The sequence below is a fragment of the Cyprinus carpio genome, chromosome A2, assembly GCF_018340385.1.
Source record: "Cyprinus carpio isolate SPL01 chromosome A2, ASM1834038v1, whole genome shotgun sequence".
Classification (NCBI taxonomy): Eukaryota; Metazoa; Chordata; class Actinopteri; order Cypriniformes; family Cyprinidae; genus Cyprinus; species Cyprinus carpio.
In genome coordinates, this window is record NC_056573.1 from 9,404,865 (window position 1) to 9,517,327 (window position 112,463).

The 112,463-nt window shown below is 36.1% G+C and overlaps 1 protein-coding gene and 1 long non-coding RNA gene across 2 annotated transcripts; one reads left to right on the forward strand and one right to left on the reverse strand.

The window, feature by feature from the left end:
• Positions 1-45,174: 45,174 nt before the first annotated feature.
• Positions 45,175-84,454, forward strand: LOC122147816. The gene is made up of 5 exons (XR_006161842.1): positions 45,175-46,159; positions 70,406-70,479; positions 70,950-71,040; positions 81,806-81,897; positions 83,698-84,454. It is a non-coding gene; the product is annotated as an uncharacterized LOC122147816 (long non-coding RNA).
• On the reverse strand, positions 84,332-88,469 carry LOC109064755 (alpha-amylase). Its single transcript, XM_042771742.1, has 10 exons — positions 88,238-88,469; positions 87,958-88,104; positions 87,674-87,871; positions 86,961-87,191; positions 86,750-86,883; positions 85,773-85,895; positions 85,541-85,640; positions 85,323-85,444; positions 84,719-84,844; positions 84,332-84,558 (listed from the first exon to the last, which is right to left on the reverse strand). Exons 1-10 carry the CDS (start codon positions 88,403-88,405, stop codon positions 84,369-84,371), a joined length of 1,539 nt encoding a protein of 512 aa, XP_042627676.1. The 5' UTR covers positions 88,406-88,469; the 3' UTR covers positions 84,332-84,368.
• Between the last annotated feature and the right edge of the window lie 23,994 nt (positions 88,470-112,463).

Sequence of the window (112,463 nt, forward strand, 5' to 3'; positions counted from 1 at the left end):
CTAGGCTACACTGCCTCTAATCATACATATAAATCATGTGAAAATATAGTTATTTATTTTACAATTTTCTTAAATTACTGTGTCCCTATAGTCATATTCCACCCTGTTAATACATACTTTCTCACCTTCCAAAACCGACTGCAATTTCATTGAGACCATTTTCAAGAAGTGACATAATTTATTTTTCCCACTGGAATTAAAGTGTACAAACTGAGGTAAGCTTCAACTGCCACTCCTAACTTTTTTTTTTTTCATTCCTACCTTGTTATCCTGCTTGTCCCGACCTTAAAGTTCCACCCTGTTAGTCTATATTATGGAGAATGTTTGTCCTATCAAAAAAATGTAAGAACAAATCTGACATAGTTATAAAAGTTATGTTAATCTGTAGAAGGTTAGCTAGCTAAATGTTGATCACTCAAATGGCTAACTTAGCTCAAAATTTTCCACCCTGTTAGGTCTACATCAAACAGGGTGGAAAATTTTGAGCTAAGTGAATGTGAAACTAACAGGGTGGAAATTCTAATAGAATAAATAGTAATTAGTGTATATAGCAAATTTTATATATATATATATATATATATATATATATATATATATATATATATATATATATATATATATATATATATATATATATATATATAGTGTATGTATACACTGTGCAGAACCCTTAAGCTCCCAGGTCACTGATAGAGAACTCGAGCTTGGAGGTAAAAAAAAAATAAAAATCACCCACTAGGCTGAGCATGGAAATATTACAATATAATATTTAATACAATTAATGCAGCATCCATTTTTTTTTCCATCATAATTTTCATCTTAATAAAAACCACGAAAAAATGGCATCACTGTCTATTACTGTTCCTTCTTGTGATGGTTTTTGTGTTTGTTTTTTTAATCTAAGTAATCCAAATTAATTATAACATCTTTATTTTTAATCAAATATAAATAATAAAAAAATCATTTATTATGTCTGTCCTCTCTAATTTGTAATTATATCTCTACCCTTCTGAACAGAGAATTGTTTTGTCACCATGATTGATTGTGATAAGGAACCAAATAGGTATTTTTTTGTGTCCCTCCCCCAAAGAAAATCTGGATTTTTTTTTTATTGTTTTGAAACAATATTATATAGGTGCAGTTCCACACATTACAGATGGGAAACCATGCAGGACAATGACGGAAATCTTGTCCACTGTTAGAACCTGTTAACACTGGTGTTCCACCCTGTTATGCTCTTTTCCACCCTGTTAGACAAGTCATTTTAAATAATAATTTAACAGCAATGTTAAATGTTTGGCATACTTTTGTCTTATTTTGTGAGGTGAGGACCACTAACAGCATATATATGTTTTTGAGCATAATTTTTGCTTTATTTACCACCATATTGGCAAAAATGGGCACAAAGAAGTAATTCTTAATAAATAACATATATTCTATTCATCAATAATTGTTTTGTAATTGTTTTGAAAAAAAAAATAATAATAAGATGGCATAAGGGACATATACTATCCTTACAGGGTGGAATATTTTCATGGCCAGTGTTTGAACAATCTACCAATAATTAATATTTTATGAGTCCCCAAGCTTGACCAATATGTATTCCTAATAGTTAAACATGTCACTATTTTGGTAGAATGCAAAAAACATAAAAATCATGTACCTTTTTTTCCAACACTTATGAAGCCAGAATGTTACTGCATACCAGGAAGGACCCAGCTACCTGTTGTCCATTATGAGAACCACTGTTCTAGGCTATGTCTTAGAAAAAAAGATAATCATAGCCTATATTAATGTTGCTAGACATTCAATAGAATAGTGAGCATGAAGAATTTTAATCGCCATTTAGTTAAGAAATAGAAAACATAAGAAAAAAAAAACATCATGATCGTTTTCAAACATGCATCCGTGTGAATTATATTAAGTGACAGTAAAGCCGCTTACGTAAAGCTGTTATTTTTTAATAGTAAATGACGGTTACCTTTCCTCTCTTACAGAAATAACTAAATAAATGTTGCCTTCCGCTGACCTCCTAGGAGGACTGAAGATGAGGACCATTTCCTAGTCTCCTTCCTCGCAAGATCAGCAATAATTCCACATGAGCATGTACATCGACTTCAAGCATTTAAAAGATTACTTACTAGTGCAACTTATTTGATATTCAAAAACTATTGATTTACACAATACAAACGCTGCAATTAACAGCAGCAGCTCATGCAAATTCTCTGCACTCTGTATTACAGTTCAGTGCAATATAAACTTAAATCTTTTAGATGAAATCATACAGCCACACAAAGACACTGTTATTTATTCTCCCTCATGTCATACTGTTTTATTTATGCATATTGAATGAGAACTGGAGCTAGACTCCAAAAACAACTAGTTTCGAGTCGTGTTGTATTCCAAGTCTTCTCTGAAACCGTATGATATAGCTTTCAAATGTCTTGCATTCAAATTTACCTGAATTTCTTGTGCCTGTCATGAGTACAGCAGATTTGAATGTAACCGATTTGAAAACCTTTCACATGGCATCAGAATACTTGGAATACAGTGCAGATTCAAGAGATTGAAGATTTTTTATTCGTCAGATACACAATTATATAGAGAATATATAACCAGCAGTGAAATGTGAGTAAAGGATGAATCATCATGACAGACCCAGTTCCTATATTCACTTTTGTAGCATTGAAAATCAAAGAAAATGCACTCTTCTTGATATATCCCAGATAAAATCCTAGTTAGGGTGCAACAATCCACAGTCTGAATTTGATTATTTAAAAAATCTATTGAGTTTTCTCAAGGGGAATAGAAGTTGTACATTTAAGTATGCAAACTCACACTTTGCATATGATTTTGCCATATGTTTAACTATAAATTATTACAAGTTTGACATGAGATCACATAAGGGTGGATTTGTATTTCTTCATTTTCAGGGTGTGGGCAGTTTCTACACCAAAAAGAAGAGCTGAATTGCAAAGGTTAAATGGTTATTTCATTCAAAAATAATAGTTTTGTCAAGCTTTACCCACTCTTATGTTGTTGCAAAACTTAATGAGATTCTTTCTTTTGTGGAACATAAAAGGAAATACTTTGAGATTTTTTTTTTTTTTTTTTTTGTCCATATAATGGAAATCAGTGGTAACCAAAATGTTCTGGTTGCTAATATTCTACAAAACCTCTTTTGCTGACGATGCAGAAGAAATAAAGTCTTACATGCCTATAGTGTATCCTATGATATTGATAATTTTGTTTAGTTTTCATTATTATATGATGCTAGAGTGGGTAAATGTGTTTATAAGAGAGAGTGAGGGAGACAGAAACAACTGTGTTGTACTGATGTGTACATTAAGATCAGGTTCTATAGTGTAAGTGGAGAATTATTGTAAAGGCTTTATCTTCACAATACAAATGACTTTAAAATGCATGTCTTTGCTGATAGAGATTGTGTGTGATTGTGATCTTGCATGTGACTCAACAAGAACACATTGTTATTGATTACCTAAGCCATTTATATGCAACAAAGCCCTATAAACCCATTAAAAAGTTGCAAGGCAATTTCCATTCTGATGAAGGGGATTTCGCAGCAGCCAAGTCCTGAATAGCTATTAACATTTGACTAAGGCACACAACTTGATGAGCGTTGGAAGGTGCAGCCTTTGCTTGCAGTCAGCATTGCACTGTACTTGACATTTCTATTAAATCTTTGATCACTGAATCAACTTAACCACTACACTAGCTACCGGTCAACCACAGGAGCTCAGGCCCTGCATTTATGTGGTTTGCTTCGACTGGATCAATAATGGGCTCTATGGATGCTGCCAGCATCAGTGGTTTGCTGCTCACTATCTATATTTTCTGATAGCTGAGTCTTTTTTGATTTATTCCAACTGGATTACCTTAATAAGAGACAAGTTTAGCATGATTGGTTGATTGTGTGGTTGTTTTGTTGACTTCTGCATGCATCACTTACCATAATTCCCTGTTCTTGGTGCAACATCTGTTATGGGGGACTGGAAAGTTTTGAGTCCTGTTTGGCTGTTGGGTCTATCAATGGCTTCAAAGAGAAGCCCACCTGCCATGGCTTTTATCATTTACAACCTCCCACACAATGTAAGCAACACAGAGTGCAGTTGAGACATCTGGGAGCTGAATTGTTCTTGTTACTTCACTATGAGAAAGACCTTAAAACTTCATGAAAATACATCACCATATCAAACAATGCAAAAACACTACTGTGCCACCATTCCCTTCCCCAGCAACTGTCTTATTTCAGTGACTTATGCTGTCAGTTATATTATGCAGTAGTAGTGGATAAGGATTCCCCATGTGTCCTTTCAGTAGGGCATTGGAGGGATGCACTTATTGTCTGCCTTTCCCGTATAAAATCTAAGTAAAATTTGTTTTAAGGTTGTAACCAAAGTCCAAACACTCACCAAACACCAAATGCTAGTAAGAAAGAAAAAAAGTTGAGAAAGTATAGTAAAAAAAAAGTATACAAAATACAGTTACTCATTAGTGTCTATAAAAATAATAAATACTGAAACATAATACATGGTTTTAGTCAAACTGTGAGAATGATTGTCTGACCCTCACTGATGTCAGTCATTCAAATTTCTAGACACACATATACAAAACAGTCTCTCACAAACTAGTGCATTAGCATGGTTCAAATCATACTTATCTGACCACCATCAATTCGTAGCAGTGAATGAAGAGGTATCATATAGATCACAAGTGCAGTATGGAGTACCTCAAGGCTCAGTACTAGGGTCGTTGCTTTTCACGCTTTACACTGTATAGATTCTAAAATCTTGCTCATCATACTCATAAAGCCCTGAGTGGTTTAGTACCTCAGTATTTGAATGAGCTCTTATTGCATTATAGTCCTTCATGTCCACTGCATTCTCAAATCTCTAGCAATTTGATAATACCTAGAATTTCAAAATCAACTGCGGGTGGCAGATCCTTTTCCTGTTTAGCACCAAAACTAGGATTTACCTACCTAACATTGTTCGGGAGGCAGACTAGCCTGGTTTCTCCCAAGGTTTTTTTCTCCATTCTGTTACAGATGGAGTTTTGGTTCCTTGCCTTTGTCGCCTCTGGCTTGCTTAGTTGGGGACACTTTATATCCAGCGATATCGTCAACTTGATTACACAGATACTATTTAAACTGAACTGAGCTGGATAATGACAACACTGAATTCCAACCTGTCCTCCAACTAATACGCTCGTATAGGTCGTTTGTCCAAATCCCTGAAATACGACCCATCAGAGTGTATACTACAATTGCGCCCCTATCGGCAAAAGATCGTTTTCATATTAATGTTTTGTACTCTTTTATTTGCACTGTGATTTGTGTTTCGTGTAGCTCAGTTGGTAGATTATTGCGTTTATACCTTGATATGCAATCATGCTATCATGGGTTCAATCCCAGAGAACAGACGTGCACGTAAAATGTATATGCTCAATAAATCATAATTAAGCATGATTTCTGTGAGGGTTAGGTTTAGGGGGTGGGGTTAGGTGTGGTCATTCGAACGAATAAGCCACCTAGTAAAATATGTACGAATTACTGTGAGATCGGTGTAAAAAGTCCACACATTGCATTTAAAAACGTGTGTTTTGATTGGTAATGATGTTATACGTCATTTCATGACGACAGACGCAACGCGATACTGTCATTATTTTTACGCCCGCTAGAGAGACTAATAAACTTACTAAACATTACCTAATGATTAACATATGATTATTTAATGTAAATTGAAATGCTTACAAATGTCAGTAATCTTTCAGTTTATAATGATCCTCATATGTTGGTCTTTGTTTGTTGTGTAAACATCTATTTGTACATCTCAACAAATAATATAATAATTATTTTAAATTCAATTAAATTCAAGTTTATTTGTATGGCACTTTTTATGATACAAATCATTGCAAAGCAACTTTTCAGAAAATTAAGTTTCTACAATATATTCAGTAGTAGCTTGTCAGTGGTGACTGTCAGTTAATGTACATAAGGCAGAAATCTGCAGAAAAATAAATTAAAGACGTAATCAAACAGACGATGAACACTATCAACAGCAATTATTATATATGACGAAATCAAACTTATAGCAAAATTTGGTAGTTCTGCATGTTGTTTCAGGGTTGGCATCATCTCAGGTCCTCCGAAGGGGTTGGCATTATTTGTTCATGTTTTTGCAATCTAGTGGAAACTATTCATCATTTGCAAATATCTATACATTTTTGTTAATCATTAGTACCTTTATGAACAGTCATCTCAATGGCAAAAAGTGTCCCGAAAGACCTGAATTTACCCTATTAACATATCTTTACTAATCATTTATTAATCATTTGTTCATGTTTTTGCAGTGGCCATCTAAAGTTGAAACTATTCATCATTTGTAAATGTTTATAAATGATTACTAATCATTTAGTATCTTTATGGGCATTGGCCTTTTAGCTAATGTAACAAGGTTTGTGTAAAGGGTGGCTGATTAAGTTTAGCCAATGCACTCACATTAGTATACTACTCTTCAGTATATCATTAAACAGGATATTCATTGAACCATAAATAAACATGGTAATATATATATATATAAATTAAACAATTTAATATAAACAGATTGAATTGTGTTCCCTTATAATAATCAAATTAACCCCTGTACACTGTTGACCCTTTAACCAACCCTTAAACTTTCCCATACCACCAAACCTGTCCCTAACCTTACCCGTATCACACCTCAGAAGCAGCTGAAGTGTTGTACATTAACACAAGCTTTTAATAATTTTATAACATGTTAATATCATTTGCAGATTTGCAATAAGTGCTTGATCATATGGAATTGAAAGTTTAATGACATTTTTAAGCATTTTAACTTACATGAAATAATGCTTTGTTTGAACATTATCTAATGTTTAATAAGTGTATTAGCAAACATTAACAAGCACATTATCTCACGTTCTCAACTCTTTGAATATATATTAACTAATAATCCATTAAGCATTATATGTTTGTTAATGATTTATTAATGAAAGTTATTATAAAGTGTTACCATTCAATTTACTAGAATTTTTTTGTACTTTTGTCATTTTATTAGTTTTTAATATTTCTAAAAAGTTAACATTTATTTGATTTGATTTTTTTTTCTTTTTCTTTTTCTTTCTGTTTTATCTCAGTTAATAATTTTACTTCAACTTATTTAATTGAAGTATACCTATCTATTAAATAATGAAAATCACAGCTCAATATCTAGTAAGAAACATTTATGGGTGTTGAATCGTTTGCATTGACAAATGTAGAAGAAAAAAATGCATCCTTGTTTTAACTATGACATATACTTAAAAGAAGTAATATGAGGATAATGTTTTTTTTTTTTTTTTTTTGTCTTTTTCATGCAGTGTATTGATCTCATCTCTAGAGCAGAATCAGAATAAAATGACTGGGAGCCATCTGACTCTGTCTGGTGAAGAGCCATCCAGTCACCTTGCCTTCTATGATTGATGGCATCATTCATTTTGACGAACAGAACATTTTAGCACTCACATTCCACTAGATCCTTTCATTAGGGACTTTATATCAGTAGCTTTATACCTCATGCTCATGCTCAACTTTAGTTTCATTAGCTCTTAAAAATTTCTTTCAGTTGGGTTTGGGGTTTGTCACATGGCTTTTAGCTAACTCCAGGTGTAACTTAAGGTCAAGGTTTTTTGAGAAGCTTCCATGCAGCCATTTTATCACAAAGGAAAAATCTGTAAGGAGTGCTTCCATTTTGCTACAAAAAAGTTTCAGAGATGTGCCCATTCTTGATAAGAACTGCTTTTTTTGATAAGAACAGCAGGTGTGATCTGATCTTTTTTTTTTTTTTTTTTTCTGAGATCTCGCAGTGTTTTTATCATTCTAACAAGCAACAGAACACGTATTTTCAAAACTCTTTTTCTTTCTTTCTTTCTTTCTTTCTGAAAGAACAATACAAATGGCTACATTCTCATTGGTTAAAAATGTCTTTTTATTTTAGCTTTCACTGTGAAACCAAAGCAGAAAAGTGCAATTCATTCTTTGAAGTGACCATATATCACTCAGACTCAGCAGCACTCATCATTTAAATGTCATGAACAATTGACCTTGAATGGGCATTAATATAAAAGAACTAAAGTACTTGAGACAATACAAGCATTATAATAGGTGGAATTAAGTGGATGTCACCAGCATAAATAATGAATGAAGACGCCACAGGGGAGGGCTAATTATAGAGTGCATTTGCCGAAAAATAGTGGGTTTTTGCCATGCTGCACACAGAATGGAAATTCAACAAGCCAATTATATATTTAAACAATGACCATAAGGGCCGTGAGTTGTGGTTTCATCTCTTAGTAAAGTTAATCCTTGTAGATGTATACAGTCAGTGTGTATAGAAAAGAATCACCCCCCTTTAAAAAAATGTTGCTTTGTAGCCTGAAATGAAGACGTACACAGTTTTTGTTTGATTCAGCCTTAATTATTAAAAAAAAAAAAAAAAAAAAAAAAAAAAAAAAAAAAAAAACAATCACTGAGTATGAAAAATGACTTGTAAACTCAATCAGCTAACCACCTTCTCAATGGCACACAAAGGCTGCAGCCGAAAACTTAGGCAGCTAACTTGCTGCCTTGCTGCCATATGAGGCAACGACTTTGTAGGCAGCATTTTTGCACGAAGGCACCTCATGAAACTGATTTCGGACAGGCTTCTGAGGCAGAGTAACGGTTTAATGATCTACAGCAAAATATAGAGAGCTTTGGTGATAACGAAGTGAATATTTCATTACTGCAATATTAATTTCTTGCTAGAAATGACATCAAAAGGGGAAAACATACATTTACACACAAACTCACCACCCGCTGCAAATTTCAGACACCATCTTTATTTTTTAGCTTAACTGTCACATAATGGAAAGCACAGTATTGTGGGATATCAAAGACAGTGAAGGATACATCTATGCTGCCTTCAAAAATTGGCCAGTTGAAGACATCTCAGGAGACAGGAACTGAAGCTAACATTGAATTCGGACGTGCCTTGATGCCTTCCTACCTTGGAATGCATCTTCCGAAGGCAGCATTTTTCAGTTTTTAGATGCAGCCAAAGCCATTAGACTGTGGTCATTTTGATTAGCTCAGCATGAAAAGAGCTTTCCTGGAGTATTTCAGTCCTTGGTAGTATAACTGAAGCAAACAATCAAGTATGGGCAGTAAGGCACTGTCAAAAGATCTCCAGGATAAAGTTGTGGACAGGCACACATCAGGAGATGGATACAAAAACATTTCAAAGGATTTATCAATCACTAGAAGCACAGTGAAGTCTATTATTAAGAAGCGGATGGTATTTGGTACAACACAGACCCTCCCTGGATCAGGACATTGCTCCAAACTGGATGAAGGAGACAGGATGAAACTGGTCAGAGAGGCTGCAAGAGGCCCACAGCTACTCTGAAGCAGTTGCAGGAATTTATGACAAAGACTGGTCATTGTGTGCATGTGACAACATCACAAATTCTCCACAAATGTGGCTTGTATGGGAGGGGTGCAAGAAAAAAGCCATTCCTCAAGAAAACCCACATGCAGTCACGACTGAGCTTTGCCAAAACGCACCTCAAAGTTTCTAAAGCATATGAGAGTTAAACTGAATTATTTGGCAATCAACACAAAATGATATGTCTGGCAGAAATCCAATACAGCTCACCATCCAAATAACATCATTCCTACAGTAAAGCATGGAGGTATTGAAAATCTGTGGAATGATTTGAAGACTGCAGTCCACAAACACTAACCAAACAATTTAACTGAACTTGAGCAGTTATGCAAAAAAGAGTGGGCAAATTTTGCAAAGTTAGTAGAGACAGAGACAAATCACAACAGACTGAAGGCTGTAATTAAAGCAAAAGGTGGTTCAACAAAATACTGACACAAGGGGGTGATCCTTTTTCCAACTCAGTAATTCTGGTTTATATTTTTTTTCTGACATGTTGGCATTATACAGTATCTTTCATTTGGATGTGATAAGTTGCACTGAGTAAATACAGCTGGATAAAACAAAAACTGTGTCTGTCTTCATTTCAGGCCACAAAGTTACAAAATTATATTATTTTAAAGGGGGTGATTCTTTTCTATACCCAGTGTATGTGATCTAATTGTGTATGTGATGTAACCAAATGAAAGTTTTCAGTAAACATTACAACTATATAGATGCAAATTCTGGGAGATTTTAGGAAAATAAATTACCAAAAATGTTTAAAGTTCTTAAGAAGGCAACTAGTCATTTTAGAATCCAATAAGAGAGATACACCATGTAGCTCACTGGAGTTAATAATTACAACACGCATGCATTTTCAGGATCAGTTACATTACTACAAAATTAGATTATAATACATATTACATTATAGAGAACAACCTGCTACATGAGATCTAATGATGCTTCCATGGTTCTCAAAAACCTCCAAAAATGTAATTTATTATTTTTATGTATTTTATTATTATTATTATTATTATTATTTTGTTTAAAAAAAAAAGTGAAACGCTGAGGGAAAGGCATAAATTCAATACTACTGACATTAAAAGTGCAATTTATTAATTAATTTTTTTTGTTAATATATTTTTTTTGGATCTTTTTGATGTTTCTTATGGCAGTTTCTTGTTTTAATGATCCCATTAGTTCACTGTGGCAATTCATTTGTCATTTAGCTTTGTGACGCATAAAATGTTCATATATTCAGACTCATTTATAACGCTTATTGATTTTTCATTCCCATAACATTCATAATAAATACTGTATGTTGGATCTGTCAAGGGGTACTTTTATAGTTAAAAAAGCATCATGGAAAAGATTAGACAAAAAAAGTAAAGTTGCATTCACACCAAGGATGAGAACTAACCATAACAATAGCTGCTTCCCAATTTAGAGGTTGCATCCTTCAAAGACTGCAGTCCAAGACCAAATGCATTACAGTGGCACGTTACGAAGGCTTTTTTAAATGCAGCCTCAAATTGTGTCCTTTTTTTCTCAAGCCACAAAGAATAAAACAAGGCCCAGACAAACAGGCCCTTCAGAGTATCCCAAGATTCAGTGCAAGCTGGTGACGTTGAGTTTTTTGAGAGAAAATGCCGGATTACACATTTAAATCTAAGAATTGGGTTTCAACTTACTTGGGTATCTAACACCACAAATGTTTGAAGCAGTTCAAATGTTGTTGTATATCTTTCTAATTTGCGATTAGATACAGTAGTTTATACTTTTAATATGTACATAAATAGACCAAGGTGAACATATTTAGACAGGCAGTGAACCCTGTGAACCCTGTTTGTTTTCAGACATTTGAATATAACTGGCCAATGGTCCCATTTAACAATGGTTAAATTGACTGCATCCTTCTAAGGATAATAAAGATATAGTTTCAAAACTCATTCTAAACTGAAAAGAATTGTAGAGTCCACACCACAACTATAACAAAAACGGGACACTAGAAAAATATCACCTGGAAGACTTCCAAATTTTGTATTTTTGCAGATGATGGATGATTAAAAACATCAACATAGTTATCTGTACAATTATCTTTGTGTGAATGGGCTTTGAGATTTGTAAGCAGGGCCACTGCTGGCCAAATAGGTGCCCTAAGCAGAATAGTATTGTTTTGCCCCCCAACCCCCTGAAAAAAAACAAAAACAAACAAAAAACACACTATTATAAGGGGTTAAAATAGACCTTTAATAAAATATAAAAGTAAATAAATAAATTGTTATTAAATTGTATTATTTATAAATTAAAATTATAGCTCTAGACAGTTACCTATGGCTATGATTTTATTAATACAGTTGTCTGATTGATTTTATAGTCTCAAGCATTCAGAAATCACACAACATAATTTAATCAGTTTTACTACAATAAAACTAATATATTAAGTCAGATGCGTTGTTGGTTTATTACCGACATTAAAACACGTTACTAAAGTCGACAGTCAAAAAAGTTTCACAGGATTATGAACGTAGTTACCTGAAAGTGATGCATGGGCTTCAATTTTTATTTATTTATTTTTTCTCTGTGGCCCTATGCAAACTGCGTACACTGTGTATAGGGAGCGGCGGTACTGTTTGTAAGTAAGGAAAATTCAATGTTTTGTCACTGATTAATTACGCAAAAAGCCAAGTGATTGTTTGTGCCCACATTGGGTTGTTGATGTCAGCCTTTAGCCTGAACCAAGCAGATACATTTAATCCAGAAGAAAAGATGTCAAAAGAGCTGCTTTGACAACCCCTCCATGTTAAAATTTAGAATAAATCAGGGATTAAACTCTGCTCTTTGATGCACTCACCTCAAATTACATGCCTGTCTCTGTTGTCCTTTTTGTGTGCCCTTCAAAGAAAAAGATAAGCCAAACAAGTGAGTGTTCTCTAGCTCACTGGGAGCTCTGCTTTCAAAAGAGCTTCTATGAGTATTTAGGCTGTATTCAGATTTTGATGTTGATAGCAATGTATATTGGAACCATGGTACCTGTAGCTGCATATGATCTTATTTCATCCATACTAAATGTTTAAATGTGATCCTCAGATTCACACATCAGTGGATCCATCCCATCCTTACCAAAGGAGCCCAGGGATATTAAACCAGCTGTGTAATAACACGCTATAGGTCCAGTGGGGAAATGATTCTGACTCAGATCCAGTTCTCTCTGATGGATTGACAAGTTTTCTAGTGGGATTTCACTGCCTTTGTGGTCTGCTCTCTTTTTCATTTTGTCTAAGACTAGACGTGGGTATATTTTCACCAGAGCTATCGATGTGCCTGATAGACAGAGATGAATGTGTCTCATTTTCTTATATCAGTGTGGGATGAGCTATAGTTTTATCTCTTATCATGTCGAATGAATCCTTTAAATTGTAATACTATTTTGATTTATGACATGGTTATGAATATTTATTTGTTTTTTTTAAATAAATGTATTAATTTATTCCACAATAATTTTTTATTCAACACATTAAATTTACAAAATTTAACAAAGGATTTCTATTTCAAATAAATGCAGTTCATCTGAACTTTCTGTTCATCAAAGAATCCTAAAAAAAAGTATCACAGCCTCCATCAACATACTGTATAAGGCAAAACTGTTTTAAAAATTGAATCAAATCAAAATGGAAAAAGTTGTCATCGTAGGAATAAATTAAGTTTTCTAGTAAATTAAAATAGAAGACTACTATTTAAAATTGTAATTATTTATTGTTTTGAGATTTAGTCTCTCTAAACCCTTCCTTTCCGTGAGCCTACTCTGCTCTGATTGGTCAAATGGCCCAGTCTGTTGTGATTGGTCTACCGCATACAGCATGTGCTGGAAGCGATACGTCCATTATTTTGAATGCTCAATAGAAAATGTAAACATCTATTATTTATCATACTTCCAGGCTGTGATTTAGTGGAGCCAGCTGGTCCAAATAAACTGGGTACTGAGCCATCTTTCAAAAGCAAGCATTTTGTGAATCCTGCTCTGAACTCCCAGAGATTAGAGAAGCAGTCATCCATAAAATGACGGGAACACACACACACACAGACTCAAAAAAAAAAGAAAAAAAGACTGGAGTTGTACTGCTGTGGTAGAGTGGAAAAGATAATGAATTTTACTATAACCACTGATTCTGTGGATCCTAATCTTTCAGAAGTGAAGATAAAATGAATTTACTTTCACAGCGTAGGACACAATGTCTTTTCGACACAAACAAGCTACAGTATTGAAGGCGGCAGTGCCCCATTAAGCCTTTGCGGGGCCCTGGGCTAATGCAGCATTGCCCACCCCCCCATCCCTCCCACCCCCAACACACACACACAAAAAAAGGGAGGCAAAAAATATGTACATAAATTAAACAATATTATTGTGAGATCATAGTAGTAATCTTATAAATCAACAACAGCCCAGCAAATAAAATTAAATATCACTCACCACTAAAAGCCCATGTTGCCCATTAGGATAACGTGGCCCTGGAGGGCGGGTCAAGTTATTCGCGGCCGGCCAACATAAAACATAGGCGAGCATTATGCAAATTTGTTGACGTGTAGCCGTCACGGAAGTGGGATTCGTATTACAGATGACTCGTTAAAGCTTTTCAGAGTCAATTCTTTCTTTCAACTTTGCAGATTGTTTACATTCACATACAGCTACATTACACACTGCATGAAAGGCAATATTCGGCATAATAGGGGCACTTTAAAAATCTTACCAACCATAAAACTCTGAACAGTAGTGTGGCTTGCTTCAGGGCATTGATGTTCTACTTAATATATTTGCATATTAAATTGCCCTATTTTGTCAAAAGATAATTCTTGTCAGGGCAAAAGTGTTCTATTGTTAAAATCTTCAAATTGAACACTATTCACAATGTTTACTCTAATAATTATCTAATAGCCTCATGCTGACCCAGTATATCAAGGCTGTGGCTTAGCGCTCTATAGAGGTATAAACCAGTGAGGAATATTTTAATTCAGATCAACTATAATTTAGAATTCTGATTAGGTCAACAGAACATGACCCTGGATATCATGGCTGAATGTACGGTAATATGTTTGTCACAGTACTTAGTTGATGGACTGCAATTTTTTTCTAATATCACAAATGCTGCATATGTATGACACTCTCTGTGTTTAGTAATTATCAGTATTTATTATAAAAAAAGACTTTGGACTGTTTTTCACACAAAGCTATCACATGGGTTAAGAGGAGTGTAATATAGCGCATAGTATGTTGATCATTGTCTAGTGAAGCGATGAATGTATGCTTGCTACAGCTACAGCTGCAGTCACAGAACGAGCCACACATTTTTTTTGTTCCTTTACAACAAGACACAAAGTGACCTTCCAAAACCCTCAACCTTTCTGCTCTTCTCTGGTGGAATGAGCTGCCAACCTCCACCAGAACTACTGAAACCAACACAATTTTCAAGAAGCAGCTTGAAGGCACATATTTTCCACTAGCACTTACCCACTCCACAACCCTAAACCAATGCAAAATAAAATAAAAAAAATCCTATTATTTATCTTCTCTATATTTGCCCTCTGCTCTAGCTTGCTTCCTAATATAGCTTTCTAATAAATGCGCCATTGTATACAGCGATTATTTTTGGCTCTGTGACAAATTTCTTCATTGCAAGTCACTTTGGATAAAAGTGTCTGCTAAATGTATAAATATATGGCTCACTCAGAATTCACTTTCAAACTAAGAAGATTTATCTTGGCCAACATGGCAAATTTGCTTGATTAACAAAATAAATCAGCATAGGGGCCCTTTTTGCTCACAGGCTCCAAAACTCCAGTTGCTCAGATTTCTTTTTGCAATGTCTAGATTTCACTGATGAAATGTCCATGCACGTGTCCATTTATTGTAATTGCATGGAAACAAGTGACTAGCACAGTCTTAAAAACGTCTCCTTTTGAGTTCCATGTTAAAAAAAAAAAAATAGGGCCACACAGGTTTGAATGACATGAATGTGAGGAAATGATGAAGGATCTTCATTTTGGGGTGAATAGCCTTTTGAAGATGACAGGGAATTCTTACTCATCAAATGGCACTATTAAAAAGTCAAAAGCAATGCACAATTTTATGCACCATTTGTTAGTTTTGTTTTAAATATTTTTTATAAAATGTAGTAAATGTAGTGGAAATGTCTTTTATTAAAAGATGGCATCTCTTTGCCATTAATAAATGACCTATTATCAAACAATCTTCAAAAATTCTTTGTTCTAATTTCCTTCTTTCTTTATTTATCGTGGGAAGCCCATTACACGATTTTTTCACACAATTATCCACTGTCACTGAACAAATGCTTGGTTTCTCATTGTTCCGGAATAGTGGGGAAAACAGCTCCCACTACTTCCTTCTAAAACTCCTTAAAGTGTGATTCATCCACAGTATGTCTGAAGAGGAGTGGTGATGCTGTGAGGAAAGAAAGGGAGAGAGACAGAGAGGATGAGATCAAGGTCATCTCTGTCTAAAACGAATGAATCATGCATGTCCAGGCAACAGCAGGATGACTGCAGCACCTGACTTTCACATCCTGATGAAACCAAAGAAATGAGATGGGTGACATTTCATTGGTCATGGTAATGGCAAATACTCTTCTGATGAAATTAAAAAAGAAGCTCTGCTTAAACGAGGGGGAAGTTTCAGCACAATTAACCTTTGAATTACACAAAGAATATTTCAGTTAACCATTTTAGGCAGCATGTTAAATTCAAAATCGCATGATACCTTGATGAAAAGTGGAAAAGTTTTTATTTCTTATTTTTTTTTACTCAATACCAGCTAATATTAAGACCAATTTCACTAATATTAATACCGATACTGGAAACCTATAAGGATAAAATGTGTAACTACACTGTAAAAAAATTACTTACCTACTTCAACTTAAAAATTTTAGTTCAGATACTTCAGTTGCTGCTCAAATTGGCTGTACAAACAAACATTTCCTCTTCTATCCAATTTTTTTTTCCACAAAGGATGATATACATGAATTTCCATGTTAAATAAATAATAGAATTACTATTATTATTATTATTATTTTTTTTTTTAATCCATAATTTTGTGAATCAATTTTCTTAATATAGTACCTGGCAGTTTTAATATTTCATCATCCATATTTCAGGTCATCCGCTCATCCCTGCTAAAATGGATATTGGGGGAACAAAATTCATCAGAATCTGCTTTTTGTATGTGTGACGAGTGGGGCGGGGCCGAGAGCGGTGGGAACGGAGCGAGGCCAGTGGAGTGATTGGGAAATGAGCGACACCTGCTCCACTCACCGGTCTCGAGTCTCACGGAGGAGATCGGGAGGATACAAAAAGAGGAGCGACGACAGTGAAGGACGAGAGAGGACCAGGCCTGGGTTTTATTTTGTGTTTGGTTTTTGTTTGTGCGCGGCAGTCGACCGTGAGGGGCTGTCGCGCTGTTTTATGTTTATTTGATTATTAAAGTTTTATTTGAGTGTCCGCCGGTTCCTGCCTCCTTCTTCCCATGACTATGGAGTTTTATATTGTTACAGTATGTTTTATAAATCTATATTCAGTTCCTTCCTGGAAGAATAAGTGCAGAATAACAGCAAATATCCTTTCAATGGCTAAAGTCATAAAGGATGTTTATGCTGCAGGGTCCTTTCAAGAGTGACAGCAGTACTTTTGCTTTACCTGAACCAATAAAGTTCAGCTTAACTCATGGGGACACATTCCAAGCCTGTCACAGTGAACACGGGAGTCGACGGGGTGGGGGTGGGGGGGTACAGAGAACCCACTGGATGGAGACAGAGTGTTTTGCAGCCGAGTGGGAGCTAGTGGCTGGTGAAAGGTGCACAGCGTCTGAGATCGTGAATTGGCTCCAGATGGGACCTGGCAGCCGGAAAAGGCGGAAGTGAATTGTATCGACAGTCTGTGCTGGCCAGGCCCCAAACAAGGCCATTAGTGATGCTGTATAGTCACCTGGGAGAGCTCTCTCTTACTGAGATTTCACTTTAGCTAAGTGTTGATTTGAACTCTCCAGCCAGGTTGAGTGCACTGGGAAGTACACTCAAAATGTTCAGGCCGTAGCCTGCATTGTTCAAGTAACAATGGAGACTTTCCTGGAAATTTTTATATATTGCTAGTTTTGTTTTCAGAATGATATGAGCCTGACAGCACTGATAAGTGTTTGCACCCTACTGCAGCACTCTCCACATTTTCATTCAGTAATTATGTGAGTCATCTTTTTATTTTCTGTGATGGAGCAGTCACCAGCCTCTTCAAAATATTAGATAATGCTAAGAGCTTATTGTGATGTCATCTCATCTGGCTCATCTCTGGCTCATCCCTGATTTATTAAGTAAAGAACCAATCACCTGAAGCATTCACATGCAACAGCAGTTCAGTATGCTATATTGTGGTTAATATGTAATATGTGCTATTGTGTAATTTGCGTGTTTTTTTTTTTTTTTTTTTTTGTTTTTTTTTACTTTTAGGGGCCGTTTCCATAAATAAATAAATATCAAATCTGTAGTCTTTTTCAATGGAGAAAAAAAAAATACATAAATTAAATAATGAAAATATTGCCCTGGCTAAAGTTAGGTGCCTCCTCTGACATTCTGCCAACAAATGATAGACAGCAGCTACTGTAAACACAAACTTTATAATGTTTGCAATGCTTACAATGCATTGCGGTAGAACAGAAAAATCTATATGTGGTCTATATTTGGTAGTTCTTTAACACTTTACAACAAGGTTTCATTTGGTGACATTAGATAACAACTACATTAGTTAACAGGAACTACTGTAATAATGAAACACAATTCTAAAGCATTTATTCATCTTAGTTCATGTTAATTTATTGTCACATTATTACAATTGTTATTATTATTATTATTATTATTATTATAAAATTATTAAAACAGCACTTTTATTAACAAACATTAACAAAGATCAATAATTACTGTAACAAATGAATTGCACATTGTTAGTTAATGCATTAATAATGTTAACTAATGGAACCTTATTGTAAAGTATTGCGAACAATTCTTATGTACAATATCAGCAATCTATCCATGGTTACTCTGTGAAAATTGTTGATTCAAACTAAAATGTATGAAAAACATGTTTTATTCTCCCTTTATTGACTCAATAAATGTGCATACAGGAAGCCTTGCAATTGTAAATGGGAGGCTGAAAAAGATGGCTGTTTATGCCATTTTAAGGTAGCGGGGCTCATATTGTTTGTTCTGTAACTAGTACCTGAGGGACTGCGCATTTCTACTGACAGCGGGCAGAAAGAGCATCTGTGGAAAAGAGTGTGTTGGAGACACCTCAGCACTCCGTCTTCCACCTCCTCTTGTCTGGAAGAGCGTCTAAACAAGCTACAGCTCCTCTGGGGCAGGAATGTACTGTATGTATTTAAACACAGCTGCAGCAGAAAGTGTGAGAAATCTACTTTCTTCTGTAACATTTTTTGACTGCTGGCTTACACCTTGATGATAATGCAGTTGTTTATATATCGTTATTTTCTTGCTACATTGAAAACTTCTATGCATTTTGTACAAGTATGTGTATAAGTATTGTAGTATGTATATTGATTAAATTACAATTCGACATTGTGTTAATTATATTTGTCCTTATCACATAATCACTAGGCAGTATTAATTGTGCTGTGCAAAAGGATGGTAGGACCATTTGCAAGGTTAATAGGAACAATTTGGAAACCCTGGATGTATGATGCTTGTATTGTAAATCTATTATTACATGGTGACTGAGGATCACACTAAGGACAGGCTCATTTTTCAAAAGGGCCGACCATTTTCCTGTTGCTCTTTCACAGGCTGTTGATGAATTGAGTCTGACTACAGGCTATACCCTCTTTTAGCTAATGTAAATGAATCACTTCAGTAGCTGAACAGGTACGTTTTCGACATTGCACTCTTGAGAACAGTCCTTATCAAGCCCTCCCCTGATTCCTTAGCTGGACATCACCACATCAAAATTACTTTTCTGATGGAGGTGTGATCAATAAATAATTTGAATTTTAAATGGCTATATCATATGTATAAGATGTTATGTAATAGTTTTCCAACACTGTAAAAAAATATATGCCTCTCCAACATAAAAATTTCTAGTGACCCGTTGCACCTAAAATTTTTAGTTGGCCCAATTTAAGTTGCGGAAACCAACTTTTTTTGTGTTGTGCTGACTACCCCTGCATGTAGACTGAACTTAAAATAGAATGTTGTGTCAATTAAATATTTTCTGTTGACTAAACATAGCTTGTTGGGCCAACAAGCAGACTCAAATTGAAATAAAATGTTGTATTAAATATTTATATTTTATAGTTAAACAATATTGCACTGAATCCTCTGTGTCCTCGTCTGTTTTTGATTATTTCAAATAAATTACACAATATGCTTTGAGATAAAGAACATTTTATGTATTTATTTAAATACATATGAACTGCCTGTTAGGCTCAAGTATAAAATATTACACAAGTATTCAACCAGAGCCAAAACAAGATCTGAGAGTTCAAGAAAGCATGATATCACTCCTAGTCAATAGCTGTACTGGAAAAACAAATATCTGCTTTACAAAATGAAACTCAGTAAAAACATGACAACAGCTTTGTCTGTAAACATTTTAAAAAAGTAATCAACAAGTTCCTGAGCAGTTACAAAAATTCAACAAAAAAAAAGTCACTGGCATTAACAGAAACTTTGCATGAAACCTTTGATACCTCAAAATACCTCAATGACTGACATGTAATGACCATTACACCTGTAATAACTTGTTTTTCAAGGACTGTATCCTTGCTGTGCACTCTTTTGTGAAGTCTCCCAGATTGTCCATGACAACTTCCTCCTCCAGTACTACAGCCACATTGACCACTGTGGGATATGGTCCTGAGTTGGTAGAACTGTCAGTCACTTCCAGGATCCCCATTTTTATGGCCTTTGTGTGTGGCCCCAGTGCCTCAGTATCCTGTGAAACACAATAAATGACTTTTAATGTCAGACTGAAAGCATAATGTCTTATGCAATCACTACTGCATCACAAACAGTAATACCATAATAAAGATATTCAAATTAATTACCTTAATGGTCTTTGAAATTGAAGCTCTCTCTCTCAAGTACAGGGGAAGACCACGAAGAACAGCAGACCTTCTATAAGTTAGATCTGTGGTCTGCCAAAAAGACAGGTCATCAATAAGACATTATTAAGTCACTTAATTAACAAAGAGGTTACACATCTACTCTACCAACAGTTTAGGATCACCTACTCTTTTCAACATTGGGCTTCATTACAACCAACTTCATGAAATAGTTACCTGAAATACATTATGATTACAATCTGCGAGGGATAATCAGCTAACAAGTGCAGCAAGTCTGTAGATCCCTTAAAGAGATACTCCACCGAACAAATGAAAGTTCTGTCATCATATACTCACCCTCATATTGTTTCAAACCTGTATGAATTTCTTTCTTCTGCTGAACAGAAAGGAAGATATTTAGAAGATGTCAGTACAAATGCAAACAGAATTTGAAAATATGGACCATTAAAAATATTAAACGGAAACATGTAATGCTTAACGTTAACCGTTGGCAAAACTGATAACCTTAAACAGCTTACAATTCTGGTAACATTAGCAGCTATTCGTTTTCGTGTTAGCACAACTTTTTATTTATTTATTTATTTATTTTTATCGGACTGAAATGTTATTTCACTCTTGCAAAAGGAGGCTTTGTGCAAAGTACTAGCTGCTAACAAGAAGGCACACGTGCTTTGAATGCCAAACTAACGGGTTTAGAACTAACGTAAGCCTAAATTATCAGTCACTCTGTAATAGCAAAAGTGCAAGTTGTCAAGACTAGCTGTCTGTTACAGTCAATTATCATACATATCATAAGCCAAAATGCAAATGGAATTTGAAAATATTGACCATTAAAAATAAATAAACGGGAACATGTCATGCTTAACCGTTAGGGTCAATGTTAAAATCACATGCCAGTTGGAAAGGAATGCTAAGCTTTATGAGTTAAACATGTGATTTTCCAGCACTGCTAATCACTGTAGGTACTCACAATAAAGCTATTTCAAACTTTGTTGATAGACAATAGATATGTTCTTAACCTAAATTTGCTCATTACCTCGCAGCACTCACAACTGCAATGTCGTGACTCGTGGTGGGGGAAATTCCAGGAGGCGCCTGGTGTAGAACTCCTTTGCGCATGCTCAGATGATTGACGCTGTTCCCTCTTGCTCGGCCAACATAATATTTTTTGTGCAACGGTAAAAAGTTCTGTCAAACACAATTATTTATTTTCTCTTGATGAACATTTTGTAGTACAGTCATGGAAATCATGCAATCATTGACCAAACATATTTTTCTTTTTTGACACAACCATTATGTTGAGCCAACATGTATTTCCTCATTTGTACAACTTTTTTGCATCAGTAATTTTTTACAGTGGGTTATGTAATAGTTTTGCTTTTTCTGAACATGAATACTTACAGTATAGGAGATCTTGTGTAAACCAGAGGTACTGTACGTCATGTTAAGCTCATTAAATGATTCAAAGATTCACTCATAAAGTCAGTCACTTGTTTCCACCTATTGGTGTAAAGACATAACCGGCAAAAGTGTAAATGAAAACTTCACACCACTAATGCACAAACCGACAGACTAAAAGGCACAAACATAGGCAGAGTGATACAAAAAGAGAAAAGTCCCAGTAGGCTACTGTTGGACTGTAATTTAGTGCCTTGGACCACTGCTTGACCAACCTGATAAAAAAAACCTAAAACCAGCCTAAGCTGGTTGGCTGGTCTTAGCTGGTTTAAGATGGAAGTAGCTTGTTTTAGCTGGTCTAGGCTGGTCTCCCATGGCAGCGCTGGTTTTAGCTGGTTGGCCAGCTGGTCTCCCAGCCTGACTAGCTAAAGAAGTGGTCAAAATCCTCTAAATCTCTAAAACCATCCTGTTAACCAGCTATGATGAGGCTGGAATACCAGCTAAAACCAGCCAACCAGCTGGTTTTGGCTGTTTATTTATTTTTTCATTGTATAGTATTGCCAATATATTGAGATTTTTTTATTTTATATTCCTTTTGTCAAATAACTAGACCACTTGACCTTATGAGTGTAAAACAGATGTTGATTTGTGAAGATCTGATTATTCTGTAAAACTTTACAGTAAGGTTCCATTGGTTAATGTTAGTAAATGTATTAACCAACATGAACAAACAATGAACAACACATGTAGTACAGTATTTACTGTACAAATCTTTGTTAATGTTACTTAATGAAAATAAAGTTGTTCATTGTTAGTTCATGTTAGTTCACAGTGCATCAACTAATGTTAAACACAATTTTTTATTTTAATAATGCATTAGTAAATGTTGAAATTAACTGGTATTAATAAATGCTGTAGAAGTATTGTTCATTCTTAGTTCATGTTGACTAAAGTAGTTGACTAATGTTAATGATCCTTATTGTACAGTGTTACCAATTATTATTGTGTTACCATTTTGTTCACATGGAACATGAGCACATCTATTAAATTCTTACAGTTGCAAAATTGTTTAACTTCTCTTGAATGCAAATGGCCTCACAGCTCCTTGTCCATAATTTTGTGGTTAGATGACTCAATCTTCATTCTTCTCTTCATCATATTTTTTTTTATTAGATGTAAATTAGGCCCACTAAGGCACTGCGATAAGAATTGAATAACGACAAGGATAAAATAGTAAAAGTTAAATAAAGTAATCTTATTGTAACACCATGACATGCAGTATTCTCTTAAGTATTATCTTATTTTCTAGTAAAACAAGTATAAATATAGAACATCACATGGACATGTTTTTCAAGCTAAAATCAGAAAAGAAGAGGAAAATATTACTTTAACAGCAATCATGCTTCCTTAAAGTTATCTGATAATTTTTAGCTTACAAAGCATGGTGAGGTAAGGGATTCAAGTGTTTGGAATGAAGATAAGATAAGCTTGTATTTGAGTTCAGAGATCAAATGTGAAATTGAAACACTGCCACATTCTCTTTCAAGTCAGAGACTTCTGAGTGACTAAGAAACAGATAAAAGACATGCTGCACAAAAAATGAGGTTTATCGTAGTGAATAAGGGGACATGCTAATACCATGGTGCTCGGAACAGGATTTGGCTGACAGAATGCTGGCATTTCTGTGTTGAAAATATAGCAAAAATGACCTTCAAGTGACCTGAGGGGGGATCACAGCCCTGTCTACTTTGTTCTTTATTCAGTTCTTACATCAAATAGCTTTTTGATGTTTGTTTACAATAACCACTGATTTGTGTCAAACAAAAGTAGTCAGTTTTTTTTTTTAGCACTTTAATCAGTTTCACCTTGAATCCAACACATGGTTGTGATTAATTAAATTAACATTGTATTTTCATATGCAGCCAATCTGAATCCAGAACACAATCAATGAGATGTTTGCTAAATTATCAAAAGAACACATCACCATGAAAAAGTCTTGTAGTGTACTTTGGACTATGGGTAGTATACCAGGAGGTAGCTAAGCTTAGTGATTTGATCTGTTTTGAAAGAAGCTTTGTTCATGAGTTACCATCATGCCCCTACGGCAAGGCACTTAAAGGGATACTCCACCCCAAAATGAAAATTTTGTCATTAATCATTTACCCCCGTGTTCTTCCAAACCTGTAAAAGCTCAGTTCATCTTCGGAACACAATTCAAGATATTTTGGATGAAAACCGGGAGGCCTGTGACTGTCCCATAGACTGCCAAATAAATAACAGTGTCAAGAACCATAAAAGGTATGAAAGTCATCAGAATACTCCATCTGCCATCAGACATGCAATCTGTGTTATATGAAGCGACGGGAACCCTTTTATGTAAGAAAACAAAAATAACAACTTTATTCAACAATTCCTTTGTCAACAGTCTCCTCTGTGTCTCTCCAGATCACCGTATGCTGCGTATGGTCTTCTGTATCATCAGCGCCACAAGGATGCGCTGTTTTCTTTCAAATCAAAGCTAAATACACGTAGAAACAGCGCATCCTTGTGGAAATTACATATTAAAAATATCTAATTTGTGGCCTTTATTTGTCTGTGGGTGGATGTTTTATTTTTTTGGATCTATTAGATCAATAACCCGCCTGACATCAGTCAATATTGAACACATGGTGTAAACATCCACCTTACTTACTGTTTGAGTAAATTAGCTTAAAGATTAGAGTGCTGTCATTTTCTCTTGTCTCTAAAGCCTTAAGGTATGAAAGTGATTCACACTGGTCAAGACCTTCTATAGTTAGAGTCATGTCACTGAGATGGGTTGATCAATGATGACAATAGCCAGTTTTTCAGCACAGCCTACCCCTCTACACATTCAAAACACATATCTGGATTATATAATGGAATAGCAGAGGATTTGGTCTCCAATCAGGGGCTGCAATAAACCTGTAAGCTTTTCTACACACCCTTTCCTTGTGTAATTCCCAGAGACATCTCTCATATTGGATTGTTTCTGGGCCCCACATTGCTGACCTTTGAGCTACTGTGAAACAATATGGAAGAATTCATATTAGATAATCTGAAATCTTTTGAAGCTGTATGAAATGAAATGATTTTGAGCGCACATGAAAGGCTCTGGCTTCAGTTATGTAGGATGATTGATGTATAGATTATTAAGTCTACAAGTTTTATGGGTTGAGTTTCAGAAAGTAGAAACATTAACTTTTATAAAGTCTCATGTGGCAAATTGATTAGAGGTTACATAGTTTGGAAGTGTGTCAGTAGCCAATCACACCACAGCGCACTGTGAATAATGAATGCTTTTGTCATCTCTTATTCATTAAGACAAGGGGTCAGTGCTTCAGTTCCTTTGTCCTGTCCTGATCCTGCTTGGACAGCTTTTCTTGTAGTTTCTGACCTTGAGAATGGAGACAAAAGTCAATGTGGCATGACACTGGCAGCTTTACTTGTGAAAAACAACAGAAGGGAACAGAAGACACAAACAGCATTTGGTATTAGACTTTCACACGTATCATGTTATTGGCATCCACAAAAGAGTGACGAGATGTACAAAGCAACATATGGCTATAGAAGTGGGAGAGCTAATTAAAAATGAACGATTATTGATATGTCCAAACACTATTAAATTCACTAATTTTAAAGGGATAACAAAACATTGTGGTTTCCCTAGTGTGACATGGATATTATATTTTATATACCAGGGGTAAATTTTGAGGGAAAAAAAAGACTGTAGTTTTAGGACTAACAAAGATGACATAATATACCTATGCAAAATTAATAATACATGTCATCATTCACATCAGTGTTATTTTAGTATTGTTAACATACAATTAGTTTTTTTTTTGTGTGTGTGTCTTTTGTTATTTAATCAGTTTTTTAATGTCTATATAGATTTCAGCTTTAGTTTAATGTTTATTTTATCTGAAGTAATGATTTTTTAATTATTATTATTTTAGTTTATTTGTAGTTAACAATAATAACCCTGATTTACAGTCACCAAATTTGATAAAATTAATATTTCATTCTGCTTTCTAAATACTGGTCAGAAATCATTAAATTAATTCCACTTATTATATTCTGTTGATATTTAGTAGTCCATAGTACAACTAAATATATAATTGGCTACATATTTTAGGAATGGGAGCATAATATTTGGTAGAACCTGGCATAAAAAAAAAAAAACTGGTTATACACTATAAATACCTTTTATTATTATTATTATTATTATTATTATTATTTCCACATTTTAGAATTATATAAAAGATCTTAACACCCTAATCTAAAAAAAAAAAAAAAAAAAAAACAAACAAAAAAACTAAATCAACATATAATAAAATTTATGTTTAATAATAAACTTGCTGTTATGTAAATAAATTAATACATAAGGCCAATTTATATTTTTACAATTTACAAAACTAATAACAAGCATCTTAAGCAAAAATGTCATATCAAAATATCATGAGAAACATGAATTCTGTTAGTGTATGTGTGAAAAATTGAGATGTTTTAATTGTGTTAATGAGGGACAGTCAATTGTCGGTTTATATTTGTCTGAGCATAGGTATGTAAGTGTGTGCTGGCCTCATCCTGTCAGGGCTGGATTAGGCAGACTGAGCAAGTGTGAGGTTGGAGGAGGATGTCTCAGGGGAACAACGGAGAGAGAGAAACGCCTGAGGCTCATCCCACTGTGTGGAAGTACAGCTTCTCCATCTGCCTGAGAGCTGCCACGCATACGTATTCGCCCTCACCTCCACTGTGCTCACCACCTTATCCCACTCACTCATGTGTGGACTCCTTTATAGCTCTACTCACACAGGATAGGCTGGGATAATAGGAAATCCACGTCCAATACACCTTTGTGTGTTGAGTATAATAAACTTTGACAAGTCTGCTAAAATCATCACTTAAAAACATGGGCTCCATGCACATTTATTATTTTTTTTTATTTTTTTTGAGTGGGCCCTTTGAGTGCTGTGACCTATGTGAAAGAAAAATTTAGAAGAAAATATTTAATTTTATTTTAGCTGGACAGACATAACCATGCATTTTTTATGTAAAAGTTTTAGATAGATTAAGAAGATTTAAGAAGATTTAGAAGTTTATTTATTTATTTATTTATTTATTGCCTGTAATAATAATTATTCTGCTTAGTTATCAAAGATGCAAATACTTTTTTGGACGTTTTATATTATTATTATTATTATTATTATTATTATTATATTATTTTATTTTTTTTTTCTTTTTGTTTTTATTTTATTTTATTTTATTTTATTTTATTTTATTTTATTTTATTTTATTTTTTTGAGCTGCCTTATAGATATGACTAAAAAAAACAGTTTTTAACAATTTGCCATTTAAATGTAATATATAACTGTTATTATTTTATTTTAATAAGCAGGCCTTTATTATGAAAAAGATGCCTATACAGCAGAGTAAGGTAAAGATATAGATGTTTTAGATCTACACTTTTTTGTCTACAATAATCATTTGTAAACTTAGTTATCAAAAATATCAAATATTTTTTTTTTTTTAAGTTACATTCATAATTCACTCATAAATATAAGGGTACATGCAAAGGCATGGTGCTTCTGCTTTAAAAATATCCACAAGGTTGACCTTTTCGTTGTAGGTTGTTTTTCCTGTTGCCTCTATAGATTGTCTCTAAAAGCTGAGATGGTGACTTGAGGCAAAGCCTTTGAACACACACAAACATTAGGTGTATGAAAATACTCCATTAAGTTAAGAGGGTCCCAGAACAGTGGCCCTCTATTTTTTATTTTTTATTTTTTTTTAATTGGACCTGATGAAAGTGACTTTTATCTGCCCTCACCATCACAGACTTAAGCAGTTCAGATTTTTACCTCTTTGATTCCACTGACTCCTGTGATCTGCTGGATGTGCCTTGTTTCCCATTTTGGTGCTTTTGTCTGTGATTGAATGGAGCATGTGCTCCCTAAACCAAAATCACAGTGAGTGTAAGATGTACATGGTTATGTTCCATGGTTTTGCTTGTTAGTCCCTTTAAATCAGTTTATTTCTCTTCTTCCTGAATCTGGATAACTGCACATAGTTAATGTTTAAAAGTTAGGTTAACACTTAGGGCCAGATTTGCTAACATTATATCGCCTGCCCCTCTTTTGGCATTGAAAAACTACTGTCAGGATTTATTAAACAGATGCAGTGAAACAGTTATTTTTATGGCTGACCTTATTGCATATGCATTTGTATGAATTTTCCTTTTAGACACAAAATTTATGGGAGGAGAGAATTTCAATAAATCATGCAACATTAACACCCGGAACACAGCATGTCTTGAGGGTGTTTACAAGTCAACATTTTCAACTGTGTTTGAAAATGTGTTTTGGGCGTTCATTTAATCATCAGTTGGGTTTTGGGGGCCTGGGAATGCAAACTTTTGATAACGGGTTTCAAAGTGCAAGTCTTCGACAATGATACCGTTATCATATCTGTACAAACTAGGAAAAGGTGAACTTGTAAAAAAAGGTAATGTCCTGTGCATACAGTATATAGGTTATGTGTTCCGCCGTCTAGTAGAATGAGTAAGTGCGCAGGCGCGTAGTATTTCTTTACAAAGTGACATTGCCAACTACTGGCCTGGAATGAATACTACAGCGGTTTTAGTTGTTTTCGTGGATCCGTGTGAGCAGGGATTGTTTTGATAATGTTGTAGTCTATATACAAAAATTTTCAAAAATGCAAAGGAAAAAACGTTTCTGTTTTTGGCACAATTGTTGTCAGAAATTTTATTTTACATGGAGCGGGTCACCTCATGAGGACAGCCATGTTGAGATCACATGACCAAATAAATACTATTACCTTTTTTTTTTCTCTGTGATCTGTCTGTTACTGGACACTTTTTACTTGTTGACTTAATTATGATTGTAAATGGCATATTCCTACAATGGCAATGGTTTGCTTTGTGCGATGCTGCATCCACACCACTAGGTGTCACTATAACTCTGAGATGACAGCATAAGACAAAAAAAAAAAAAAAATAAATACACAGTGTTCATTGATTTATAGAATAATAATAGGTGTGATCTGTTTTATTTATTATTTACAGAAAAAGAAAACAATAAGAAGAAACACATCCCCGAAGATGGAGAGCATGCCCATAAACTTTTATATTTTGGTCTGTTTATGTCTGGCCTATTCAGTTCATTTGCTTTGCTTTCTCATTCAAAATATATGTGAGGATTATTAATGAATATAATTAAGTTTTCCTTCCTTTCTTCTTTTTTCTCCTCCAACAATCCTAATCTAAGCTGCATGAATCTGCCTGAAAGGCTGCGGGCTGATTATATTAATAAACTAATTATGTAGGAAAGCTCCCATAAACCAACAATGATTATTCTTCTGTCCAATAAAGCCTGACTCAGGGCTAACCATCTATAACCAAGCTACATTTTTATTGAAATGAAGTCTGCCCTGATCAACACTGGTTTCCTTTATCCGTTCCTCATTATTGTGAATGTTCTTTAGCTGTTTGTTGTTATTGAAGAGATGCTGGAGGCTCATGTCTACGATAATTCAATAATGGTTACTGTGGCAGTTGCCATATTTTTTTTTTCATTTTACAGTTTCTCAGAGCTTTTTCGGGAATTTGTTTTTATTTAATTATTTATTATTTATTTATTTATTACAAAAAAAAAAATAAAAAATAAAAAAAACCCTTTTAACACTAGTATATATCTCTTTTGACGTTTTTTGTAAATGTTTAGTCATGTTATGTTATATTCATTCCTGGATGTAGTATATTCACACTATTCTCCTCATGTCATGATAATTGATCTGAAGTCTTATGGAATTAGAACCTTCAAATTGCCTCAGCCTGTCTGTTAGCCATAGTAATTGCTTTCCATCAAGTAAATTTACTTTTGCCATGCTGAGTTAATGAAATCAAGCTAAATCATTTATTCTTGAAATCACCTGGTTCCATACTTTTTCTTATTTGTAGTGAATTTAAAAAAAAATGTAATGAATTGTCATTACTGCAGGACCACAGCTGAGGGAGATATGAAGAATTATCATAAAATCATCCTTCAAATCAAAACTGATAGAAAAGCCTTCATAGGAATTTATATTCTTATCACAATGCGGTTAAGTAGCATATTTGCCAGGAAGGTACAAAAAAAAAAAAAAAAAAAAAAACACTGAAGAAAGAAAACAAAAATAAACATACACAAAGGTCGACAAAAACAAAAAGCAGACTGAATGGATTTTCAAGACTTAACAGACAGGAAACAGAACATGTGACATTATACTATCCTCCGTCTCCCATTGCCATCCACCCTTTTAACATTCCATGCAGCATCCTTCTCTTTGACAAGACTCCTCACCTCAAATTCTGTTTTCCTTATGAATTGAAGGATTAGAGATCACTCTTGCACCACCATTCTGCCAGTTTTATTTTAGAAATGCCCAGAGCAAACCCCTACATCGCCATGCCACTGGCTTGCGTCATGATTGTATTCACCTATGTGTTGGATACAGTATATTTGTGTTGACAGACAAGCTGGAAGAGTTCTACATATTTTTTAGACAATATGTTTATATGGATATGAAGCATGTGGTGTTTAATTTTATAAGTATCTAGTTTTTTGTTTTTTTGTATTTTTTTGTTTTATTGATTACTTTATTTATTATTTTTTTTTTTTTTTTTTTTGTGTATTGATCAATTTGTTTTCTATCTCATTATCCTAGTGCCATATTCTGTGATGTTCAGATATAATATTTCATAGGGAGAACCAAATATTAATTATTGATTTGAAAACTCCCTTTACTTTTTTCTTTGTAGATATTAAAAATTATTACTTTTTTGTAGAGTTGCTTGCTTCACATTACGTCACAACGCTGTGTTGTAGTACACACGAACATGATGAAAAAAGAAGGGTTTCAACACACGTAACATGAACAACACCCAACAGAAATGAACAGACTAAGATGAACTTAAATACACAATGAACTAAATGGTAACTAATAAGAAACCATGACAACTAACTCAACAATAGAAAAACTGACAACAAAGACCAAACTAAGAGAGACTGTGACATATATGGCTTTTTGGAATACTTGACTTTCTGCAGACAAATACTTTTGTATAATGACAATCTCATACACTGTGCTAGTTTCATGTCTTTCATATCACTGTGTGGTCTCTTTCCTGTCATTTATTTATAAAATTATTTGCTGGCTGACTGTACATTATTCCTTACATAAGATTTTGTTTTTTGAACCATACAAATGTATGTTTTGTTCTTTACTTTAATACTTTTAAATGCTGTTCTTTTGAGCTTTCCATTCATCAAAGAATCCCCCCCCCAAAAAAATGTTTCCACAAATTTATTTTTTAAAAACATTTATAATAAGAAGAAACATTTTTCAAGCACCAAATCAGCATATTGTTGTTAGAATGATTTCTGAAAGATCATGTTTGACACTGAAGACTGGAGTAATGGCTGCTAAAAATTCATCTTTGCTATCACAGGAATAAATTGTATTTCAAAATATATTCATATAGAAAACAGTTATTTTAAATTTTAATAATATTTAACAATATAACTGTTTGTTTTTATTTAATTATTTATTTATTTATTTATTTATTTATTTATTTATTTATTTATTACAAAAAAAATAATAAAATAAAATAAAAAAAAAACCTTTTAACACTAGTATATATCTCTTTTGACATTTTTTGTAAATGTTTAGCCATGTTATGTTATATTCATTCCTGGATGTAGTATATTCACACTATTCTCCTCATGTCATGATAATTGATCTGAAGTCTTATGGAATTAGAACCTTCAAATTGCCTCAGCCTGTCTGTTAGCCATAGTAATTGCTTTCCATTAAGTAAATTTACTTTTGTCATGCTGAGTTAATGAAATCAAGCTAAATCATTTATCCTTGAAATCACCTGGTTCCATACTGCATATCAAGAGCGTGGGTTCAGTTTGATCTTTGGTAGGGAAATTCTTAGTATGATGTTATTTTGCTGTTTACAGCTGATCAGTTGTTCTTGCTTAGATATACTTTTTTCATTGAATTATGTACAGTATATATTTTCCTGCAACCTTCTGTATTCTAAATAGAAATACAAACAAAAAGAAAGCAAATATGGCACAGAAAAATATGATATTTGCAGTGTTAATTTTTGTGTATGAAACTATATGACATTCTATGCCTATATTGCATTTTAGTCACAAATGTTAGCCCTAGAATAATTTATAAGGGCTATTCAAGTCTCTTAACTTAAATCATGCTGCATACACAGTGTTTTCTAAGTCCACTCTAGTTGAAACCTCCTGCCCTTGTTCTCTGGAAAACCTCCATGAATATGGATTTTTCCCTACTTCCAAAAAACTTTAGCACTCAAAGACCACACACCCTGATCTCTGTCTGCACAGTCCCACATCATCTGTCCCTGGATTGCACTTTCTCCCTTTAACCCCTTCATGATTATCTTAGTTTTATAATAAAAAAAAAAATAAAAGCTTCTCGGGAGCAAATTGCACACAGAAAAGGTGATTTAAAACAAAGAAATAAAAACAGAACTGGCTCTAATTTCAGATGTTGGAGCTAGGTTAGTTTTTGCTGCTCATAGTTTTTCTAATGTGTTTTGTTAAAAGCTTTCAACTGAGTGGTTTAATCATTCCATCCATCCTGTGAGTCACTATAGCCAGGGCACAGTAGGGCATCACAGCTTTAGTGAGCCAGTGTTTAACCCATAGCTACTGCAATGAATTCATAGGAAATTATTCTTAGCACCACTCCAGGTGACTTGCTGCACTGTGAGTTTTAAAACTTATTTCACTTACTTTTTGTGACTTTTTTATGCTTTGATCTGAATGCAGGCAATGATTGGTTTCCATATATGCTGAAAAAAATATATATATATAAAATATATTATTTTCTTGAATTTACCAGGAAGAAAAGTACGTAACATAATTTAATTTAATTTCATGTAATTTAATTTAATTTAATTTAATTTAATTGTAAAAGTCTAAAAATGCTACTGTAAAAAACTTAATTGGTTAACAGTACTGTGGCGCCGCAAAATGACACTGAGTTCCGCAGTTCTTCTGTTGTTTTTGTTTGTTTGTTCTGTTTTTTGTTATTCTTCTTCTATAAGTTTTACCAGAGACAAACTCCTTAACATTAGGCAACACATCCCAGAAGATATTTTTCCGTTTTTTGATTATTCGGATGTTTTGTTGGACATTCTAGTCGGAGGTACAGCCGTGTTGTTCAAACGCGCGTACAGATGCAGAAGAGGGAAACGTGTCGGCGCCCTGGTGATGTTCCGCGTGCGGCTTTCAGACTGCGCTTCCAAGCATTCATCTCGCAAATGTCCATTCCCTTCCTAACAAAACGGATGAACTTCTTCTCCTCACCTCCACCAATAAGGACTTTTCAAACTCTGTTGCACTGTGCTTTACTGAAACCTGGCTGAGTGAAGCCATTCCAGACAACGCGCTTCATCTGCCGGGCTAGCAGCTGTACAGAGAGGATCGCATCACGGAGTTAACGGGGAAAACGAGAGGTGGTGGATTGTGTTTCTACATCAACGAAAGTTGGTGTTTAGACGTAACAACGCTGAAAAAGGTATGCTGTCCTAACTTAGAGGCACTCATCATAAACTGTTAACCTTTCTACTCGCCGCGGGAGTTTTCCTCTTTCATTCTCGTGAATGTGTACGTGCCTCCGGATGCATGCGTAAGCGCCACGATGCAACAGCTGGCCGAACAAATAACTGAAATGGAACCCAGACTTTATTTTAATCATTCTTGGAGATTTTAACAAATCAAATCTCTCCCGTGAACTACCAAAATGCAAGCAGCACATTACGTATCCCACCAGAGACAATAATATATTGGATCACTGTTAAACAGCAATAAAGGATGCATATCACTCTGTCCCACGGGCAGCTTTGGGGCTTTCTGATCACTGTTTGGTTCATCTTATACCGACCTAGAGGCAGAAACTGAAATCAGCTAAACCTGTATTAAAGTCTGTTAAAAGATGGACTAATGAAGCAGAGAGTGATTTACAAGCTTGTTTTAACCTCACTGATTGGAGTGTTTTTGAAGCTGCAGCCACCGATCTGGATGAGTTCACAGAGACTGTAACTTCATATATCAGTTTCTGTGAAGATATTTGCATTCCTACCAGGACATTCTTATCATTTAATAATGATAAACTGTGGTTTACTGGGAAACTCAAACAGCTTCGTCATGCCAAAGAGGATGCTTACAGAAGTGTGGATAAAATATAGTATAACCAGACCAGGAACAGACTAACAAAGGAGATCAGAGTGGCTAAAAAAAACTACCAGTATGGACTAGTCTGAGGAACATCACCATGTATAAGACACCTGCCCCACAGTCTGTGGAGAATCAACAACTGGCTGACGATCTGAATGTGTTTTACTGCAGATTTGAAAAGGATAGTCTACCACCCCATCTGCTCCGATCTGCATTTCACACATTCACTTACCACCCCTGCAACCCCCCTCCCTCCCCCACCATTTAACCTGTGCTTAAGGTCTGTGTAGAGGGCGTGAACCGGGTCTTCAGGAAGCAGAAATCTAGAAAAGCTTCAGGCCCAGATGGTGTTTCACCTACCTGTTTAAAAGTGTGTGCTGACCAACTGGCCCCCATCTTCACACAGATTTTCAAAAGATCATTGGAGCTGTGTGAAGTTCCCTGCTGCTTCAAATGCTCCACCATCATTCCGGTTCCCAAAAAGCCAAAAATCACTGGACTTAATGACTACAGACCTGTTGCTCTCACATCTGTGGTCATGAAGTCACTTGAGAGACTGGTCCTGGCCTACCTGAAGGACATCACTGGACCCTTGCTGGATCCTCTTCAGTTTGCCTACAGAGCAACCATGTTTTTGGCATGATTAGCATGTTGCTTGCATGATTCTAGCATGACTAGCAGGTTGCTATCTTGTTTTTAGCATGATTAGAATGTTGCTAACATGTTTTGGTATGTTGCTAGCATGATTTAACATGTTGTCCCAGGATAATCATTAAACACTCTGTAAGTCTTACTCTACAAAAGTAATTTGACCCTGCCAATTAAAGGCTATGAGAAAATTGTAAGTCTGATCAGTTATAAAAGATATAGCAACCCGAGTAAGAACAGTCTGAAGGTCTGACCCAAGTTTGGTGGTTGGAGCTTGAAAACTCTAGGATTGGCTGGTCCAGACTAAAAAATAATTTTTTTGGAGATTTCAGGATTCCCCCATTGATTTAGAAAGGACTTGGTCTTGGATGACTGAAACAGCTGCCCGGAGGCATTGCAAATATGGCTGCCGAGTGAACAGACTTTCCTTGAAAGGGACTTTAATATTCCTTAAATCCTACATCAACAGGAGAAAACAAATCAGGTTTTCAAGAAAATACAGTACTTGTTCATTTATCAAAACTTGTAATTTAAACAGATTGAACTGCGTTCCCTTATAGTAATCAAATTAACCCCCTGTATACTTTTGATCCCTTAACCAACCCTTAAACCTACCTATATCACCAAACCTGTCCCTAACCTTACCCGTATCACACCTCAATAGCAGTAAAAGTATTGGACATCAACAAAAGCTTTTAATAATTCTACATTCTATTCATATTCATATGAACTTACTTAATTCATTTTATTAATACACATTAACAAGCACATTATCTCATATTTCTAGCTATTTGACTATATATTAACTAATGATCCGTTAAGCATTATATAATGTTAGTTAATGATTTATTATTGAAAGTTAGTGTAAAGTGTTACCCAGTTATAAACTGTTAAATGGTTAACAGTACATTTTCCTACTACATATGGTGAAAAACTGTAATATGTCTAACGGGACATTTAATTTTTACAGTAAAGTACTGTTTAATGTACAGTTTTTGTAAGTAAAAAGAATCTTGAAAAAGTCATCTTATAATTTACAATGAAACAATGTGAATTGTTAAATTCCCTGTGTGACACTCCGTATTTTATGTAAATAATTTTTTTTTTCTCATCAGTCATGTAGATTTTCATTTTATGTTGTTAAGTGAATACTTATTGCATTATTTTAATGTCAGTCTTAGTGTCAGCATTTTAATGTTTTGTATTTATGACACTGTTCACCTTCTATATAATATTTACTTAATATTTTCTTGTGGAAAAACTGTTTGTGATAAATTGATTCATTACACATCTTTCTCTTTACCATCTCTGTTATGATGGTTGTCAATAAAGGTACAAAATAATGTTTAGTAGCAGTGCAGTTATGCTGGATTTACTAGCTTAATTGTAATATATGTATATTAGACAACAGATATAGTGTACATCGATACAGATACAATAGATATTGATTTTGTCACACAACCTGTGAAAAGTTTAGGGGCTTAGGAGTTTAATAACAGACAGTGAACATGATGCTCAGTTCAAAAGGCCCCATTTGCATCTACAACAAGATTCTTCTTGATAATTAAGCAGCTGCTCACAGCAGGGAAATTCTGATAAGCATTTTGATGGATTCGATGTAATCAACTGGTTTTCACACACACACACACACACACACACACACACACACACACATAAGCATGTACACACACACACACACACACATATATAAATATAAAATATATATATATATATATATATATATATATATATATATATATATATATATATATATATATATATATATATATATGCAGATGCATGTAACTGTAGATGACAGGTTTCTGTGTTTAAACAGGCAGAGAGCATGAAGTTGAAATGTTTTTTGGAGGTCAGATATTTTGTGTCAAGCTTCTGCACTGTAAACAATCCACAGGATGTCACTTTTGAATGAATGCTCCTGACATTTTTTAGTCAAAATCCATCGCACTACAATGATTTTTACTTTAATGTAATTTGTGTACAATGTTTATACATTTATCAGTGAACTGCACAGTATTACTAAATAATCCTGGCTGTAACATTTAGTTAATTTTGTCATTAACACTCATTTGTACCATAATTCTGTTTGCATATTCCTTTATCACAGCTCTCAAGCTCAGATATACTGCACCAAGTATACTGGTTTGTTTTAGTCTCTTTGTTGTTTGTGCCTTCTGTTTTAGCTGCAGCTTATGCAGCTGAGATCCATCTGACTGACAATAACAAAAGACACACAGGACTTTGACCATAAAGTGGATCTTCAAACAGACAGATCAAGCTCAGAATATGATGGCTAAAGCATTTGAAGTACACATGGGACAGCAGCACCAATGAGGCATGGTCTGTCAGGTGAACCCTGGTGGATAAAAGCTACACCTGCTCCTTTCAGAAAACCAGGCTTTATTTATTTTTCTAAATTATGTTTCCAATACTTATGTTTGTAACAATACAGGGAATTCCTTATTTTCTACCGTCTGAACACATCAGGGAGAAGGTCAAAATACTGATCACTCGATGGAAGAGACTCCCATAGCGGCACACTACATGGCCAAAAAGTATGCAGACACCCAAACACTATACCCATATGTGCTTGTCGAGCAACTGAAACAATTTCAACATCATTGGGGTATTTAAGTTCAGCATCATGGAAGCTGATTCTACCACACAACAGCCTTTTCAATTCAGTTCAGTTCAATTCAGTTCAATTCAATTCAAGTTTATTTTCATGATACATATTGTTGCAAAGCAGCTTTACAGAAAATTACGTTTCTACAATATATTTAGTAGTAGCTTGTCAGTGGTGACTATGTCAAACTGATGTACATATGACAGAAATGTACTGTAAAATTCAGTTAATGACGTAATCTAACAGACGATGAACATTATTAACAGCAATGATTATATGTTGCACTTGAACTTGTAAAAAAATATGGTAGTTTATGTTGTTTCAGGGTTGGTCCTCTGAGGGGTTTGCATCATCTCTTCTCAGGTATTCTGTCATCGCAGGTCTTTATAAGGGCTGGATCCAGACTGAAGCTTGTGTAATTCCTAGTTACAAGATTTGAGATGCATTATTTGAATGCTTGGCCAAAGAGATGTTTAATCAAGATTTAAACAGAGAGAGTGTGTCTGAACCCTGAACTTTATCAGGGAGGCTATTCCAGAGTTTGGAAGCCAAATGCAAACAAGCTCTACCTCCTTTAGTGGACTTTGCTATCTTAGGTACTACCAAAAGTTTTGAGTTTTGCGACTTTAGGGAGCGTGATGGACTGTAGCATGGTAGAAGGCTAGTTAGGTATGCAGGAGCTAAACCATTAAGGGCCTTGTAGGTAAGTAATAATATTTTATAACTGATACAGAACTTATAAGGTAGGCAGTGCAGAGACTGTAAAATTGGGGTAATATGATAATATTTTCTTGACCTGGTAGGGCCTCTAGCCGTTGCATATTGGACAACCTGTAGCTTGTTTATTGAAGATGCAGGACAACCACCTAGCAGTGCATTACAGTAGTCCAGTCTAGAGGTCATGAATGCATGAACTAGCTTTTCTGTATCAGAAACAGGTAACATGTTTCACAGCTTGGCAATGTTTCTAAGATGGAAGAATGCTGTTTTTGTAACATGGGAAATATGATTTTCAAAAGACAAGTTGCTGTCTAATATAACACCAAGATTTTTGACTGTACAGGAAGTAACAGTACATCCGTCTGGTTGCAAATTGCAATCCAAGAGATTCTTTGGACTTTTTGGTCCAATAAATAATATGTCTGTATTATCTGAATTCAACAGGAAAAAATAGTGGTCATCCAATCTTTTACATTTTTAATATACTCTGTTAGCTTAAATAATTTAAAAAGATTAATTTGGTCTTGTTGAGATATATAGTTGAGTATCATCAACATAACAATGGAAACTAATTCCATATTTTCTAATAATATTACCAAGGGGTAACATGTATATTGAAAATAGCAGAGGACCTAGGACAGATCCTTGTGGCATTCCATACTTTACTGGTGATAATTGAGATGACTCCCTTTTTGAGTAAACAAAGTGGTAGCGATCAGACAGGTAGGATATAAACCCTCTTAAAGCCTGCCCTTGAATACCTGTATAGTTTTGTAATCGATCTATGAGTATGTCATGATCTATAGTGTCGAACACAGCACTAAGATCAAGTAAAACTAGCAATGAGATGCAGCCTTGGTCTGACGCAAGAAGCAAGCCATTTGTAATTTTAACAAGTGGAGTTTCTGTGCTATGGTGGGGCCTGAAACCTAACTGAAATTCTTCATAGAGATTTTTTTTTCTTTTTGCAAGAAGGAGAACAATTGAGCAGACACAACTTTTTCCAAAACTTTAGACATAAACGGAAGATTTGAAATGGGTCTGTAATTTGCCAGTTCATTAGGATCTAGTTGTGGTTTCTTAATATGAGGCTTAATAAATGCCAACCTGAATAGTTTTGGGATGTTACCTAACGATAATGATGAGTTAATAATATTGACAAGTGGTTCTTCTGCTCTTGGAGTAATTTAGTAGGTACAGGATCTAATAAACCTGTTGTTGGTTTAGATGCAGTGATAAGTTTATTTAGCTCACCCTGTTCTATATTTGTAAAGGACTGCAGTTTTTCTTTGGGTTCGATGAATGAAGCTGAAGTACTAGACACTGTAGAATCTAAATTTGCTATTGTGTTTCTGATGTTATCTATTTTATCAGTGAAGAAATTCACAAAGTAATTAATATTAAACTATGAGGGAATTTTTAGATCGGGTGGCGTCTGGTTATTTGTTAATCTAGCCACTGTGCTAAATAAAAACCTTGGATTATTTTGGTTATTTTTTGTGTGTTTGTGGATATGCTTGGCCCTGGCAGCCTTTTAGAGCCTGTCTGTAGCTGGACATACTGTTTTTCCATACAATTCTAAAAATTTCCAAGTTAGTTTTTCTCCATTTGTACACAAGATTACAAGTTCCTTTCTTGAGAGAATGGGTATTAGTGTTGTTCCATGGCGCAGTACATTTTTCTCTAACGTTTTTCAAATTGATGGGGCCAACAGCTTCTAATGTATTAGTGAAGATAGTGCCCATGTTGCTAGTCATTCTTCTAGTTCATATGTGTTTATCGGTACACAGAGAGAATAAAGTATGGATTAAATTAAAATAAAACAAACAAATAAAAAACAATCAAAAAGACTATATTCTTTTATATAAGTCGATTTAACCAAAGTATGGTGACCAAATGTCCCAGCGTCATGATTCCGGACTATGATCCCCTGTCTTGGTTTTGGGTTTTCTTCTTCTTCTTCTTCTTCTTCTTCTTCTTCTTCTTCTTCTTCTTCTGATTTGATTGGTGGCTGACAACCAATTTTAAAGGTGAAAGTGAAAGTGAAAGTCGTGACATTTGTCAAGTATGGTAACCCATACTCGAAATTGGTGCTCTGCATTTAACCCATCCAAGTGCACACACACAGCAGTGAGAAGTGAACACACCCCCGGAGCAGTGGGCAGCTATAGATCCAGCGCCCGGGGAGCAACTGGGGGTTCAGTGCCTTGCTCAAGGGCACTTCAGCCATGGGTATTGAGGGTGGAAGAGAGCACTGTTCATTCACTCCCTTCCACCTACAACTCCTGCCAGCACCGAGACTCGAACCTGCGACCTTCGGGTTACAAGTCCAAGTCTCTAACCATTAGGCCACAGCTGCCCCCTAAAGGTGCATTATTGCCACATACCAAACTGGAGTGTGGAACAGTATATGACAAACAAGGGAACTTAGAAATGAATTATATTATTTCCATCAATTCTGTATTTTTTAGGTAAATCATGAGATGTTTGACCACATTCCAAGTGGTGTTGCTCCCTTTCAGACACAAGTGAGGTCAGACATGTATGTTGGGCGTACTGACGAGGCCTGGCTCACAGTGGCCATTGCAGTCCATTCCAAAGGTGTTCAATGGACCCTTATCACAAGCTCTGTGATTCCAAGCAGAAGTTGTAATAGCTAGATTTTAATGCAATGGTTTTTTAGGGTGAAGCTGAAATAACTTTTGGCCATTAAGTAAGTATATTAATACAGAGCTCCTGGAACAGGGTAATGGGAAAATATCTGATCATCCTCCATAATGCTGTCACCATTTACAGTACATCTCAAATCTTATGTATACTCTTGCTTTACCAAGGCAACAACTGATCCATTTATATTATAAGCTATGTCAGCCCCACAGTGCACTGTACAGCCCAGCTAGTACAGATATCATTTCATTTTCCATAGAAAGCAAAATCATATCCGTACTGGCCGGGCTGGAATGGCACAGAATGGAATGATTAAGCAATAATATTTTTTTTTTCCCAATGGTGGACAAAAGTTTTGTTAGTGACTACAAAGTGAGGGAATGCCCACCATCATGTTCCTTTCACAACAGGGTTAGACAGATGCTTCTCATCCATTTTGGGGCTCTGTATATTAATGTGTGCTTTAGTTAGAGGATCAATAGTATTTGTGCTTAACTCTGGCTATGGGGGCTATATACATAACTGATAGCTACATTCATACATGTTTGTTTGTTGTCTCAGTTATATCTCAGCTGAGCTCTGTGTTTCACTTTGCAATGCACATTCAGGGTTACCATCTTCAAGACAAACTTAATAAAACAAAATCAAATGACTAACTGAAAGTTTTGTTGAACAAAACTAAATCAATATCACAGATAAAAAAAAAAAAAGTAAATAGCTAAAGACCATGTCAGACCACCCTACCATTGAGATGGTAGTTTTTTGGTCTAGTGCCACTGAGTTCTTCAATGTGCTTTCAAGGCAACAGATCGACAGCGCTATTGATTTCCTGATTAATGCAGCACACTATGGGCACCTTGTGCTTAGGCATTCTTTTCATTTGTACATGATCTCTGGAATGAATCAACAGAATCAAATGGCTCTGTTGGTACTTTCCTTACTAAACTTTAACCGTGCTCTCCAATTAACCCTTCCTGCAGTATTGTCGGTTGGTGGCAGATTAAATATGCTCTTCCACCGATGAATGAAGAGGAGGCAATTGTCAATCAGAATATATGTTGTTTACATGAAATGTTTTATATGTCAAACAACAATATCAGATCTGAAGCCCTTTTTCACTTCTTAAACTTGTGCTACTTCAAGTTGCTGATTAAATATATTTTTTGACAAACAAATAAACAAAAAACAAACAAAAGAGGGAAGAGGAGTGGCAATCTTGACAGCACTATAGATTATTAGTAAAATTCTTTTCAGGTCAAATTGTATGGAACGTCAAGTGGCATGATCCTCTTTGAAGAAATAGTCATCTGTTATGATGTCTGTTTTCATTAGCCTGAGGCTGCACTGAACAAACTTGGCGAAGTGATCAGTAAACAGGAGGATTACTGATTATAATTATGATTATGAACTAATCACTGAATTTAAAAAAAAATATTACCAACAACATCTCTCCCAATACTAGTTACATTTATTGCTTGCACTTTTCATATTGCTGCAGTCTACGTTGTCTAATGTTTTTTATGTGGGTTGTGTCTTTGCTGTTTGTTTTGTTCAGAAGCAAATCAACAAACTTTGTTTATGAATGACTCATTCATAACAGATTGTTCAAAACACTAATTCATTCAGAAATGAGTAATTTTTGCCTGTTGTCTGGAGAGCGTGACTGTCGTGCTGCAGCTTCGTTTGCAAATATTTCTGTTTTTGGAGTAAAAACAGACAAAGGAACCGGCAATACTGAATCTAAAGTGTAAATTACTACATATATATTAGACGTTTAACTTTAACATAATTTTTTTATGACTTTTAAACCTCATATCATAGCTTACTTAGTCTGCTTAGTGTCTTTGCATTAAAATACAGCATTGGTAATACTGTACACTGTTCATATCAAAGTGTATGGTACAAATGGGCTAAAGGCGCCTTTGATATTATTTTCATCTAAACCACTAGATGGCACAAAAATGTGGCGTAGCACTTTCCAAAACATCTGCTTTTTAAGATGCACGTGTATTTGTCTGATCTTTGATGTGATTGCACACAGCAGTGCAAAGTTGATTCTGTGCTTACTTGATCTAATATTTCATGTTTTTTTTTAATGTTGTAGATTTAAGTAGCAAATGAGAATCGCTAAAATTAATGCATATATTTTGAGACAAAGGTCTTCTTTGTGTTTTTCAGTTTTGTTTAAGATAATTAAAGCAACAGTTTTTAAATAGTAAAAGAACATTTAAAAGTATGGTATTTGGGGTAAAAAGTGCCCCTGCTGTTGGGGCTAAAGGCGCACAGTAATTAACATGATAATTAATAGATGGCTGACTTTTCCATTTGTTGACATAGCATGGTTAGATTCAGAGGGTAAATATCATATACTGTATTATGTTGGGTGTCCATATTAGAGATAATCATCATGTTTAGAATGAAACCATCATATTTAAAAACATGATATCAGTCATATAATATAATAAAATATAATTTGTTGTTACTACTGTAAATATATATTCAATTATTATTGGACCTCCTTCAATACTTTCAGAATCTTAACTTATTAAAATGACTTTGTTACTGTATTTTAAAATATATATTTTTATATTAACATATTTAAATGAAAGTATATTTATTGAACAAAAATCTATTCTTTTATTTGTCAGAATAAGCAGAAAACAGTACAAACTTTGCTAAAGTGATTGTTTTGAACAAGTATTAACTTAGACATAAAAAAAAAACAACAACTTGTATTTGTATAAATACCGTGTGCCTTTTACCCCATGCTGGTGAGTCTTTTACTCCGTGTGTGGGGTAAAAGGCTCCCACTGCAACCTCATACATTTATAAGATTTTTAAACAAAATAAACAACTTGAATGATTTATTTTCACACAAAATCTATTGCTCCAATAATGTCCAATACAACATATATATTTGTTCTGCAATTATACATTTTAGGTGCAGTACATAGCAGATTTTATCCTTAAGGTAATAATATATAGACACTTTTGTCCAGATCATCTTGCCTTAAAGGTAGCCTATGAATGAAACCAAAATGGATATAACCATTCCCTACAAGTTAAAGTTACAGAAACATAAACATGTACAAGTAAAAAAATTAAATAATAATAATAATAATAATAATAATAATAATAATAATAATAATAATAATAGCCCACGTCTCCCCAATAACATAGAAACAGCTTGGTTGTGAGCACTTTTGTGTAGGTTAAACAAGACAGATTTCCAGGCAGCTGTGTCAATGCCACAGGGCCATGATGTCTTTGAGGGAATAAATGTTAGGGTGGATGGGAGATGGTGTGCTAGGAATGTTTTACATGCAGGAGTCGGAGAGGGGCTGCATAAAGATATTGATTACTGCTGGGATCACCAGGCAATGAGCATATCTCTGTCCAACAATGTAATCATCCAAACACCAATTGTAATTCACTAGATGCTATAGCTGCATCAAAATGAGCTGCCTAATGGAGCCTGGGAGGGGGACTGACAGAAGCTGAATGCATTTGCCCTCAGATGTCCTTCAGCTCATTAAAGTCTCATAGTACATAAGTTTATGCTCCCAGCTTACAATACCAAAGAAAAATGATTTTTTTTTTTTTTTTTATAAATTTATAAATGAGTAAAAGTACTTTAAAATCAATCCTAAATGTAACTGGAAGCCAGTTACATAAGCCACACAGACATCCAATTATGTGTTTAATTTCTGTAGAAATATCGAGACAACAGTTCATGTTTACATTTTTGATTAAACAAATAGATCACTCATAAATACTGTAAATATTCTGTAATTAATTATTCACCCTCATATCCTTCCAAACCTGTAAGAACAAAAGTAGTGAAGTTCTTGAGAATCAGCACTTTTTAGATTGTGTTATCCAGTTTGCAACAACGGTCTGGATTTGTTCACAAATTGAACTGATCTGGTTCAACTCACTGATTCAGTGATCTGGACAGTGTTTAGCAACCCACTGGAAATGATTATCAATGACTAATGGTTTCATTTTCAATTTCAGTCAAAGTTATGACTTTAGAAGCCTTGTTTTATATTGGAATATTAGGCTTGGGTGCTTTTGCAACCTTTTTTCAGGCTTGAAAGCTCTAGTTCCCAATCATTGTACAGTAATTGCATGGAAAATTTAACCTGTTTATTATTCAGTGTTTCTCCTTTTGTTTTCAATGTCATACAGGTTTGCAACAACATAAGAGTGAGTAAATCATGACATAAATGATGTTTATTTTTGTTTGAATTAATCCTTTAAGTCTCACATGGATTCTAATCTTAACCAGTAATTACCAAAAATGCATCAATTAAACAAGAATATTTAGACTTTACGCCGATGGAATTGTTTGACCTTCGAAAAAAGGGGTGGGGGGGGAGATGCTCGCCTGTCCTCTGCTCAATTGATCCCTTGACAGGCAACACCTAACAACAAGTCAATTCAAAAAAGTTGCAGGCAACGTCAAATTGTCAATACTCAATCAAGAAATGCCTTCTGGTCTCAAGCTTGATCCTGGATAATAATGATATCCAGCTTCAGGTGAGGACAGGGTTGTGAAGGTCTATCCTCCCTGGGTATTCTGGACTGGCAGCAGGAATTAATCCTCCACACATGCACTCTGCAGACTGAATTGTGAAACACAAAGTGTGGATTACATGACCAATGTTTGGACAAGGGGGAATGATTTTCAAGGCTTTGAATAGGATGGAACTTTGCATGTTTAAACATAAGAGAAAATTGTTGGCTGGAGAAGAAAAGTATAATTATTTTTTGCTGATTAAAGGCAGGAATGCTGTCAAAACCCACTGACTTGCATAAGATGTTTTGTGAAATAATCCTGGCTAAGCTAATCGACTTCAGCATAATGCTCCTTTTTGATGCCTACTACAAAATCAAGAAGACATTTTGCACCTAGAACCCCCCCTTTTTTATATATCCTCAACAAATGGCTCTCATTCAGTTGAACAGTGCCTCTGTTAGTCAGGCCTGTCAAAGAAAAGTAAACAAACCTAAAACGCAGCTGTTCAAACTCACACGGAAATACACAAGAGAACAGAGCAAAACAAACCAACAAACTATAAATGCTGTAAAGCAGAGATTTTTCTAAAAGTGCTGTCATGTGCTTGAGCATGGGAGATTCAGATGGGATATGTCATCTGTAAGTGCATTCCACATATTACTTACATACTGAATATACTGTGTATGTATACATTGGAGGCCAAAAGGAATAATACAAAAATGTTTTTGAAAAAAAGTATCTTATGATCACTAAGGCTGCATTTATCTGATCAAAAATACATTAAAAACAAAAATATTGTGAAATATTATTACAATTTAAAATAACTTTTTTATATTTGAATATATTTAAAAATATATTTATTCATGTGATGTCAAAGCTGAATTTTCAGCAGCCACTACTCCAGTCTCCAGTGCTACATGATCCCTCAGAAATCATTCTAATATGCTGATTTGCTGCTCAAAAACGTTTCTTATTTTTATCAATGCTGAAAACAGTTTTTTTTAGCTTAATATTTTTTATGGAAACCATGACACACTACCATTCAAAAGTTAATTATTCAGCAAGGATGTGTTAAATCAATCAAAAGTGATGGTAAAGACATTTGTAATGCTACAAAAAAAAAAAAAAAAAAAAAAATGTGTTCAATGATTTATCTATTAATTTCTATCCAATCAGCATATTAAGGTGCGATCAAATTTACCGTTGCTCTGTGAAATTTTGTTGGTGAATTCCAGGCATTTCATCAGGAATTTGCAATGTAATACTTTATACATTTGCTTAATTAATCATGGATGACTGCTGTTAGTACATTTTCTGCAATATTGTGTATTGTATACTGTATATATAAAAAATATATGCATACCATAAGCATACATATATGCATAAATAAATAATGCACACCTTCACCAAAATTATATTTCACAGTTGCCTCCTAACTGCTTTAACTCATGAAATTGTTATTTGTACTTTTTTCATTTTTTTTTCTCTCTAGAAACTCTTTTAAACTCATGCTGCTTGTGTGACAAGACCATTTAGTTTGGTGCTTTATCTGCTGCCTCTCAGCAATAAAAGGAAGTCACATTCACCACAGTGTAAAGTGTAACTAGACAGCCATGAATTAATTGTTGCTGCTGATTCTAGGTAACATATTGATTGAATGGTTAAGTATGCAAAACGTTGGTTACACTTTAAGAAAAACATCACAGTATACAACAACTGGCTCTGTGATTAATAGCCCCCTCCACAGGAATATGTCAGCATGGCAAACTGAGTTTGCTTTTACTCATGAACACTGGAAACATGAGCGGAATGTGCACATACTGTGCCATTTGTGAACACGCTAGAGATTCACTTTTTTTCTGGTTTGACAAATTGTGTGGCCTGCAAATCATATTTAAATTTAATTGGGGGGAGGTACAGTACGAGCTTGGTTTTTAGACTGGACCCAAGTGCTCCTCCTCGTGCTGGGGTAGGAACGGGGTGAAGGTGAGGAGTCAGGGTGGTGGAGGGATGCTGAAAGAATAGAGGTAATGTAAGATTGTTTTGATTATTTATAGGGGTTCTCTCTTGCGCTGGTTGGATTGATTGTGTAATTACTGATGATGGATTGGCCGTGTTAATTATATGCGCGTGCTCTTCCTGGAATTTGTTAATAAAACATCACTTAGTGCCAGCTGTCGCTTTCTTCCCTCCCCAGTGTGTTTTGCCAAACAGCTGCATACATCAGGCCCTGACAATGGTGTTATGATGCTTTGGTGAGTGTGGTATTCACAAACCACCTACTGATGGTACGGTTCTCTCCCTCTTTTAATGTGGCCTGTCTCCCCTGTTTTTAGGGCTTTTAAAGTAAGGCAAGGCAAGGCAAGTTTATTTACATTGCACATTTCATACACAAAGGTAATTCAAAATGCTTTACATAAAAGGAAGTAAAATATTAATAAAAAATAATCATAATCACAAAAATAAAACAAGGAATTTAAAAACTTTTAAAATGATTTAAAATGTATTTAAAATGAATTTAAAACAGTTAAAATAGGAAATGATTATGTATAAAATACAGTGCAATAAGTTTGGATGTAGCACAGTGCTCATTCATTAAATGCACAGCTAAACAGATTTTTGAAAAGTTTTGAGTCTAGATTTCTATATGGCTAATGTTTTAGCACATCTGATCTCTTCTGGAAGCTGATTCCAACTGCGGGCAGCATAATAGCTAAAAGCGAACTCCCCTTGTTTTGTGTGAACCCTTGGCATTTCTAAATGACACGATCCTAATGATCTGAGTGGTCTGTTAAGTTTATATTCAGTGAGCACATCTGCAATGTATTTAGGTCATAGGCCATTGAGTGATTTATAAATGAGTAAAAGTACTTTAAAATCAATCCTAAGTATAACTGTAAGCCAGTGTAAGTACCTGAGGACTGGTGTGATATGCTCAGATTTTCTGGTTCTTGTCAGAATCCTGGCAGCAGCGTTCTGTATGAGCTGCAGCTTTCTAATAGTCTTCTTGGGAAGGCCGTTGAGGAGACCATTGCAATAGTCCACCCTGCTGGTGATAATGGCATGAGAGTTTCTCCAAGTCTTGACTGAAAACAAAACATCTACAGGGTAATTCTTGGAATGTTTTTGAGATTATGGTATGCTGATTTAGTTACTGCTTTGACATGACTACTGAAACTAAAGTCTGTTTCCCGAATCACACCAAGATTATTGACTTGATTTTTAGTTGTTTAAGCCCCAGAGTCAAGGTATCAAATTCATCTTTGTTTCAGAAATGCAGTGACTTCAGTTTTCTCCTTGTTTAACTGAAGTAAGTTTTGGCATATCCAACTGTTAATTTCATCAATGCATTGGCAGAGGGAGTCAGTGGGGCTGTAGTCATTTGGCGATAAGGCTAGATAAATCTGGGTATCATCAGCATAGCTGTGATAGGCAATTTGGTTCTTTCTCATTATTTGACTTAGCGGGAGCATATACAGGCTAAACAAGAGCGGTGCAAAAATAAAGCCTTGTGGAACTCTGCATGTCATGGACATCCACTTAGATTTATGCTCTCCTATACTCACATAATAACCTCTCCATTCTAAGTATGACCTGAACCATTTGAGTACCATCCCAGAAAGCAGTCTCTCAAACGCATATCATGAATATAATGAATAATGAATATCATTTATTATCTTAATGAGTGCTGTTTCTGTGCTGTGATGCTGTCGGAAACCAGATTGAAAATTGTCCAGGTATCCATTTGCGTTTTTCATGCATAGTGTCCACATTAGTGGACAGTTAATTTAACTCCATTTAGGGTTCATTTATCATGGTAATTTTCTCCAAACCACTTGAGGGCATGTGTCAGTAGATTGACAGCAATACTGAAACAGTGGCTACTATCTTGCATTCCAAATATTCATTGCTTGATGACATCATTAATTCAAGATGGCTGATAGCCATGTGCTTAATGCCCCAGGCATATCTGTGAAAAACTGATTTTTCTGAGGTTAATTGAGGTAAAAATAAATAAATAAATAAATAAATAAATAAATAAATAAAATAGTATGTACAGTAAAGTATGATGAATATGTTAGCATTTTATAAACTAAAATTTAGAGTAAAATGTAGTTTTTATTCACCAAAAACCAACTGTCCACATATGTGGACGTCATGCAACAGTGGAGTCAGATTGCATAAAGTCTGATTTCTCTATTTTTTCAAAAATGTTATGAATCGTCTTATATTGTAATAAAACAGACATTTAACAAATATATCAAGATAAATAGCCATTTCAAATGACATATTAAATCATTAAATGGCAACTTTACACATAAATATGAAGACAAATTTGCAAATATATGTTGATATACTATAACTGAGATGATTCAACATGAAGTAAAATAAGGATGAAAATATAAGTTGTTACAATCAGCAGTGAATGTTTTCCATTATTTGCCCATATTGCTAATAGGTTTCCACATATATGTAACTACTGTTATTGTTCCTACAATATATATTTTATTGTTATTATATTGTAATATTATTGTTTTTAATAATGGAGCTGATAAAAAAAAAAAAAAAAAAATTCTATATCGTCAGCTGTGGCATTATGTCCCATTTTACACCTTTGTTGCATGGCGTCAGTTAAATAATTTTTAAATAAAACTGAATTTTGTAAAAATGAAAATGGATTTACATTTAAAAAAAATCTAGATAGTGTTTTCCTTAATTCATGCATTAAGGGTTTAAGTAGTTGTTCAGCTGATTAAAAATTACCTTGTCAATAATCTTGCCTATAAAAGGAACATTTGATATTGGACTATAGTTGCTCAATATGTTGTTATCAAGATTGCTCTTTTTCATAAGGGGCTTAACAACTGCAGTTTTCAGGGATTTTGGAAAAGTCCCAGAAAGAAGTGAGGCATTCACCACTTCTAAGAGATCTGCTTCTAAACAGTTAAGCACAGTTTTGAAAAAAAGATGTGAGAAAGTGTGTTAAGATAGCAGGTTGACTATTTAAGGTGCTGCACTGTTCCTTACAAAATTTTGCTGTCAATTGCTTCAAAAACAGAGATAGTAACTTCTTTTTGAAATTGCGGTCGAATCTGTCTGACCTCTGCATAACTTGAGGATGTGCTAATCACATTTCTGATATTATTGACCTTCTCAAAAAAGAATGAAGCAAACTCATTGCATTTGCAGTTGGAAAGCATTTAATTGGTAAGTACATATAGGGTCCCTGAAAGTGAGGGCCTTGTCCCCCGAACCAACTATTTGCCTGTTTCCCCGCTATAGTTGCGGATTGGTCCCTCGACCCCCGAAGACTAGCCCCCGAAGGGGCCACCGTCCCAAATTTGGCACCTTGGAACCTTCCAAAAAAATTCCCTCTTTCAATTTATTGGAATGGGGTTACTGAGGCATGTTTGCGGACATGGCTCGGAAAGGTCCGATCGAGCCGAATTCGAAATCTTTGTCTCAAGGGCACCCCCTCGATTGGGTGGAATAGTTTGGTGACCCTACGACCTAATCATTTATTTTAAAGGTCTTCCCAAACACTGAGGACTGTGGCCCTTTTCCACATCGTACGTGAGGGCCCCACGCATTCGAAGCCCCTAGGCCATGGCCCCAATATGAATGTTATTTTTAATCAAACATAAAGAAACATCCCATATCCAATTTATTCAGCGGGCCCCTCATAATGCAACATTACGGGACTAAATGAGCGTGGTTATAGAGCGATGCCCCGGGTTGAACAGACACCCATGTGTTATCTGTCTCTATCTATCTCCCGGTGTGGCATCATCTTTAAAAGCCCCGGCACTGCCCACCAAGCTGCTTTGCAATACATCAGTGCAGGTGGGCAAAGGCTACACGACAGCAGGTCAGGCTGGTGCTTGCCTTCATACTATGGCAGTTTTGCAAGCATACCAAGCTTGCTGAAAGAGCTGGGTGAGGGCGAGGAAGTTAAATCTGATGACATCAAAGAATTTCATAGAACCACTGATTTGTCTCTCCGCACCACAAAGGAGACTGCCAAAGCAATCGGGTGGTATATGGCAGCCCTAGTGGCCGTGGAGAGGCATCTATGGTTGACTCCGTCTGAAATTAAAGAGAAAGACAGGATCTTCCTCCTCAATGCCCCGCTTGGACCTTCTGGCCTGTTCAGTGATGCCGTCAATTCCGTTGTTGACCACGTTTCAGCGGTTCTTGCTTCGCCGCTCTCTGGCTCTTGGGGCTGCTGGACGGGCGCAGCCCTAGCCGTGTGCCAACTCCTCGTACAGAGAGGCGCAGAAAGTGAGCGTCGCGACTCGTACACCCCCACATCAATGGAGATCGCGAGGGGAGGGTCGAAGGCTTCAAAGCCGAAGGCTGATCTGAGGACCATCCTTCTGGCTAAGAAGTCTTTGGCCAAGAAGCCCTGATGTTTGTGTCCAAGGGCTTCTGAGGGCAGCCGCTGCTGGAAAAGAGTGGTGTACACCTCATTACACTGTGCCCATATCTCCTCAGTGCCCTCAGGAGGCCAGGCTGTTAACCCTGCCACCACCGGTGCTGCAGGGCATAATGGCCTCCAGCGAGCGCATGTCTCAGTGTCAGTCAGAAAACATTGCGGATCTGGGAAGCTCGCTACCTCTGAGGAGGTCTCCTATTACACCGGAGGTTAGTCTCAAGAGACTGATTCCCTTAGTAGATTTTCTGGCAGAGGGGAAGCTTCTGCCAAAAATCTTAAGATGGGTCATGCAGACTGTAGAAAGAGGTTACAGAATTCAGTTTGGTTCTCCTCCACCTCATTTCAACAGGATGGTTTCTACTGTGGTGGGTCCCGAGCAGGCTCTGGCGTTAGAACAATAAGTAAATACTCTTCTGAGGAAGGAGGCCATCGAGGTGGTCCCTCCTCTTGACAGAGAATCCAGGTTCTTCAGCCGGTACTTCATTGTTCCGAAGAAGGATGGGGGGTTGCACCTGATTTTAGATCTGCGTCAGTTGAAGATGCTTACAATCAAACAGGCCATGTCTCAGATCATGTCCGAGAACTGGTTTGTCATGATAGATCTAAAAGACGCGTACTTCCATGTCTCCATCCTACCTCAACACAGGAAGATCCTGAGGTTTGCTTTCGGGGGTGAAGCTTACTAATATTGGGTTCTTCTGTTTGGCCTTGCACTCTCACCCCAAACTTTCACGAAGTGTGTGGATGCTGCTCTGGCTCCACTGTGACTCCAGGGCATCAGCATACTAAATTGTATCGACGATTGGTTGATTCTAGCTCAATCGGAGCAGACGGTGGTTCGACATTTTCACCCATATGAAAGAGTTGAGGTTAAGACTAAATGGAAAGAAAAGTGTACTTTCTCCATCACAGAGGACCACTTATCTGGGTGTGGCGTGGGATTCGACCATGATGCAGGCACAGCTGTCTCCTGCTCAGATCGAATCAATCCTCACTGCAGTTATGAGAGTCAAAAAGGGGCCGGTCACTCACTGTCAAGCAGTCTAAAAAATTGCTGGCTCTGATGGCAGCTGCTTCCAGCGTGATACCTTTTGGCCTGCTGTACATGAGACCCCTACAGTGGTGGCTCAAGACCAAGGGGATTTCCTTGAGGGGAAATCCCCTTTGCATGATCAAGGTCACACAGTGATGCTTTCGTGCCTTAGACATGTGGAAGAAACCTTGGTTCTTGTCACAGGGGCCAGTTTATTATCGTTGTGTAACGTTAACGACAGATGCATCCCTCATTGGTTTGGGTCCGGTCATGAGTGGCCACCCTGCCCGTGGTCTGTGGACCAGCCATCTCACATGGCACATCAACTGCCTGGAGATGCTGGCCGTATATCAAGCATTGAAGCACTTTCTCCCAAACCTAAGGGATCGCTATGTGTTGGTGTGCACAGACAACACATCGGTGGTCTAGTACATCAACCACCAGGGAGGTCTGTGTTCACACCCCTTGTCCAAGCTGGCGCACCAGATCTTTGTGTGGGCCCAAGGGAAAATCCATTCACTAAGAGCAGTTCACATCCCTGGGCATCTCAATCAGGGAGCAATCAACCTGTCGAGACAGGGGTCCGTCTGCTGCTAGTAGACCCATTCTGGCCGGGCTGAGTATGGTTCTCAGACATGATTTCCCTTCTCTTCGGCTCTCCATGGGAGATTCCCGTCAGAAGGGATCTCCTCTCACAGGCGGAAGGTACGATCTTTCACCCCTGCCTGGAGCTGTGGAAGCTGTGGGTGTGGCCCCTGAGGCAGCGAGTGCTTCCCTAATTCTACTAGAAGCTGCCACTGTCTCCACAGCATGTGCTTTTATAGCTTCCTGGTCACTACATCACCCTGTCCATGATGTCGTGTCCATCCATTGTCTGATTAGACACACAATTCAGAGCATGATCATGCTGAAGGCGTTCCCAAAGCATTCAACGCAGTGTCTCGTTCCCTCTGGAAACTAGGGTTACATACATAACCTTGAGGCTTTTGCAAACACCTCAACCCTCTGGAGTCGACAAACGCGATACACGTTTTGTGGCATCTTCTCCTGATAACACCGAAAATAACTTAGATTACACTTTCAGTTTTGATCGTACAGCTAAGAGCAATACATCAATCGAATCTGTAAAGGGTCTACTTTTATTTGTAAACACACCCAATAACAACAAAACTTTGTGCGTTTATAAAATAAAGAAAACAAACAGGGTGTGCTGTCTGCTGCCTTGGTCTGCAGGATTGGTTTCTTCATTTAGAAACGCATCATTAAAATGAACTGTAACTCAGCAAATACTTAAAGAGACATGAGATATATATCTATCACTCTCACCTTTTCCTGGACTGTGCCGGGCTGGTGGAATTACCTCCCAATCTCAATTCGAACATCCGAGTTTTTACTCGTTTTCAAAAAACATCTAAAGACTCATCTTTTTCGCCAGCACTTGTCCAACTAATACTAGCACTTACCTTTTCTTGTCTATCCTATTCTTGGGGAAAAAAAACAAAAACCTTGCTACGGGTTCTGTGCTAGACTAACTGAGACTTGTCATGGCACTTGTATACTGCTGTTGTTCTCTCGTTGGTCTGATTGCTTCTATTGTTCCCATTTGTAAGTCGGTTTGGATAAAAGCGTCTGCTAAATGATTCAATTTAAATGTAATGCAACCGATGCTCCTTTCATGCATCTGATTATCAGATAAATGAATAAATGTAAATGTAAATGTAAATCTATAGAAAGCTTGACATGTTTACTTTTAAACTAAGCAAGTATTATCAAAAACATTACCATGCATCAATGGTACTAGGTTTAGCTTTGTTAATTCGTGCTGTTGTACATTCACAGGTTACTATCAAAATGTTTTTGCACACATGTGCGGAGTAAACCAGTTTTGTATTATTGTCTTCTTTGCAGCTGTAAAACCAGCAAACAACATTCTCTTCTTTAATGAACTTATACCGGAGTAAGAATCGTCATTGAGAAGACATAAACCTGGATTAGACGTATAATCAATTTGTAGTAAAAAGGACAAAAGAGAATTCACATGAGTCCATAGGTTGACGACAATTGGACATTCCCAAAACATGTGGAGAAAAGTACCTGATGATACAGTATTACAGATATGGCAGTTAAAGGTCAATTGCAGTTTCATTTTAAGCCTCTTGTAAGGAGTTATGTATCCCAATAGAACTATCATTTTTATTTCCTGTGCCAGCAAATAGAATATCTCGGAGCCTATGTGGTTTAACCTTGTCAGCTTCGATTACTTTCCATGAAACTTTAGATTGAGGATCGACCCATGTATGAAGAGCTTTAAGTTGGAATGATAATAAATGTTTTTGAGCAGCAAATCAGAATATTAGAATGATTTCTGAAAGATCATGTGACTGGAGTAATGATGCTAAAAAGTCAGCTTCTATTGTTGATGATAAACTGCACTCGCAAATTAATCTCAAGTTATTTTATGTGATAGCTTATTACTCTTCCCTCTCAGTGACATACAGTACCTGACAGAATTACTCATTATGCAGCTCATTATGCGGGTCTTTGTCTTCTCAGGTGTGAATCATAGCATTATGCATGATAGTTGACGCCTTCTTGCATAGACCCTATCTACTTAAAAAGTGTCGTAGAAAATATTAATCAATATTTTGTTTCCTGTGAGTGAGTAAACAAGATGATTTTCACATCATTTTGAAGCAAAACCTGAAGCAAATTTCAGTGACTTCAAAATTTTTGTTTTTCACTAGCCACGCATAAACGTTGCTTTCTCAAAAACACAAGTAGCCCAGTTTGTGCTGATAACAGTGCTATTAGACTTTAGCCATTTATATGTTTATAAGCAACTGAAAAAATCACAAATGTCAGGGCATGTCAAAATTTCTCCAGGGCCCCAAAACACCCTCAGGCCCCAGAGGGTTAAACAAATAAGGTGCTTTTTTTTACAGCAGTATTCCTTTTACATACAGTAGTAGCAGTTAAAATATATTTTTTTAATCTCAACTTATAACATTTATGTAATCAAATTAAATATAAAACAAGCTATTTGCCACTGCCAGGGCATTAACATTTTTATAGAAAATATTTTATAGTTTGTTATAGAAAAACAAGTTATGCTCAGAGTCCAGAGCCTCCATCAAAACCTTAGAGACCTGCACTATCACGGGACCTAACACAGCAGAGTGCGGCCCGGGACAACACTTGATGGGCGAGTGTGGCTGCCGGAGGTTAGAAACTCATGTGTGTGGGATGCGGGAGAATAGGGGTGTACTCACACTAAGCAATCTTAGCCGTGCCCGAGTGCGTTTGACCCCAAAGCCTGGTTCGTTTGACTAGTGTGATCGCCCCGTGCTGTATCTTTGTTTAGCCGTCTCTGTCTGGGTTGGAAGAGGTGGGCCAGAGCACGGTTCAGCTATATATAGATCCAGGGACGGACTGGAAGTGAAAAACGGCCCTGGATTTTCTCCGAAATACCGTAGGCCCACCAAAACTACAAACAGTCGCTACTATCTCACACTATTACAGCAATTCTGTCACATTTATGGCAAATAACATCACAAAACCCATGGTGACCCTGCTGACAAAAAAATAGAAACCATCACAGAAATTCTAATGATTTCCACTTCAAATACCACTACAAACCATCAACTTATAACCATTAAAACCATTAAATAATGGTATCATGTAGTGTGTTTTTTTTGGGACATATTACATTAGGATTTAATGGTTTTAACAAAAGCCACCAACAGAAGGAGACCAATTACCAGTAGAGTAGTAGTAACAGGCACCAATACAGTTTCCAATAAAACCAGTACAATTTCATTATAACCAGTAAAACCATTACAAATTATTTGATGGTTTCTATTATTTATTTATTTTTCAGTATGGGGATTGAAATAAATTAATTATTGTATGAACTAAAATACAAAAAAAGAGAGCAGAATGCAAGATGTATAATATGACAATAATAAGCATAAACCTAGAATCTAGAAACCTGAAACAACAGAATTCTTCAATTTGAGTATTCACATGTCTCTCTCTCTCTTTGTGTGTGTGTGTGTGTGTGTCATGTTAATCAGACTTATCACCTAATAGGCGATTTCATTTACTCTATTTTCTAACTCAATAGGCCTATCTCTCAAATGTAAGCCACTGTAGAATCTCTGCTGTCTGTTTATGAATTAATGGAATATTCATGTCAGACAATGCAAAGTAATAAATAGCAGTGAACATTCAAACTAGTTATGTTCTGGGTATTCAATATAGTGCTCATAGGCTATGTTCTATAGTAGGGATGGGCAACTTTACTAGTGACGAGGGCCAGCATTTTTTCTCCTTTATACCTAGGGGCCAGATTACTAATCCATGTTCATACACCTTTTACATCGTCTTACTCAATTTCCTTTTTATTGAAGGAAATTAAAGTATAATTAATGTATTTTTTTTTTTTTTAAGATTTTACTAACTATAATACTTGTGGAATTAAGCTAATTCAGAAGGAAAACTTTGTTGTCAGTTGACAGCAATATAACCTCAACAAATAAACATCTCAATTTCATTGTCTGTAAATTTGCAAAAAACAAATGAACAGAGGTCCTATTTTTTTTTTATTACAGAACATTCTCAAAACAAAATAAGAGGACAGTTAAAAAGGGCTTATTCAAAATAAATAAATAAATAGTTATTCCAAATGGCACCATAAAATAACCGGGTAACTGCAGGATTTTTAAAAAATAAAATTTAAGAGCTTTAAAGACCTTTTAAGACCTGCACTTCACATTTGAGCCTTTAAACAATTTTTAAGAAAAGGTAAAAGTCAAAAGTATCTGTCATGCATTTGGTAAAAAGCTTTTGTTGATAATGCATTTTACCTTTGAAATTTGAGGCAAGTGCAACTCTGGCATCCCCGTTGTTTGTGCGCAGTGGTGTGATGACTATTTAAGTAACAGATTTCCAAACACTCCAAACATATAAGTATCCCCTTGAAAAAGAGAATCTGTTTCCCATCTTGACTGGAAAATATTGTTTTCATGGTCAGTTTTTCATTTATTATTTGCCAATGTTAGTAAATGTTTACGTTAGAGTCCTACTACACTGAAATTAATACGGGGAGTGTCTGGAAAGTAGCAACCTCTTCCTGGTTGGAGATAGTATTAACCTGAAAGCAATCTTTACGTGACTTACATTTCAAATATTTTAAAATTGAATCCAAGTCTACAATGATCCAGCGGGCCGTCCTAAAAGACATTGCTGCCGTATACGGCAGTTTCGGATTCTTATAGGCAAAAATAGATTGCTTTAGCGCCCCCTTTTGACGGCTGTCAACGTCACTTTATCTGACACTTTTTCTTTGATGATGAATCAGCAGGCCGACAGCCGTTGGATGGACGGCCATTCTGGACTTCTCCAGAATGTCCAGATGGCCAGTCCGCCCCTGTATAGATAAGTAAGTGTGAGCGCTATTTATAGGAAATTATATGTGCAGCATGATTCAATTCAAGTAGCGCTTTTTACGATACAAATCATTGCAAAGCAACTTTACAGAAAATTAAGTTTCTACAATATTTAGTAGTAGCTTATCAGTGGTTACTGTCAGTTCATGTGCATATGGCAGAAATGTTCAGAAAAATCAATAAAAAGACGTAAACAAACAGACGATTAACACTATTAACAGCAATTATGCAATCAAACTTATAGCAAAAATGTGGTAGTTCTGTATGTCGTCTCTGGGTTAGCATCATCTGAGGTCCTCTGAGGGGTTGGCATCATCTCTTCTCAGGTGTTCTGGATCCAGACTGGAGCTTGTGTAAATCCTAGTTACAGAGAAACAAATAATTAGACATAATTAGCGTATAGCTGCTGTTCCAGCCAAGTAAAATTAATTAGTTTAACCCAAGCTAAAGAATAATAATGCACATTTGATCAGATATAACTGCAGTCCAAAATTATGAGATGCATTATTTGAATGCTTGGCCAAAGAGGTGTGTTTTTAATCTAGATTTAAACAGAGAGAGTGTGTCTTGCATGAACATTTCTGAGCAGCAAGAGTGATAGATCTGTAAAGCAACATATTGTGAGAGAGGGCCGTGTGTTACTGCATCCCAAATGACTCAAAATAATGAACCACAAAGTTAACAAAACGATGCATTGTACTTTGCTGAGCTAGAGTGCTTCTGTTTTCACATGCTATCGGAAAGTTCCTATTTCCCAATTATGAAGTCGTGATTACGAGCACATTGCATTCTTTTTTGTTAAAAATAACAGAGAACAGTGGTTTGTGAATGTTGATGCTTAGCCTAAATAATTTGATCTGGAGTATTCATGTGAGTGCTGCAGTCTTTGGCCCACCCAAATGCTCTCATTGGTTGAGACACGTGATGACACTCATCCCAAGCCAGTACTGATCAACATCCCACCCCTCCTATGATCCATAGTTTGTCTGTGTGTATTCAGAGCCAGTGAACAACGGACTTTCAAAAAAAGAAAAAACTGCATTAATGTGTGATAAAATAATTGTCGGCATTAATCAATTAATGTGTTAACGTGATAACGTGTTAACTTGCCCAGCACTAGTTATTACAAAAGAGCAAAAGGTAGAGATGTTTCTACAAAAACAAAGAGCAAAAGATGTTTCCACTCCTTTTTTGAGAACCACAAAAAAATAGATGGATTACTTCAGTCACAAGAAATGAAGGAGCCACATTTACTGTCACTTCCTCAGCCACTCTATTTGAAACCATATACTTGATGGCAATTGGAAGTTATGTAACCTGTGTCATTTTGTCCACATCACTAATTTATTCTTACATCACATATATCTTATTATGTATTCTTATATCACATTTCTCAGGCAACATTAATAATTATTCTAGCTTTCTAGCAGGTTAGCTAACAAAAAAAAAAAAAAAAAAAAAAAAAAAGAAAATAATCACACTAAAGTGATTTGCTATTCAGGCACCTGCTGTCACTAAAGCCATTTGTTTAGTGATGCATGAACTCCACTGTAGCAGTGTTGAATATTTTACTAAATTAAACCTGCTAAATTAAAGTGGAAATGTGAAAATGGTCCATTGTGACTTGGTCCATTGATACAGCTTACAATTAATTAACTATTATGTTTTGTGTGAACATCCCACCAGGAAGCATTAGTCTAGATGGGTAAAATAACAAAAACAGGAAAAGGCTTTTGCACACTTAGGTGTGAAAAAAAAATATATATATATACTTTGTACCTTAAAATAGAAAAAAATCTTAGATATTTCCTGTCTTTTTTTAATGTGATGTTTATCCATGTGATTCCATGAATTCTTATCATTGGGCCAGAGTGTATCTTCATCTCATAGGGGAGCAGAGCTGTGTCATCTTTGTGAGATGAGATCAGAGCTTGGCCTCTGCAGTGCTGTTGCTGCTTCATTTCCTCACCCAAGTGGCATTAACATCAACCAGATCCCTGAGATGGCCTGCAAATGGAATCATTTGCTGCTCAGGAAGCCACTGATTCTGAAACTCAGCGTGGGTAATGAGGAACATGATCACATATTCTCTTTGTATGCTTTTGCCACCTTTCTGTGTAGATGACTTTTAGATTTGGAGTTCTAATGCAGAATCAGCAAAGATATAGTTATAGCAAGATATAGCAATGAATCGGAAGATATAGCAATGAATAAAGATATAGCAATGAATCGGAAGTAGCAACATTTTCTTCCAAAACAGATTATCGAAAGAAAAAAGAAAAGAATAAAAAAATATTGTAGGACAGGGTCTTGATTCTATCCATTTGTTGATTGGATGGAGGCATATATGAATTCGAGCTTGTAGCCGATTGTAAGAAAAGCACATGATTTAAAGGTACTTAATGATTGGAGAAGTCAGACACGTCATCATAGAGAAGTATGCTGATTGCAGAGAGATGAAATTTTTTATTAGACATTATGAGCACAAAAAAAAATAATGAATACAAATTAAAATAAAAAAATATTTGATAAAAGGATGAATCGTTTACAATAATACCAATAAGATGCATTTAGAAAACAGGGTGAATACTAGGGTGAATTTCCATTAACTTTTACATTTAGACTTTAAAGGACTGGATTAAAGATTGGATAATCATGCTGGCTCTTATTATAGATGGGCTCCAGTATAATTAATTTTAAACCTGTTTGACCAATAAGTATCAAGTATTTAAATTATTGCCTCATTTGTGTAATGTTATATATATATATATATGATGACACCCCTTAGATTTACACACTGTGAATCAACAATGACCATGAAATCAGATACATATATATATATATATTTTTTTTAGTGTTCTACTGAAGAAAGAAACTCAGCTACTTTCTACTATCCTGGATGGCCTGAGGTTGAGTCAATTAACTGCACATTTTTATTTTTGTGTGAACTATTCATTTAGTGAATTGTTGACTAAGAAGTCAACAAAGATGTGAGACCTGAGAAGGACAGTTTTTTTTGCCTAAACAGCAAAATAGTAACATTTGTTTATTGTATAGTGAACTAAAATGTGTGGCTTATGTTTGAAAATACATGATAATTGAAAATATAGTTGCATCAATTATATATGCACCAATTTTATGTTTGTTTATTGATTGATTGATTGATTGATTGATATTTCAAACCCTTTTAAAGTATTCTATAAAATGTCCTGTTATGGTTATTATGCTTTTAGTCCAGCCATATATCACAAATTAATTTTACAGTGCACAACAACAAACAGGTGTTTAGATTTATGGATTTAATGGGTTGGTAAGTAAAATCAAAAGGGCCTGTATTCATGGGGGACCTTTAGCCCTGTTTTATCATACAATTAGTGCAAGAAGCTATTTAATAGGATGTTAGAATTTAAGAAATTATTCCACGATTCTTGTGGTTTTGTAATCTATCTATGAGTATGTCGTGATCTATGGTTCGACACCATAGATCACGACATACTCATAGATAGATTACAAAACTATACAGGTATCCAAGGGAAGGCTTTAAGATGGTTTAGATCCTACCTGTCCGATCGCTACCACTTTGTTTATTTAAATGGGGAGTCATCTCATTTATCACCAGTAAAATATGGAGTGCGACAAGGATCTGTCCTAGGCCCTCTGCTATTTTCAATATACATGTTGCCCCTTGGTAATATCATTAGAAAATACGGGATTAGTTTCCACTGTTATGCTGATGATACTCAACTATATATCTCAACAAGACCAGGTGAAACTTCTAAACTATCTAAGCTAACTGAGTAAGTTAAAAATGTAAAAGATTGGATGACCCAATATTTTTCTCCTATTAAATTAAGATAAGACAGAGATATTACTTATTGGACCAGAAAACATTACACAGAGTCTCGTAGATTACAATTTGCAATTAGACGGATGTACTGTTACTTCCTCTACTGTCAAAAATCTGGGTGTTATATTAGACAGTAACTTGTCTTTTGAAAATCATATTTCCCATGTTACAAAAACAGCATTCTTCCATCTTAGAAACATTGCCAAGCTACGAAACATGTTACCTGTTCCTGATGCAGAAAAGCTAGTTCATGCATTCATGACCTCTAGACTGGACTATTGTAATGCACTGCTTGTCCTGCATCCTCAATAAACAAGCTACAGGTAGTCCAAAATGCAGCGGCTAGAGTCCTTAACAGGTCAAGAAAATATGATCATATTACCCCAATACTACAGTCCTCTGCACTGGCTACCTATTAAGTTCCGTATCAGTTACAAAATATTATTACTACTTACTTATAAGGCCCTTAATGGCTTAGCTCCTGCGTACCTAACTGGTCTTCTACCACACTACAACCCATCACGCTCCCTAAGGTCACAAAACGCTGGACTTTTGATATTGACTCCTAAAAAAAATCCCACTAAAGGAGGTAGAGCTTTTTTCGCATTTGGCTCCCAAACTCTGGAATAGCCTTCCTGATAATGTTTGGGATTCAGACACACTCTCTCTGTTTAAATCTAGTTTAAAAACACACCTCTTTGGCCAAGCATTCAAATAATGCATCTCATAATTTTGGACTGCAGTTATATCTGATCAAATGTGCATTATTATTCTTTAGCTTGGGTTAAACTAATTAATTTTACCTTGGCTGGAACAGCAGCTACGCTAATTATGTCTCTATTTGTTTCTCTGTGAGTAGGGTTTGTGGTGGGTATAGTTTGGATGAAGGAAAATTGGGTAGAGATGATGACAGACAGACAGACGGACCTCAGATGATGCTAACCCAGAGACAACAAACAGAACGACCACATTTTTGCTATAAGTTTGATTGCATAATTGCTGTTAATAGTGTTAATCGTCTGTTTGTTTACGTCTTTTATTGATTTTTCTGAACGTTTCTGCCATATGCACATGAACTGACAGTCACCACTGATAAGCTACTACTAAATATTGTAGAAACTTAATTTTCTGTAAAGTTGCTTTGCAATGATTTGTATCGTAAAAAGCGCTATACAAATAAACTTGAATTGAATTGAATTGTAGTTTCAGAAAATCAATAATCATTATCACCGTATAACTACATTGTGACCCACAAGCATCCAGGACTCACCTGATGCTGATGTGAATTATTTAAAAGACAGCTGAGGAAAATAAATAGACTGAATGCATGACAAGCCACTCTAATCTGAAGACTGTAATGGGTCCCAAGTGGCTTTACCTCGCAGAGAAGATTTGCTCTGCTTACCCTTCCCAGCTCTGATAACATGCTGTTTTCAAAAACTTGACCTTGGGCGCTCAGGCGAAACCAGTCAAACTGCAGTTCTCAGGCCAGTTGGGTAAGGTTTTATCTCAGGATGAACCTGTAATAAATATTGAAATATTGAAATGTTGTGGGGACCACAGTCCAGACTGTTTGGCCATCTGATATGTTTTTGTGAGTGTTTGTTGCTGGATACAAAAGATTACTAGTTTGTGCTGTATGACTATAATGGGCACATGCATCAAGCAGGGATATATAGCACTAAAGAACACACCAGAGCCTTCTGGGCAGGCCCAGCTCCAGAATCAAATCACTGAGGGTGCTCTAACTGTGTGGGTGTGTGTATACACTGGTAGTGTATAGACAACTTAAATTTTTCTCTAATTTCTAGCTTTTAATTGGCTTAGAAATCTATAAATGCTGGACAATAACAAATAACAATGATTTGTTTCTATAAATGCTATGTCAATTAGTACTGCCTTGCTCATATTCTTTATTTATTACTTGAAAAAACATATATTGTTGCAATCGTATGTTTAATGTCTTCATGTTTCCAAAATTTTCAGTTTTTCTGTGAAAACAACTGTTTTCATACAGCGATAGCAATTATTACTTCTAAACTGCAAAATGACGTGTCACACTAAAGGCAGTTACCATCTAATTGGATATATCTAACCTATTTTGTTAACAGTTTATGATTTAAAATAGGTGCACAAATGGTAATGCACATGTGCATTTGATCTAAAGCTTTAATTTCTTAAGGGGATTTTGATGCAGATCCTGAAATGTTTGAAGAATTCAAACTCAGATCTCTTTTCTTTGTGTTTGCTTAAAGCAGGCCAAAATCCCCAGTAAAGAAACTAGAGTATAAATAAATAAATGAAATAATGCATGTACTAATGGATAAACAGCCCATAAAAAAAAAAAAAAAAAAAAAATATCATACTGTGTCGAAGAAAAGGTGAAAGACGGGTAGAATACTTGTTCAAAGAGTTTTTGTCTTTTGGGGAAGTTGTGGAGAGGCAGTTGCCATTGTTTGTGTCAAAAAATGTGTGTCATCAACACCCATTCAGAAATGAAAGTACACGTATAAACTTAATGAATAGATGATCATTTTGATGATTTTTTTAGTTTTATTAGCTGTCACTCTTATATCACATGCATAAGACCACAATGTTTAAACAGTAGATCTCACCTCGCTAGCATAGCGTAGTTGATCGTTAGCACGGCAACCACTTGGTTTTCAGCATCCCACACCGCTTCGTGCAGGACATATGATCGTGAAAAAAATGCTTAATGTGGCTTAAAATACAATGACAAATTCAGGATACAATATTATTGATATTTGAACAATTTAAACAACACCCAAGGTTGCACGTTAAGCGTTTTCCTATAGAAAATCGTTATAAAAAATGCTTAAACGTTGCTGTTTTGTGTTTCATTCATATTTTTGGTCCACCAGAATGCCTTTATATACAATATGCATGATCTTTAAGTTGTGTACTGAATTTGGTTCAGTCTGTCTTTGTACTTCAAGCCACATTAAGCATTTTTCACATTAAGCGTTTGTCCTGCAAGAAGCGGGATACTGAAGACCAAGCAGTTGCCATGGTAATGAGCAACTATGCTTTGTGCTTTTGAAATGAGATGGCTTACTGTATGAACATTGTATGCTTGGATTTCTTAACTGAAATGTTAGTCTGGAATGTTTGAAGCCATAACAATCTGGCAGAGTAGCAGTGCTACAAATTAACAAAATACTACATGCAGATAATTTATCTGAAATTGTTATTTAATGACAGATTATAGCATTTTACACTTTATATTACAGAACAAGCAATGTTTGCACTGTTCTTGCATGACTTTGACCAACAGATGTCGCTAACGTGCTGTCAATCTTGGGGTTAAATCATTATTTTGAGAAAGTTTCTCATTATTACAAGAAAGTTTCTCATTATTATGAGAAACTAAGTCATTATTACGAGATTTTTTTTTTCATTATTATGAGAAACTAAGTCATTATTATGAGAAACTAAGTCATTATTGCAAAAAAGTTTCTCAATATAACGAGATACTAAGTCATAATTATGAGAAAGTTTCTCATTATTATGACTTACAGAATCATATTTTTCTCAACTGTGGAGGCTTTCATACTTTTCCTACTTTCTCTTGTACCATTAATATTTAATGAGGCAAACTTTAAATATTGTTTCAAACTTTAAACGCAAATGGATACCTGGACAATTTTCAATCTGGTTTCCGACAGCATCACAGCACAGAGACAGCGCTCATTAAGATAATAAATGATATTCATTATTCAATGATATGTGTTTGAGAGACTGCTTTCTGGGATGGTACTCAAATGGTTCAGGTCATCCTTTGAATGGAGAGGTTATTATGTCACTATAGGAGAGCATAAGTCTAAGTTGATGTTCATGACATGCGGAGTCCCACAAGGCTCAATTCTTGCACCGCTCTTGTTTAGCCTGTATGCTCCCACTAAGTAAAATAATGAGAAAGAACCAAATTGCCTATCAAAGCTATGCCGATGATACTCAGATTTACCTAGCCTTATCGTCAAATGACTACAGCCCCATTGACTCCCTCTGCCAATGCATTGATGAAATTAACAGTTGGATGTGCCAGAACTTTCTTCAGTTAGACAAGAAAAAAACTAAAGTCATTGCATTTGGAAACAAAGATGAAGTTCTAAAGGTGAATGCATACCTTGACTCTAGGGGTCTAACAACAAAAAATCAAGTCAGGAATCTTGGTGTGGTTTTGGAGACAGACCTTAGTTTCAGTAGTCATGTCAAATCAGTAACTAAATCAGCATACTATCATCTAAAAAACATTGCAAGAATTAGATGTTTTGTTTCCAGTCAAGACTTGGAGAAACTTGTTCATGCCTTTATCACCAGCAGGGTGGACTATTGCAATGGTTTCTTCACTGGCCTTCCCAAGAAGACCATTAGACAGCTGCAGCTAATCCAGAATGCTGCTGGCAGAATTCTGACTAGAACCAGAAAATCTGAGGATATCAAACCAGTCCTCAGGTCCTTACACTGGCTTCAAGTTACATTTAGGATTGATTTTAAAGTACTTTTACTCGTTTAAAAATCACTCAATGACCTAGGACCGAAATACATTGCAGATATGCTCACTGAATATAAACCTAACAGAAACCACTCAAATCATTAGGACTGAGTCAGTTAGAAATACCAAGGGTTCACACAAAACAAGGGGAATCTGCTTTTAGTTGTTATGCTGTCCGCAGTTGGAATCAGCTTCAAAACTCATCTGTTTTGCTGTGCAATTATTGGATGAGCACTGTGCTATGTCCGAACTGATTCCACTGTATTTTATGTATTAAACTATATTTTATGCAACCCAAAATGATTGCGCTGTATTTTACGTAATATCATTTTCTATTTTTAACTGTCTTAAATGAATTTTAAATCAATTTTAAAATAATTTTCAAAGTTTTTAAATTCCTTGTTTTATTTTTGTGCTTAGTTTACTTTCTTTTATGTAAAGCACTATGAATTACCATTGTGTACAAAATGTGCTATATAAATAAACTTGTCTTGCCTTGCTTTGCTTTAAAAAATTGTCTCACACGGCTCCGGGGGTTGAACAAAGTCCTCCTGTAGCAAATCAATGCGTTTTTGTTAGAAAAATAACAATATTTAAAACGCTAGCTAGCAAGCTTGATTAAAGTGATTAATAAGTTTTGAATATGGATATTTTTCTTACAAAAACACATTGATTCGCTACAGGAGGCCTTTGTTCATAATAAAATAAAAAGTGGATTTTACCTGATGGCAAATATTTCCATTATCTCAGAAGCAAATAGGATCAGCAGTGACCTGCCAGAAAATGCCATCCCAACACAACTCTCATTCGGGCACCTGTCATTGAGGTACAAATCCTCTTAGACCTAATCAATCAAGCTGCCGGGATATAGACACTAAAGAACTGTTCTTAGCAGAGACACTAGGACAGGCACTGTCACTGCCATGTAAACAGTTTTAAGAAATAAGTAAGTGCAGTGAAAAATATGGAATTATAGATGGAATAAAGCATGAGTGATCTTAAAATAACAAATACTGATGATATGGAAAGATGTTAATTAGAGACATAGTTGATTGTGATTTAATGTATTTCCTGGATTACCTGGTTAATGTTTGCTGGCACAATGTATGTTACTCCAACAAATTTACTGTCTCATTGTTTAAAAAAAATAAATAAATGACATGATGTTGTCACAGTTGTCATGGTGTCAGTGTTTTGAGCAAAATTGAATCAATAAAACAATTATAAAACAGAATAATTCACAACATTTAAGCAAATATGTATAATTTATGTAAATGTAAAGTTACATAATATCATATTGTTTTAGCTAACAAATTGTATAAATTTATAACACTTTGAAAACACTTTTGTGTTACTGGACTTTGGACTTAAACTAGTGTTATTTTAGTGTCATTGATATACTATCACACTTTTTATTTATTTTGCTAACATTTTAAATGGCATAATAGTTTCATATTTCTCTATTCATACTAACTTTAAAGTTTTAGTAAATTATTATTATTATTATTATTTATCTATATTTTATATTTTAGTATATACTAAATAAAAATGAGAAACTTGGCGTCTAGTGAAAGAAAAATAAGTGGTTTATATAGATATATATCTATATATTATATATATATATATTAATATATACATTATTATATTTTATTATATATATATCTAATATATATATATATATATAAACTGTATGGTTATATAAAGTTTTTTTATACATTATTATATTTTATTACAGTTTGTTTATTTATTTATTTTTAACCCTTACTGTAGTTACTGAAATTCAACTTATTTCTGTGTGACAGCTAGCCCTGGTCCCTCTTTTTTTTCTCTCTCTACTTCTACTACTTCTATGTATGGGTGTTTATTTAAAGTTGAATTGTTTAGGAATGAGCATAGAGGTTTGTACTGATGGTGAAAACCATGTGCAACAGTTTGTGTGTGTAAAATCTAAACTGCAGTATGCAGTGCCGTGTTTTGGCTAGATGCGTCACAAACAGGTTTTGACATTCTAATGCTAGTGGACCCAGCCATGCAATTTTAATACATTGTGTTGCCGTAGGGAGTCATATATTATTTAAATATTTCCGTGGGCTTCCCTCTTGTTGAAAATGGCAAATTTGACCAAAAATTGTTTGGATATATAATATTAAAATTGATGAATCACTCACAATTTACTTCATTATGTTTTGATTCATTTATATGGTTTGATAGTCTTTAAAAAAGTAATGCAAGCAGATATTTTGTGATCCTTTATGTTTATTTTTGTGCATACTTTTTACATTACAATATAGGATGTAATATATTTGTGTGTAATTCATGCCTATGTGATTCTGCAGCGGCAGAATCTGTGCAGAATTGCATTCGAAGTTTGTAATCACATTCCTGGTGACAACAAACAAACAAAGTTTTGCCTCCAGGCAATTCCTGAACTACGAGACCCTGTTTTAATCTACCCACCTGCCGATATGCTTTCTGTTATTATACATGTTCATAAATATTTAACCGTTTATTTTTATTTTTTCCTTGGCTTCAGCAGTGTCAAAATAATTGATTTGATGAGTCACAAAATAGTTGAGCTAGCTTTATTCATAGTGTCACAGGGGGTGACAGCATAGAGCTGATCTATTTTTGCACAGGCTCCAGTTATGTCAACTAATGATCATTAAAATCGACGCTTTAAAATCGACTGTTATTCAAGTTGAAGGCACCATATGAAATGCAATATCACAGATAGCATTTCTCCATGTATTTTTAGAATGGTGACAGATTCATTGTGTTACTTTTCTAATATCCACACTATCATTAAAGGGACGTTTCAGCCTAAAAAAAAAGTTAAATAAAGGAAATACCTCACCCAAAAATTACTATATGTTAAAATTTACTCACCCTCTGTTTCAGTTTCTTTCTTCTGCTGCTAACAAATGGAAATATTTTGAAAAATGTTGGTAAAAGACAGTTGACGGTAGCCATTGACTTTCATTGTATTTCCCCCCCCATGCTATGAAAGTCCATGGCTACCGTCACCTGGTTACCAAAATTTTTCAATATATCTTCTTTTCTGTTCAACAGCATATTCCAAACCTGCATAAAATAAATTTATACAGGCTTGGAATGAGTGAAGCATGAATAAATGATGACGGAATTATTATTTTTGTGAGAACTATCCCTTTGTGTGTTATAAGTTTTAGGATGTTCTGTAAATTTGATGGAAATTTTAAATAGACGTCATAAAAGCTGTCCAGACAGGTTTTAATAGTATCCTTATACCTTTTGTTTTGTATGTTTAAGTGAACTGGACCAAAACAACCAAGAGAACCGAACTACAAGTGTAAACACACTAAATCAACCCACCTGTAATCTGAAATCATGTGACCTTTGTGTGAGATGCCAGTGTGAGTTGAGCCACCTAAAATGAGTTAACGTGAAGTCAAAAAAAGTAATAAAGCAGCTGCAATATGTGCCTGTGATTATAACCTGATAGAAAATCATTTCACAGAAGTGTGTGATGGGGTTTTAAGCACATGGGTAATGAGAGCAGAGGAGAGGTAGTGGAGGGTGGGCATGCGCTACAGTACTCATGCTTCCATCTGCTCATTCTCATTGCAGCTCGCTCTGCAGAGAGCTCTACGGGCCCCAGGAGCACTTGGAACGGGGCCCAGAGTCCGCCTCCAACATCACTGGTAATTACTGGATGAATACATTTGAATTAGTGCCTGTATTTGGACACTGTGGTGTTGTCATATCAGCTGCTGTCGGCTGTCAACAAACAGTCCATGGAAACGGCTGTTCAAACAATGGAGAGGGGAAAATCATGGCTAGACCGTAAAATCTGTTGAAAGTTCCTTAAAATATTTAAGCCATGTGTTGTGTAAATATTTGAATAGGATTGACAGGGAATATGGAGATGGATTTTGTTTATTTTTTTCCCGATAAGGGGTTGTTTTGAAGGCAAGGACCTTCATGACACTGGATGTGCCATGAAGACGCTGCATGCCAGATTAGTGTATAATTCCATTTGTAGAATAATGAATTCACAAAGTTTCCTGATATCTGAGGGGTGTGCATGAGAAGTTCATATAAAATGAACTAAAAAATAAAAAATATGTTTTTACTTGTTTCTTCTTTCCCCTTGATTTTGTTTATGGATCAGGTTCATTCCACCTCCAACTTTGACCCCTGTGGTGACTGTGAAAAATGAGTACATCGAGCAGATGAAATGATTAAACCAGAGCCAGTGGGAGGTACAGAAGACACCCTATACCCTCAGCAGCCCAACACATACAAACATATTTACTTAGCTAAATGAGGACTTATTACGATACTAAGCAAATTATAAGCCTAGTATTGTTTATTCTGGAAGTGAATTGAATAATTTTAGTATGTAATCTGAATATATATGTGTGTGTTTATTTTATTTTATTTTATATTTATTTTTATTGTTTATTATTATTATTATATATATATATATATTATATATTATATATATATATATATATATATATATATATAATATATAATAAATAAACAATAAAAATATATATATATACTTTTTTTTTTCATTTTTAGAAAATAAAATATGGGTTGGTGTAAAGTATTTATAATGTGCTTACATATAAATGATCTCCAATAGGATGTCAAATAGATTCCCAAAGTAAAGCTATTTCAAATCACATACTTTTTTATTTTTTATTTGTCGAATCATATAAATCCCATGTTATTTTCAGCAGTTATACAGGACAATATGGTTTCACAGCAATATACTTTCTGTGATAAGTCAGTCTAATACTCCCCATTCATGGCAAATGATCAGTAAAGACATGTAAAAATTGAAGTAGGCAAGGGAAGCAGAAAATAATCCAGAGTATTATATAAATCAATGTAAATATTATGAAGTATTTACATTTACATTTACATTTAGTCATTTAGCAGACGCTTTTATCCAAAGCGACTTACAAATGAGGACAATGAAAGCAATCCAAAACAACAAAAGAGCAATGATATATAAGTGCTATAACAAGTCTCAGTTAGCCTAAATGCAGTATACGTAGCAAGGGCTTTTAAATAATATAATAAATAAAAAGAAAACAGATAGAATAGAAAAAGAATAGAGCAAGCTATTAGAGGTCTTTTTTTTATAATTGTATAATAAATGAAAAGAAAATAGATAGAATACAAAAAGATTAGAAAGGTAGTTAGATTATTATTATTTTTTTTTTTATTTTTATTTTTTTAATAGAATTAGAATAGTGAGTGCAAAAGTTAGAGGGTCAAATAAAGATGGAAGAGGTGTGTTTTAAGCCGATTCTTGAAGATGGCTAAGGACTCAGTTGATGGTGTTGAGTTGAGCAGGTCATTCCACCAGGATGGAACATTAAATTTAAAAGTCCGTAAAAGTGACTTTGTGCTTCTTTGGGATGGCACAATCAAGCGACGTTCACTTGCAGAACGCAAGCTTCTAGAGGGCACATAAATCTGAAGTAATGAATTTAGGTAAAGGGGTGCAGAGCCAGTGGTGGTTTTGTAAGCAAACATCAATGCCTTGAATTTTATGTGAGCAGCTATTGGTAGCCAGTGCAAATTGATAAACAGATGTGTGACGTGTATTCTTTTGGTGGTCATTGAAAATTAATCTTGCTGCCGCGTTCTGGATTAATTGTAAAGGTTTGATAGAACTGGCTGGAAGACCTGCCAAGAGAGCATTGCAATAGTCTAGCCTGGACAGAACAAGAGCTTGAACAAGGAGTTGTGCAGCATGTTCCGAAAAAGAAAGGGCCTGATCTTCTTAATGTTGAATAAAGCAAATCTGCAGGACCGGAGAGTTTTAGCAATGTGGTCTGAGAAAGTTAGCTGATCATCAATCATAACTCCAAGGTTTCTGGCTGTTTTTGAAGGAGTTATGGTTGATGTGCCTAACTTGATGGTGATGATGTTTGCTGGAACCACAAGCAGTTCTGCCTTGGCAAGAAATGTCTGTTAGACAAGCTGAGATGCGAGCAGCTACCGATGGATCATCAGGATGGAATGAGAGGTAGAGTTGAGTGTCATCAGCATAGCAATGGTATGAAAAGCCATGTTTCTAAATGACAGAACATAATGATGCCATGTAGACAGAGAAGAGAAGTGGTCCAAGAACTGAGCCCTGAGGCACCCCAGTAGTTAGATGTTGCGACTTGGACACTTCACCTCTCCAAGATACTTTGAAGGACCTATCTGATAGGTAAGACTCAAACCACTGGAGTGCGGTTCCTGAGATGCCCTTTGTCAGTAGGGTTGACAGGAGGATTTGGTGGTTAACCGTGTCAAAAGCAGCAGATAGATCAAGCAAGATAAGTATTGAAGATTTGGATTCCACTGTTGCCAGTCTTAGGGCTTCAATAACTGAGAGCAAGGCAGTCTTAGTTGAATGTCCACTTCTGAAGCCAGATTGGTTGCTGTCAAGGAGGTCGTTCTGTGTGAGAAAGGTAGAGACTTGGTTGAATACAGCTCGTTCAAGTGTTTTTGCAATGAAAGGAAGAAGGGAAACTGGTCTGTAGTTCTCTAAAAGAGATGGGTTGAGGGTGGGTTTCTTAAGTAGCGGAGTTATACGAGCCTGTCTAAATGATGAAGGGAAAACACCAGTGTGGAGGGATATGTTAATGATGTGAGTGAGTGCAGGTACATCTGCAGGAGAAATGGCTTGAAGGAAATGAGATGGAATAGGATCAAGCGGACAAGTAATAGGATGAATAGAAAGGATGAGTTTGGGAGACTTCTGCCTCAGAGAGTGAAGAGAAGGATGTGAATGAGTGTATGTTTGCTGGTGAGATGTTCTTGATGGATTGTGGTGTGGAAAATTGTGCACTGATGTTTTTAATTTTATTAATGAAAAACGTGGCAAAGTCGTCAGCTATTAGAGATGAAGCAGGAGGGAGAGGAGGAGGACAAAGGAGCGAGGAAAATGTTTTAAAAAGCATGCAAGAGTTAGATGAATTGTTAATTTTGTTATGGTAGTATGTCCTTTTAGCAGTGGAGACATTACCAGAAAAGGAAGAGAGGAGTGACTGATACACATTAAGGTCAGTAGTATTTTTGGATTTGCGCCACACCCTTTCAGCAGCTCTAAGCTTAGAACGATGTTCGAGTAGAACATCAGATAACCAAGGGGCTGAAGGGGTGGTACGGGCTGGCCTGGAAGACAAGGGGCAAACAGTGTCTAAACAAGATGTACTGTAAGAGTGGAGCAGAAAATATCAGTAGCACTGTTAGCATCAAAAGATGCTAACAGTTTAGGGGAAGGAAGCGAAGATGAAACCATTGCAGATAGCCGGGAGGGTGAGAGTGAGCGTAGGTTATGTCGAAAGATGACATGTGGAGGGGTAAGTGATGTGTCAGGAACCATGTTGAGGTTAAGAGTGAGGAGGAAGTGATCTGAGGTGTGCAGTGGAGTAACCAGTACATGATCAGTGGAGCAGTGTCGTGTGTAAATAAGGTCCAGTATGACATCATAAAGTGTATAAATCACTTATTTTATACACTGTTCAACAGCAACACCTGCAGCAATTAAAGTTACAGCGGGAGGCAGCATCTTTCTTGTCGCCTCTGAGCCCACTGAGTTTTAACAGACCCCCTCAAGCATGCTGTGGGTTTCATTGTGGGGTAATTGAGAATGAATGAGGGAAAGTCTCATGATCGCATGTTATGATGGACCTATTACGCTGTTCATGTAATAATCCTGCATCTTATTTCCGTGCATGTCTCTTTGCAAATCGGTCTGAATACATTTACATTTAGTCATTTTTCAGATGCTTTCATCCAAAGTGACTTACAATTGTTAATTGGATAATGTTAATGGGAAGACTGAATAAAAAGTGATTAACTCATCTACATAGATAGCACCACTTTTTGTAATTTCACATTCAAACTTGCATTGACTTGTTTTGTGAGGTGATTTTTAGTGAGTAATCAACTTGATATTTTAGGTACATCTCCATATCTATGTCCATCATGACACCTGAGTGTTTACCCAGCTTTGATGACTGATGGAAAATGTTGATTATGTGTACTTGTAGTTTAACCACGATAACTCTCAGAATAGTTTGGTGTGGCTGCTGCTGCCTTTGCTGCTGCAGAGCCAGTACAGATACTTGCTACTGCCAGTACACCCATAGATATGCTGGTGTATGTAAGACATGCTGCTGCTGCACATAAAGCATGCATGAAATAACCTGTTGCAGATCTATACAGGTGGAGCTGGGGGAGGTAGAGGGTTTCAAGACTTGCTTACAGCAAACACAGAACCAAACTATTCAAATACTAAGCAGCAAGAGGTTGATGAGAAATATACTTTGTTTTAATAAATAGAATATGAATTAAATTATTATTATTATTACAGGTCCTTCTCAAAAAATTAGCATATTGTGATAAAAGTTCATTATTTTCCATAATGTAAGGATAAAATTAAACTTTCATATATTTTAGATTCATTGCACACCAACTGAAATATTTCAGGTCTTTTATTGTTTTAATACTGATGATTTTGGCATACAGCTCATGAAAACCCATAATTCCTATCTCAAAAAAATTAGCATATTTCATCCGACCAATAAAAGAAAAGTGTTTTTAATACAAAAAAAGTCAACCTTCAAATAATTATGTTCAGTTATGCACTCAATACTTGGTCGGGAATCCTTTTGCAGAAATGACTGCTTCAATGCGGCGTGGCATGGGAGGCAATCAGCCTGTGGCACTGCTGAGGTGTTATGGAGGCCCAGGATGCTTCGATAGCGGCCTTAAGCTTATCCAGAGTGTTGGGTCTTGCGTCTCTCAACTTTCTCTTCACAATATCCCACAGATTCTCTATGGGGTTCAGGTCAGGAGAGTTGGCAGGCCAATTGAGCACAGTAATACCATGGTCAGTAAACCATTTACCAGTGGTTTTGGCACTGTGAGCAGGTGCCAGGTCGTGCTGAAAAACGAAATCCTTCATCTCCATAAAGCTTTTCAGCAGATGGAAGCATGAAGTGCTCCAAAATCTCCTGATAGCTAGCTGCATTGACCCTGCCCTTGATAAAACACAGTGGTCCAAAGTACTTTTTTCGGATGAAAGCAAATTTTGCATGTCATTCGGAAATCAAGGTGCCAGAGTCTGGAGGAAGACTGGGGAGAAGGAAATGCCAAAATGCCTGAAGTCCAGTGTCAAGTACCCACAGTCAGTGATGGTCTGGGGTGCCATGTCAGGTGTTGGTCCACTGTGTTTTATCAAGGGCAGGGTCAATGCAGCTAGCTATCAGGAGATTTTGGAGCACTTCATGCTTCCATCTGCTGAAAAGCTTTATGGAGATGAAGATTTCGTTTTTCAGCACGACCTGGCACCTGCTCACAGTGCCAAAACCACTGGTAAATGGTTTACTGACCATGGTATTACTGTGCTCGATTGGCCTGCCAACTCTCCTGACCTGAACCCCATAGAGAAACTGTGGGATATTGTGAAGAGAAAGTTGAGAGACGCAAGACCCAACACTCTGGATGAGCTTAAGGCCGCTATCGAAGCATCCTGGGCCTCCATAACACCTCAGCAGTGCCACAGGCTGATTACCTCCATGCCACGCTGCATTGAAGCAGTCATTTCTGCAAAAGGAGTCCCGACCAAGTATTGAGTGCATAACTGAACATAATTATTTGAAGGTTGACTTTTTTTGTATTAAAAACACTTTTCTTTTATTGGTCGGATGAAATATGCTAATTTTTTGAGATAGGAATTTTGGGTTTTCATGAGCTGTATGCCAAAATCATCAGTATTAAAACAATAAAAGACCTGAAATATTTCAGTTGGTGTGCAATGAATCTAAAATATATGAAAGTTTAATTTTATCATTACATTATGGAAAATAATGAACTTTTATCACAATATGCTAATTTTTTGAGAAAGGACCTGTATTATTTTGATAGTGTAAATAATGTTTAACCTGAAAATTGTTTCAACGTTATGTGTTACTGCTACATTAATTTATTTAAAACAAATGTGAGGACTTTACCTCCTCATTTCAGAACACCACTGCATACCACTGTAGAAATCTATATTTAGACAACCCATCACAATATTAAAAATAGTGTGTAAAAATACAGCCCTAATCTAAAATCATTCGTCTAGAAGATTTATTATTATTTTTTTTTTTATTCATAAGCATAATATTTGGACCTTCTGGAAACTGTTTTGCAACTGTTCTCTTGTCCCCCCTTTAGATGATTAGGGGGAAAAAAAAGACTGTGGTTAGGCAGTCCAGCATATGTGCACTGTCAGTCAAGTTCACTGTGAGCATAATAAATAATAGTGCAAGGGACAGGGGTGTAGGTACAAGGGACAGTGTTGACTGTGATGTCAAAAAACATCAGTAAACATGACAAGTCCAAGCTTCTGACCTGCAACAGTGACACTTGAGCTTCAAATCGGAAGGTACAGCTCTCCCCTCTGCAGACAGACATGGGACAGTTCAATTATTTATTGAATCCAATATTGTGCTGTATCGTCTTAAAAAGAAAAGAAAAGAAAATAATAATAATAATAATAATAATAATAATAATAATAATAATAATAATAATAATAATAATAATTAATGTAATTAATACATATATAATAATATATAATAAAATATTATTTAGAATTAAAATGTGTGCTTGTATATAGCATTTATTAAACTGTTAATTTCAGTATTTGTTATAAAAATCAGTAGTTTTAACTGTTAATATTATTTACAGCTCAACTGAACGATCAAGGAACAGTTGTTTTTATCAGTATATTAACAAAGATTAATAAATACTTTAAGAAATGTATGGTATTACATTAAAGAACATTAAGAAATGAGACCTTATAAAGTGTTACCATATACATATATACATTTACGCACAAACACACTCTCTCTGCTTTCACTCTGTCTGAGAGAGCATTAGGAAATGTACTCGGTTAATTACATAACCTCAGTTCCCTCAGATATACGGGAACGAGTACTGTGTTGCTAGACGCTATGGGAAAAACTCCTTTTTCTCAGAGGACTGAAGACTTTTTCAATCACGCAGTGTAACTGCATGGCCATTGGTTCATGCAGGGATAAAAAAAATTAGCGGTGCTGCATGAACCTATGGTGGTGAAGCCCGCCAGAGCCCGCCAGAATGGGCGGGGCCATCTGGCTATATAAGCGGGCATTTCGCCATATACGATCTCAGGTAAATTCGACTGAAGCGACGATACTGAGTCATGCATCGCCATGGCATGGCAAGGAACGCAGTTGTTGTTACTTTATGTTTCTACAGCAACATTACGTAAGTAACCAAGTACGTTCCCTTTTGATACTTCACTCGTACTGCGTTGCTAGATGCTATGGGGAACAAATACAATCCCGCCGTGCCATGAAAGAGGAATGACTGAAATGAACTGGCCTTGAGCAATAAATGCTCAGAGGTACCAATTATGCGCAGGGTGAGCCCTGCAGGAGGTAAGAGCCTTCAGATAATCATTCCAATGGTCATATATACAGCCTCAGTACTAGTAATAGGGCCAGGAGCATGCCTGAAAGAATCAGGCAGTGCCTGAGAATTAGACCGCCTGCGACTTTAAACAGATAAAATCCGGGCCTGCAAGGCCAGAATATCCAAGGTTTAGAACCTGGCAAAGGTGGATGGCGAGGCCCAGCCGGCCGCCGCACAGATGTCTGCTATGGACACACCACTAGACCACACCCAGGAAGGCCACGCCTCGAGTGGAATGGGCTTTCACTCCAATGGAGCTCTGAAGGCCCAGGGAGGAGTATGCTAGTCTGATAGCGTCAACTAACCATCGAGAGATCCTCTGCTTTGTGACCGGGGATCCCTTGGTGCGGCTACCAAAGCATACGACGAGTTGTTCTGACTGCCTGAAGGGGGCGGAAATTCTCAATGCCCCGACTAGGCAGAGAAGGTTAAACTCCTGGTGCTCCTCAGGAGGAGGAAGCACAGAGAGAGTGATAACCTGGGCTCTAAACGGAGTGTAGAGCACCTTAGGGACATACCCATGTCTTGGCTTTAGGACAACTTTGGAGTCGTTAGGCCCAAACTCAAGACAGACAGGGCTTATTGAAAGAGCCTGCAAGTCACCTACTCACTTAACCGATGCTTGCGCCAGTTGCAGAGTGCTTTTCAGTGACAGTGTTTTCAAGCTCGCAAACTGAAGTGGCTCAGAGGGGGAGCCGTTGAGGGCTCTCAGGACCGTGGGCAGATCCCATGTAGGGACCATGAGGGGCCAGAGCGGATGGAGCCTCCTGGATCCCCTCAGGAAACGGACAACTAGGTTGTTCTGGCCCACTAACTGTCCGGCTATAGGATTGTGAGAAGCTGCTATAGCTGCCACAAAGACTTTGAGCATGGAAGGGGAGCGGCTCTTGTCTAACAGCTCTTGTAAGTAGGACAAGATCACAGATATGTCACAGGTTATTGGGTCCTCACCATGGGTTTCACACCAGGCGGAGAAAACCGACCACTTAAGGGAGTAGAGGCGTCTCGTAGACGGGGCTCTAGCCTGTGAGATTTAGGATGCATTTAGGATGCTCTCGGGGACATCTACTGATTCCCGTCGAGAGCCCAGAGGTTTAGGGCCCCCAGCTCAGGCTGGGGGTGCCAAATCATTATGTTCACCTGAGAGAGGAGGTTCTGCCTGAGGGGAATGGGCCACAGAGCTGCTGTCAGCAGCCGAGACAACTCTGAGACCCAGAGATGGTTCCTCCAGAGCGGGGCCACCAGAAGCACTCTGTGCCTGCGCTCCCTGACTCGCTGAGCGATCGGGGAAAAGCATACAGGAGGAGGTTGGGCCATTCACGGGCCAACGCATCCTCTTTCTTCGAAAAATAAGTTTGGCATTGAGAGTTGTCTTTTGAGGCGAAGAGGTCAACCTCTGCCTTGCCAAATATCTCCCAGCTGACATGCAGGCCTGGCTCACCTTGACATGAAAGTGTCCATGATGCCACGTATGGGATGGAACTTGCGGTTTCAGCCAGTACTGAAGGGGTCTCATGCGAAGCATGCCCAACTGTAGTACCGGTGATGCGGAGGCCATGAGGCCTAGCATCCTTTGAAATGCTTTGAGGGGGCAAGAGACTCTGACTTTAGAGGAAGCCGCGAGCTGCTGTATGGCCAGTGCACATCCTGGTGTGACTACTGTCCTCACGTGGGCTGAGTCGAAAAATGCTCCCAGGAATGAGGATCATTGGCTGAGAGACGTTAAGGCAAAACTGACCCGGAGTCCCAGGCATTCTAAGTGGCTGAGGAGGAGGGGTCTGTGAGATATTAGCTAGGCCTCCGACTGAGCTAAAAGAGCTAGTCACTGAGGTAGTTCAGAATATGGATTCCCATCTGTCTCACAGGGGAGAGAGCCACATCTATGGACTTCGTAAAAGTGCAAGGAGCCAGGGACAGTCCGAAGGGAAGGACCATGTATGATATGCCACTCCCTTGAAGGCGAATCTTAAGAATCGCCTGTGGTGGGGGACTACCTGGATGTGAAAGTATGCATCTTTCTGATCCAGAGAAAAGAACCAGTCCCCTGGGCATATTTGCGAGAGGATCTGTCCCAAGTAGTTATCCTGAACAGCCGTTTCATAAGGGTGCGGTTCAGGTGCCTGAGATTGAGGATGGGCTGGAGGCCACCATCATTTTTGGGGACGAGAAAGTAGTGACTGTTGCAGCCTGACTCGCAATACTGGCATGAAAAATCACTCAAGCCTGGTCGCTCAACCCCACGATTTTATCATCTCTTCCTCCAAGGTGAGAGCAGGGGATGCAGGTCCACCCAGCGCAACGCTAACCCTTAATGTAAACACGCTGGCAGATCAAAGTGCTGTGTGCATAGTGAAAACATGCGGGCTATGCCGGCGTGAAAAATCGCTGAAGTTTGAGCACTCAAACTCACGATTTTACCGTCTCTTTCTCTGAGGTGACTGGGAGAACAGAAATGTGAGAGCAGGGGAGGTGCAGCCGTTCAGAAGGATTGAGCCAATCGATGTAATGAGGGGTGCTAATCCTCACGTGTTAACACAGCTGGCAGATCACAGTGAAAGCAATTTGTCTGTGTGAGCGCAGCTTCAGCAACGCACACACAAATACAAAGCTGTCAACATTAGTTTTCTACTCCGATCTGAGTAAGTGGATAAAGCCGCTCAATGTAACAATGGGTGCTGATTCTCATGTGTAAAAAATCACCAACGGATTAAAGGGCTGCGGGAAGAGCGACCATGCAAGCTGTGTGCTGGCATGGGATCACTCAAACCCGGTTGCTTAGCTCAGTAGCTCTGTTGTTTCATGGGAGAACAGAGCTGCCTTCACTGAAGGCGGTCAGCAAGCGGAGAAGAGTGAGACTCTGAGCGAGAGCATTCCATCTCAGTGAGCGTGCAGTCTCTGTGTGGGCATTACCCAGGATTCCCTGCATGAGCCACACTCGCAGTGCGACATTTGCAACAACATTGCTAGAAATTTGCTCTTTAGGATTTTGCTCTTTTAGAACTCACCGGATAGCAGCAGGGGATGAGCTGAGAACCACGCAGGCGCTGAAGCAGTTCAGGCTGGAACCGTGGATCGAGAACAGCAGAGCGACGCAGGTCGCTGAATCAGCTTCTGTCCACACCGAAGGTGTGTCAACGCCGAGCACCTTCAAGTCTTGTGGGTCAATGAAGAGAAGATCGTCGTCGCTGAAGGAGAATTAATCTGAGATCCCATGGCGAAATGCCCGCTTTTATAGCCAGATGGCCCCGCCCATTCTGGCGGGCTCTGGTGGGCTTCACTGCCATAGGCTCGTGCAGCACCGCTGCCAAGCCATTGGTTCATTTTTTTTATCACTGCACAAACCAATGGCCGTGCAGTTACACTGCATGATTGAAAAAGTCTTCAGTCCTCTGAGAAAAAGGAGTTTTTCCCCATAGCGTCTAGCGACGCAGTACAAGTGAAGTATCTAAAGGGAAACAAAGGGTAATTTTCATATATCTATATAATAAAGCTATTGTTTTCCAGATTGTCATCAGACCAGAGTTGCCATGACGACAAAGTGGGATGGTGTGGTGAATGTCACCTTTGCTGTCTAAGCTCTCATGTCTGGAGCTCAGGTCTGTGTGTGTGAGTATATGTCAAGCTCTTGAGTGTGTGTGACGGGGCGCGGATGGTGGCCCCCTGGGCCCCTGCTGCCCTGACGGCCCTGCCACAGCTGCACTCAGGTGAAACCGACATGGTGGCAGCAGCATGAAAGCTCCAAAAAACAGAAAGAAAGAGTACCTCCACGATCAAATACTGAAATCTGTTTCTTGGTAACCAAATAGTTTATGTTGTGCCTAGATGTGGTGCTGTGGTAAAAAACAACCAGAACTCTTGTTTTTCTTTGAAACTTTCCACTTTCTTTTATAATACTTATTTTTAAAGTCTGAATGGAGAGAAACAAGCTGGCATTAATTAATGCTGAAATAATTAATTATTGCAAAATAAATAAATAAATAAATAAATAATAATAAAACTGAACATTTTTATAAATGTCATTTTTGGGGTTTACCTGCTTTTCAAAACAACTTACAACATTCTGAAACACGAGTAATGTGTCTCATTGCACCTTTTCTCTTACAATATACTTTATACTGACTTTATTAAAGTATTAAAGTATTAAACTAAAACAACAGCAAGGAAACTTACCACTAAAGTTCAGCTATCTAATTAGCTAAAGCATTGAGTATATTGTGAACTAACAATGACCAATATATTTACAGCATTTGTTAATCTCTGTATATCTTTTTTACAAACACTAACACATTTCATGTTGTGGTAATATTAGTTTATGTATTTTAAATAGGATTTAAAAATGAACAATAGTATATTTCTAATCTAACATTAAGCTAAATTAAATGCCTGTGAATAGTTCATATGCATTAATTAAAGTTACCAAAATAAACCTTGTTGTAAAATGTGACTTTTGGATTAATGCAAATTTAATAAAGTAAATATAGTACATTTAAAATAAGTTAGTAACAGTTACTTGTTTGTAACCATTGATTTGTTTAATCTATTTTAGGTTTCTAAGCCAAATTAAGACATTTACTTAAAATAATTTAGTATAAAAATAAAAAAAAATAAAAAATAAGTTCCCTAACAGCTGAGTTTTAACAGCATGTTTTATTGACATGTATACATGGTAAGGACTCTATGCACTATAAAAGGCTATTGTTTAAGGGACTACATTTGTGTTACTTTTGATGTGAGGCGAGAAATAGATTATGCATTATCTCAGGCCTTTTGGGTGTACTAGTCCATCTCAGCATTCGTTAAGGCAAGACCCTGTAGACCTGCTGGGTTATGCTCTGCAATGTGTGGCCAGAATCTCTGACAGGTCATTATTGGCCATCATGCTGAGTGATGGACTGCAAGGACCTAGCTTGCATTAATTTATTTTGCCAAATTGAGGAAAAGAAGCAGCTTTTTTTCTCTCCCTCTCTCTCAGGCTTTGTTCTGACACGTGAGATATTATTTTGCAACCGGGTCTCATAAAAATATGTACCTCTATGTACTTTTTGTGCAACACCGTTTTTACATAGCTAACTTACTGCACGGTTCACTGCAGTTTCAAAGAGAAATGTCCACTGAGTGGCACTAAAACATGGATGCAATACGTGAACACTGGCACATTTTAATTATGTTGATATATGAACATATTGCCGTGTTTTTATTATGTTGCTTCTGGTACGTATTGTGGTGGTTAAGAATTCAAATATCCGTGGACTGTCGCTAAAAGTTAATGCTCTATCGTGTTGGAAATATGCCATACACCAAACCCAAGCCTAAACCTAAACCTGATAGTGTTAAAAAATGCAAAACTGATTTGATTTGTTGATTTAACCGTGCCATTTCAACTTCCTTATTTGCAGATTTGAACTGTTTTGTTAAACCAAGGTTACACGGGATTCGAACTGGAGCTCCTAGCCTCTCAAGTACATCTCCGTACTCCATGAACTACCAACCAAACCTACAGTCTATGAAAACCCATTAATATGAAGCTGGATTTGTGCAATGCTAATGTTCCAAAGCATAAGTTTTCAAATCTCCCAGCATACTAATATTGTTTTGAAGTCATAACATAATATTCCTCAAGTAATTGTGCAAAAATTACGCTTTATTAATCGATACTCTGTAAATCTGTGTGAAAAGGAATAAAAGGTGTCAGAGTTTTACTGCCTCTAGTATTCGTTTATTTTGGAAACTGCAGTGATATGTACTTATTGGTACGTATTTCATGTCTCACTAAAAATGCCCCAGGTACGTTTATGCCATGAGACCAGGTAGCTATTTTTACTGTTTTTATGTATCATTGTACTGCTTTTAAAGTATATCGGGTGAATGGAATTTGGAATTTTACTCAGTGAAACTAAAATATTTTACTGTTATAATTATATTATAGTTCTTAATAATGAATAATACATAAACTGGAAATGCACTTTTTGCAACTGGAGCCAACAGGATGAAAATGTGTAAAAAAAAATAAAATAAAAAATACAGTAGATATAACTTTTATGCTCTTTGTTTATTTAAAAAACATAATTTAAAGTTTGGAGTCAGAGTGAATGGCCATAAATGGGTCTTCTTCCTGGTTGCTAATTCTGAAGGTAGCACGTCCATCTCCTCCAACTACCACCTCTTTCCCAGTACATCTGCCACTTTCCTTCTGACCAGAGATCACATCACAGTAGGTGCCTCCTGGTAGACCAGTGTTTAGGGTCTCGTTCAGCTCCCTAAAGTACAAGTGAATATTATAGATTATATACTGTTGATAACAGTGACTGTAGCTATATACACAGCACATACATACATAAGCTTGTTTTAAATACAGTATATGTCACAATAGAAATACAAACTTAAATCATTTCTCATACTGAAAGAACTAATTCTTACCAGTCATCGTTGTTAATGACAAGGAACCCTTTATTTCCACGGCTGAAAGAGATCTGGTTGCTTCCATTGTCCCACCAGTTAGAGAATGCCTGTCCATTTACAACATTACGGAAGTCCACCATGTTTCTGTGGAGTAAGGTTTGTTTTTATTGTTCATTCCCTATAATGGTTATTCTCAGATGCATTGACGTGCAAAAGCTTGGGGTCAAATTTATCTTATGCATCAAGGCTGCTTTTATTTGATCAAAAATACAGTAAAAACAGTAATATTGTGAAATATTCTTACAATTTAAAATTAATGTTTTTTTTATTTTAATATATCTTCACATTTATTTGTGTGATGGCAAAGATTAACTGTAAATATTGGCTTTTTATATTTTAAAGATTTTTATTTTAAATAGAAGTCTTGACACATTAATGTCTTCAGTGTCACTTTTGATAAATTTAATGCATCCTTGCTGTTTTAATACATTTTAAAACAATAATTCAATTAAAAGTAAATAATAATAATAATAATAATAATAATAATAAATCTTATTGACTCCAAAATGTATTTTTATTAGTGTAAGGGATTTTTGCTATGAAACTGTAGGACAACACTCACTTGATCTGACGCCATCTGTGTTCACAAACCCAGCCATCACCACAGGTAGAGTCAGGGTTGATGGGAACAGGTTTAGTGGATCCATCACCATTGCTGGGGGGTCCCTGCCAGTCATTTTGATCCTGAGTAATGAGAAAGTGAGCAATTATTAAGTGAGATTTTTTTTTTTTAAACAGATTAGCATTTATTTTTACACTTGACTATGCTTGATCATCTACCTGTCCATTCACGATGTTGCGGTCCCACCGGTAGCTGGACATTACTCTGGTAAATCCATACGGGTGGGCCAGCATAAAGGCTACAGCCATTTTGTAAAGCCTAGAAAGAGATTGATGAATACAGATGAAAGGAAATCTTGTGTTGTTGTTTTTTGTTTGTTTGTTTGTTTGTTTGTTTGTTTTTTTCATTTGCCAAGCATATGCTGTAAATTAAAATAAGACGAATTTGCACCTGGCATCCCAGAATGTCACAATAGATGCACCTCCTGCACCATGTCCTCTCTGGTTATCGTGGTTGTCAACAAACACCAGAGCTTTATCAGAAGACATGAAGCCCCAGCCTTCACCCCAGTTCCTGAAACAAAAAGCAGTTCATCTGTCAATAAATACAACAGAGTGACATAACAGAGCTAATACCCTTGGAAAATGTTTAAGTGAATAATGAGGTTCACACATTTATGCAATATTACACACAAAATCAATTTCTTGTTCTGTTTTATTGTTCAGAAGTTAGCATGGAGTAACTTCTACTTCATCTTACTTAATCTATTTTTGTTAAACTATTGTAAATATTTCCAATTACAGTAGAACTGTTATGTGTCTCTGGGCAACAACAGTGGTGCTTCATTCCTGCATGAGTTAATGGATTGAACAAACTGAGTTGGTAAATGACTCAATTTCTCACTCATAAAACTTGTCACTTGTTTCATTCCTGGAAGAATCAGTGTTTCAAACAAATCATCTGAGTCAATGATTCAATTGTTTACTCATAAAAACACTTTTCACTAATTTCGTTCCTAGATGAATAGGTTTTGAACAAATGGGGTGAGTGAATAATTCGATTGCTTAATCATAAAACATGTTTCTGAATGAATCTGTATTTCAAAACAAATTATGAATGATTCAATTGCTCACACATAAAAATAATTGTTTGTTCCAGAATGAATATGTATTTTGAATAAATCGTTTAATTCAGTGACTCACTCGTACAGTTACTTGACACCACCTAACAATGGCATTACATTGTACCACTAATTCAGCAGTTTGTCTGGAATGTGCAAACACAGACAAGTGGAGTAATACAAACAGTGAAAAGTCCCAGTGCTGTTGGACTGTACATCAGCTTGTAACGCTGTTTGACCAATCAAATTTGATGACCAAATAAACGTTGTATAATTAATAGTAATGCAAATCCACAACTTTACTTACTTGACAAAGGAAAGTTTTTCTCCATTCCATTTGCGGATGACATTGCCCAGCTTGGCACCATACTTGAACTCAGTCACCCTTCCAATTCCAGTGTATTGGCCTGATGTAATGGGCTCCCCACCGAGATCAATAACCTAATAACATATGTAGTAAGTGACTTGTACATATTTTGTCACCTTTTTAGATTTCTTTTGGAAATGAGTAGAAATACCTCTTGGAAGATAAAAGGTCTGGCACCAGATGGAAACCACTTTGTGTTCAGATTATTAAGACGGCCATAGACAGCAGAAAGATCACCGGGCCACATGTGTTTGCAGGCGTCCACTCTGAACCCAGCCACTCCCATGTCAATCAGCTTGTTCATGAAGTCAGCCACCTTACCACGCACATAGTCCTTCTCCAAAGCCAAGTCCAGAAGACCAACCAGACGACAATTTCTCACCTGCCATCATTACAGTGCTCAGATTTGTAATACGAAAATAACAAGAGTCCACACTGCATGATAAATCGATGGTTAAAATCAGAGCCGATCCTCCCTATAAGCAAGGTATGCAAGCTGCATAGGGCCCCCTTGCTCTCAAAGATGATTTAATTTTAGTTTCGTTTTTGAATTTGGCCAGTGGTTATGGAAAGCGCTTATGCCATTTCTTTTAATGTGATGCCCTCTCGCTCTTTCTACGTAAAAATCAGTCAAATCATGTAAAGTGAATGTCATACAGTGTCAAAAAAGCATACCGAGTCTCTAAAGAGACACTGTTTCTCTGTCGCTTACCGTGAGAATGATTCGAGACAGAGTGAACACGATCAAAGGCTTTTCATTCATTCATAACTCGTAGCCCCACACCCCCCCACACAGTTTTGCATAGGGCCCCCAGAAGTCGGCACTGGTTAAAATAAACACTTTGACATGATATGATCTCATACTTGATTGATATCATGGTAGTTCTCAATGTTTCCACTGCCAGTGTTGCATTTGCCGTCATTGAAGTCCAAGTTAGAGTAAGGAACTGTGGGGAAGTCCTTCCTGTTGGCATCGAAATATGAACCACAACTTGAGTGGGTACCGGCTCCACCACCTGCTCCACACATGTGGTTGATGACTGCATCAACATAGATGTTCACCTACAAAACAAACAGAAGTATATGAATTTTACACAGGAGAAATAAAGCAATACACCAGTTATACCCTGTTTGTCATCTATATTTACCCCAACGTTGTTGCACCTAGTGATCATGTCTCTCAGCTCATTTTCATTTCCTGATCTGGAACACAGATTGTAACCGATTGGCTGATATCTCTGCCACCAAGGGTGCCAGGGGTTTGTGACAACAATGCTCTCACTTGGAGGGGAGATCTGAAATATGAAATCGATATTTTGTTATAACTATTATACTTTTTTTTTCTTTTTTTTCTCATAATGCACATACAATTAAAAATTTCAAATGAACTCCTTGCAGGCTTAACTATAATGATGTGTTTAAAAATACCTGAACTCCACCAAAGCCATTTGGTCCAAGGTAGCGCTCACACTCTGCTGCGATATCAGCCCAGCGCCACTCAAACAGGTGGACGATGGCAGTTCTTCCATCTCTGGTGTTTGCGTTAAACTGAGCAAGGCTCAGTCCAAAAAGTGCAGCCAATATTAAAAGCTTCATCCTTCCCTAGTTCAGAGAAAAACCTACAACATAACCTAGGCTCATGTTCCATTTATATACAAAATGACATTTTTCCTCTGACCAATCAGGGACCGCAAAGGTTTGGGAACGCTACTTTGAACAGGTGAAAAACACTGTCAATTTCTCATGGTGCAAACTAAAAATACAGTCCTCATCAAATAAACTTATCAGTATAATCATTAAGATATAAAACACTGTTAGGTAACAAATTAAATGAAAAAAATTGTTACCCCTCAACAAACTCATTGATATCACAAAGATGAAACTATAAGCTGTAAGTTCTTTCATTGCCAACTCTAATGCTCACACTGGCTTTTACTGTACTGCTTTAAATCAACTTGTATTGTATAAGATGCTATATAAATAAAATTTACTTGACTTAATGACTAAAGAACCAGAACAGTTGAAAAAACACCATTGAATCACATGCTATGTAATGAGGTAGTTTCTGAAACTTTAACACATATTATGTGAGAAAATAAATTAAAACCAATACTTAAATTATCATGATTAATAGTCCCTGGCTTATATAAGCATTGATTTTATCTGGATATGTGATTGTGCTCTTACTTTTATATATATAAAATAAAATACTACTACTAATATAATTAACTGCTACAATACTTGTTTAAATAAAACAGTGTATGATGTATTATATAAATCGCATGCTAAGATAAATTAAAACCAAGCAAAGCAAAACAACTTTGAAATTATACACTAGTTGCACTTTACTTGATACCTGTATAAATTATGAATATTATATCATGATAACATACTTCTAATACTAATGTGTACTTTGCATATTTACTTGACATTTTAAGTAAACAGAAAACAAATATAATAAATAGAAAACAATAAGTCAATTTATACATAAATAAAATGCACTGACTCCACCCTAACAATTGTGTGGGTGCCACTTTCCCTGAAGAAATTGAAGTGAACATGCCATGACAAGACATGTGACTGATGCCTGTCAAAAAACAATTTCAAACACAGCATCTGGAGAGGTTTTATCAGAGGACATGAGTTTGCAGGCCAACTCTCTCAAACCCCATTAGAAAAGATTTCACTAAGGAGAGTTTTCACTGAGGAGGGTGTTTAAGGTTCTTGAAAGGTCACTGAGGGTGTTTACAATCAGAGATATTAAGATGTGCATTATTTCTTTATTGGATATGGGCGGTATTGTTGTCCTCGGAACAGGCCTGAAGCAGTCACACCTTTTTGTAGAATATCTTTTCTGATGAGCCCTACAGCTGTATTGCCATCTGCAAACTTGATGTGGTTATTGTTGTGTTTGGCGACGTAGATGTAGATCAGAAAGCTGTGCTGTGGTGGGATGAGTGCACAGCCCTGGAACCACCTGTATTGACAAGAAGTTCCTGCAAACTTTAGTTTGATGTGATCATTGTTGTGTTTTCAGAATCGAGCTGAATGGAGCATTGGCCAGTCAGATGAAGGTAGAAGGAGATGGATATGCTTACTTGATCAGGAGGTATTTGGAGATTGATATGTTTTCTTAATAAGGTTGACTTTAGTGTAATTTAATGAGATGGCATGAAGGCTTATTTATTGTAATGTAATAATAATAATAATAATAATAATAATAATAATAACGTACATTATTATTAAATATTATTGTGTTATTAAATGATATATTACAAATTATTTACATAATATTAATAAAAATTATATTCTTCTTTATTATAATAATAATAACATTTTGGAAATTATACTAATATATACTAATATAATAATGCAAGGTATATTATTAAATACTAATACATCATTGTAAATTTGTTAAATTATGTTATCATGTTGTTTCAAGCTGATACCATTATTATAATAAGTATTATTGTTTATAATAATTCTGCTAATAATATATTTGTTTATATTGCAAAAATACAAATATAGTTCATATACTATTTCATATATTTGAAATGTATATGTACTAGTTAAACAATTGGCAAGTACATTATCTTAACTTATGAAAAAAGGTGAAGCCATAATTCAAAAGAATATTTACATTATCATTATGATGAATGACATCTTGTGACATTATGACATCATCATAAAAATTATTTCTACATTATTCAATCGTTTTTTAGGGTTACTATTATGAATTTGCAATGTGTTGATTTGCAAGGTATCATTCACAAAGTACATTCATATAAAAATGGACTAAGCATGTGAGAAAGTGCGCCAGCGCCATCATGAGACAAGAAATGGTGTTACACACTGCATAACACATCTTGAAGTGATCTGAAGGACATATCAGAACATACTCACTAAACACATTTCCTTTGATTGCACAACTGTGAACTTTGAATTCAGTTCAAACTGATGAATGAGAGTCTGCAATAAGCAAGTTAATGACTGGATGGCATCTGGATAAGGACGATGTCTACAAACTCTGTAAACAGCCATTAGTTTGACATCACACACAAACAGCAGCATTCATCAGTCAAGCGTTTGTTGTGAGATGGTGGTAGAAATGTCTTTAATCTTTACAAAATTAGTCCAGAACTGCCAGACAGTTCTTTTATGTTGTCCCAAAAGGCATGATAATTTACAACCCCACTTAGTTTAGTGTCAGTGCATTCCCTTTACCAACAGGGTACAGTGTTTAGTGTTTCAGTTTAGTGAGGATTAAACAATTTTAAGTAATTATGGCCTGCACTTATATTATTTTGTTTATGGTGAAAGGCTTCAAGGTTCAAGGTTGTTGTTATACTTTATATATTATAATTTTGACAAAATTATATATCATTGTATCATGATTATTAGAGAATCATTATAAAGATAGCATATATATATACACATACATAGGCAGATGTTTGATTTTTGTAAATAAAGGGGGACATGCCAGAAAGGGGCTGAAGCATGTGCTGGTGGATGGAAAGTTATCCATATATGTACAGATGGAATCAATTTAATGGTCTCGTTTCATAGTAGTCAGCAGGAAACAGGCGTTTAACTCTTATGGACGAAAACAGAAAGACTTTTTGAGCACAAAAAAAGAAGAAGAAAAAGAAGAAGAAAAACTGAGCACACTATTGTTGAGTAACTTATTTTTGTCTCACACTTAAACTTCTGACAATGTTTTTTTTTTTTTTTTACTTTTGTGTTGTAACCTGAAAAGTTTGTCCCGAACAAAATGAAAAAGGCTCTCTTCATATATGTATATATATGTGTGTGTATATATGTGTGTGTGTGTGTGTGTGTGTGTGTGTTTTTTTTTTGTTTTTTTATTCAATGGGCCACTCAAATTATGTGAGATATATTGTACTATATGCCTAGTTTCTATTTCTACCTTTTAAATAAACCAATTATAAATAAATATAAACCAATTATAAATAAATATAAAACGATTTAAATCATCTCTGTTTAACTGACTAGTGTCCTTCCAGATCTTATGTGGATATTGCTGAGACTATGTTCACCTATATCTGTCATAAATACTTAAATACTGTAACCAAAATGTATAAACAAACAAACCCAGTGCATTCATAATTTTTACTGTCCTGTTGGTTTTGAGTGTAAAGGGCATCTTTAGCGAACAGAAGCTGACCAGATGATTCAATGGCTGTGGAATTAATTTGTTTTTGGTCATGGATACAGTTCACAGTATGTTCACAGTTTTGCCCCTTTTTCGAAAACTCTCTGTCTTCGGCTGGACCGAGTCCCCTCAAATACACTGCCATAACAGTGGCCAAGAGAGGTTTCTGTCAGAATCACTGACACTGGCGCTGAGTCTGCTCAAGTTGTGGGACAGAAAAAAAAAAAAAGAGAGACTTCCTTAGGACAGATAACACAGTTTTACATAGTCTTCAATCTCTCTGCTCTGTACTTTTAAACTGTGTGTTTAGCAGTTCCTATAAATGTCTTTTCCAGTGGTTGTGTTTGAATGCACAATTCTTTTTCATTTCTCTTTTGAATCTGGTCCCGCTCCCTCTTGGTAGAAAGTAGAGTGCTAGAAATGTATCTTTAAATGGAAGTTTTGATCACTCTGTGTCTCGTTTTCCAAGCATCCCCTAACAGCATGTTGAATGAATGGCCATCAAAGGAGGAATATTGATCTTGCGTGATCTGGCACTGGCATGAAGGCCGCGGTCAGTCAGAGGCATGATAGCCACCAAATGGTCATCTAAGATAACCTGAACATATGTGGTATTTCACAGCCACAACTATTGTGTAAACTCAAAGAATTATGCTTTCAGTTTATCTAATACTTAAAACTTAATTCTTTAGTAAACCCAGTGTCTTTACCCAGTGTCTCAAGCAAGCCAAACCAAGAAAGATGACCAGCCATAAGAAAACATATATTTTTTAATTTTTTTTTTAAGTTTTAAAGTTTTAAGCACCACTAATTTTTAGCAGTTAAAACTCAGTTTTAAGCATAAACCTCTCTAAATTGTGTTATATTTATGTTAAAAACAAGAAAAAAAGAATTGCCATTGATGTATGAAAAATACACTGAAAGATATGATCTCTTGAAACAAGTCTAAATATATTGAAAACATTACTTGTCAAGTAAATGAATATTGCCAAATTACAAGTAGGGAAAAATATGCTACTTTTTTGATATTTAGAGAATATAAGTGAATTTTATAAATGAAAAATCAATTGTAAAATAATATATTTTATGATACAAAATTTACTCAAAAAGAAAAAAGAAAAAGCCAGTGTTATGTTAACCCATTATTATTTTATTTATTTATTTAGAGGGGTAGAGTTAGGGTAAGGGGATAGAAAATACAGTTTGTACAGTTTAAAAACCATGTGTCCAGTTGCATACATCACATCTGTGTGTGCACAGAAAGATGCAGCTCGTACAGCACGGGAGTACCAAATCCTGAGCAAATACACATGAAATTATGTCAGAATGGCTGCCCTTACGAAAAAGAAGTTTATTCAAGTGTGCTATTAGTATACTTCTTTTAAACTAAAAAATAGGAAAGTATGCTTTTAGTTTACTTTTTATGTACTTCTCAGAAATGGGATTTATGTACTCCTCAGAAATATACTTAAAATGACATTTAAGTATACTTGACTTATACTTACAAAAAGTCTAAATATACTTGAACTTTACTTAAGTATACTTAATAAAATAAACTTGAAGTATACTACTTTTTGGTAAGGGTGTCTTGATGAGTATCCACATAAACACAGCCGGTTATGTCTTAATTTTTATCTTTGTATCTAATTGTCGCTGAGGGCCATCCTCTGAGGATGAAATCCTAGAGCTGCCCCAGTTGAAATCCCTGCAGGAATACATGTTTAGTCTATGAACGTGGAGGCAAAACTAAATGTTAGGGTAAGAACAGGTAGAAAAAGCTCTTTAAAGGAGTCATCGGATGCCCATTTTCCAGAAGTTGATATCATTGTTTAGGGTCTAAGTGAAAAGTCTATAACATACTTTGGTTAAAATCCCACAATGGTAGTGTAAAAAACAACAACAACAACAACAACAAACACCCTTTTTACCCTGTCAAAATCAGCTCTGTTTTCAGCACGCTGTTCTAGTCCTTGTTGCTTTAAATGCTAATGAGCTCTGCTGACCCCGCCCCTCTCTTTGGGGTGAAGAGCAGGCTGTAAACTTCAGCCATGAAACTTGCTAACTAGCACAAATTGTGAAGTGGTTTTTGCAGGGATTGTTTGAAAAACCCTTATACTCAATTCTTCTGTAGATGAAGCTGGATCACGAATGATTCACGACTTAAACGCATTTAGGCAGATCGGGGATCGGCGCATTTCCTTCAAAAACAAAAGTAACGTAAATCCTCTGCATCTTCTGTGGCTTAGATGTCAGGGGAGAAAACGACGACTGCTGTGTTCATTATTATATCCAACAACAAAACATCTCAATCGCTTAGGAGACATTCTTGTCTTCCCCTGCATTGGAATCGACACAATGGCGGACAGCTCACAGCTCACTCAGGGCGGGTCTAAGGTAAGATGACCTTGTCAGTCAAACATCGTGGGAGGGGCCTGTGCAGAACTACTTATTCTAACAGAATTCTCAGAACAGCCTGATTTGAGAAGGGGATTTTAAAATAGGGATAAAAAAATAAAATAAAAAAAAACCCTGGGTGGATTTTTATCATTATAGGGTGGATGTGTACACACACTTCCAACACACATTTATGTTCAAACAACAACAAAAGTGAATTTTGCATCCGATGACCCCTTTAACATAACAATTGCACGTTACCACTTTTATGCGTTCATATTCTGGGCTCTTTTGCAGAGTTTGATCTCTTAATATCACTTATGCAAAAGCCACATTAAGCATAAAAATATCCACTACGATTACCGTTGTCTTAAAAGTATAGTGTTTATGACGAGTGAAATGTGAGAGAAAATTGACTTTCCCTGGTTGTTGTTTTATAACATTGAGTCACGTTAAGAGTTTTTCACGTGCTTTTCCAAGTCAAGTCAACTAACCTTTATTTGTATAGCGCTTTATACAATAGTGGTTGTGTCAAAGCAGCTTTACAGTGTTAAACAAGAAAATAGATTGTCAATAATTTTCCACTCAAGTGTTCTACCTTTGCGCTCGTATCTCGCCTCTTTTGCAGTGTCTCAAGCATGGCGTGTTCCAGAAACGCAGAGCTTAAGTCAAAAGAAGTTTAAAAGTTTGAAAAAAGAGACCTTGCATTTTTTTTCTAAATTCAAAGAAATATTTTTAAAGCAAAAACACCTTCTTTGTGAATGTCTTTTAGAATGTCCTGCGATGGGGCCCACCAATTGGGTGGGGCCACCACACACCACGGGACTCTGTGTGTCTACCTACTTCATCTAGGAACAATCTGACAAAAGGGGTAGGTTATAGTATAACTATCTGTATATAAAAACAAAAGAACTTTATGGAATGTCCCCATTTACATAGTTAGGTAAACGTGTGTGTCCATGTGTGTAAGAGAGCAAGTCTGTAACCATACGATCTAGGAAGTTAACTTTGGCATGATGCCACATTACATTTTGATGGAGGCTCACAGATTTGAATTAGGAGACAGAGATATGTGAGAAGGAGGTACAGTTGGAAACAGAGCTTATGTTGGCTCTGGAGTCAGACGGGGACTCCAAGCCACACAAAAACGTATAAAATTCAAATCTCTCTCTCTCTCTCTCTCTCATATGATCTTACAGAAGAAAAAGGCCCTGAGAAACAATACACAAGATGATGCAAGTAGTCTACTGGTGATAAAATAGTTCAAATGTTGGATTATCAATGTTCTCCTTAAAAGAGTTGTACCAACTCTTTCCACTAGAGGACACTCCACACAATCAATTGCCATATTAGATAATAATGGTGAGCAGAAATCTGTTCTGTTTTCAGACTGCTTTTCAAGATCTGATTGTTAATTACTCGAAATGGCTATCATTCTCCTCAAAGGAAAAAAAAAAGAGTGACAAAGTTTGTACACAAAACCCACATTCGCACTGACTCATTAAAAAATGGTCACTAAGTTGCCTAACTTGACAGATTTCAGCTCTTGTCAGGCTATTGGGAGGTGTCTTCCAGTGAGTGCCAAGCAGTCTTTAGCTTGGCACCAGAGGGCACATCTCTAACCCTCACTTAGATTGGGCAGACCATTTTGCGTGTCTTCACTGACACACTGAACCGCTGCTCCTCTGACATTATGTATTTTTCATCACCACAGTGTTCCCAGGGATATTTAAGATTTTAAGACTAAACCAACCACATATGTGAAATCTTTGTCAAGGCATTCACTGACCCACTGGCATCATGATCGTCCATCGCAGGGATTTTGAAACTGTATAAGCACTTTTTTCATCCAATACCATCATTAAGCAAGTGTTGCAGATATTTGAAGCAACCTTGACAAATATGGTTCTGTAGTTTCAAACTACTTACTGAAGCTTCTGCTCTGTGACATTATGTCACCAATTACAGTGGTTTGATTGCAGGCTGTTGAAAAGCTACAGTAAATGAAGTACAAGTTTTTTTTTTTTTTTTTTTTTTTTTGGTTTTTCTGAAAATCTTTCTGTGATGAAGAGCACTTGAAATATACAGTATATATGGGACTAGTGTATGCATTTTTTTTTACAAATGTTGTGTGCTGAATGTTATAATTACTGCTTTGGGAAGATTTAATTATAAAAATTTATTTAACATAATGATATATACACTGGTATCCAAAAGTTTAGAGGGCTGTAAGAGTTTTTAATTTTTCTAAAAGTCTCTTATAAAATAATAATAATACAATATATATATAATATGTATATATATATATATATATATAAAATGTTTGTAATATATTTCAAAAGGTGTTTATGCCTCTCATGGCAAAGCTAAATGTATAATAATTATATACATATATATTTAACTTACCAGATCTTTTGTGTATGTGTGTGTGCGTGTGTGTGTGTGTATGTGGATTCTTTGATGAACAAAATGTATATTTAAAATAATAATAATAATTTGAAATTGGGATTGGTACAGAGTGAAATTTAGCTGTTTATAATGAATTTACTTTCAATATCTTAAAGGAAACTTCTAGTAAATGACAAAAATATCAATGTACATTACATAATTGTATATAGTACCAGAAACAAACCCACCCTTTAAAGGTATAAAACTGTAAAAACCCTGGTGCCTATGGAAACAATGACACTCCATGGGAAAAACTGATTACACATGAGGAAACGCGTCCCCTTGGTTTTAACACTTGTCAGCAAATTTCTGGCATGGTGGCAAGCAAGTTTTGCACATGTAACTGGTGCTGCTGTGTACATATGGCCCGCTTTCCACACATTGACTTCTATTAATAGATTATAGCTATATTATATGGTCTATATTACAGATGAGTGCTTCTGCCATGTTTCAAATCGACAGGCCCCTTCCAAAAAAAAACTAAAATTCAGCAACTCTTGTATAATCTAAGTTGCGCCCAAAATGACGTACTATACACTATGCACTTACCCATTGTATGCACTCATCTGTGTAGTGTATGAATTAAATAAGGTTATTTTGTCATTCATAATATGAGCCAGGTGTGGTTCTAGGATTTCATCCTCAGGGGGGCTTAGCCCTCAATAAACAGTTCTTTACAGTGCTTGTGAAAACTGTATCACTATATTAAGTAAATATACACAAATAGCTATTAAAGCTACAGAAGATACTAAGTTAAGAGCAGGAAGTAATTCTCTATTTTTCTTTTGTTGTTTGATTAACATTATTAACATAAAAATATTGACATTCGTGGATACTTGTCAAGACAGCCATTCTGGCATAATATTGTATGTATTTGCTCAAGAAGATGCAAAAAAAAAAAAAAAACCTCAATAGACTGTGGAGACATCGCGGGGGAAGTTGATATTTTACACTCACTTTTTAAAAGATCTTCCCCGGATTACAGTGAACAATGTTAATTGCACTGTGAGGCAGTCAGTTGTCACCCCAAACAGCAAGAAGGAAAAGTTTTGAGTTACATCGACACTTTAAAGGTGCTGTATGTAAGATTTTGACTCTACTAAATCATAAAAATACCATAATATGTTTGCAGATATTTAAGGAGCATGCTAAGTTAACATGTTTATCTGAAAAACATTGCTACAGTCAGTTATTCTCCTTTGAAAATGTGCGTTCCGGGCCGGAATGTCAGTCTTTGTTTTGGTTTGTGAAACCCACCCACTGCCAGTTTACCCAATTGTATTTCGGCACCCCGGGTTGCCATTTGGCAGAAAACACAGCGTGTTACATTTCATTCATCGTCAAGTGTGCTCGTTCTTGTTTGTGTCATCAATCTGGCAACCTGCATGTGCGTCAAGTCTGAGGAGGAGGGGCCGGGCGAAAAAAACCCTCTGAATTTGAATTTGGACTGGAATACCTAGTTCAACCACTCAATGTCAATCTTACATACAGCACCTTTAAGGGTGAGGATAGTCTCTGTTACGTATGTAACCTTGTTTCCCTGAATAGGGAACAAGACCTAAGGGAACACCTTCAGTGTGATGAATGTCTGAAGCCCTTATACCATCATGCCATTTTATTGGCCAGTAGTGCCTAGCACCGCCCCGAGAATACGTATGCCCCGTATGCTCATATCAGTGTGCTACGTGCAATTTCATCAGATTTTAAAGTAAGAAGGAAGCACTTATCAAAGGTAAGGGAATGGCTGGCATCGCAATGTCTCATTCCCTATTCAAGGAACGAAGGTTACATATGTAACTGAGACATTCCCTTTCATAGGTTCACTTCTATGCCGTTAAGTGGTCACTATGAGTACGATATACATTAACGCCTTCCCATACCTTAGGATAGCTAGAGGATAGAGAAAAGCACCTGCTCAAGCAGATAAAACCCAGGAGCCATTATCATGACCAGACTGTAGAACTTGATAAAGGTGCTTGGAGAGGACCATCCTGCCGCAGCACAAATATCTTCCAACGAAGAGCCCTTAAAAAGAGATTGGTGAAGCCAATCCATGTGCCTCATAGGCCACAGAAATAGCCTCAACTACCCAATGAGACATTCTCTGTTTGGTGATGGCAGCTCCTTTGTTTGACTAAAAAGTCACACATCACTATCAGGCCTTGCATCAGCAGAGGCAAAAGCCTCTAAGACCACTTGTTGGAATTAAAATGGAGTGATACCTTATTCTCTTAAGAGAGGATAGAGCCAACAAAAGGATCATCTTAAGGGTCAAAAACTTCTCTGACACAGACTCCAATGGCTCAAATGAATGCCCTGCCCCCCATGAAGGAATTGAAAATCCCATGAAGGAATTCTTGCCGTGCGAAAAGGCCTAACCACTGGTATGGCCTCATGTGGAGCAGGCCAAACTAAACCACAGCGGACTCTGCTGCCATAAGACCCATCAATCTGTGGCATAAACCATAAAAAACGGACAAGACGTCCTGTTCTGAACTGACTCAGGCCCTGATCAGACAGAACGCGTTTTTTGCAGTGAGAGATGCCTTTTTTAAATTGTTTTCAATTGGCAGTGAGCGTTTTGCATATTGTTTATGCACCCCAGGCACCTCGCGTTTTAGCCGTCTGCTGCACCTTGCGTTTTTGCAGGAGCGCTCTAAGCACCTTAAAGGGATAGTTTAGCCAAAAGTGAAAATTCTGTCATCATTTACTCACCTTCATGTCGTTCCATACCTGTATGAATTGCTTTCTTATGTTGAACATAAAAGAAGGTATTTTGAAGATTGCTGGTAATCAAACAGTTGGCGGTTACCATGACTTCCATAGTATTTCTTTTTTTCCTACTATGGAAGTCAATGGCAACCACCAGCTGTTAGATTACCAGTAATTTTCAAAATATCTTCTTTTATGTTCAACATAAGAAAGCAACTCATACTGGTTTGGAACGACATGAGGGTGAGTAAATGATGACAGATTTTTCATTTGTGTCAAAATCAATCCATCTGATTTTATGTCAGCTCACTGTTCCATTCTAACTCCACCTTGTCTACAGTATGAGTAACCATGTCTAACAACTCGCTATAAGATGAGGAAGCACTTTGTCGTCATACTACTCATTCCGGTCTCAACCTTATGGCCCTAACTGAGACTTGGATCAAACCTGAAGTTTCTTCAGCATTTAAGCAGGCTCGGATAAGCCCACTACTTAAGAAACCATCTCTAAATCCAGCACTTCTAGAAAACTACAGACCGGTATCCTTTCTTCCATTCATTGCAAAGACACTTGAGCGAGTTGTGTTCAACCAACTCTCTATTTTTCTTGTACAGAACAACCTCCTGGACAGCAACCAATCTGGCTTCAAAAGCGGCCACTCAACTGAGACTGCCCAGCTCTCAGTTACTGAAGCCCTGCGACTGGCAAGAGCAGCTTCCAAATCCTCGGTACTCATCTTGCTGGATCTGTCTGCTGCTTTTGACACAGTTAATCACCAGATTCTACTGTCCACCCTCAGAAAGATGGGCATCTCTGGAACTGCAGTCCTGTGGTTTAAGTCCTACCTCTCAGATAGATCCTTCAGGGTGTCTTGGAGTGGTGAAGTTTCTATGTCACAACTTCTTGCTACTGGGTTTCCTCAAGGCTCAGTACTTGGTCCACTTCTCTTCTCCATCTACATGACGTCATTAGGATCTGTCATTCAGAAGCATTGCTTTTCCTATCACTGCTGATGACACTCAACTCTACTTCTCATTCCAACCAGATGATCCAATGGTAGCTGCTCTTATTGCAGCCTGTCTGAGTGACATTTCTAGCTGGATGAATGACCATCACCTTCAGCTCAACCTTACTAAGACAGAACTGCTGGTGGTTCCAGCTAACCCACTACTTTATACAGCTAGGTTTGTCAACCATAACTCTTTCTAGGACAGCCAGAAACCTAGTAGTTGTGATGGATCATCAGTTAAGCTTCACAGACTATATTGCTACAACGACCTGGTCCTGCAGATTTGAACAATTACAACATTAGATTAGACCTTTCCTGTCAGAGCAAGCCAACCAGCTTCTTGTCCAAGCTCTTGTTCTCTCTAGACTGGACTATTGTAATGCTCTCCTAGCGGGCCTTCCTATCAGTGGGCATGTACTATCAAGCCTCTACAACTGATCCAGAATGCACACAAATTGTCTTGTGCACACAAATCCAAGACGATTCACACACGTATGCCGATTTGCACATTCAGTCCATGATAAATTGGAGTTTTTAAACTCAGGGGGCCCCCCTGGAGGCCATCATGTTGCAGAAAGTGGTAACAACAGACGCATCCATAACAGGATGAGGAGCCACTCAAGAGGGCAGAATAGTGAACAATGTGTGGCCTAGCACACTCCACTCAGCCCACATAAATTATTTGGAGCTCCTCACTGTTTGGAAGGCTCTGAAACATTTTCTGCCACGCCTGACAACACCATAGCCGTGGCACATATCAACCGCCAAGGGGGGATCTGCTCCTCCAAGCTACATACTCTAGCTCACAAGCTGTTTGTATGGAGCAGCCATTATATCGTTATGAGCTCTGTGTGGACGCACTGGTCCACCCATGTACCAATGTGCTGCTTTACACTTTTCCTTCGCTCTGTTTGATATCTCCTACTCTGGTCAGGGTGAAAGAACAGAGCCTGACTCTGATTTTGATACCAAATCTTCATGGCTGGCAGAGATAGTTCCACTTCGGTATGCACAGCAATGGCCCCTCCTATTACGCATGGACCTTCTGTCTCAAGCGAACAGGGAAATATACCACTCGCACCCAGACAGGGTAGCTCTCTGGGCCTGGCCCCTGAGAGGGCAATTTTTTTTTTTTTTTTTGCAAGACCTTAGCTATAGTGGTAAATCTTTCTCCACTATAAGGGTCTACTTAGTGGCTATTGCTGCATGTCATGTTGGGTTTCATGGCACTACGGTGGGGCAACACCCCCTTATGCTTAGATTTATGAAGGGCGCATTACGTTTTCTTCCAGTCACTAGAATAGCAATGAGAGCCTAAATGCTTCCCAGCTTTCATGTGTGAGGTGCTTCAGATTTCAGCTTGTAACCATCCTCCTTTCTCCTCTGCGGAGGATCAAAGGCTGAATGCTTTGTGTCCTGTTCATGTCCTGTGGGTTTACATTGACAGGACCAGCCCGTTTAGAACGAGTGATTTCAGCTCTCTCAACCACCCAACATCTGCTTAGTCGCAGAAAAAAAAAAAAAAAAAGGCAGACGAAATCACGCAGTCCATGACGGACAGATTGTTAACGGCTGGCCTATGTGTTAATACAGTATATCAGGCAGGACATCCAAACGCTCGCCAATTATTTATCGACCTAAAATATGGTTAATAATCTGAAATTTGAAAGTATTAGCAACTTTACATGTCACCTCAATGTAATGTTAACCTAGAGAAATGTGCGCTATTCAAACATGAACATGAACATAAACATCTGAACAGAAGTGCTCATGGAGGTGCCGCTGCGCTCACTTGCTCTTAAAATACTGGTCATTTTTGGTCATACAGATAAGAGTAATATACCTTTCAAATCTGTAAAGACTTTACATTTATTTGTGTGCTCTCACAATAAAAACAAATTGCGCTTTTGTGAAATAATGAAAGCAAACAGGATGCACTTTCTGCCGTCTCAGTCTGTGAACTTGAGCATGTTACACTGTGTATAACTTTACGTTACAGACATTATAGATATATCTCTAGAGAATGAAATTCAGTGTTCAAGATCGGTTAAGGCTGGAATACACATGACTTTTGTCCTGATTTCCAGTTTTGGAGAAGTTTACACTACTTGCCAGTCAGAGCCAGTCTGCATATTTGAGTTCACAGATTTAAAAAATTGTGTAGTATATGATGGTCACAGACTCCAATTTTTTTTTTAGCTTTAGACTTTGATTCCATCCAGTCGGAGGATATCAAACATGTTTGAAATGCTTAGCTGATTTTAGAACATATTGTGTTCATTTGTCAAGCTTCTTCTAAACGTTTCTGCATGAGTTTGTTGTGATTGGAATTAATTTAAAGTTGTTTAGTGTAAGATGACCAGTTTTTCCTATTGACTATTTACAAAATTGGTAAGTGTATGATGTATAGTGTTTTAAAATCTGGTCATATATATTGTAGTCACAAAAGAAATCTGATGCTCCAATCACAACAAATGCGAGCAGAAGCGTGTGCCTTGTTGCTTGTTCAAAAAGGTTTGAAACAGTATAGCATCACAACACAGCACCTTGTTTGCTGAAATCACATGACTTGGCCAGTTTGATATACAGTCCAAACCACTAATCTAAAACAAAAGATTTGCAAAGCTTTTAAAGCTTCATGAAGCAGTTTTTTGAAAGTGGCCATCACTATAATCGCTATAGTCTATAGCTATAGTCATAAGATTCACGATCATAGAAATACTCTAACCTTATTATCTGTATTTTAAAATATGATTTTTTTTTCTTTCTTTTTTTTTTTAGTAAAGTGATTATGTAATCCACAATACATGTAGTTTGTCACTATTCAAAGCTGTATATAGGATACAACTTTGCTATTTTTGAAATTTTGAAATTATATCACTGGTCAATATCTGGTCTATAATAATAATAATAATAATAATAATAATAATAATAATAATAATAATAATAATAATAATAATAATGTAATAAATGCCGACCAAATGCTTAACATCGTGGAACAGGCATTAGGTCTGTATTGGTTCAGAAAATGTAATGAAAAATGTTGTCTTATCGATGATCAGATAAGAAAATGTATCAAAGATATGAGAAAATGACTTAAACTATTGATGCAGTTGGAGCTCTGTGGATCACCAGGAATGCAAATTGAAACAAAGCTTTGACCGCATTGGTAAAGACCATAGTGGAAAACCTGTGCAATTTCTTTCCAGTCAGACTGTTCCATCACACTATTAGAAGCAGATGCTTCAGAACAATTAAAGTGTCAGCTGATGAATTGGGGAGGACACTGGTGGATCTCCTGTCCTGGGTGTGGGCTTGAGGTAGGAGCATCTCCACCATCCTCAGCTAATGGGTTGCAGTGGTGACATGTCACACTAGGATCAATAACAGCATGTAACAGTGCTTATGGTACCTCTTTTTGTGTTGTTGGTCTTAGTCACAACATTATCTATAATCTGTTTAGTTGCTTAGAATCTCTCCCATCAAGTCCCATGATACTTTTGTTAAATGCTATGAGAATTTTTTTTCCTCTTTTTGTGTCAAATATCCAGCATTCCACAGTTGTTTGATTTTTACTGATGGATATTCTCTCTTTTCTCTCTGGGATGACCAGTCACCATTCCATTCATTTTCCTTCCACTGAAAGTGATATGATTATAGTGCGGCTAAACCAGTGCATATGTTTTTCCAAACCCTTGGCCAGAGCTGTCTCTTTGCTTTTCAGCTTTAGCTTGGGTTTACAGCAATAATTGGAAATAAAGTCAAACCAATATGTTCTTAATTTATGATCTCTTGTGCAGCGAAAAGTGACATCTTTAAGTTTATCTAACTTTCTATAACATGTATTATGTAATTATAATTAAAAACAATTAATTATAATTAAAAATAAATTGTAACGATTACACAATCCATTAGACAATCCAATTAGTTAGACAATCCAATATATATATATATATATATATATATATATATATATATATATATATATATATATATATATATATATATATATTTTTTTTTTTTTTTTTTTTTACATAATGTAGGACAGATCATTAAAGTGGGATATTGTTCTGAGTTTATAGCAAATACTTTGTTTGCTGTCATTTAAATACTACAAAAATATTCCGTTTCACTTCTATTTAAAAAGTTTAATATTTAATAATAATAATAATAATAATAATAATAATAATAATAATAATAATAATAATAATAATATTAAAATAATAATAAAAAGTTAGTAGGTTTGATTTTGGAACATGTTGGTTGGTTTGTTGGTTGTTTTGTTACTGGTCCAGCCACACCAGCCAGCACTACACTAGTCTTCTGCTTTTCAGTTTTATCTGGTAACATTTTAGATTGGGAACACTATTCACTATTAAATTTTTGTTTATTAGCATGAATATTCTGAGCACATATAAAGCCTTATTCTACACGGCTATACAGTATTCTAGAACCCTTAACCCTACCCAATACCTAAACATAACAACTACTACAAAAAGCTACCTTACTTGCAATCAATAAGCAGCAAATTAGGATTTTACTGAGGGAAAAATCTTAGCTAATAGTGAATAGTTTTCCCTAATCTAGTGTTACGTTTTGTCTTCTGAGAAAAGACCCTATAATTGTGTATGTGTTTAATATTAAAGCTTATTTCTGCCTCAAAATATAAATTAATAAAGAAAGAAAGAAAAAGTATTGTGACTTTTTGTCTTACAATTCAGATTTGTGAGATAAAAGATTTGTGAGATATAAACTCAAATTGTATAAAATGTATACATTCACAGAATTGCAAGAAAAAAGTCTAAACTGTGATATAAAAAATTACAATTACGGTTTTTATTTATTTATTATTTATTTTTATTTTTCTGTGGTGGAAAAAACAACAACAATTCAGAAAACAAATTGTGAAATGTAGACTCATGATTGTCAAACGAACGCAAACATTTACTTGCCTTTACTTACTCTTAGTGTATCTGTTTGTATTTTTCACAAGAAAGTTTAGGAGAAATATTTATATATATTTAATGTACTATCCAGTCATAATTTAACAATCTAATTAAAGTTTTTTTTTTTTTTTTTTTTTTTAGGTAATGTACATTCCATGTGGAAGTTTATTATTAGGAAGAGCCTTTCTTTTTGCCAGATGATTTTCCATGTGTTTATTGAGATCAGTTTAAGGATGACAACATCCACTATGATAATTTCAGGCAAAATGGTAACAACAGAACTGAAAGACCTTGTTGACATATTTAAACTGGAAGTTTAATAATAGAAATCCCTGAGTGAATGGAGAGTTGTGAAGGAATGGGATAATGTGTTTTCCAGAGCACCTGCAGTGTAAATCTAAAAATGTTCTTTGTTTACTTTTTCTCCAGAGATCTTGTATGTTTTTAGCAACATACGGATTCAAATTAACCAACTTAACCAAATTACAAATATATATATATATATATATATATATATATATATATATATATATATATATATATATATATATATATATATAAAGAAATATAAAGAAAGATTTACTCCTCTAGACAGATTTGGTTTGTCTCCTGTGGTGTTCTTAGTCATTTATAAACATGCCCCAAGTGTGAACCTTGAGTAACCTCCTCCAGTGGCTTTCCCTGTGTTTATGCACCTTAGAAAAGTGATAAGACTTAGTTGACTCTATTGTAGTCAGAATTGTTTAAACGAGTCATGTAATCATTTTAAAATGAATAGCACTGGCAAGAGGCTCTGCTGTAATTAATGTACAGACATGCTGTGAACACATGTAGAGAAGCTGGCGTTAACTATTCAGTTTGCACTGATTTATCGTAAGCCAATTTCTCATTGGATATTTTATCATGCTTTTCATTTCTCATTAGCCTAGAAAGTAAGATTTATGGGACGATTGTTTGTACAATATGCTGTATTTCTGAGCTACAAATCATATTAAGGACAGCAGCACTATTGTATGTATTTCAAAGGGAAAGTCTTCAAAACAAAAGGCTTCAGAGCACAGATGACATCGCTAGATTAAGCCTCGGTGAAAACCCTACTAATAAAGAACACGTAGAGACACTTATAGGATAATCACTTCCTTCTAGGATTATGGTGAAAAGACAAAACTATTACATTCACACAGAATTTTGTTCTTTAAGAGCAACTTTTACGGTATATAGTTTCTTACACATCTGACACAGCATACTACATGAGCAATGAACAATGTGTTCTTTGTAGCTCCATTTAATAGATTCACTGATTAAAACTATTGGTTTCTAAAAGTATACAGCATGTGACAATTTTAGGTAATTGAACCACATGAAGTGGATTAAGGTAAACAGAGCAATAAAAGAAATAAAAGATCTGAAGCCTTTTTGAAGGCTCTTGGCTTTTATAAAATCTGTAATATATTTAATTCTTACTGTCTTTCCTACGTTTTACTACTGTATGTTTCAAGTGTACTCATTAATATTAAATCAGTGTTTTACCATGCACAGATTGTAATCTAATGATAAGCATCTGTTGTGAATATAAGATTCCATTTGTACTTGGTGGGTATTTAGATTCATCTCATGACTCAAATCTTTTTAATCAGTTTGTTAAAATGATTTGTTCAGAGACCTTTTCCATAGGTTACATCACTGAACAAGTAGGAGGCAACATGAGAGTTCTTTTTGAGTGTTATGATGTCTTTATTCACTCACTTAACTAATTTGTTAAAAGCTTTAAAGTGCATGTCATGACATCATTTTATTATCATGCATGTACTGTAGTCATCACTTATTTTTACACATTCATAATTCTTCCACCCATTTCTCATTGTTTTGAACTTGATTGACTTACATATCCTAACTGAATGAACAACTTTCAGTCAAGTTTAGTCGGTCCACAGATCCTCATTAACAAAGGGTGACCTATGGAGATTATTTTGTGCAATTTTTTGTATATCTTATACTTTTTTTTTTGTGTTATCATTATGTTTTTTGCAAGTAAAAACAAACGCAAAGTGATTTGCAAATGCAAAACTCTATTTGAGAGAAAATGTAGAGGTATGGACAAATATATGTAGTGTGCGTTACAACTGTGAGACTCATTTGTGAGGAAACTTGGCTTGATTTTCTCACAAATGCATGCAGGCAGATATTCCCACATGCGTTAAAGCAGATTTTTCTCACAAATGCAATTGAGCAACTATCTTTTCCAAAAACAGCAGATGGCGCTGTCTGTCAATTTATGCTAGTCCCCTGAGACCTGAAACACCTGTTTAACTTTTCAGGGAATACAGCAGACCAACATGAGTGGGGAACAGGTGAGTTTCTGTCTTACTATATAATTAACCATTTAGATGTTTTCACAAAGCGACCCCACTAGTGTCAGTGAAATTCACAATAAGGGCTGTAAAGTTGGTAACATGATTGATTAGTTCAAAAATCAGTCGTGACATGGCTAAACATTTAACTAGGCGGTCTTTCCCTATAAAAAACTGATCCATTCTCCATACCGCTTATCCTCTGTAGGATCACGGGATATAGAATATATACATGTTGATAAAATTGTTCAATGTATAACAAAAATATTGTGTACCAAAAATGAAAGCTTAGACAATTTAATTTAGTATCAGATATAGCAATATCACCCAAGAGGTCATTAATTATTAATAACATTTTTTAAAGCATATCACATTATTTAGTACAATATCTAAAACTTTTTAAATGTTTTAACACTGTGCAATCATTTCTGTCTAAAATAATTATGTATTTTTTAGATAAGCAACATGATGAATATTTATCTTCTGGTGTCACTCTTGTCCTGTGAATTTGGGAGAAAGATCAAGTTCACGCTGATATAATTCTAAATTCAGCATTTTAATAAATAGTGGTTTACCAGTATTTCAGAAGGATAATGTAATGATTAGAAACTATTCTTTGGGGTCGAAGACCGTGCTGGTGCGTTTTGACCTGTTTTGTTGATGACCACAAAAATAATTTAAATTACAGATACGAGAATGGCATCGTTTGAAACTGCAAAGGGTCTGCGTTTATTTGTGTATAGTCAACAAAACAATGTACTTTTGTAAAATATAGAAAACAAACAGGGCACGCTCTCTGCTGTCTCAGTCTCTGGGAACTTTCTTGAATAAAACAACCTGAATCTCAGTGAATATGTGCCTCACATACATGGTACATCTATGTGTAGAAAGCCTAAAATGTCTAATTTTAAAACCAATTCAAATTGAAAACAAATATTCTCTGATTATATAATCCGTATAAAAGTAAGGAGAGGTAAAGATTCTCCTGTTTCACCTCATTATCGCTAGCGCTCTGTTCACATGTTAATGATCTGAGGTCAGCCAGGTAAGCATGTAGATGCCCCCGAAAAATGCCATCAAAACGTCAAGCCTCATCATAGAATTTAGCCTACTTTCTTTTTCTGCCCGTTGGATGTTGGTGCGCTACACAGGTGAAGACACACTCTGGACAGCGAGGATATCTTCTCATATTGGTACAAAAAGGTAAACAGATGTTTCGGATCTCAGGAGATTAGCGTAAATTGACCAACAGCGCCATCTGCTGTTTTTGGAAAATAAACTTGCTCAATTGCATTTGTGAGAAAATCCAACTTGACGCATGTGAGAAAATCTGCCTGCATGCATTTGTGAGAAAATGAAACCAAGATTCCTCATAAAAATGCAAATGAGTCTCACAGTTGTAACACACTATACATATATTTGTCCATACCTCTGCATTTTCTCTCAAATAGAATTTTGTATTTGCAAATCACTTTGCGTTTGTTTGAAAGTCGAGTTTTTCTTTGCAAAGCAAATTGTGTTTATTTGCAAAATGCTGGATTTGTTTGATGAATATTGGCACAAAATTCCCAGACACATCCTGGCTGGGATGTCCAGGTGGTTCTGGCTTTGTTTTCCTCTACAGTCCTCATACATTATTTGTATACATATCTTTGAGAATTTGGAGATTCATTCAAAAATGGAAAACTACCTTTTTTGCACAATTATTTGAAGATATCCATTGAAGGCTTAGTAGAGGCACATGCAGTATAGTCAGATTTCAACAGTGAAAACTTTGCCTTAATTATAGTACTGTTCCAATACAAAGAATTATCTTAAAATGGAAAAATAATATGAGTTCATATACTGTAAAGTGAATACACTATTTCCTTGGAAATTGCTGCAATAGCACAACCAGTTAAATTTGACCACTTTTAAATAAGCAAATAAAGAGATTGTATTAAGCAGCTGGTTATTCTTAAGCACTGAAATTCATGCTCAGACTGGAACACATTCCAGGGTCTTGTGGTTAGGTCAGTTTTCCATAACCTACCACACACTTTTAATGTAAGTTCAGCCTACCCTCACAGCAACAGTTTCAGTTAATGTCAGATAAAGGTAAATCTGACTGTATTAACCCTGTTGATCTCCCTCAACCATCAGGAGGCCAAAACACTACCATCCAGCATAGGATGAAACAGCGGTCTTGTGTCAGGCCAAGACAGAAGTCGAGACAAAACCTCAAAAACCAAGTTGTAAGCAATGAAATAGAACAAGAAACTTTGAGGTCAAGATCTGACCAAAATCAAAAGGCCTGGAGCAGCAAAGCAGACAAAGATCAGAGTAGGAGCAGGAGTAATGGCTCAAAACTTCTAGTCGATCAACATACAGTGTAGATTAATTTCAGCTGCTTTTGAAGCACAAACATCTAAAATGTCTGGCATGAGAGAGTACTTCTTTTAAGTTAAATCTGCACTGTAAGTTAAACTAGTCAAACAAATTGAAAGCTTCGGGATGTCTAAAAACAACAAAAGTGAAGGTTATTCACTTGCAACGGCACAATTATAGAATAATTATACTATGGATGGTATAACTTGAATATATGTGCAATGATTGCTTAATCATATGGTTTATAGATAAATGAGCGATACAAATATGGATCCTGCTGTAAATTGTATGTTCTAAACAGAATAAAAACAACTATAAAAACATTTAGTGCTGTGTGTCTTCACATTTAATTTTTTTGTTTTTGAACTATTCTGTCTGTCCCAGTTAATGTATGTTTGTGGTTTGAGTGTGCAAAAAAGAATTTGCATAATTAGCATTTACAAATGTTGAATGGACAAAGTATGGGTAGATGTATTATCCATCTGAAAACCAGACAGAATGTTCTGGCAGTGGTTTCTCAAACCCCTATTGTGTACTTTGTGGAAAATGTAACGAATGCTGACTGCATTAGGAAGTTTTATCTATCTGACACATGGAAATCTTTCCATGTTCCCACTCTCATTACTTTATACAAGTAGGGTATTTTAAAGCTTTATACATGTATTCGATTGTGCTTGGTTTTTAAGTATTACATTTAATAATGAAATTTTGCAGATGAGTTTGAAAATAAGCATGAAGTAACTTGCTCACCAATTGATTCTCTGCGCTGAATGGGTTCCATCAGGACGAGAGTCCAAAAAGCTGATTAAAAAAACATCACAATAATTCACAAGTAATCTACAAGACTCCTGTCTATTAATTAATATATTGTGACGTGAAAAGCTATTTGTTTGTAAGAAACAAATCCACCATTAAGCCAATTTCAACTATTGCATCTGGCTAAAATATAGGTCTATAATCCATAATAAAGTTTCCTGAAAAAATTCATCCTCTGGTGTTCTCTCAAATCAGACACATTTGTTTAGAACTGTATTGTATTACAAACATATAGCTTTTTGCTCCACAAGACATTAACATTAATTAATGGACTGGAGTTGTATGGATTACTTCTCCATTATTGTGATGGTTTTATCAGCTGTTTAAACTCACATTCTGATGGCACCAATTCACTGACTGGAGATGATCCATTTGTGAGCAAGTGATGTAATGCTAAATTTCTTCTCTAACAATTCTGTTCAGTTAGGTCAGAATTTGGCATTTTGCCCACTAAGCATCTTTTCTTAAAGTGAAACAAGTGCTTGAACCCTAAATCTGTCCCACCTGTGATTTAACAGATTCTCATTTTATACAGCATTTTTAAATAAGAAATATGTGAAACAGCTTCTTTGTTTCAATTCTTTTATTGTTTCCCTCTGCATTCTCTGAAAGAATCTGCATGGCCCCAATTTATTGTGGGATAATGCATAATGATGGTTATTGTGTTCTGAATTTCAGTGACAATTACTGCTGTTATTTACGCATCTAAACATTATACTGTGGACTGACTTCTGGATTCTGGTCTGGGATTATATAGCTGCCACCTGCCCGATGACTTTTAAAGAGTAATTATTTTCAGACATCTGTGGTACAGCAATCCCATAAGTGGGCTCTTTCAAGAATGTTTCTGGAAGGAATTCTGACTTGGCCATGAAGTCTCATCTGTAGTTCGCATTCATGTGGATGGTATCTTTTTTGGCTATCATTGCTTTTTGGGGAACTTCAGGCCAACTTTTGGTTTGCCTCTTTAAAAGAACAATTTTCTGAGCAAAATTCTGCCTGGTTTGACTGCAGTACCTGCGAGTACCATCACACCTATTTAAGTTTAGTGTCATTCCAGCCATTTCCACTCAAAAATAGTGGTTCCAAAAGCAAAAGCTTTTTTTTTTCTCTTTTCTTTTTTAAAACAACAACAACAACAACCACAAAATTGTATGTGAACAAGCACTTAACCATTTTATTTTTTTAAGTGTGAAGAAAATTTTAATAATCTAAAGAACCTTTTTCTACTTTAAACAACCTTTTATGCAGAAGAAAGATTACACACACAAAAAAAAGGCTCTTCATGTAACCATTCCAATAATAATAATAATAATAATAATAATAATAATAATAATAATTTAAGACTCTATAAAGTGGAGCAAAATCAGGTCAGCAATGGAAATTACAGACAGTAAACATAACATACAGAAATATATATTTCCAAATGGTGATCTA

Coding starts and splice junctions, on each gene's coding strand:
- LOC109064755 (XM_042771742.1), bottom strand. CDS start 88,405: ATGAAGCTTTTAATATTGGCTGCACTTTTTGGACTGAGCCTTGCTCAG. Junction 87,192..87,673: donor ACTACCATGATATCAATCAA/GTATGAGATCAT, acceptor TAATGATGGCAG/GTGAGAAATTGTCGTCTGGT. Junction 85,445..85,540: donor GCAACATCGTGAATGGACAG/GTAGATGATCAA, acceptor CTCATTACTCAG/GATCAAAATGACTGGCAGGG.